We start from the raw sequence: 144179 nt of genomic DNA on the forward strand, positions 1-144179 counted from the left end.
TATCAATTGAAAAAACGCCGAATCTATAAATTTAGCAGGCAACAGAGATATATTAGCCAACATTTTAATATAACTCGTAGCCAATTGCATCCTTGACGTATCTAAACCTTTCCTGATACTTTCGTTTATTTTTAATTTTTTAACTCGTTTCATAATGCTCTGCAAAAAGTCATAAATGTATATAAAATTACACCTGAAAATAAAAGGCAGAACTTTACAAGTTTAAAAACAGTAATACTAAATTATTCTTAATAGCGATAACTCTATAAGAATTTAAGATAAAAGCAAGGGCATGTCAAATACGGAGAAGTGAAGCTTGAACTGTCTACTCAAAGAAACAATTTATTGAAATGTAGTAATAAAAATTTTGTATATCGTTAATTTTAACAGATGTTACTTGTTTGCAGTAGGACCTTCTTATATCTCATTTCTAATTACATTTGAAAGGGTCTAAAGTCAAAAATTGATATCTCTTAGAATTACATTGATAAATGATTGTTTACGTTTTAGCCCTAGGGAATCTTAATTAAATGCCGTACTCAGCTTATATGATTTTCTAATGTATTATTTGAAACAAGCAAATTACTTGGAGCAAATGAAAGTAGCATCCATGTACTCGACACCGTGGGAAAAGATTCCGAATGGCTGAATTTAGGGCTACTTCAAAGTCAGCCATAAAAATAGTAGGCTGCATGTTTGGAGCCAACTTTTGTTTCATTAATGAAATCGTTTCCAAATAATTATCGTAGCTCTTTGATTTCATTAGAGCCCATGCAAACGGAATTATCTGAAATTAAATTGGAACGATTAAAGATACACGCAATTGCTAATTCGGTCTAATAATACGTATACTTTATTAATTTACTTTATTAAATCTTTCGGCCATGATTGATAAAATATGATATACACCAACTATCTGTGGCGTTGTCTGGAAGGTAGCATCTACGAAATAATCTGTTGCACCTTTCGTTATTTCATCTGCAAAGGTCGGGTCTCCGAACACTACTGATATTATTTGCTGATTTTTATTGGTGCATGTAAAAAATTGAACTTAGCGTGGGCTCATATTATAAGAGAATTTGAATAATTTCTCCCATCTTTCATTCTTCAACGTTTCTTCCAAATTATTTAGTTCTCTAGCATGAGGAGGATTGTACACCTGTACCCATTTTCTTAAAGAACTTTGAATTTCGTTATAAGTTAAATACCTTATTTCGTCTGGAAACCTAATAGAATAATTGACATTATTCCCTGGATATTAATAAATTTGTGAATAACTCACTTCTTCAAACATTCTTCGTAAATATCTTTCCCTGATTTTAATGAATTTCGGGCCATTTTATGAGCAAATTCCCTTATTGTTGATTTTGGCAAATATTCCTCCTCTGGTGCATGCATGTGCCCTCTCTTTTCCTGAAAAATCCCATCCTTCAGTGTTGCTTTCCCCGAACATTCTTTATCTTTAAAGCGCAAATAACTGAAAAATAATCGAATTGAAATATTAATTAATGTGTCGGATGTAAATTGCAAAAAGGCTAATGTAAAATATCACGTACGTCACGATTTCCCCTGAACTATTAGTGTATTTTCGCACTGTGTGGTAAATGAATCCATTGTAAAATACATTTTTCAATTTTTTAACATTCATCTCTTTTTGTTTTAAAATTCTATTTGGTCTCATCCTTTCCATAATTATTTATCGTTTTTCACACCGGCGAAAAATTTATAAACAGAATAGCAAAGGAGGGAAATTGTTGTTCGTTTATTTCGATAGTTTTCTGTTAAAATTTAATTAAAATGAAAGGCTGCATCAATAAACCGAACTTCAACGTACTACGTGCTTAGCTAAGGACAATATAAACAAACCAAACTGAGCTTGCGGATTGGCAACAACTTAACAGGAATACAGTTTGGTTTGTTTACATCGTCCTTAGCTACATACGTATATAAGCCCGTAGTACGTTGAAGTTCGGTTTATTGATGCAGCCTTTCATTTCAATTAAATTTTAACAGAAAACTATCGAAATAAACGAACAACAATTTCCCTCCTTTGCTATTCTTTTTATCAATTTTTCGCCGGTGTGAAAAACGATAAATAATTATGGAAAGGACGAGACCAAATAGAATTTTAAAACAAAAAGAGATGAATGTTAAAAAATTGAAAAATGTATTTTACAATGGATTCATTTACCACACAGTGAGAAAATACACTAATAGTTCAGGGGAAATCGTGACGTACGTGATATTTTACATTAGCCTTTTTGCAATTTACATCCGACACATTAATTAATATTTCAATTCGATTATTTTTCAGTTATTTGCGCTGTAAAGATAAAGAATGTTCGGGGAAAGCAACACTGAAGGATGGGATTTTTCAGGAAAAGAGAGGGCACATGCATGCACCAGAGGAGGAATATTTGCCAAAATCAACAATAAGGGAATTTGCTCATAAAATGGCCCAAAATTCATTAAAAACAGGGAAAGATATTTACGAAGAATGTTTGAAGAAGTGAGTTATTCATAAATTTATTAATATCCAGGGAATAATGTCAATTATTCTATTAGGTTTCCAGACGAAATAAGGTATTTACCTTATAACGAAATTCAAAGTTCTTTAAGAAAATGGGTACAGGTGTACAATCCTCCTCATGCTAGAGAACTAAATAATTTGGAAGAAACGTTGAAGAATGAAAGATGGGAGAAATTATTCAAATTCTCTTATAATATGAGCCCACGCTAAGTTCAATTTTTTACATGCACCAATAAAAATCAGCAAATAATATCGGTAGTGTTCGGAGACCCGACCTTTGCAGATGAAATAACGAAAGGTGCAACAGATTATTTCGTAGATGCTACCTTCCAGACAACGCCACAGATAGTTGGTGTATATCATATTTTATCAATCATGGCCGAAAGATTTAATAAAGTAAATTAATAAAGTATACGTATTATTAGACCGAATTAGCAATTGCGTGTATGTTTAATCGTTCCAATTTAATTTCAGATAATTCCGTTTGCATGGGCTCTAATGCAATCAAAGAGCTACGATAATTATTTGGAAACGATTTCCTTAATGAAACAAAAGTTGGCTCCAAACATGCAGCCTACTATTTTTATGGCTGACTTTGAAGTAGCCCTAAATTCAGCCATTCGGAATCTTTTCCCACGGTGTCGAGTACATGGATGCTACTTTCATTTGTACCAAGTAATTTGCTTGTTTCAAATAATACATTAGAAAATCACATAAGCTGAGTACGGCATTTAATTAAGATTCCCTAGGGCTAAAACGTAAACAATCATTTATCAATGTAATTCTAAGAGATATCAATTTTTGACTTTAGACCCTTTCAAATGTAATTAGAAATGAGATATAAGAAGGTCCTACTGCAAACAAGTAACATCTGTTAAAATTAACGATATACAAAATATTTATTACTACATTTCAATAAATTGTTTCTTTGAGTAGACAGTTCAAGCTTCACTTCTCCGTATTTGACATGCCCTTGCTTTTATCTTAAATTCTTATAGAGTTATCGCTATTAAGAATAATTTAGTATTACTGTTTTTAAACTTGTAAAGTTCTGCCTTTTATTTTCAGGTGTAATTTTATATACATTTATGACTTTTTGCAGAGCATTATGAAACGAGTTAAAAAATTAAAAATAAACGAAAGTATCAGTAAAGATTTAGATACGTCAAGGATGCAATTGGCTACGAGTTATATTAAAATGTTGGCTAATATATCTCTGTTGCCTGCTAAATTTATAGATTCGGCGTTTTTTCAATTGATAAATAAAATAGAACAAGACGAAGAAATATTTGAAATTTTGTCGCCTCTATTACAGTATTTCAATCGCCAATGGATTATAAAGACTGGTGCCAATACTATATCAGTTTTCCAGTCTATTAATCGGACAAATAATGCGCAAGAACGCTACCACCTGTATATGAAACAAACTCTAGGTGTCCATCCAACATGCATTGAATTCTTTTGTAAGTATATATATTTATATCTTCTATTTGTAGCTCGAAAAATATTTATAGGTATATTGAAAGAAATAAAAATTGAATTAATCTATCAAGAAAAGACTTCGCATCTAATGTCAATTTGTCGATATTAAATGTAATGTACTATTATATATATTATTTCCTTTTCTTTATACATTATATAATGATTGTCTAATATTAACTACAAATCATAAAATCACAGAAATTATATTGCAGGTGGTATGATGAATATTCTTCAAAATTACATAGTCATATATGATCAGCTCAAAAGGGGAACATATAAAAGATAGCAAAAAATGAACAAATTGGATCTTTGGATATTTCCTGCATGGGAAAATTTAAACAAATACCTCACATTCGACGTACATGATCCAAGCGTCGAAAGAAACATAATGGATTTTTTAGAACAATCAATCCATAATGGATTGAATTATCAGCGCAATATTCCAAATGGAAATAACAATGTAGTCGAAGAAATAAACGACTCTGAATTAGAGGACAATGTATAACTACGTAGTGGATATATGTTCCTGTAATATAATATATTTTGAAGCTGATGTATGTATCTGCAGTAAATAAGAGATACGAAACTTGTCGGTTTTCCAGAATAAAATGTTTCTTTTATTTCACCAAACGTACATTTACATTTTGCAATTTCTTAGAGTCATCGGCTCTCCCTATATAATCCATACATTGTTCTTCTCTCCAGTGGAAATCATCCCAATAAGAAGTGATTTAATATTTTTAAATATATTCAAGGTCGAAATTCATGGTCAGATTTGACAAATAATACAGTCTTAAGCATAAGTTTTATTTTTCTGTCATCATTAGAAGAAAGAGCATAATCAATGCTTAATTAAGAAGTCCTATTTATATATAAGAATTAACTTAAATACAGACTCGATAGTTTGTGGTAGGCGCAGGAAGCACACATTTTACATATAGGTAACACAATCTTCCACAGACTTTCTCCTTTACACAATTTTATATTTTCTCTGTATACTTCAACTTTCAGCTAGGTAAAATTATTTTTCTTTTTGGTGAACATCTTGCTTGTGACACATTCCTGGTCATCTCTATGAGAGTACTTAGAGTAATCTATATAGCTTTAGGAAAAAGACGGTAATTGATACATTTATTACAATTGTTATTTTGATACTCTATGTAATCGTCTAGAAAAATGAACTTAAACTATAATTTATAACATCTAACATTGCACCTTGTGGTTGCTCTGTTAAGACTTGAGTATAAATTTTTTCTTATTATATTTTTCTCGCTTTCGTTAATTCTTAGCGAGAAAAGGGAAAAACTCGTTTTTGCTAGTTTCCAATACTTTTTCTTCTTTGGTGTCTCTTAAACTGATTCATGTTCTTCACGTAGAGTTAAACTTTTAGCCTAGTCGAATGAAACAGTATTGATGAATTCTAATGAAATTTAAATCCTCGTTTAAATTATTACTCATTTTTGGCAGGATCCAATAGCGCATCTTCCTTAAGATCTTTTGTATGCAACTCAAACCATTCGTATAAATCTTCAAAAAAACAATTTTTTTATGCTACAATTTTCTGCATAATAACAGTGTTGAAGGTCTTGCAGAATTTGCAGAATGTTTCTGAACATTTACACATTCAAAGGATTCCATTCCTCAAACATGTAGTTTTATATTAAGAAACCCTTTAATTACATTTCTATTCCATCAGATAAATAGTGAATCCTAAAGAAAAATATATAGGATTAATACAATCATTGAACAATATTATTTTAAAAAATATAAAGTATTATTATAAGAGAAAGTAATAGCTGTTATTCGACAATCATGCATAACATGCAAAATTCTACTATAATATTGAAACCTCTTTTAATAAACTGTACAGTCGATTCTTAGACTGCAATAATTATTCCTAAATCAGTTTCTCCAAAATATAGGCCAAGCGATCAAGAAGTTGACAAATCACTGTATCAAAGAAAAGCAATTAATACTGTTGCAGATTATTTCAGTAGAATTAAATAATCTTTCTTCTTATTAAGAGTATCTAAAAAATTGATTTGCACAATATAAAATCTCTGCACGTAATAAATATCCAAATATTATTCTAATAACTTATCCTGCACTCTCTGGTCTATCTAAAGGCTGTTCAGTTAACAAAAGATCATCCTCTTATGGTCCAGCTCTTAAATCTTTAAAAATTATATGGCTGAATAAATTCTTTTAAAACACACACATCCTGGTCTTCTGTGATATGGTAATATTTAAATCTCTCTTCTCATAACTCATCTGAAAAAGTAAAAAATACCAACAATGTAATTTATTCATTTTTATTTATTTATTTCAAATACTTATCTGACAGATCCAGAAATTTTCTCCACTGTGCATAACCTCTGACACTATTTACTGACGTTTGACAGTCCAGCGTTGCCAGCTACTCAAATTTAGGAAATTCGGATGATTCGGTCGATAATCTGCAATACCGGCTTTTAACCAATGTGAAGTTAGCGTTTTTAGGTCATAGTATCGTTAGGACATTTTATCTTTAGGTCATTCTCCTACCCACCGTTCGTGCATGAATCATTGCGGCCTTCCATACACTCATGTCAGACATGGTGCACAGAGCAACGCGCGACATTGTTCGAAGATCTGAACTCTGCGTTCAACAAAGAGGAAGGCAATTCGAACATTTATAAATTAGTATAGTGGATTAGGCCTTCCGGGGATACCACTTTAAAAACAAACGCACCTTGCTATCTACCTCTAGGTGGTGCAGAAATGATAGTAAATCTCCGCATCTCCATATTGAATAGACGGAGAGAGAGAGAGAGAGAGAGAGAGAGAGAGCACCAGTTAACAAATGGTGACTGGTGGACTTGATGTCATGTACGGGAGGTGGAGGGAGGCAATAAGCTAGACGTATCGTATACCTGCGTATAGCTCTCTCCTTCTCCCATTCATTCTCTGTGATGCTCGCTCTCCGGCCTATTACGTACACTGTGCCAAATTGATTCGTGGTCCATTTGGCTAACTTCAGTCCATATTTGTCTGGCCTATACTGCACTGTAGCAAAAAGATTAAAAATTGGTAATACACACAGATTGTAGCAAACAGTCTAACCAACTGAAATGAATATTTGACTATAGTGGCGAACAGTGCCATAGTTGAAGCTGAGTCAAGCAATTATGAAATGGTAGACAATAGTTTGACAGAAAATATAACCTGTGCATTATTTACTAAAGCGGTTGAGGATAATCTTGATTAATTATAGAATATAATAATTATTATATGTAAATAAACAAAATTCGTTTTTATTTATTTAAGAAAATGTTGCCATTTACAATTAATTATAGTATTTTTATATTATTTCACTTTCCACCCTACCACTTTCCACCTTTCATCACTCCTTGAATTATTTGTTTGAATTCTAGTTTTGCTGTTAAATAAATTTCACTTTAAACTGGCTGTTCTCTAGGCCTTTGAATAGACTACACCATCTTTCATTCCTTCATTGTCTAAAAAGTAAGAAAAGTAATACGTGTTATGACAGAAAGTTGTAACGAAGTTCCCCGTTACGTATACGAGATACCGAATAAAAAGTATAAAAGCTATCGAACAATGGATATTATTAATCCATACGTTACCGACTCGTGAGATAGGCTAACGAGTGGATTATAGCTAACGTTAACCCTTTCCACTCCAATGTCGAGTGTCACTCGACACTGAAGAATAAAAACAAAACAGCCTTGGAGTGGAAAGGGTTAAGGATAGACCCCGTTGACAGGCAGAGGCACGGATGAAAAGACCGGCGCTCCAGTAAACGATGTCCAGGTTGTCCTGAGAAGTAAGGCAGGGCCATGCCAAACAACCCAGGCAACCTGAGATAAGGAAAAGCGGCCTCGGCGAGTCCTAAAGGAATGACAGTGTCTATAAGTCCCCACGAGGAGGGGAAATAGAACATCGAGTCTGGCTTGAACGCTGGTTACGCGCGCCAAGCAGGCTGCGCGAATGTCGTGCGCAGACTGCCATAGCAGTCAGTCGGAACGCGACCATGAGACTGTGCTGATGTGTCCGTGCGTGCTGGTGAGCGCGTGACGCGGCACTCACACAGCCATGGGTCCGTTCGCGTATGTGAGGCGTGTGCTATAGGCCAGCCTGCACGTACGTCACGACTGGATACCGGCCAATGCATAGTGGGTTGTGCAGGGGCGTAGTTAGCTCGTTGGAATGTGTCCCGGTGCCCTCCGTAATCCCATAGGCTGGCGCTATGGCTGGACGGGCCGCGAACATTGCCTCCGTGGTGGTCCGCTCCTGGCAAGCTCTATGCTTGGCAAATGATACCGGATGTTCCCGCACTCCTCACCACCACCTGGGTGTGGGTGGTGAGGGATGAATGTATGCCCCTCACCAGGTAGGTCTGCGAGGCTCGGACTTCCGTAAGGAACCCTCCCCTCTCTCCACGACCTAGCATACTGAGCGACCCTGGTCACCGCTACCGTCCATGTACATGGCCGCAGGGCTGTATAAGATGCATAGGGAATGGGGTCGAAGGACCCAATTGATAACGTAGGGTTGTTGGCCACCCAACTGACCAAATGGCGCCCTGATACCGATAGAAAAGGACGTGCGAAGGTAATGGGAAACCCCGTAGTGTGAGTGGCCCCTCACACTGACGGGAATAACCTTACAGTCGATATCGCAGACGTTTCAACGAGTTCGCCACGATAGAGTGAACGGACTTGAGTGTCAGTTTTGATCGACTAACAGGTCGGTTGGATCTGCTAAGAAATTGCGTCAGTTTGATCGGTTGATAATCGAGTGCCAGTTTATCGACGAACAGGTCGGTTGGATCTGTTAAAAACCGTGTCAGTTAGATCGGTTTATAACTGTTTTAAACAAAAACCCCCCTTCAAAACAGAATCACGATGGATGAAAAATCGCTTCTGAAGAGGATCGCCAAGACGAGCGAGGTCATTTGCGACAAGCATCGTGCCTTGAAATCGGAGAAGGCGATAATGGAGATCAGTTTGAACAAGACATTCAAGCTGATAGTCAATCCATTGAAGAAACTCGTTTCGCAAACGGAGGATAGTGACAACACAAATAATTCATTTGTCAAATACAACGATAAATTGAAAAGGGGAGCCTACTTCACATCGACACCGCATCGAGTTGCTAAAAGAGCGAAGAATCTTAGTAGTAGTGATGAAACTATTACGAATCCATCGGATTTCATGACCGACGACGAGTCTTCTATAACCGATCAATCGTCGCCCGATTCAAAAAAAAGTTTTCTAGATAAATTAAATCCCACAAAAAACAAGCTTCGCTTGTAAAAAATGGACGGCAAGTACATAAGTCGTATCTAGCATGATTAATATATAATAATATAAAATATTTTAATTAAAAAAATAGTGAAATCCAAATGTTAGGCAAGTATAAATTTTTACCATGGCGAAAATTGAAATTTGGAAAAAAATAAATAGCAATACAAAAATTACTTGCCGGGCCCGTTGTTTGCAGTCGTATTAAATAGCCACATTTATAACTTACGAGAAGCAACGCTTATATAGCAAGATTACGACTTACACATGGATATTACGGGCCCGGCAAGTAATTTTTGTATTGCTATTTACTTTTTTCCAAATTTCAATTTTCGCCATGGTAAAAATTTATACTTGCCTAACATTTGGATTTCACTATTTTTTTTAATTAAAATATTTTATATTATTATATATTAATCATGCTAGTTACGACTTATGTACTTGCCGTCCATTTTTTACAAGCGAAGCTTGTTTTTTGTGGGATCTTATAACGTTTTGTAAGAATATAGGAATTAAAACTAAAAAATTGTTTTAACTAATTCAATCTTACAAAACATTTTCCAATGTTGTGATCGTTCCATAATGTAACGCTTCAATTCGAGATATTAATTTATTAATCTAATAAGTAAAATACAAAATACTACAATGATGAGTTCTTATCATAATTACACTTTTAGATGCATTTAACATAGGATTCAATGACTGTTTGGATTATATTTTCAACATCTTATAACCAAAATCACCTTAAAGCCTCTCGCTTTCAAAAATTTATTTCTAAATTTACCTTTAAATCCACCCTTTTCTTAGTTGTTGCTCTCACTATCACCTTTGCATTATGGCTCTTTCCCTGATAAACTAGTGACATTTATATATCCTTTTCATTAATATAAACTGTAAAATATGTACCAGTTAATGTAATGGAAGCCTATGATTTTTAGGTATACTGCTTTCAGTTTCCTGAAGTTACACATCGTATGCTCTATTACATGTGAAATATTGAAATCCTGAATTACTTTTATATTTACACATCTACATGATTTTATTATAATTTTCATCAACTATGTGATTTCTAATTCCAAAATTGTATGCCCAAAATCACCTGCAAGTTTTTCCCTCTCAAGGATATTCTTATGAATTGACTCATTTTTCCACCTTTTTCTTAGCTGTCACTCTCAATATCAACTTTGCATTATGGCACTTTCTCCATCACATTAATGCCATTTATATTTTCCTTTCATTAATATACACTAGGAAATACACCAACTCCTGCAATGGATGCCTCTCTTCTTTAGATATATAGTTTTCAGCTTCCTAAATTTATTCACCGTATGCCCCATCACATGTTAAATATTGCAATCATGAATTCTTTTCATATTTACAGATATACATGATTTTGTTATAATTTTCATCAAGTATGTGATTTTTAATTCCAAAATTGTATACCCAAAATCATCTACAAGCCCTTCACTTTTAAGGATTTGCTTAGAAATTCATCTCTTTTTCTTAACTGTTACTCCCAAAATCAACTATGAATCAGGGCTCTTTTTCAAGCTAAATAGTGCCATTTGTATTTTCTTTTCATCAATATAAACTCGAAAATACACAAATTAATGCAATGGAAGCCTCTATTTTAGATATACTGCTTTCATTTTCCCAAATTTATTCACTGTATGTTCTATCCTTATAACATTTCCTGTGCCAGAGTCCTCAGATGTTCGTTTCGCTAATTTCTATACACTGTTGAAACTAGTCGGACTTCTGGTGCTACAAAATGGAGTAGAAACCATTAATTTTTGGACTGACTTTCAATTGAGAATAAACATTGCATTTTTTCATCCATACCAATGACCAGTATACTGCCTTTAGCCTAGAATACTAGCATAGGTAACAGAGGAAAACAATAAATAGTTATTAACTCAATTTTTCAGAATTTCATCCAATGAGTCTCATCCTTAAATTATGGCTGAGCAATTGTTGACGTTTTTCTGAATATTGGCTTATTCTTACTTTGCCAAACTTTCCATGCTTTCATCTTTGCCTGTTTCAAGTACCAGAATACAGAAGTGAAAAGCCCAGTTGTTGATTCAACTCCAATAGTCAGTATGTGATCGAACCTTCTTCCTTGGATTTTTAACTCTATTGTACCAAATGTATTTATGTCAAAGCACAAGTATTACCATTTGCTATAAGACACTTCCACAGTGACTGTAAAATACTAAATGATAACACTATGAGTAAGCCTGAAATCAAATTCATCATTTAACAATCTTAATCTTCAAAGAAAATAAATATTTGAAGCAACATGAAGCATCTCAGTTACTTACCAGCATTTGATTTTGCCCCATCTCCATTTTCTTTATTGCTTGTTGACCTAACTTCTGTAATATTTGGTTGTCTTCGCATCTTTTGTAAACATCTACTATCGTATAATTTGTTCAAATCCAAATACTGGTTTACTTGTATTTTACGTAAATGAAGATTCTTTGGAATGTTTCATATCTTTAAAATAAGCATTGCCATAATTTAATCTGAAATATTTGTTCGTATATATATGATATAACCTATCGGATAGTTACAATCAATATCAGTTTAAAGAAAACAAAAAGCAAAACATTCATTTGATTAATGATTTCAATACCTGAAAGTTTAGCACATGATTACCTTAACAATTTTTTTCAATTAATATCCTCCTGATAATGACCGATGCACATTAATGTTGAAAGTATACTTCTCATAGGCCCAGAGTTGTAAATATTAATCTTATTTAATCCAGTCAGCTCTATCCTCATCAATGAATATGAAAATGTTCTGTCTTAATTTAATCTGAAAAAGAAATACCACAAAGTATACTACATCCTGTATTGTAAAATATATTGTTATGCTTATCTAATTCGCGAATCCTTCAGTTACTGTTAATTGAATTATTTTTGATTGTAGAAATTAACAGATGCAATATCGCAACACGATGACTAACCTCACTGCATTAAATAAAAATAACCTCACATTACAATTTACACAGTTCAATATAGTCGCCGAATTGACAGTTCACAACCATGTAGTTTGATCGTTGAGTATATTATGTTGGAAGCGTTGTGAAAATGACGTCATTTTTCTTAGCGACCAACTTCAGCCCGAGACATACATTCTGGCTGGAGAAGAAGAAGATTATGAAGGAAAATTTTATTTTCGACATATATATAGCTAACAGAATATGAGATCTCTGGACTGCGTGAACCGATTTTGATGTTCTTAGGCGCAAATGAAAGCTTTTTCAAAACCATTTTAAAAAAAGCTTTACTTAAATAATGGCAATGGATTATTCACGGAGAAAAATCGGTTTGAAAATTGGGACGCCTCAACTAGCTGTATAAGAGAGTAGTGCCTCGACGGCGGTATAGGCATGACTTTTTCTACTTTTATGTACTTGCCGTCGAGACACTACCGTGTCCCTTGATATTTATGAAAAAAAGGAACCAGGCTTGTTAGAATTTGCCTTTCAACGTAATCCATTATATCCGATCCCTGCAAAGTATACTAAATTACTTCTGACCGATAGGGAAAACTTGATTGATCGTGCTTTTGGACCTCTTTTTAAAAATGAACAACTGACGTTTGGTAGATGTAAATTTGATATCAGTCATGAAGGAGATATTATTCTCGTTAAGACGCTATACACCGGTACAGTAGGTACTTATGAAGTAGTTTTCATGAGAGAACCCAATCGAGCTATTATAATACCCGAAGATTTGGAACAATACAAAAGAATTTTCAATCAAACTAAGGTCCATAAACTGTTAAACGATAGTCTAAAACAAACAAAGGGTTATAAAGGTGTAAAATATACAGAAATTATGAAACCATTGCTATTGGGAAAACCAATGTTACCGCCTAATAGTTTACCATCAACGTCTGACGCAAGTAAACCTTCAACATCAGGCGCAAGTAAAGCGTCAACATCATCATAAAAAAAGGAGGTAAAGTCTTATGCGTGTCACCGAGGGACCAATCAACTACGTACATTGGAACAATCCGAATGAATTGATCGAACGTTTGAGACTTTTGATCGCATCGGTGGCTGCCGGTAATACAAGTCATCACAACGAGATACAGTCGATAATCGAGGAGTTGCAAGGGGAGGATCTTATCGTATAAAGAAATTTGCACGTTATATTCTTACCTCAGTGTAATATCAACGTCTTTCGGTAGCACGAGGTAAAAAAAATTATATGTCTGATTCCTGCTGTTGTGAAATTTGCATTTGTTTAATATACATCGAGACTGTATACTCTCGACATTACGAGTCATCAAAAAGAGGAATAATAACGAGGAACAAGAGACTGATTATTGAAACAAAAGTGAGAGTAGTGCATTTATTTTGAAATGTCGATAAATAAATTTGGAATTGGACTGGATGGTGAGAGTAGGAAACACTTTCACGAACCACATTTTGAATATTTACTGCTTGAATTTAAGCAATATTTGACAATAACATTGAATAAACATAATGAACAATTTGAGAAAAAGATGAATCAAACTTTGCAAGCAATGTCTGAAAAATTTGGTGAAAAAGTGAGTGGGAAAGATCTGATGCTTGAAACACTTATCAATAATAAATTCTAAGAATCTGTCCATTTTTTGAAAAAAAAATGAGCAAAGAAAAAATTCAGTTAGTGGAGGAGCCCATGCACCGGCGAGGATAAATTTTCCACGCAGAAGAGTCATCGTGCGCGGCTTCGACGATCTCTGGCAGGCCGATCTTGTTGATATGCGCAATTACGTCGATGCAGATCACCAGTACATTTTCACTGTAATTGATACTCTCTCGAACTACGCTTGGTCGGTGACAATAAAGACCAAGAGTGGCAGAGAAGTGACGACGGCAATGACGAGAATCCTAAAGACCAGCAGATGTCCGAAAAATTTACAGACCGACAACGGCAAGGAGTTTTACAACAGTGACTTTCAGGCGTTGATGAAGAAACGCGGAATAAATCACTACTCGACTTACAGCGTGATGAAAGCGTCGATAGTCGAGCGCTGGAATCGTACGTTGAAGACGGAAATGTGGAAACGATTTACGCTGAACGGCAATTACAAGTGGCGCGCTATGCTGCAAGAGTTGGTTGATGCGTACAATGCGCGAAGGCACCGTACCACGGGAATGCGTCCCGTGGATGTGAAACCCGAGCATTCAGATAAACTACTCAAGACAGTATACAGCAACATCAAGGTCGCAGGTCGTGCCAAGTTCAAAGTCGGCGATTTCGTACGAATTAGTAAATACAAGCAGATGTTCGCCAAAGGCTACATGCCAAATTGGACCACCGAAATATTTGAGGTGGTGAAAGTGCAGAGGACCAATCCCGCAACGTATCTCCTCAAGGATTCCAGGGGTACGGAACTGTTGAGTAGATTTTACGAATACGAGCTTTCGAAAACTATCAATCCCGATGTGTATCTGGTGGAGAGATTATTGCGCAGAAAGGGCGATAAAGTGTTTGTTAAGTGGCTGGGATTCAACAGGACGCACAATTGCTGGATAAATAAGAACAATGTTTTATAAGAACTTTTATTAAGATGTATCATTAAAAAATATATATATATATTCTTAAAATAAAAACAATAAAGCGAATAAATAAAAAAAAAAATTATTCTTTATGTCCCCAGGGTAGAGTCGCTACGGTGCCGGGTGTAACGAAACGATTGTCGTCGTACGGACTGAGGGCGACTTTTCTCTGACTGATCGAGAAAACTTGGCGCAGCTTCGATCGAATTAAATTTTGATTGCGAGACTGTACGGTGAAATTATCCAAACAATCCTTGTAGTCGTCAAATGTTATATTTCTAGCGATAACGTAACCTTTGACACCTTTGGCTTTTTTAACAATTTTCGTGCAGTCCTGCACCTTGACAATTATACATTTTTGCCCTCAGTCCTACGAACTCGGTCATGATACGACCATTGTTCTCATCCTTCATCAGACCAGGTATCTTTTTGTTGACGCGTGGCAAGTCATACTGATTATCGTCAGGATAATCGCTGGTGTCGAATCGCGTGAGATCCTGTTTCATGTACAAGTAAACGTCGATGCACTCGACACTGTATATGAGAGTGTCCGTGTCGGTATACATCGCTCTACATTTACTGCCGAATGTAAGAAGCATATAGTCATGGTGAAATTCATACAAGCATATTTTGGAAATATCTAAAATACTCATTCCCACGTAAATGGGTTTTATCAATTTTCGCGGACAATTTCGATAATTGAATCGCGACCAAATTCTCATTGAAAATCGCGAGACTATGAAAATGCGGTGTGGAAATCAGGCTTTCCGCCCCGTATCTTCCCTCCCACTTGGTTGCGAACCTCACGTCAACTCTATTCCTCACGTTCTCCATTGTTTTACTGAAAACCGCATTGTTCATCAACTTGAAGAGATTCTTCTCAAATTCGTTAGTGGACGCGGTGCGCAAACGCGTGTTCAGCTCGATGTAATCGCGTAGCCAGGTGGACTGCTGAAACTTTATACTGCGATGTATACGCTTCAGTACGAGCCCATTACGCATACATTTTTGCAGAGCGCGATAATGTATTACGTAACGCGTCTTATCGTTTAAAGATGCCAGCAGCTTCTCCTGTCTCGCACGTGGCGTTTTCTCGCGCACCATGCAGAACGGTAGGTCCGCGTGTTAGTCGCGAAGCTCGCGCGGATACTCCAAATCGACCTCCAAAATATAACCCTCGAGATGATCCGAGGGTATAGCGGAGACATCGAGATTGGCAGCGTCCTCGATCCATCGGAATCCATGGGTGGGCATCGGCTGACACATTGCCCACCTATACAGATTGTTTACGTCGTAATACATGAGATATTTCGACGGTTCCGCCGGATCGTAGTCTCGCATGTACCGATTGTTGGCCCTCTCGTAGCGATCGGAGCACTGACTCAAACCACCGCGTATACCGCGCTCTACGAACAGCAACATATTCACGTCCGTGAAAAGCTCCAGCCTGATTCCCGTATATTTCAACATCGCGTCCCATGTGAAGCCCGGAAGCGTGTAATAATGGGCTGGATCCAAGTTGTTATTTTGCATGCAACTATCGCGAAAGCTTTCGAAAACGTCTGTCAACAATAGGGCATCGGTCTTCAAGTACAGGTCACTGTACTCCCCAAGTGTGCGCATCTAGAATTCGGCCCATACCTTTACGGTATGATTGTATGCTTCCTCGCTGACATCGCTGTCGGTCAGTCTGTTGCGAAACGACTGGCGCGGTGGTAAAGCCGTCTCTTCCAATCGAGTCGAACTATCTATATAGTCGTAAGGAAAATACCTTTCCTCGCAAGCAAGTTAAACTGGTCGACGCTCAAGTCCGAAAATTGTGAACTCACACTTGCCAGCTGAGATTCCGCCAAGTACGAGCTCAATTTGTCCAAACTGGAAGCCATAAATTTGAACGAATCGATAAATCTCAGCCGTATATTATAATTTCGCAAATATGTGGTGAATGAAATGTATTTTTCCTTATGTACAGGCAGCAGATATACCGATCCCTCGTACAAATTATCGATCGTCTCGAGAATAAAGTGCGAATCATGGCCGTAAAAATTGTGGAAAATCACTGGAATTGCATGCGAATCTTTAAAATTTAAATTACAATTATTGTGAGCCGGTCCTCTGTATCTGCCGGTCAGATGATGATGATCGCGAATTCGAAGTTGATTTGGAAGAAACGGCTTTTTGCATATATGATAATTGTGGTCATTACAGTGATGCAATCGTTCGCTAAGGCTAAGATAACGCATGGGCACGATAGTCCCCAGTTTCTCGTTCGCGATGCGCGCAATAACCTCGAGCTCGCGTACGAACCATTCAATGCAGTCGGTACCCCGATGAGCATCGTATCTCGAGAGTGACGCATCGCGAGCACTTTGTAAATAATAGCATGCACTGATAGGTTCATGTTTCTGATAAATATTGCTACTGTTCGATTGTTCAACTTTTGATAATATGCACTCGAGATCCGCGTATACGACGAATGGCACTCTTTCCCCATTTTTGATGTTCTTGAAGGAAACCCAGCGATCCTCGGACTCGCTCGGTAGTATCAAGCGGAGATTATCGTTGAGCTGCGCGCAATCCTGCTCATGCGACTCGAGCCTCTCCACTGTGCGAAAGTAGTGGAGACATCTAAAAAAAAAAAATAATATAAAACATATGCAGTTATATTTGTATCATTATTAATACATACCGATCGCATATAGGGTTAGAGATTATAGGGTGACAACCCGAAAAATTTGAAAAGATGAGACAATTTTAAGAAAAAAATTCAAATACAACTTTTTAATATGATTAATATTTACCGAGTTACATAACAATTTGTTTGGGCGAAGGGCCAGTATAAATTTTTATTCAGCTCGGAAAATATTAACAATATGAAGAAATTTCATTAAAATTTTTTATAGGAGTAATAATAAGGAAGAAATTACCTTTTTAAAGATATTGTAATTTGCAACAAAAAACTCATACGAAATTTTTTCGTATTATTTATATTTATTGGGTAACACAACAGTATATGTAGTCCAAACATATTGTTAAGTAATTCGATAAGTGTAAATGATACGAAAAAATTTCGTATGAGTTTTTTATTGCCAATTACAAAATCTTTAAAAAGCTATTCTACAGATTTTTTGAAATTGTTCATTTTTAACGAGTTACTTAACAATTTATGTAGTTTATCTGAGTAGCCAATTTAGATCCAAACATTTTGTTCTATAACTGGAAAAATGTCAATAATATAGTAAAAAGTTATTAGACTTATTTCTTCCTTATTATTACTTCTATAAACAATTTTAATGAATTTTCTTCATATTGTTAATATTTTCCGAGCTGTATAAAAATTTATACTGGCCCTTCGCCCAAACAAATTGTTATGTAACTCTGTAAATATTAATCATATTAAAAAGTTGTATTTGAATTTTTTTCTTAAAATTCTCTCCTCTTTTCAAATTTTTCGGGTTGTCACCCTATAATCTCTAACCCTGTATAATGTGCAATTTTGTTCTTGGTGAATTGGCTTCGCACCAGTCTCCAGAGATTTCTTATGCACATAAAATGTGCAGCTCCCTGTTCATCGTTGACGAGAAGAAGATTAGCATGCCTCGATCTGTTCTTCTTCGTCACCTGAAGATGTACAATTCTGATTTTTGCTTCGGTATTTTGCTCTTCATTCTCCAAGGTAAAGATGTTGACCGACACGTCATTATCCGTCTCGAATTTCGGAATCTGTTTTAGCGTAGTCGGAAAGGTTATGCTACCGGCGTCTAAAACAGTCCGAAAATGTGAATAAGAGGACGTGCGCTTTAGATTAGCCGTAGGTTTAGCCGGATAGAGTGCCACCGTCTCGGACCACGCGAAACATGCATTATCACTGATTTCCAAATTTATCAGAGATTTCCTACTTGCGATAGCTGGTGTTAGATAAATTCTACAACCCGCGTGCAACCGGTTAAACCATAAATGTTAACCAATAAATAATGGATTTTTTGTAAAGCCCATTCACTATCACTCTCTTGAAATTCGCTTAATTTTTTCATTAAGGGGCACGGTAGTGTCTCGACGGCAAGTACATAAAAGTAAGTATAGACGTGTCTATACCGCCGTCGAGGCACTACTGTATCTTATACAGCAAGTTTGGCCGTCTCAATTTTTAAGTCGATTTTTCTCCGTAAATGATACACTGTCATGATTTCAGTAAAGTTTTTCTTGAAATGGTTTGGAACATGCTATTATTTGAGCCCATGAACATCAAAATCGATTCACGCAATCCAGAGATACCATACTCAGTTAGGTATATATATATATATATGTTTATAAAAGGACAGATATGAGGACCATCCTAAAGTATCGTATACATTTGTATACATTGATATACCTCGTTCTCAGGAGTCACATTTCGCTTTCATTTTTTAAATGTATATCATTTCTATGAAGATATAAACCAAATTGATATTCTGTTATGTATTGATAATTAAAAGGACTTTTCTAGTATTAACATAGAATTGGTATATATTGCGTATACATTGCAAAATTTTTAGTATACATTAATTAAAGAAGGTTATTTTATTAATTTTACAATCTATTGAGAATGAGGTATATTGAAATGCAATAGATTTGATGAATTCAATGATTATTATTATAAATCGATAATTAATAGGACCGAGCAAAAAATTTTTTCAATCTCGCTAATGTGGATTTATATATGATACAGTAGTTCGAAAAAACGAGTAGCTAAAGTTTATAGAGGATATTGAATGTATTACATTAGAAAACAGGTCAGATCTTGTCGGAAGTATAAAATCAACTTAAGATACTTATACTGGCCAGGCGTGAAGCGAAATTTTCGTTTATGAAAAATGTGTATAAAGCAATCCAGGAAATCAACATCTAACTATATATTTTATTTGTACTTCACTATTATGCCAAATCCATTATAATTCATCGCAATCGTAGTAGATATATTTTAGCACACTTATTAGCGATATAATAATCTGCTAAACAAATGAGAGATATAATTTCTATTAGCAAAATCAACTATCTTTTCGGATAAAACCACAGGTGTCACAGTTTGAATGAATGATTTAAAGATTTTGCTATTTGCTATTTAACGAACGGACCCTCCGTTAAAAAAATTGAGTGTCTACATAAAATATATATGTTGGAAATAAATTAGATTAATGAATCTATGATCGTCTCTTACATTTTAAAAACATCTAATAATATTTCATAGAAGCTTCATAAACACGACTTGCTTGCAATATAAGTAGTTCTGACATTACTGACAATATATAATTAAGTGTTTATATATATCAGTAATTAAAGGGACCACAGTTTTGATATAAAGATAGAAATCAGGACCATGTAAAATGGTTTCAGTTTAATATCTATTTCTTGCTTTAAAATCCATTCTTTTGAGAAATATAAAAGGTTTGTCGTCTAGCATTTTATCTTGTGTGTATGTCAAAACACTATCATTATATCATATTTATTACACCAATCAATTTACATTAAGATTGATCTAATTCCACGCAGTGCCGACTTTATCATTGTATCAAAGCTTTGGTTCTTACAATTACTGATATATATAAACAGTTAATTATATATTGTCAGTAATGTTAGAACCGCTTATATTTGTAGTAAGTCGTATCCTCTTTTTCCAGCTTCTTTCAATATTATGGAATCTTTTTAAAGCCTCAGATATAATAATAGGATTCATTAATATAATTTTTATCAATCATTTTTTACGTAGTTACTGAATTTTTATAACGGAGAGTCCGTTTGTCGAATAATAAAATGTTTTAATCTTTCATTCAAACGTTGATACTAGTAGCCTAATCTAAAAGTGTAGATGATTTTGCTGATAGAGAAATTATATCTCATCTGTTTAACTGATTATTCGATCACTAATAAGTGTCCAAATATATTTCTACTACGGATACGATGAGTTGTAATGAGTCCGGTACATTACTGAAATACAAATGAAATATTCGGTTAGATGTCGATTTCCTTGATTGCTTTGTACGCATTTTTTATCAACGAAAATTTCACCTCACCTCTACTACATATGTATATATATATTTTTTATATTTATTTTATTTTTCCGACATATAGCTCTTCTCTGCTTTCAATGATGACAATACAACATTAATGCTTTCAATGATAACATATAATATCATGTGTTTAAAATTTGGTTTCAAAAATGGTTCTTGTTTAATTAGATTTATGAAAACAAGCGTTTTTATATATCAGTAATTATTAGGACTAAAGTATTTATCTAATGGAGTAGAACTCGGGTCCATAGAAAGAACCTTCAATGTGAATATAAATTCATTACATTAAACATTGTGCTCATTAATTGGGACTCATTCGACGTTGATTCTTAATACAGTCTGAGGTATAAGTAATGGAAACTGCATATTCAGAAGAGAAAACGGTTAAAATTCTCAACAAAAATATTAGACCTTCATATGAGATATTTCTCCCAACAGACTGTAATCAACATTACAATAATTTTTCAGTTTTACTATAATTAATTCCAATTTAAAGTAGAACTGTACTTAAAGAATATTTCATACGAAAGATACAAAATTTATTTTACTCTATCCCTAGAATCAGCAGTGCATAAAATGAGCATATACAAGAAATAAAGATTTTTCAGATTATTATGATGAAAGGTTTGTTTAATTTATAGATTTAGTACGCTATAATAACACCTATGAGTGATTGAGAAAACAAATGATCTGTTATGATTAAAAATGGTATTAATTTTACTGATAGGAAGGTAAGTGTTTATTTAATGATAGGAGTCAGCACCATTTAAAATATCTTCAATTTTATTATAAACTCGTTTATATAAAAAAACAATTCATATATATTTATATATTGGATAAAATCTATGTTAATATTATAATACATTTAGAACATTAAACTTTCCAACTGAAATCATTGAAGTTATAATATCATTATAAGATTAAAGCTACTTTCTATACAGTTCTAATAACTATCAAACCATAATACAATTATCTGTGTTATGTTGAAATAAATTACATGTGAAATATGATCCAAACGCAATGGTTATAATTTGTTAAAATAAAATAAACTGTGTTTATTAAAATAACTAGCATTAATTCAAATTTTGCCTGTAATTTAAACTAATTATAATTAGAATAAAAAATTAAGCAATAATTCTGTTATTTTACGCAAAAACAGATAAATAAAACTCGGAGCTTACAGTAATAATATGCGATATAATAATATTCATTTTAATATATTTTATATTCTTCTTTTAATCTGGTTATTCACCCATGTTTTTATAGTAGCAGAATTTCTTGTGAAGTAGCCTGGATATTTTTTTTTCAACTCTAGTATTTCCTTAAAAGAAGGCAGTGTTCTTGATTCAATGTGATGTCCGAACTCTTTAAGTGCAATTTCCTTTTCTTTTTCGCCCCACCGCTTACGAGTACACTTTCCAAATGGTGAAGCTAGATGCAAATATGAAATAAAATTAAAGTCTCATTTTGTAAAGATTAAAATAATAGAATACTGATTCTTGGAGTAATATAAGGAAAGAATATCAGAATACATAAAGAATTTGTTTTATCTTACTACATAACATTTAAATCAAGATAGTATAAAGCTACAAATACTTAAGAGAAGAATAATTAATAATTTTTTACTTGATCGTTTCTTCTTCATTGGTAAATTTTCTGCAATATAAGTGAAGTTATCCTCGTCAAGAGGGAATGCTTTTTTAGGAATAATTTCAGCCGAACCAGCTTGATTTTCTAACCATTCCGAGTCAGTATTTCTACGCACTCTCTTCGTTGGCGGATCATCTACATTTTCTTCTATACCTATTAAAAAAATAGAATATAATGCTAAACTGATTAGAAAACAAGTAATAAAATTTATAGAAAATTATACCGCTTTGATTGTCCACCGAATCATCACTCTCATCATTTATATCGTTACCGTGCACTATTTCTAAAATTTTAGATATCTGCAATATTTCTTTACTAAGTACAGGTTGGCGATAATGCTCTTTATGAATTTTATCTGCGTGCCCCATGAAGGCAGCCAGATCTGTAAGCTCGTCGTCTGTAAGGTTCAAAGAAGAGCAAGTGGTAGCCAAATGCTTTCGCAAGTTTGTACCACGCAATGCTTCAGGGTTACTTGCTCCACACTCTTCTGAAAATTTTTTTAAAATGAAATAAGCTCTAAGATATTTGTAATCACCCTTAAGTGTGCCAGGAACACCAAAAAGATAAGGGTTTTTAGGGTGTACTTTGGCACTTTGGCGGTATTGGAGCAGTATCTTTATATATTTGAATGCATCTCGAGTTAATAGTACTGACACTGTTTTTCCCAGCTTGCCTCGTATGATAAAGCGCATGTATCTCAAAGCAGTTTTCTTTTGCTCTTCTGACATTTTTTTAAATGAATCACCGAATGTTTTTTCATTAGCCGTTTCAAAATTATTGAAATCTTCTATGTAGCAGCGCTCCATTTCTCCTGCCCTACGTCTATTGAAGAGCTGCACTGAGATTAGTGTAAATTCGGCCAAATTTTTCCAATCATTGTACGAGAACTTTTCTTTAAGTGACGAATAACATGTTTTCATTCCATTATTTAAATACTTTATTAGCTTTTGAATGTCTGATCTAATAGGCAATATCTTTTTTAATTGTCTTCGCTTTTGAAATTGAGTCTCAATTGCTACGCGTGCAATTGACGAAGAATAGTCTTCGGTTATCAGTTTCAAAAACTTTTCTACTAATTCTAGTTTTTCTTTATCATCCCGCAATATATACACTGTAATAGCTCGTTTACTTATTTGCTTTAATAAAGTGCCCATTGCAGTTGCCGTAGATGGAGTTTTAAACCCATTTCCTGTTTCATTTATTCCTGCCAGGGTTTGAATTGTTTGAATACATAATTTATAGTATTTCGGATGCAAAACCGAAAACAAATCATTTATATCGCTATCCCTTTTTTTAATTTCATATAAAAATCGACCAATTTGACGTAATCTTTGACGAATCATGTCGTAGAAATGTGCGTCTTTATATTTATCACAGAGTTTATTTCCAAAAAGAATGCACAACTCATCGTAACGAATTGTCTTTGTAATGGTGTCCTCTCTGAGTGTGGGAAATACTCGTTGACGCAATACGTCACAAGCAACTTCATGTATGCGTCCAGCAGTTTGTCTTGACTTAGTTAATATATTTCTATTACTTTTATTCCTTTTTTTATTACAAGTGCGAAAATGGTATCTAAGAGATGATTTAGAGTATGAACCTTTACATTGAGGACAAAAAGCGAAGTCAACTGCTCTTTTATTCAATTTTTCATTGGGGCGTCTCATTACCTTCAGTTCGCCTTTATTTGCTTGAGAGTTTGTATTATAATAAAATTGACTTTGTTTTCGGATTATATTAATCAACATTTTTCGCTCTCGGCGTCCTTTTGGTATTAAGAGAAACTCTTTGACCTCTTTAATATCCCCATGCTTTCTTGATAAGTGACGACTCAGTTTAGTTTGATGAGTATGACAGTACATACAAAAATCTTTTTTAAGTCCAGATTCAACACTACTAACGATCATGGCCTCATCGTCAGGTACTCTATTTTCAGATGTATTTTTTATAGAATTCGATACATTCAATGTAGTATTAAGTGACGAATTTTTACTGATATATGCTAACGTAGATTTGTTAGATTCGTTACTTCCTATTAAATTTACATTAGAAACGTCTGAGTCAGAAGTATCAGGCTTATAACTTGAACCACTTGTATTGTTGGATTCTTCTTCCCATACTTCTAAAATAAAAATTAGACTTTATACAACCTGAAAATTACAATTATATTGTATCTTAAAGTTATTAAACAATGAGAATATTTAGTCGAAGGAGGTGGGGACATGTATTAAGCCCACTTGATGCGGGGATTGATCCAAGACTATCAATTATTAAATAAATCCAAAGATAAAGTGACAAAATCGAAAAAAACCAAGTGAGGTGGGAAAAGCAGTGATACGCGAATTATTTTTCTATTATTCCTATTAATCTCCCCCCCCCTCCCGCGCTCTCTTAAACCACTCTATTTTTCTATGTCTTTAAAATGTATAATAAAAATTAGTTTACTAAATTGCCTGACTGTTAGAACAAAGAAAACAAAAAGTATAACAGAAACAACGTGCGGAGCAATGTTCATGTTTTTCGCTCTATTATACTCTCACTATCATCAGAAATAGTCATACGGTTTAGCTAGCAATCGTACAAAACTAATATAGACAGATGTTGGTGAAAAGTTATATAGGCATATATTCTGACAATTTAAAAATCTTCATTGAAATGTATAATTTTTCTATTAATTATGGAGCTTGAATAAGCATATAATTAACAAGAATATTAACATGTACCCAAATAAGCAATTTACGATTTAACGTTGTCAAAAATAATATATATATATAATATACTATAATTTATTGAAATCATGCCACAACTGAATTAATTTATTTAACAGCTACCAATTCTATTTATTGTGAATAACTACAAATCGAAAATTGTTCATATAAGAATGAAAATTCAGTGCCAAATTTGTAATAATTTGTAGCATTTTAGCTCGATTGTAACGAATTTTAAATTCTTGTGAGAACTAGTTGCACGTAAGTTTACATTAAACCTATTTAAAAACGAGAACCGTAGAGACAATTGCCTTAAACCATAACTATCTTCCCCTTCGACAAACTAATTAAGACTTTATATATAAGAGAAGGTTGGATACAATTATTTGTTATTTGGAAATTAAGATATCTTATAAACATTCTTTGAGTAAGGCTTACCATTCTCAGGCAGATTTGATCGATCAATTTGTGGGACACATGAAACTTCCTCAAAGCTTTCATTTCCGTAGCTTCCTAGATTCACGTCTTCCATTATAATTGAGCTTATTCTAGATTTTTTAATTTATTAAATCAAATGATGAATTAATATAAATAAATATTTTTTAGTTAAAATAAATTTATAAGAAAATTAATCCAACCTTATATCATTGGTTGCTTCTATAGAATAACTATAATTAATGTTTGTTTTACTATGCTCAGAGGCATCTGCAATTAAAATAAAATTATTTAGCATAAGGATTTAATACAAAGATTTAATTAAAGGAGCGAACAATTTTTATACTTAGTGAGGAATAAGGAACTACAGCATTTGATCCATCAGTAGAAATAATATTATCAGTAGTAATAAAATTATTATGATACTCTGATTTTTCTTGTTCATAACTATCATTTTGTTTACTTAAATCTAAAATGTTTCAGGAAAAGAGTAATAAAAAGTAAAAAAGGTATATATACGATTTTACACATTCACCTTTGCTACAAATTACAAATTTATAATATTTTACCTTCTGAGAAATTTTCATTTGTAATGCAAGTATTGTTAAAAGCACTCCAAATATCAGTATTAGTACCAGATAATTTAAAATTTACAGCTGTAACATATGTAAAAGTACACGCAAATTAAACAATAAAAATTTAAGGAAAATTATAAAGAATTAAATGAATAAAAAGGAAGAGGACCATGTACCTTCACATTCCGTTATTGTGAGATCATAGGCACTGCTATTATGTAATTTATGGTTATTACTATCAACATTATTCAGATCAGCTACATTATTCTTATGTATATATAGATTATTTTGGGAATATTGCCCTGAAAGAAAATTTTACACAATCTCTTAATTATCAATTTATATCATTTCTTCGTAAACACACAAAATTTATATTTTCTCTTAGCCACTATAAATATAATGGTAACTTTAATAGTTACAGAAGCACACAAGCACTTAAGATAAATATAATATAAACAGAGCTAAGGAAGATGATACCTTCATATTCATGAGTATTAGATTCACCAGGAACGGCAATAATCATCTGATCAATAGAAATACATGTTCCATCTGATGAATCTCTTTGATAAATATTGGAATCATTATTTTTACACTGTGCTGAAAATGAAGAATGTGAAATACTTGGAGTTACTAACTTTTATATATCACATTAATAATTTGGATAAATAGAAAATCTTCCATGTATTTCTGCAGCAAACCTTACGTTACAGAATAACATGCAATAAGTTTTCAAAAATTAAATGGATTCTGTGAAAAGAGTTTAGGGAACAAATACCTTCGCATTCAATGGCCCTAGGTTCCCCAATTTTATGACCAGTGTCTGATTGTAGAGCAGTGAAGCTTTTTTCAACAGCTGAGTCTTTTTGACAAATAATGGTTCCATTGTTGTTACACCGTACTGAAAATGAAGGTTATGAAATTCTTATATTTACTTACTTTTACATGCTAAACATTAATAATGTGCTCTGATTTCCAAAATTTTTCTAACAGGCCACTTACGTAATAGAAGAACATGCAATGTTTTCAAGAAATAAATGGATTCTACGGAAAGAGTTTAGTGAACAAATACCTTCGCATTCAATGGCCCTAGGTTCCCCAGATTTATGACCAGTGTCTGATTGTAGAGTAGTGCAGCTTATTTCAACAGCTGAGTCTTTTTGACAAATAATGGTTCCATTGTTGTTACACCGTACTGAAAATGAAGGTTATGAAATTCTTATATTTACTTACTTTTACATGCTAAACATTAGTAATGTGCTCTGATTTCCAAAATTTTTCTAACAGGCCACTTACGTAATAGAAGAACATGCAATGTTTTCAAGAAATAAATGGATTCTACGGAAAGAGTTTAGTGAACAAATACCTTCGCATTCAATGGCCCTAGGTTCCCCAGATTTATGACCAGTATCTGATTGTACAGTGGTGCAGCTTATTTCAACAGCTGAGTCTTTTTGACAAATAATGGTTCCATCATTGTTACACCGTGCTTAAAATGAAGGATATGAAATGATTGTTACTACTCATTTTTACAACCCATACATCAGTAATTTTTTTATATACCCAAATTTGAATATTTTTCCATAGCTCCCTTTTAGGTAATAGAATAATATGCCAGAAGTAATAAGAAATTAATTTGATTACATGATAAACGTTTAGAGTATAAATACCTTGGCATTCAATTTTACTAGATTCACTAGTGTTAAGACCAGTATCTGTTTGAAGAGTTCTGTAGCAAGTTTCGATAGCTGAGTCTTTTTGAGAACTACTGGTACCTTCATCGTTAGACCGTGCTGAAAATGAAGGATATAAAATGCATGTAATTACTAACTTCTGCTTGCCAGGAATTATTAATTTGCTTAAATACCAGAATTTCAAAACTTTTTTACAGCCTTCTTTACATAATAGAATAACATGCAATAAGTAATCAACAATTTATTTAACTGTAAGGATAGAGTTAATAAAATAAATACCTTTATATTCTGTAGCTCTAAGATCCCCGGCATTAATATTAATTGTATTTTCTTTATTAGCCAAATCACATTTGCTTTTAGTTTCAGCTTTCCTATCATTGTTTCTTCTTTTGACTTAAATTGAAAAATAATTTTTAGTTTTTTCTTTATATTATTGAATGTCATCTTTATAGGTTTAAAGCAAAGGAGCAAATGTGAATAGTTTATGCAATTACCTTTCCTCTTCTTTGGTTGATCAGAATTATCTTCTTCAGCTTTTATGGTCTCCAAACCGTTTTTTTCTAAATCATCTTTTATCTTTATAAGATTTTTGTGATTTTCTGAAAATCGAAGGAAAATAATTTAATTGAACGATGTAGATGGTAAAAATAAATCTACATAATTTTTACTTACTAGAAATTTTAATGATTTCACCAGCATATCGTTTACCATCTTTATATTTAATGCTAAGATCACCATTTTTACATGAAATATCTGTTTCTTTACAGATATAATATATATTATCCGTGAATAAAACTAAAGCATACATTTTGGAGTCTATACAAATGAAGTATACTTTTTGAGACAATGGTGATTGTTTTATAAATTGGCTTTGTTAGAAAACCAACGAACAATATGCACACGAGCCATGAGGAAGTCCAAGGAAGTCTAGAAGTTCTGGAATGTTCTTCAACTGTTTAACGCTGAAAATTTTGCAACACTGCCTTAAACAAATTCCGAGCATTCATGACGTTTTTTGCTTGTTTTAATTTATCGGCAGCGGCAACTGTGACTTCCCGCGGTTAGAATTTGAATTTTACCCTGTAAAGCCAGTCTGGGTCTAAGCGGACCCCCCACTCTGACTACCCAGCTTATATAGTTATATAGACTCGGACGCCATAGTAGGGGGACGATATAGACGCAGACTGGCTTCACTTGTAAAACTCATTCTAACCGCGGGAAGTTATAGTGGCCGCTGCCTAAAATTCAAAACAAGCAAAAAACGTCCTCAAATCATCACATTTTTTTAAGGCAATGTTGCAATATTTCCAGCGTTAAACAGTTGAAGAACATTCCAGAACTTCTAGACTTCCTTGGACTTCCTCATGGCTCGTGTGCATATTGATCGTTGGTTTTCTAACAAAGCTAATTTATAAAACAATCACCATTACCGCAAAAAGTATACTACATTCGTTTAGACTCAATAATATAAGCTTTGCTTTATTCACGGATAATGTTTATTATATCTCTAAAGAAGCAGATATTTCATGTACAAATAGTGAACTTTATGCTGGTGAAATCATTAAAATTTCTAGTAAGTAAAAATTAAGTAGATACATTTTTTACTATCAACATTGTTTTGTTTAATCATTTTCCTTAAATTTTCAGAAAATCATAAAAATCTTATAAAAATAAAAGATAATTTAGAAACAAACGGTGTAGAAACTATAAAAGCTGAAAAAAATAATTATAACCAACCGAAGAAGAGGAAAGATAATTAAATAGAATATTCAAATTTGTTCCTTTGTTTAAAACCTATAAAGCTAATATTCAATAATATAAAAATAAAATAAAAATTTTTTATCAATCCAAGTCAAAAAAGAAGCAATGATAAGAAAGCTGTAACTAAAATCAAATGTGATTTGGCTCAAAAATACAATAAAATTAACATTAATGCTGGAATTCTTAGGGTTATAGAACGAAAAGGTACTTATTTTCTTAAATCTATCCTTACGGTCAAATCAAGTTTTGATCACATTATGCATGTTCTATTACTTGAAGGGGGCTATAAAAAAGTTTTTAAGTTTTACTATTTCAGCAAATTATTAATGTATGGCATGTAAAAATGAGTAATTATATGCACTTCATATCCTATACATTTTAACCACGGTGTAACAAGGATGGTAGCAGAATTAGTCAAAAAGACTCAGATGTCGAAACATGTTACAAAACTCTTCAAACGGATATTGGTCATAATACTGGTGAACCTAGTGGCAAACAATGCAAAGGTATTTATTATCTAAACGTCCGTATAGTCAAATTAATTTTTTATTACTTCTTACATATTACTCTATTACTTAAAGGGGGCTTTAGAAAAATATTCACATTTGGGTATATAAAAAAATAATTAATGTATGGCTTGTAAAAAAAAAAAATGAGTAATGACAATCATTTCATATCCTCCATTTTATGCACAGCGTAACCATGATGGAACCAGTATTTGCCAAAAAGATTCAGTTGTTGAAATAAGCTGCACCACTGTACAATCAGATGCTGGTCATAAAACTGGGGAACCTAGTGGCATAGAACATGAAGGTATTTGTTCTCTAAACTCCTTCCGTAGAATCCATTTATTTTCTGAAAACTTATTGCATGTTCTTCTATTACGTAAAGTAGGCTATAGAAAAATTTTGATACTTTGGAAATCGGAGCACATTATTAATGCTTAGCTGGTAAAAGTGAGGAAATATAAGCATTTCATTTCTTTCATTTTCAGCATGGTATAACAACAATGGTACCAGTATTTGCCAAAAAGACTCATTTGCTGAAATAAGCTGCACCACTGTACAATCAGATACTGGTCATAAATCTGGGGAACCTAGGGCCATTGAATGCGAAGCTATTTGTTTCCTAAACTCTTTCCACAGAATCCATTTATTTCTTGAAAACATATTGCATGTTCTTCTATTACGTAAGTGGGCTATAGAAAAATTTTGGAAATCAGAGCAATTATTAATGTTTAGCATGTAAAAGTAAGTAAATATAAGAATTTCATAACCTTCATTTTCAGTACGGTGTAACACCAATGGTACCAGTAATTGCCAAAAAGACTCAGCTGTTGAAATAAGCTGCACTACTCTACAATCAGACACTGGTCATAAAATTGGGGAACCTAGGGCCATTGATTTCGAAGGTATTTGTTCCCTAAACTCTTTCCACAGAATCCATTTAATTTCTGGAAACTTATTACATGTTATTCTGTAACACAAGGTTTCCTGCAGAAATACATGGAAGATTTTCTATTTAACCAAATTATTAATGTGATATATAAAAGTTAGTAACTCCAAGTATTTCATATTCTTCATTTTCAGCACAATGTAATAATAATGATTCCAATATTTGTCAAAGAGATTCATCAGATGGAACATGTATTTCTATTGATCAGATGATTATTGCCGTTCCTGGTGAATCTAATACTCATGAATATGAAGGTATCATCTTCCTTAGCTCTGTTTATATTATATTTATCTTAAGTGCTTGTGTGCTTCTGTAACTATTAAAGTTACCATTATATTTATAGTGGCTAAGAGAAAATATAAATTTTGTGTGTTTACGAAGAAATGATATAAATTGATAATTAAGAGATTGTGTAAAATTTTCTTTCAGGGCAATATTCCCAAAATAATCTATATATACATAAGAATAATGTAGCTGATCTGAATAATGTTGATAGTAATAACCATAAATTACATAATAGCAGTGCCTATGATCTCACAATAACGGAATGTGAAGGTACATGGTCCTCTTCCTTTTTATTTATTTAATTCTTTATAATTTTCCTTAAATTTTTATTGTTTAATTTGCGTGTACTTTTACTTATGTTACAGCTGTAAATTTTAAATTATCTGGTACTAATACTGATATTTGGAGTGCTTTTAACAATACTTGCATTACCAACGAAAATTTTTCAGAAGGTAAAATATTATAAATTTGTAATTTGTAGCAAAGGTGAATGTGTAAAATCGTATATTTACCTTTTTTACTTTTTATTACTCTTTTCTTGAAACGTTTTAGGTTTAAATAAACAAAATGATAGCTATGAACAAGAAAAATCAGAGTGTCATAATAATTTTATTACTACTGATAATATTATTTCTACTGATGGATCAAATGCTGTAGTTCCTTATTCCTCACTAGGTATAAAAATTGTTCGCTCCTTTAATTGAATCTTTGTATTAAATCCTTATGCTAAATAATTTTATTTTAATTGCAGATGCCTCTGAGCATAGTAAAACAAACATTAATTATAGTTATTCTATAGAAGCAACCAATGATATAAGGTTGGATTAATTTTCTTATAAATTTATTTTAACTAAAAAATATTTATTTATATTAATTCATCATTTGATTTAATAAATTAAAAAATCTAGAATAAGCTCAATTATAATGGAAGACGTGAATCTAGGAAGCTTCGGAAATGAAAGCTTTGAGGAAGTTTCATGTGTCCCACAAATTGATCGATCAAATCTGCCTGAGAATGGTAAGCCTTACTCAAAGAATGTTTATAAGATATCTTAATTTCCAAATAACAAATAATTGTATCCAACCTTCTCTTATATATAAAGTCTTAATTAGTTTGTCGAAGGGGAAGATAGTTATGGTTTAAGGCAATTGTCTCTACGGTTCTCGTTTTTAAATAGGTTTAATGTAAACTTACGTGCAACTAGTTCTCACAAGAATTTAAAATTCGTTACAATCGAGCTAAAATGCTACAAATTATTACAAATTTGGCACTGAATTTTCATTCTTATATGAACAATTTTCGATTTGTAGTTATTCACAATAAATAGAATTGGTAGCTGTTAAATAAATTAATTCAGTTGTGGCATGATTTCAATAAATTATAGTATATTATATATATATATTATTTTTGACAACGTTAAATCGTAAATTGCTTATTTGGGTACATGTTAATATTCTTGTTAATTATATGCTTATTCAAGCTCCATAAATAATAGAAAAATTATACATTTCAATGAAGATTTTTAAATTGTCAGAATATATGCCTATATAACTTTTCACCAACATCTGTCTATATTAGTTTTGTACGATTGCTAGCTAAACCGTATGACTATTTCTGATGATAGTGAGAGGATAATAGAACGAAAAACATGAACATTGCTCCGCACGTTGCTTCTGTTATCCCTTTTGTTTTCTTTGTTCTAACAGTCAGGCAATTTAGTAAACTAATTTTTATTATACATTTCAAAGACATAGAAAAATAGAGTGGATTAAGAGAGCGCGGGAGGGGGGAGGGGGAGATTAATAGGGATAATAGAAAAATAATTCGCGTATCACTGCTTTTCCTCCCTCACTTGGTTGTTTTCGATTTTTTCACTTTATCTTTAGATTTATTTAATAATTGATAGTCTTATACCAATCCCCGCATCAAGTGGGCTTAATACATGTCCCCACCTCCTTCGACTAAATATTCTCATTGTTTAATGATTTTAAGATACAAAATAATTGTAATTTTCAGGTTGTATAAAGTCTAATTTTTATTTTAGAAGCATGGGAAGAAGAATCCAACAATACAAGTGGTGCAAGTTATGATCCTGATACTTTTGACTCAGACGTTTCTAATGTAGATTTAATAGGAATTAACGAATCTAAGAAATTTACGTTAGCATATATGAGTAAAAATTCGTCAGTTATTCCTACATTGAATTTTTCGAATTCTGTAATAAATACATCTGGAAATAGAGTACCTGACGTTGAGGCCGTGATCGTTAGTAGTGTTGAAGCTGGACTTAAAAACGATCTTTGTATGTACTGCCACATTAATGAAACAAATCTGGTTTGACGCTTATCAAGAAAGAATGATGTTATTAAGAGGTCAAAAAGTTTCTCGTAATACCAGAAGGACATCGAGAGAACAAAACTTTGATTAATGAAATCTGAATAAAATTGAATTTTTTAATAAAAATAATTCACATGTAAATAAACGCGAACTGAAAGTATTGAGAGAGAAGCCTAATGAAAAATATAATAAAACAACAGTTGACTTCACTTTTTACCTTTAATGTAAAGGTATATACTGGAAATCAGCTCTTAGATACACTATTTGCACTCGTAATAAAAAAAAAATAGAAATATATTAACTAACTCACATAGACTGCTGGACGCATACATGAAATTGTTTGTGATGTATTGCGTCAACATGTTTTTGCTATACTCAGAGAGTTTACGATTAAAAAAACAATTCAATACGAGAGGAGTTGTGCATTCTCTTTGAAAATAAGCTCTATGATAAATATAAAGACGCACATTTTTACGACATGATTCATTAAAAATTACGATAAATTGGTTTTTTATATGAAGTTAAAAAAAGGGCTAACTATATAAATAATTTATTTTCCGTTTTACATCCAAAATTGAAAATGCATTTTTTCTGCGTGCCGCATAGAGGCAACTAAATCTGTAAGTTCGTTGTCTCTAAGGTTTAAAAAAGAGCAAGTGGTAGGCAAATGCTTTCACAAGTTTGTACGACGCAATGCTTCAGGATTACTTGTTCCACACTCTTCTGAAAAATTTTTAAAATGAAATAAGCTTTAAGATATTTGTAATCACCCTTAAGTGTGCCAGGAACAGCAAAAAGATAAGGGTTTTTAGGGTGTACTTTGGCACTTTGGCGGTATTGGAGCAGTATCTTTATATATTTGAATGCATCTCGAGTTAATAGTACTGACACTGTTTTTCCCAGCTTGCCTCGCATGGTAAAGCGCATGTATCTCAAAGTAGTTTTCTTTTGCCCTTCTGACATTTTTTTAAATGAATCACCGAAAGTTTTTTCATTAGCCGTTTCAAAATTATTGAAATCTTCTATGTAGCAGCGCTCCTTTCGGATGTAAAACCGAAAACAAATCATTTATATCGCTATCCCTTTTTTTAATTTCATATAAAAATCGACCAATTTGACGTAATCTTTGACGGATCATGTCGTAGAAATGTGCGTCTTTATATTTATCACAGAGTTTATTTCCAAAAAGAATGCACAACTCACCGTAACGAATTGTCTTTGTAATGGTGTTCTCTCTGAGTGTGGGAAATACTCGTTAACGCAATACGTCACAAGCAACTTCATGTATGCGTCCAGCAGTTTGTCTTGACTTAGTTAATATATTTCTATTACTTTTATTCCTTTTTTTATTACAAGTGCGAAAATGGTATCTAAGAGATGATTTAGAGTATGAACCTTTACATAGAGGACAAAAAGCGAAGTCAACTGCTCTTTTATTCAATTTTTCATTGGGGCGTTTCATTACCTTCAGTTCGCCTTTATTTGCTTGAGAGTTTGTATTATAATAAAATTGACTTTGTTTTCGGATTATATTAATCAAAATTTTTTGCTCTCGGCGTCCTTTTTGTATTAAGAGAAACTCTTTGACTTCTTTAATATCCCCATGCTTTCTTGATAAGTGACGACTCAGTTTGGTTTGATGAGTATGACAGTACATACAAAAATCTTTTTTAAGTCCAGATTCAACACTAATAACGATCATGGCCTCATCGTCAGGTACTCCATTTCCAGATGTATTTATTATAGAATTCGATACATTCAATGTAGTATTAAGTGACGAATTATATGTTTTCATTCCATTATTTAAATACTTTATTAGCTTTTGAATGTCTGATCTAATAGGCAATATCTTTTTTGATTGTCTCCGCTTTTGAAATTGAGTCTCAATTGCTACGCGTGCAATTGACGAAGAACAGTCTTCGGTTATCAGTTTCAAAAACTTTTCTACTAATTCTAGTTTTTCTTTATCATCCTGCAATATATACACTGTAATAGCTCGTTTACTTATTTGCTTTAATAAAGTGCCCATTGTAGTTGTCGTAGATGGAGTTTTAAACCCATTTCTTGTTTCATTTGTTTCTGCCAGGGATTTAATTGTTTGAATACACAGTCTGTAGTATTTCGAATGTAAAACCGGAAATTATTGTGCGTGTAGCAATTGAGACTCTGTTTCAAAAACGAAAGATTTTACTTATTAAATCAGACATTCGAAAGCTATTAAAGTATTTAAATAATAGGACAGAAGAAATAGAGCGCTGTTTTATAGAAAATTTCAATAATTTACAAAGTGCTAATGTTAGATAATAATGTAGTCAATAATAAGTTTCTAATTAAGGACGTTGTTGCGTTAAATATCTAATGTACTGTGGGACATGTTTATATTTTAAATAAATAAAATCTTGGTTTATAATTTAATAATTAATATTGATATATATATACATAAATAATTAAAAGAGAATGCAAAATAGGAGACATCTTTTTCATATTTGCATCGTATGTTAATTTAATATCTATATTTGTTCTTTTATCTTATTGAAATTAGATATTCTCGTAAATTAATTTTATTTTATTAGATTTTAATGAACGAGGAGTTATTTTAATCGTATAAATAAACTCTACAAACTTACCAAATTCGATTCTTAAATTTATTTATATAAAATGATAAGAATTAATTTTTTTGATTAGCAATTCGAATTTTTGATAAATAAACGTAGAAAAAAATAGATGCAAACACTTATTTACAAAATGAAATTTGGGGAGGTGTAGAGTATGCGTTTACGATGAAAATAGCTCCTCGTAAATTAAAATCTAATAAAGAATTACATTTTTTTACCAGAATATTTAAGGTCAATAAGAAACAAGAACAAATATAAATATTAAGATAGCATCCAATGCAAATATGAAAATGACGTTTCTTTTTTTTTGCCCTTTAATTATGTTTCAATGGTTATGTATTAATTATTCACTTATAAACGAGGATTTTATTTATTTCATATATAAAACATGTCTGAATGGTACAGTAAATATTTAATATGACAATGTCCTTAAATGATTTTGATGTTTTTATAAATATTATGGAATTATTATTTTTCAATACGGTACAGCCTTTTCTCTTAGAAGAATTAAAATATCAGAAAATTTCATGTTGGTAGAAATGTAGTCTTAAGCCATTGTAATAGGTAATAAATAAGCTCTCATTTCCTTAGAAATCTATAAGTGGAATAGTCTAGTAAATTAGTGTTTAGATCTCTAAATATGACAAAAGTTTAAAAGGCTAATGAATTTTTACGCTTACGTATGTTCTGCAGTAAGATAAAACAAATCCTTTATATATTTTGTTGTTTTCTTAAATTACTCCAAGAATTAGTATTCTATTATTTTAATTTTTACAAAATAAGACTTCTTTCTATTTAATTAATTGTTAATATTTATAAATACATATAAATATGTATATGTATATTAATATAGACTGGAAGGAAAGTACTTATTTAATGGCAGGAGTCATCACCATTTGAAATATCTTCAATTTTATTATAAACTCGTTTATATAAAAAAACAATTCATATATATTTATATATTGGATAAAATCTATGTTAATATTATAATACATTTAGAACATTAAACTTTCCAACTGAAATCATTGAAGTTATAATATCATTATAAGATTAAAGCTACTTTCTATACAGTTCTAATAACTATCGAACCATAATACAATTATCTGTGTTATGTTGAAAGAAATTACATGTGAAATATGATCCAAACGCAATGGTTATAATTTGTTAAAATAAAATAAACTGCGTTTATTAAAATAACTGGCATTAATTGAAATTTTGCCTGTAATTTAAACTAATTATAATTAGAAAAAAAATTAAGCAATAATTCTGTTATGTTACGCAAAAGCAGATAAATGAAACTCGGAGCTTACAATAATAATATGCGATATTATAATATTCATTTTAATATATTTTATATTCTTCTTTTAATCTGGTTATTCACCCATGTTTTTATAGCAGCAGAATTTCTTGTGAAATAGCCTGGATATTTTTTTTTCAACTCTAGTATTTCCTTAAAAGAAGGCAGTGTCCTTGATTGTAATGCATTTTTTTTTCTTTTTCGCCCTACCGCTTGCGACTACACTTTCAAAATATCTTGTCAGTAAAATAAATACCATTTTTAATCATAACAGATCATTTATTTTCTCAATCACCCATAGGTGTTATTATAGCATACTACATCTATAAATTAAACAAACCTTTCATCATAATAATCTGAAAAATCTTTATTTCTTGTATATGCTCATTTTATGCACTGCTGATTCTAGGGATAGAGTAAAATAAATTTTGTATCTCTCGTATAAAATATTCTTTAAGTACAGTTCTACTTTAAATTGAAAATAATTATAGTAAAACTGAAAAATTATTGTAATGTTGATTAGAGTCTGTTGGGAGAAATATCTCATATGAAGGTCTAATATTTTTGTTGAGAATTTTAACCGTTTTCTCTTCTGAATATGCAGTTTCCATTACTTATACCTCAGACTGTCTTAAGAATCAACGTCGAATGAGTCCCAATTAATGAGCACAATGTTTAATGTAATGAATTTATATTCACATTGAAGGTTCTTTCTATGGACCCGAGTTCTACTCCATTAGATAAATACTTTAGTCCTAATAATTACTGATATATAAAAACGCTTGTTTTCATAAATCTAATTAAACAAGAACCATTTTTGAAACCAAATTTTAAACACATGATATTATATGTTATCATTGAAAGCATTAATGTTGTATTGTCATCATTGAAAGCAGAGAAGAGCTATATGTCGGAAAAATAAAATAAATATAAAAAATATATATATACATATGTAGTAGAGGTGAGGTGAAATTTTCGTTGATAAAAAATGCGTACAAAGCAATCAAGGAAATCGACATCTAACCGAATATTTCATTTGTATTTCAGTAATGTACCGGACTCATTACAACTCATCGTATCCGTAGTAGAAATATATTTGGACACTTATTAGTGATCGAATAATCAGTTAAACAGATGAGATATAATTTCTCTATCAGCAAAATCATCTACACTTTTAGATTAGGCTACTAGTATCAACGTTTGAATGAAAGATTAAAACATTTTATTATTCGACAAACGGACTCTCCGTTATAAAAATTCAGTAACTACATAAAAAATGATTGATAAAAATTATATTAATGAATCCTATTATTATATCTGAGGCTTTAAAAAGATTCCATAATATTGAAAGAAGCTGGAAAAAGAGGATACGACTTACTACAAATATAAGCGGTTCTAACATTACTGACAATATATAATTAACTGTTTATATATATCAGTAATTGTAAGAACCAAAGCTTTGATACAATGATAAAGTCGGCACTGCGTGGAATTAGATCAATCTTAATGTAAATTGATTGGTGTAATAAATATGATATAATGATAGTGTTTTGACATACACACAAGATAAAATGCTAGACGACAAACCTTTTATATTTCTCAAAAGAATGGATTTTAAAGCAAGAAATAGATATTAAACTGAAATCATTTTACATGGTCCTGATTTCTATCATTATATCAAAACTGTGGTCCCTTTAATTACTGATATATATAAACACTTAATTATATATTGTCAGTAATGTCAGAACCGCTTATATTGCAAGCAAGTCGTCATTTCTCCACATTCTTCAAATATTATTAGAATCATTTAAAGTTTAAGAGACGATTTTGTGATTCAGTAATCTAGTTTATTCGAAAAATTTTGTAATATAATTACTCAATTTTTGTAGCGGATAATCCATGTGTGGAATTACAAAAATTTCACCTCACCTCCATTCTATGTATCTTATATTTACTTTATGCTTGTAAATTAGGTCTTACCTACTGTAAAATATGATAATATAATATTAATGCTATTAAAGATCTTTATTACCATTAATGCTGTATTATCATTTTTGAAATTAAATAAGAGCTATGTCGGGTACAAATAAATTAGAGATACATGGAATGGAGGTGAGATGAAATGTTTGTTATTCCATGCCTAGATTATCCGTTACAAAAATTGAGTAATTACATTAAAAATATTTTCAAATAAACAAAATTACTTAATCATAAAATCGTTTCCTAGGCTTCGAATGACCCTAATGATATTTGAAGAAACTGAGGATAGCACGACTGAATTCCAATATAAGCGGTTCTTACATTACTGACAATATATCATTAACTGTTTATATATATCAGTAATTATAAGAACCACAGATTTGATATAAAGATAGAAGTCAGAACCATGTAAAATAGATTCAGTTATCCATTTATTGCTTTAAAGCCTAATCTTTTGGGAAATATAAATGATTTGTCGTCGAGTATTGCATCTCGTATATGAAAAAATATTATGATTGTATCTGATTTATTATACCAACCAATTTTCATTAAGATTTATCTAATTTCACGCGGTGCCGACTTTTATCATTGTATCAAAGCTTTGGTTCTTACAATTACTGATATATATAAACACTTAATTATATATTGTCAGTAATGTTAGAACCGCTTATATTGTAAGCAAGTCGTCATTTCTCCATCTTCAAATATTATTAGAATCATTTAAAGTTTAAGAGACGATTCTGTGATTCAGTAATCTAGTTTATTCGAAAAATTTTGTAATATAATTACTCAATTTTTGTAGCGGATAATCCATGTGTGGAATTACAAAAATTTCACCTCACCTCCATTCTATGTATCTTATATTTACTTTATGCTTGTAAATTAGGTCTTATCTACTGTAAAATATGATAATATAATATTAATGGTATGAAAGATCTTTATTACCATTAATGCTGTATTATCATTTTTGAAAGTAAATAAGAGCTATGTCGGAAGTACAAATAAATTAGAGATACATGGAATGGAGGTGAGATGAAATGTTTGTTATTCCATGCCTAGATTATCCGTTACAAAAATTGAGTAATTACATTAAAAATATTTTCAAATAAACAAAATTACTTAATCATAAAATCGTTTCCTAGGCTTCGAATGACCCTAATGATGTTTGAAGAAACTGGGGATAGCACGACTGAATTCCAATATAAGCGGTTCTCACATTACTGACAATATATCATTAACTGTTTATATATATCAGTAATTATAAGAACCACAGATTTGATATAAAGATAGAAGTCAGAACCATGTAAAATAGATTTAGTTATCCATTTATTGCTTTAAAGCCTAATCTTCTGGGAAATATAAATGATTTGTCGTCGAGTATTGCATCTCGTATATGAAAAAATATTATGATTGTATCTGATTTATTATACAAACCAATTTTCATTAAGATTTATCTAATTTCACGCGGTGCCGACTTTTATCATTGTATCAAAGCTTTGGTTCTTACAATTACTGATATATATAAACACTTAATTATATATTGTCAGTAATGTTAGAACCGCTTATATTGTAAGCAAGTCGTCATTTCTCCATCTTCAAATATTATTAGAATCATTTAAAGTTTAAGAGACGATTCTGTGATTCAGTAATCTAGTTTATTCGAAAAATTTTGTAATATAATTACTCAATTTTTGTAGCGGATAATCCATGTGTGGAATTACAAAAATTTCACCTCACCTCCATTCTATGTATCTTATATTTACTTTATGCTTGTAAATTAGGTCTTACCTACTGTAAAATATGATAATATAATATTAATGCTATTAAAGATCTTTATTACCATTAATGCTGTATTATCATTTTTGAAATTAAATAAGAGCTATGTCGGGTACAAATAAATTAGAGATACATGGAATGGAGGTGAGATGAAATGTTTGTTATTCCATGCCTGGATTATCCGTTACAAAAATTGAGTAATTGCATTAAAAATATTTTCAAATAAACAAAATTACTTAATCATAAAATCGTTTCCTAGGCTTCGAATGACTCTAATGATATTTGAAGAAACTGAGGATAGCACGACTGAATTCCAATATAAGCGGTTCTCACATTACTGACAATATATCATTAACTGTTTATATATATCAGTAATTATAAGAACCACAGATTTGATATAAAGATAGAAGTCAGAACCATGTAAAATAGATTCAGTTATCCATTTATTGCTTTAAAGCCTAATCTTCTGGGAAATATAAATGATTTGTCGTCGAGTATTGCATCTCGTATATGAAAAAATATTATGATTGTATCTGATTTATTATACAAACCAATTTTCATTAAGATTTATCTAATTTCACGCGGTGCCGACTTTTATCATTGTATCAAAGCTTTGGTTCTTACAATTACTGATATATATAAACACTTAATTATATATTGTCAGTAATGTTAGAACCGCTTATATTGTAAGCAAGTCGTCATTTCTCCATCTTCAAATATTATTAGAATCATTTAAAGTTTAAGAGACGATTCTGTGATTCAGTAATCTAGTTTATTCGAAAAATTTTGTAATATAATTACTCAATTTTTGTAGCGGATAATCCATGTGTGGAATTACAAAAATTTCACCTCACCTCCATTCTATGTATCTTATATTTACTTTATGCTTGTAAATTAGGTCTTACCTACTGTAAAATATGATAATATAATATTAATGCTATTAAAGATCTTTATTACCATTAATGCTGTATTATCATTTTTGAAATTAAATAAGAGCTATGTCGGGTACAAATAAATTAGAGATACATGGAATGGAGGTGAGATGAAATGTTTGTTATTCCATGCCTGGATTATCCGTTACAAAAATTGAGTAATTGCATTAAAAATATTTTCAAATAAACAAAATTACTTAATCATAAAATCGTTTCCTAGGCTTCGAATGACTCTAATGATATTTGAAGAAACTGAGGATAGCACGACTGAATTCCAATATAAGCGGTTCTCACATTACTGACAATATATCATTAACTGTTTATATATATCAGTAATTATAAGAACCACAGATTTGATATAAAGATAGAAGTCAGAACCATGTAAAATAGATTCAGTTATCCATTTATTGCTTTAAAGCCTAATCTTTTGGGAAATATAAATGATTTGTCGTCGAGTATTGCATCTCGTATATGAAAAAATATTATGATTGTATCTGATTTATTATACCAACCAATTTTCATTAAGATTTATCTAATTTCACGCGGTGCCGACTTTTATCATTGTATCAAAGCTTTGGTTCTTACAATTACTGATATATATAAACACTTAATTATATATTGTCAGTAATGTTAGAACCGCTTATATTGTAAGCAAGTCGTCATTTCTCCATCTTCAAATATTATTAGAATCATTTAAAGTTTAAGAGACGATTCTGTGATTCAGTAATCTAGTTTATTCGAAAAATTTTGTAATATAATTACTCAATTTTTGTAGCGGATAATCCATGTGTGGAATTACAAAAATTTCACCTCACCTCCATTCTATGTATCTTATATTTACTTTATGCTTGTAAATTAGGTCTTACCTACTGTAAAATATGATAAATAATATTAATGCTATTAAAGATCTTTATTACCGTTAATGCTGTATTATCATTTTTGAAAGTAAATAAAAGCTATGTTGGAAGCACAAATAAATTAAAGATACATGTAATGGAGGTGAGATGAAATGTTTGTTATTGCATGCCTGGATTATCCGTTAAAAAAATTGAGTAATTGCATGTAAAATATTTTCAAATAAATAAAATTACTTTATCATAAAATCATTTTCTAGACTTCTAATGATTCTAATAATATTTGAAGAAGCTGGAGAAATGATAACTTACTTGCAGTATAAGTGGTTCTGACATTATTGACAATATATATTTAAGTGTTTATATGTATCAGTAATTGTAAGAACCAAAACTTTGATACAATTATAAATGTCGGCACCATGTAAATTAGATAAATTTTAATAAAATTTTGTTAGTATAATAAATCAGATACAATCATAATATTTTGTCATATACGAGGTGGAATACTAGACGATAAATCATTTATATTTCTCAAAAGTATGGGCTTTAAAGCAAGAAATGGATATTAAAGTAAAACTCTTTTACATGGTGCTGATTTCTATCTTTATATCAAATTTGTGGTTCCTTTAATTTTTGATATTTGTAAGCACTTATAATTATATATTGTTATTAATGTTAGAATCATTTTTAATTATAGCAGGCTGTTTATTCTATCATTAACAGGTAGATGTTATTAGAGCATGCTTTAAGTAGGATTTGAATATAAAATGCTTCCATCTTATTGTCATTAATAAGCAACACAGTCTTAATTTAATTGTTCATCTTATGTAGTGCCGAGTCTAGGCAGAGAAGAAACTAAATACAGTTTTTGTGTATCTTCTAGTTAATACCTCAAATACATTTTTATACTTCAACATTTTTACATTCTACTTTGGAGTAGAGATAATTAAGTTTATATTCATAGAAAATTCTTAGACACTTATCTCTTACAGAAGGTACCTGTATAATCATAGTGACAAATAGGCAAAACATCCGATATCAGCAGACATCACTTTGTTAGTTTGTAATTTAACGATGTACATACGGTTACCATAGTTAATTTCAATATAAATTTCTTATTGGAATAACCTGTAACTTTTTATGATCACTTAATTTTTAAAAGAAATTTTATGTTTAAATATCCATTAATATTAAAATATTTTAGATAGCATTAAAATTACTTATTATCCCATATAATTAACAAAAAATCTAAAATCCAATCGGTTCTTGTTTCTATCTATAAGTATATAAAAATGTAAGTACCCGGACCCCATTATTATCTTTTTGCCGTCTCTAAGATTGGTTCCTCTAACTATCGATTTATATTTGAAAAAATATGAGGACCGGGCCTCTTACATTTCGTATTATAAGAAAAATTATTGGACCGGTCCCCATTTTCACCAAAAGTCCTGATATGTATCATTAGATCTCTGAAACGGTTCCAATAACTATTGCTTTATAAATATATATATATATATATATATATATATGGGGCGTTCCATGCCAAATCGGACACCCTTGGACTTTTGCATTTTTGATTTTTTCGATAATTTTTTTCCTGGTAGTATGGGTTAAGGTTAGCGTCCATGATTTTTTTCATGAAGCCATGCGGGAGATTTGAATTTTGGAAAAATTATAGTTTTCGTCAACACTTTTTTTAAATGCTGATAACTCCGCGAATTATTATCGAAATTGATTGTATTTTTTTTAATATCTTCGTTGTTAAACGTCCTTTTTCGTAAAATTATTTGAAAATTAATTTCTTCAATATTGCTATGATATTTTCCCGTATAAACGTAATATTTTCAATTTTAACAATGTTTGTATCGATCGATTTTTTTTAACATTTTTATTATAAAAAACTGTTTTTGTTTAATTTTAATACTAGTCTCATAATGGGCAAACTTTGGGAACAATCTTTTTTTTCCAATTTTTAATTTTTATTTTTCAATTATTCGTGCTGATAAATACTTGAAAATAGAATTTTATACTGAGCAACTATTATTAATAATTATTTTTCTAACGCCTAGTGATTATCAATTATTTATAGTGATTTGGGATAAAAGATGTTCAAAAATAAAGCATTTATTATACATGGTTGAGTCTTTTTTATTAAATATTATGTCATTTTCTACAAAGGACCCCGCACCAAACCATAGGGTTTTGGGTCCCGGTGGATTTGACTGAAACTTTGAGAATTTGTAGTTTGCATGATGCTGATGAATAGTTCTCATTGCGCCGTTTGAGCTGTAGAGACTGTCGAAAGTATGAAATAGGTGTTTGCCGATACCGCTGTATGGGCAAACACCATGTTACGGCCATTCCACACTATCTCTAACTAATAAAATAAGTAAAGAGCGAGGATTCTACTATGTCATATCCGATTGAATACTCTAGATTACAGAAATCTGATTACCTTCTGTCACTATAAAATATTTTACCATCGGCATTAGCATTGCACAATGTGCTCCGCAAGTAGGTGGCGCGATCGGAATTTGCACATCACGTAGCCCTAGGAAGGGCCATTTAAAAATATGGGCCAATAAGATTATTTTTAAATGGCCCTTCTTAGGGCTACATTTTTGAGGTGAAGAGAAGGAGATGAATAAATCGATGTAATTGATTAGTATTAGTAACTTAACTAAGCAAATCAACTAATGTATAATGTAAGTCTTATGTTCCAAAAAACAGAAGAAGGTCAATTAACGACAGAGTCATTTGGTTATAAAATCTCAAAGAAAACAGACGTGAAAAAACGAAGAGAAAAATTGCTACTATTAACGAAAAAACGGAATAAGGAGTTATAGTTCCCACTGATCCTTGATCAGTCGCAAGAGGGACAATCGTAACGAAATGATACGAATCGATGTGAATTAGAATTAAACGAGTGAGGGTGATTGTACGAATCTACAGTCGCGCAACTAATCATGTAAGACGAATTATGTAAAACGAACTATGTAACATGAATTATATGATAATAGTGCAAGTGTATGTACTCGAACAATAATTAATAAAAAGGGTTTTTATGCCGTTGGCTTTTTCCCTTTAAAATCTGTGTTTAAGTCAAACAATTTATTTTTAATAAATAAAATGGGAGTGAGCTCAAGTTGAGGGATTTTCCTAGTTATATACTAGTAAATTATAACTAACATACATGATGTGCAAATTCCGATCGCGCCACCTCCTTGTGGTGCACATTGTGTAATACTAATGCCGATGGTAAAATATTTTATAGCGACAGAAGATAATCAGATTTCTGTAATCTGGAGTAGTCAATCGGATATGACATAGTAGAATCCTCGCTCTTTACTTATTTTATTAGTTAGAGATAGTGTGGAAAGGGCCGTCACATGGTGTTTGCCCATACAGCGATATCGGCAACCACCATTTCATACCTTTGACAGTCTCTACAGCTCAAAAGGCGCAATGAATCAGGTTGGTGCAATGAGAATTATTCATCAGCATCATGCAAACTACAAATTCTCAAAGTTTCAGTCAAATCCACCGGGACCCAAAGCCCTATGGTTTTGTGCGGGGTCCTTTATATAAATAGTGAATTCGAAATTCAAAGGATACAGTAGGAGGAGCAATATGAGTCAGTATCGTCTTTCATGATCGGTAATCAAATTTGAATTTAAGTCAATGTAACCGTAATGATGAAACCAACGCTGGTGGAATGTAAAAAATTCCCTAGATATGAAACTGAAATATGTTTGCGAAATATATTTAAGTTTTGTACAGTGATCTTTACAGATTAATCTATAAAGAATATTGAATAAAACTTAAGTTATTTTCGCACACATAGTTCAGTTTCATATCTAAGGAATTTTTTACGTTCCACCAGCGTTGGTTGCATCATTACAGTTACATTAATTTAAATTCAAATTTGATTACCGATCATGAAAGACGATACAGACTCATATTGCTCCTCCTACTGTTTCCTTTAAATTTCGAATTTTATTATTTATATAAATTTGTAGAAAGTGTCATAATATTTAATAAAAAAGACTCAACGAAGTATAATAAATGCTTTATTTTTGTACATCTTTTATCCCAAATCACTATAAATAATTGATAATCACTAGGCGTTAGAAAAATAATTATTAATAATAGTCGCTCAGTATAAAATTCTGTTTTCAGGTATTTATCAGCGCGAATAATTGAAAAATTAAAATTAAAAATTTGAAAAAAAAAATTGTTCCCAAAGTTTGCCCATTATGAGACTAGTCTTGAAATTAAAAAAAATACAGTTTTTTATAAAAAAGTTTAAAAAAATCGATTGATACAAGCATTGTTAAACATTAAAATATTACGTTTATACGGGAAAATATCATAGTAATATTGAAGAAATTAATTTTTAAATAATTTTACTAAAAAGTAGGGGAGACCGGGGACAATTGTAGCATTCAAATTTGTGGCTCCGTCTATTAATGAAATTTAAAATCGTTCAGTACCTTTCTTGAACACTACAAGACGCTGTAGTTGCAATAGTTTAGGACCGCCAATGCTAAGCAATTGTTCGTAGAAATGAGAAAATAAGTTTTAGGCACTCTTTTGTAATTATTTCACTTGCTCTTTAACTCTGAATTGCACCAATAGTATTATGTAAATATTAAAATTCAACACATTTCTGAAATCGTCATTTTTTTGAGTAAATATTTCAATGTCGAACGATTTTTAAATATGAAATTATTTTGGAGAAATTTTACAACGTAGTAATTTGGAGCGTGTGGGATCAATTGCAACAATTAAACTGGTGTCGATTGTACCATGCTAATAGAATGGAAAATCATAGATGTTTCTATCGCGTCTTTAATAACTCATTACATATTGCAATAAACATCGTTCTGATCAAGCAAATGTTCAAATGTTACAAGAAATAAAAATAATTTTCATAAAAAAATTTTTATTTTTATAAAACAGTCAATAGTGGTTATTTTGATTTTTTACAAGCAAATTTCATTGTATCATGCATGTTAACCTTTAGATAAAATACTCCGTTTATTGAAATATCTTCAACTACTTTTTTATCTATGCACTATGGGAATTCCGCACATTTTACAAATGAAAATCGGTGTGTTACAATCGACCCCTGTGTGGTGTCGATTGTAACAAATTGCACATGGTACTATATTAATTGTTTGCGTATGGATTAATTAAAATATCACTCCAATAAAAATATATTTGCATTCTAGACATATGTAGTAAGTATTACAATTTCTTTGAGATTTTTAACACTACTAGAATCTTTGGAGAAAAATGAGATTCACTTTTTGTTACAATTGTCCCCGGTTTCCCCTACGTTTAAAAACAAGGATATTAAAAAAAATACAATCAATTTTGATAATAATTCGCGGAGTTATCAGCATTTAAAAAAAAGTGTTGACGAAAACTATAATTTTTCCAAAATTCAAATCTCACGCATGGCTGGCTTCATGAAAAAAATTGAAAAAAATTATGGAGGCTAAACTTAACCCATACTAGCAGGAAAAAAATTATCGAAAAAATCAAAAATGTAAAAGTCCAAGGATGTTCAATTTGGCATGGAACGCCCCATATATATATATATATATATATGGGAGGGAATGATCTTTCGAATGAGACCTTCTGCATAATCGTGATCAAGCTTCGTATCTCGTTTTCCGATCACTTGGTAGATGTTTAGAGTTTGTTTACATACATCAGTTTTGTATAAACCCTGAATATATTTATTACTTCACAAAATTTTAAAACAACTTTAAAACTATTAATCATATGATTCTCTTCTTAGAACTACCGCTTCTGCGAAAGTGTTTTTGTCATTTACAATTGGTCTGTTATAAAATCTGCTAAAATATTTGAGCTTTCCGACCATCCTGCTAAGCCTTTTATTACACTAATAACGATTCCTTTTTTCATAGCACTCGTAGCTGCATGTCGCAAGCTATGTGGATCAAACTCTTCCTATCCCGCATTTTACCAAAAAAAGCTCTTATCCGTCTGCTTATTGTATTTTTGGACGCCTTTTTATACGGTTTTTTGGTTGTGATAAATATACTGTCACATTGTTCATGCAAATCCTTTGTAACTTCTAAATGTCTATTTAGAGTATTAACGATAGATAACTTGGGCTTTCCCCTAAATTTCGGCAAAATTAACAAAGGTTGAATGGCTTCGAATTTGGAATTTTTTATCTTCTGGAGAATCTCTATCTCGTAGCTTCTAGCTGTTTCAATAATATTACTAATTAGAATAAACGAAAGTGTTTGTTTTCTGTGGGCCGTGATTAATGCAAACAACATGACTAAGCTCTCGCACTCAGAGAAAAAATTGGATCAATCAACTATATAAAATATAGAGCGTTTTGTCCTCAACTATTTGTATAGTAACAGTAACTATTTTATACTAATTGACGAATATAGTTAACATTACTATTGTAAGTAGTAAAAATAACAATAAAATGAAAGTGTATGAACTAATTGTATTTAATGAAATTCACAAACCTAAAATATGTCAAAAATGGCAACAAAAAGTAATTATAAATACTATGCAAAATTGTTGTCGTAATTAAAGAAAAAGAGACGAAACTATTACAATCATATCTTTGTTTTAACAAATTTTGTTGGTATATTAATATTCATATAGAAGGCTTGTTTAATATAAAACAGTTAAGTAATGATTAATATTATGTATTTTCATAAATTATGAAAGAATACATTAGTGCGTTTTACAATACATTGTAAAATGGCAAGTTTTATATGATTTTAAGAAATTTGATAACAAATGAAATAATGAATGTAATAAAAGGAGACCTTTGTGCCTGAAGCAGTGACAAGAAATATTCGTATAAACTTTGCAATAAAAAAAAGAGCATCAATAACATCGAAGTACAAAAATTCTTATTCTACTGCTTATACTTAGAATGTTTTTTAAATTTTTCTATAATAATACATCCAATTATAATGTAGAACACAAAATACAGAAATCCTAGATTTAAAGAGTAAATATTTATCAATTATAATCGTCATATGCGACATATAATAAACCATTCGATAACATAACACAATTACTTGGTTCTATAAAATTTAAGGAATTAAATAACATAAATTTATATTCGTCTTTTTCAATTAGTTGAAACCCCTGTAAATGTTCGTCTTTTTTAATACATTCCAAACTTTGAAAAATAAATGCAAAACTTGAAACTTCTAAACAACCAATGTTTCTTTTCAATATAAATTTTATACGTCCAAACAAAGGAAGATTTTTGTTATCTAATCTTAAAACTAAATTTCGAAAATATTTTATGTTTTCTACAGTTACATTTTTAACGCATACATAATCATTAACATCAACATTGCAAATAGATGGAAGCTTTTCAGGGCTACAGTGTAGTTTTTCGTATGTTAAACGCTTTTCAAAGTTGTTAGATGAATAAAAAAATTTACACATATGAAGTTGATATTTTATGGCAATAGTTTTGGGTAAATTTATTTTATTATTTGAACTTTCTGCTATTTTCTTTAATACGCGATGTTTCCCTTCAAACCGCATTGTCCATAGATTACTTAAGGGTCCTACGGTTTCTATTATTTGAGCATAATGTAACATATTGTGGTGTTTTGGTTTTAAATTATCTTTACTGAGTTTCAGATACAAACTGTGGTGCTCACTTACTAATTCTTTTATTGATTCAACGTCATTTGAAGAAATAGCAGGTTTTAACACAATACAAATCATTTTTCTGAGTGTTAAATATAGTTCCCATAAATCCGTATTCTTTTCATCAAAAAACTTTCCTAATATAAATGAAGCATTTAGTACGAAACATTTCATTTCTGAAGCAGACATTTTAATATTTTTCTTTTTTAAGTGAATCAATGAGATAGAAGGAGGTTTGTTACTTTCAAATGAGTAATTGAAGTATTTAATATTGAAATTTAAAGTTTCTAAACTAATTAATTTGCTAACCAAAACCATTTCATGTAATATCAATCCTAAATCGTAGCCACAAACTCCTTCTAGAAGGTCGTGCATTATGTCGACACAGTAGTTTTCGGTGACATGAAATTCATGAATATTATTTAAATCACATTTCATCCTAATTCCTGTAGTAGTAGGATCATTTTTTAATAAATCATTATTGTAAGTACTTTTATTTCTAATTAAAGTAGTATCTATATGGATCATTGTTTAAATTAAATTCTTTGGAGCTTTACAAAATCGACATGTCATATTAGAATTAAAAGCATTATTAAAACCAAGCATAGAATTTAAACTTAAATTATCTCCAGTTATCAATGCCAATTTGAAGTAGATTTTAATTTTTTGATTATTAACAGTAATTGGAATTCCTTCGGATGATAAATAATTTAATTGATTGATAATGCCTCTATACACTTTGTTACCATCTGCAATATCCGTTGAATGAGCTATTTGAAATAGAAGAATACAGTCCAAATGAGATCGAAATCGAGGAGGTAAAAATGGAAGAGATACGTAGATTCGACTTAATTTATAAACCCCACAATGAGAGCCTAACGGATTTCCACATTCGAAATCATCTTCATATAAAAATTGTGGTAATGTAAAGTAATTGGAGTTTTTCACTTTGTTCTTCCAAAAGTCTGTTTGCATAATATTGCTTATTTTTTCTTTAGAATCTAATGCAATAATATAATCAATGATTTCTTTAAAAATATGTGGCATTTCCAAAAATTTTGTTAATACTTTCGGTAATGGCAGTATCGAACCGCTACATTTTAAATGATTTAGAATATTCGATCGAGCTTCTTCTCTGTATCCAAAGGTGATACTATCGAAATGAATCAAGTGACCTAGGGTAGACAATTCTTTAAAGCATTTGTACTGTTTATTAATTTTCGCAAATCCCATTTCGTATTCGTTAAAGTTTGATAATATTTCGCATCTTGCTGCTTCGTTTATATTAGGAATTATTATTTCTTTTAACGATTTAACAAAATTACAACATAAAATATTGTCAAACATGCCAATAATTTTCTCAGCATGTTTTCGGCTTAACTCTAAATCTCCATATAAATTTACAGCAACTCTTAATGCAAGATCATAAAATGACAAAGTGTTAGTCGTCACTTCTTTCCGAATATTATTAATATTAACACTGCTATTATCGATATTCTCTCTGAGTGCATCAGAGGCATTGTCCCCTATAGAGAGACTATGAGAACTAGCGATTATACTACACGAAGAGTGACCATTTACAGTGGTATGGGAAGTCATAGATACCAAGTCATTTACGGAATCTTCTACTAGAGAATTCGACAATAACGTTACAACTTCAGATAAAGATGTACTAATACTTTCTTGCTTAATATGCATATTTTTCATGTGATTATGTAAACTTTTAAGACTATTGAATTTTCGTTTGCACGACGTACAACCATATGCTACAATACAATGTTTATGACTGTATTTCACATGATACTTTATTGATATCCCTTTATAAATTTTTGAGCAATACAAACATCTTGACTCCATTCTGAATATGTAACGTCATTCTAACATAAGATGGTCTAACTAATTTATAATTATAATGAATTTTCACTTCATACTGTTTAGTACATCCTTTAAATACTTCACGCTTTGGTACACTTTACTGTCAGGCTCTATTCGATCGTAGACATATTCTTGTAAAAATGTCCAAATTGGTGCGCAGGATGATGGATATTGTGCGTTGAATACGTAATAACACTTCCAGCACAGTTCAACAGCACTTGTCACATCGGAACACTTATATTTCACCTCATTAATAATTACATAAGCTGCTGTAATTTCAGACGTTGGGCCTACTGCCACTATAAAAGGCTGTAGTGTCAATTTGTAATGACCTAATAACTTTTTTACATCTGATATGACTTTATCTAGATCAGTAATAACCTGTAGAAAAAAATTAACATTAAAATTATATGCAAGTTTTATAAAATATTAATCACGAATATTAAATAAAATTACATTAATCCATATCACGAATCCATTGGATTGTTCTTCAAATGAAGGGTTCCATCCTTTTCCTTTTAAACCTGTCTTTGTTAAAACGGGTTTAAATATGTATGGAAATATTCTCCATGCTAAATCATCTCTAGAAACATCTTCTACTTTCTCCAAAATTTTACGTGCAGTTCTATACTGCTGAGCTACAGTTAAAATTTTTTGAGAAAGTAACAGCAACTTTATTTGCAATGTATTTTCTTCAGCAATATTCATTAATTTATAATCAATATTAATCAATGTAACTCCTAATGGAGTTTTCAAATGCATATATTTATTGAAATATTCATCTATGGTACATAATAGTTTTCTTCGAAAGCTAGATGTTTTTTCCCACAAATATTGAATTCTATCAATATCGTCTAAGGAAGTATTCTGTAATTCCTCAATGAAAGTACCAAACTCTTTGTTTAATTCACATTCTGCTCTTTTTTCTGTTTCTTTTGAAGCTTCTAAAAGGAAAGGCTTAATTTTTTTACACCTATTTGTATAAGTATAATATAGTTTGCCCGTAGCAGGTTTTCCTTTCTTCGAAGGATTATACCACTTCTTTTTGTCTTCGCTGGGCCATAGTGCCTCTATTTCCTTCGTCCAAAGTATAAATTCTTCTTTTGTAATTCTACAAAAATGAAACAATATAACTTGTCGTATATTTATTCCATTTCAGAATTGACTATAATGAATCTGTATCTAACTTAATTTTTGATTTTTATTGATAACATGGTCCACTATTATTTGTGCCAAGTATTTTGAAACTTTAAACGTATTATCTGAATTGAGTAAGATATTTCCTGTTACACTTTGCTGCAATAGTGTTCTAAGCTCCTGCAATAGAACAATATTTTCATTGAACAAGCCAATTTTTAGTGTAAATTAACAATACAATATTCTAGAGAAAATATTATTGTTAATATAAACATGAATATAATTATATTTTTCCATATTTTCTTTTGTCGTTTTCTTTATCCTCACTTGTATTCTACAAAAGAGTAAAATAATTAAATAAAGACTATACAGTGAGAAAATATATTTAAAAGCACTAGCAAATATTAAACAAATACCAGTTGTCTTCAATTTTTCATGTTCAATAATAAATTTATAAAAGTGACCTAACGGTTTTATTAATTTTTCCACTGCGTCATTGGGCATTGAAAGAAAAACACTCTTATCTATTTTTTCTTCTAGAGATATAATAATAAATTATTAATAAATATGAATAGAAATAAAAGTGTGTATTATATGAATAATAAAGAAAAATGATTACTTTCAAATATTTCTATATATTCAGGTAATCCCCATTTTAGCAAATTCTCCATAATAAAATATGAGTCATCTGAATTATCACATAATAAAGAAAAACTATTTTCAGTTATAAAACTTGTCTCTGAATCTAAAATGTATGTGATATCAGAATCTTGCTTGGTTAGGTCATTATCTTTCAACGAGGATGGACAAGCGTCGTCACTCATCTTGGTTATTCACGTATTATATTGTAACACTTTTTGAGTAATAAAATTGTAATGTTCACATATTATTAATAATTATAGGGAAGGCACTATTTAGGATGAGATAGCACTGCTACTAGAAAAATGTAATTTTTGCACTTTTGAGCCTTCTACCTGTGATCATCGCTGTGCTGCCTGTTCAATTCGGCTATCAATGGCGTCCCTAGCTAGACGTCTCTTTCTGATTGTAACAATTTTTAGTGGGGAGTAGTTCCTCGGCAGCGATAGAGACGAAGAGACGCCGTCGCATTAGCATGTGACCACGTGACGTTCGGCAATCGACACCGACAGTACAGTGATTGGCTTGTTCGAAATTCGAATAAACCGCTTTATTAGTAATGCACTTTATGCCTTGTTGTGCCGCGACGAAACCTAATCATACATAAGCATAATAACTATAGTACAAGTACGAAATACTTAAATTGACCAATGACATTTTACTTAATATTACTATTTTAAAATAGTTGAGGACATTTCGCTCTACATTTAGTATAGTTGCCGGTAATATGTAAACGTTTAGATGAAGTTACTATATTTATAGTGACTTTCAACGTAAATATACTGCATTGATATATAAAAATATAATTATTGACGCGATACTTCGTATATTTGAGACCGTATAATTAAATTTACGATTTAGATGTCTCTCAGTGCGGTTAACTTTGGAAGACTGAATCTTTCCAAAGGATATAATTTTGCTAATGCTAAGAGAATAGGATCGAGATCATAAATTCTATCATATCTAGGCTTTGCCGGTTTATTTTTGTAGATGCCTTTAATCAATCTACTTATTATATGGTTTTTACCTATTCCATCGCCTAAAATTAAAGATAAGGCTGCTCTACAAGTATCAATTGTGCTAAAGGACGCCTCGTTTGAGTATCTATCACACAGCCAGGAAATTACACTCTTAATTTCTGGGTTTATACATATCATATTTGTAATCTTTACAATAGTTCGCCCAATTCACAAACGGTTTCGAATATTGTCTAAAAGTAGTCTCTGAAACCGATTGAATTCATAAATTAATGGTTCTGTCCTCAAGTCCTTCCTTTTTATAAGCATTCCAGATAATAGTCCGGCCATTAATCACAATTTGGACGTCAATGGATGTTGCATTGTACTACATGGAGACGATAATAAATTATTATCCGGCTGAAAAATAATAAGCTCTTCCACTATCATAGATCAACATAGTAGATACCAGGGTTATGAAGGCCAGACTGGTGCGATTAATACACCTTGTGCTTGGTCATTTTTTTTTTTTTTTTTTTTGTAAACATTTTAAATTTAGCGCCATTGGCGGAAATGCGAAGAATTTCCATGCATTCATGTCAATCGTGAATATGTCTATACAATATGCTTCCGACTCTGGATACCATGAACAATATCGATCACATTTTCTATTCAAGCTAGACGCAAATCTATTTCAATCTCACCGAATTTGTCAGTAATTTTATCGAACGCCCTGTTAGCCAATTCCCATTTCATATCTACATTATTCGCTCGTGATGCAGTGTTTGCTTCCACATTGTCTTTAGATGCAATATAAGAAGCGAAAACCTATAATTTCTCGCTTCGCAGAATTGCCGAATTTGTCTGGCTATTTTGTTTTACATTGGGTATTGAATACCGCCCATTCAGTTTATATACGATATTGCAGTTGTATTGTCAATTCTTAATAATAACTCGCTATTACGTTTATTACTCGCAAAATTTTGTAACCCAATGAACGCTACCAGTAACTTTAAGTAATTAATGTGATTCAATTTTTTGTTATCTTTCCATGAGCCAAAAGCGACTTCCCCGTTACTAGCAATACCCTAGCCTAAGGACGATGTATCAGAAAGTATCTCTAGTTCAAATCTGTTTGAACGAATTTTATTTTTACTAAGTAGGATTTTATTCTCCCACCAATCTAAATCAACAGAGAGAGACCGTGGTATTACCATTTTTGCGAAATAATTCAAATTGTTTTTTAATAGTTTAAGATATTTTTATGTTTCCAGGCTTTTCATGTAAAGCCATTCATATTTTATGACTGGCCAAGCAGCTACAATGCATCCGACTAGGCTTGCAAACTTTCTAATAGAACATACACGTTTACTTCTAAAATTTTTTAATAATTTAACAATTTGATGTCTTTTTGTCTCTGACAATTCAATGGTCATCTCTGATGAATTTAAAACCATGCCTAGAAACTGGCAGCTATTCTTTGGAATTAAACTACTTTTCTCTTTGTTGTCAATAAAACCTAAGGACTCTACTACACATATGGTTAAAATTAAATTTTTCAAACAGTCATTGTAATTACTTTCGAAAATCAACCAGTCGTCCAAATAAACTACTGATGACAAGCCCTTATTTCTTAAAAAAATAACTACTGGTTTCATTATCTTATTATGTGTATAACCAAGGAACTATATTTATCCCAAAAGGAATATAATTCCATTCAAATCGATTTTCTTTCCACTCGAAACATACGTATTTACGACTGCTTTTGTGCAGTGGAATTAGAAAATATACGTCTTTTAAATCTATAGACCCTAAGAAACAATTTTTAAAAACTAGTTTAATTGTCGTTCTAAAATCCTCCATTTTAAAATGTTCTATGGGAATAAATTTATTCAAATTTTTCAGATTTAAGATAACCCTCATTTTTCCATTAGATTTAGGTGCTAGAAAATACGTTTAAACAAATTGATTGTTTGTTCTAGGTACTTTTGTAATGGCACCTAAGCTTAACAAATTTGCTATAGCTTCTCCTGAAAAAAGTTCATTTTTATTTAAACAGTTTCGACTTGGAATTTTCCTTTGAACTGGAATAGTACTAAACTGAATTTTATACCCAATTATGCATTGTAAAATGAAGGAATCATTCGTTAATTTAGACCAGGCATTTACAAATTTTCTTAATCGTCATGCAATGCAGCGTACCACTTCTGTTTTTGGGTATTGGGTATTGCAGGTGTGTTCTGCTGCATTTGCTTGCCCTGTGAACGGTTCGACTGGTGAAAACCCCCTTGGTTCCCTTAATGGCCGAAATTTCTGTGGATGTTGCCTCGTTTCATGACTGCCTTGCCTCGGCCTCGAACTGGCGGGCCCCACCAGTTTAAAAACGTTGATGCTTGAAATGCTGGTTTATTTTCTACTGTTGGTTTTTTTATTGATAATCCCAACTTCTCTACCGCTTTATTTTATTTTATCTATTGCGATAAATCAGCGCCAAATAGGAATTCTCCATATTGTGTTTTCTCTAGAATTTTTCTAGTATTTAAACCTACATATGGATAAATAAATGTTTTTCTTGCTTTTATTAGTTGATTGTGTAATTCCCACAGCAACTTGCATGAATCATTTAGTTTCGTCAACAATTCCTTGGTGTCGATTTCTTGTGTTAAACCATTAAAAAAACATGTTTATGCCAGAACGCAATGCAACTAGACTGGCTCTACATATATCTAGGTCTGCTGAAAAAAATTTATCTCTTTTCATAATGGCTTCCTTCATACTTACTTCAATTTCAAGGTTAAGTTTGGGTATCTGAAAATGGCAATTCCCGGATCTCGGGTACTTGTCTAGCAGTGCTATTTTCTTCTCACGCTTTAACCCTTCTAATAACATTTTTCGCCAAACATTGACTAACTTTGGATGTAATATTAACGAACTGTATTTGTCTCAGAGTCTTCATCTTCACTTAAGATTTGTAATGTTTCACTATCGAACTCCACGAACTCATCCGCAAGTTCGTCTGTATTTTCAATAATATCAGTGCTTTTATTCTCCTGGTTTCCTTCATAATCGCTCGACGCATTACTGTCGCCATCTTGTGATTCTAAAGAAACAATATATCTAGGTTATGAATTATCTTATTAGACATATTTTTATAACACTAGTATCATTTTACGGCATGTCTCACCTCTCGCGTGAGTTCACCGCTAATACGTGCGATGTGTCTTACCTTTCGTGTAAGCTCATCGCCGAAATGTTTGATCTGTCTCACCTCTCGTGTGAGCACGTCGCCATTTTGTATAAGTACTTTACCTACCTTCGGCACTTGCGTCATATAACATATTAACCAAATCTTCTTCACCTTAGTTGGATTCATCCTTCTTTAATTTTTGTGTCAATGTGCCCCTGAATCTCCTTTAGTGTTGCTTTCAAACTCTTCAACAAGAATGAATGCTCTCTCTTTTTCTTTCCCATAGTAAATAACCTCGCTCTCCACGTGCTGGATCATAGCTCACGCTATGCGCACAAACAGCGTTATGACGAGCGCGTACAGGAACAGGAGTTGCCAAGCCATTGGCCATAGAGTCAAAAGTTATAGACGCTGAAAGTTGTTGCGACATCTGCGTACTCTAGCGGTACTACCAAGTGATCGGAGAACGAGACAGGAAGTATAATACACTATTCGGTATTTGGTCGCGATGTATATGCAGTTGGGTTTATAATACCAACCTCAAAAATACCTGAACGTATGTACCCATGACTGTCTGTGCGACATCTTGTACTCGAGAACACACCGATACACCACCAAAGGGGGGGGGGGGCACACAGACTTGTCCAATTAACTGTGTCCAGCAGCCAAAGCACGATCTACTACACAATCAGCTTCAGACCCGTCCTCAGAGTTCTAGCTTAACTCGGTATTCTATTTCCTCCTCTTCGAGGAGACTCATAGAATCAGCCTTGCTTTAGGACTACTCGAAATTGCTTCTTCATATCTCAGTTCTTCTAGGTTGCACAGCATGGGCCTGCATCGATACACGAGTCTTTACGCACTATTCTGTATTTGGTCGCGATGTATATGCAAGTGGACCTAAAGTGCCAACCCCAAATATATGTACCCACTACTGTCTGAATGACATCATATGCTCTCAAGAAGAAACCGATGCACCACCAAAGGGGCGCACAGACCTGTCCAACTAACTGTGTCAAGCAGCCAAAGCACGATTTACTACACTATCGGCTTCAGACCCGTCCTCGGAGTTCCAGTTTAACTCGGTATTCTATTTCCTCCTCCTCGAGGAGGCTCATAGAATCAGCCTTGCGTTAGGACTACCCGAAACTGATTCTTCATATTTCAGTTCTTCTAGGTTGCACAGTATGGGCCTGCATCGCTTCCTAGGGCAATCTAGATCTTTCTGAATGGAGAACTGGTCGTTTTATTCGCCCTTCTGTCATTGAACGGCATTGATCGTAAACGTTATCTATAATCCGCTCGTGAGTCTATTTCACGAGTCGGTAACGTAGAGATACGTTTTAGTCACTGCTTGATATCTTTCATTGCCTTTATTTCAGTATCTCGTATACATTCAGAGGAACTTGGCTACATTTAAGAAACATACCTAATTTACCATATTATATCTAGAATTTATTTAAAGCTATTTTAAAAATATTATCGAAATTGATTAATATATAAACAGGCTTTTTCTAGAAGCTAAAATCTGTGGGTATTTGATTTCCAAACTCTTTATACAAATTCTGTTACCATATAAGCTGATGTATTCATTCACTTTATTTGGCCTTTCGGGTTATAAAGGTCTTCGTTACATGATTGTTTTATTTAACTATTCTCTTCTTCTAGCCTACAAATTAACTTACCAATCTTATTTCTATCCATCCGCATAACCTATGCAGAGTGTAATTCGTTCCATTCATATATCCACTCACAGAAAACAATTGTGTGTTCACGTTCCACTGCTTTTTTATCTCTAACAGAGAGAGAGAGAGAGAGAGAGAGAGAGAGAGAGAGAGAGAGAGAGAGAGAGAGAGAGAGAGAGAATATCTCACTCTGCTTACTGTTCCATATCATCCAGTCGTGAATGACACATCCTTCAGTTCCTTCGTTTCCTTTTTATTCATTCTCTTTCAGTCTTTTTTCTGATTCTCCTCCCACTCATTTATTTCATCCATCTCAACCCTTTCCATTTGTATCTAGTATTTCCATCACTCTTTCACCTTTTTCTTTGCTACATCTTTCTAACACGTGTCTAATCTTTTATTTCACATTCACACAACCCTGCGTATATTCCTATTGTCGTCCGTCTAGTATCTGTTTTCCTTAATTTCGTTTCCCACCCGTTATCTTATAATTCCTAACCCATTTTTTTTCTTTCCTTCCCTCCTTTAAATATTTGAAATTACTTTCTTCTTTATTATTTTTTATGAATTGTTATACTTTGCTACCATTATTTTTCTATTCCTATTTTCTCTTGGTCTTTTCTCTGGTTTTTCCGCTACTTTCTTTTCCATTCCTTCCATTTTCTACCATTCTTTCCTTTTATCTGCTAAACTTTTCTTTTCTGTCTCCTATTTTGATAACTTTCTAAACTTTCTTTTTCTCGCTTCTATTTCTCTTAAACAATGTCTCGCCCACTTCTTCCCTTTTTTTCTCACAATTTCTCTTCAAACTTCCACGCTCTTCTTCTTGAACTTATTATTATCTTGTCCCTTTTTACACCCTCTTATATTATACATATATCCTAGCTTTAGTCTAATCCCAGTATCTATTTTATGTACCTTGCCTTTATACTTTCAATTTTGATCCTTACCACCTATTCTCATACTTCAGCATCAAAACCCAAAACCATCCTAATCACTATATCGTATAACCATATTGTTTTCTTGAGGAACCCTCCGAATATCCTTTTCTCTTTTCCCTAAACTCTCCTGGTAACTCCTCCTGGTAATCTTGCCGTTTCCGCCATATGTCTATCCTTCTTGTCCCTGCCTTCTATTAAATATGAACCCTCATACTGTTTTACTTTTGTTTCTTCAATTACTGTATATCCTCATCTTATACTGGTCGTCCTTCATATTTTCTCAAATTTATTTTTTGTTTTGCTTGTGTTCAGTTCCATTCTTCGCTGATCTCTTTTTCTTCTGCTACCTTCAATCACTTCAAACGCATCCTTTTCTGTTCTGATTTTTCTTATTATTGTTATAAATACCTCCTTCTTTTTTTGTTTTCTCCTCACATCTTTTCACACTCTCTCTTTGTATCCCTTAGTTTTTTCTGCCTATTTTTACTTTTCTCACTGCACTCTATATTTCACTAGCCATTTTTATTTCCAACTTTCTCCTCCTTTCTTCTTGTTGTTTTGTCTACTTCCTTCAACTGTTTCTTTAAATCATTACATTTTTTCCTGTAACCTCTCTCAATTTTTATCTCAATTCTTTTACCCTTTTCTAGTTTTTCTTCATTTCCTTAATCTACTGCCTTTACCAATATTTTATACCTTTCTCTATGCCTCCTTCAAACTTTTCTTTCTTTCTATATTTTATTTTCTCCATGAAGAGCATATACTCCGTTTCTATCCCTACTTTCATCTTGTCTATTCTTCCTTTCTTATCCTCTCCCTCTCTGCTATATAATGTATTAGTGAGCATCCGAGACATATGATATAATATATTTTCCTACCTCATCCCTTTTTAATTCTCCTTTTAATAAAATCGTCCCTATCTCTATTTTCACATCTTTAATTTCTCTTCTTCCCGTGTTAATCACACTATCCATCGACTTCCACCCACTTCCTTTTTCTTCGCCATAAACTTCTTCTAGATACCCTTTTCTTACATTCCAATCCCTCCTACTGTGCACATTTCTCCATCTCTGTTATCAATTATCTCACTTAGCCCTTTTTTATGTTATTTATTCCTTCTGCTACGTATGTCTGTTATGCTCGATATGTCTATCTATTCTCAACCTCACCCCCATTACTTTTAATCTGCCTTCTTTGTTGACTCATGTATTTTTTCCACTCTCCTCCTTTACCACATTTATTATTCCCCCCTACTAACTTCTTACTTTGCTTTCCTTCATTGGCCATTGTTTCTTCCATATACAGGGTGTAACAGCAATGATGTTTTTAATTTTAACCACATATTCTTGGGACCAAACTAAGTCGAAAAGTCCTATACTATAAGGTCCGCAAAAGCATCATTGCTGAGATAAATCAATTTTAAACCGATAAATCAGGGCTTTGATTCAACGGAAAAATTACTTTACTCTCACTTTCGTTGACAGTTCCCCTTCAAAAAACAAAAGAAGTTTGTACTTCTCTGTCCATCCGTATTGTCGTACACGCATATACACACACTCACGCAACTATGTCAATTAATAATATTACCTCCTAATGTCTTACATTCCTGATCCTGATGTTAATGAAATCTATTTTGTGTCTATTTTTAAACAGATCCTCAATAGCATCCATTTAATTGAAAAGTCTGAAGATTAATACAGCGTTATTCGTAGATTAATTTTCAAGTCGTTTTATCTTTTCGGTAACGCGACATATGAACTGTTCTAAGGTAGTCAAAAAATAAGTATTATATTAAAAAAGCTATTATAAGAAATTGTATTTTTTTCTGTTTTTATAAATCTCACTATTTTATCAGATAGAGCAGTTTGCTGTGTGTATCATTGGAAGAGCAAAAAAAATGACTAGAAAATAGATTCTCAAATAAGTCCATACTCTTGTCTAGAAATTTCAATCTAAGTGGAGAGCTTGAAGGATCCCTTTACGAATAAATAAGCCTATTTTCATTTTTTGAAAGGACAATACACAAAATTATGAATAATTTTGTCTTTATGCCATAGATTTTCTATAGTTTTTGCATTTTTACATAGTGTCTGCCTAAATGGACTTGCCAGTAAAACTAGTCAATTGCTAGACCAGATTCAAGTTTATAGTGACTAGAAGTTGATAAGGTTACCAAATGAAATATTTTACAATTCACCAAGCAAATCGTAATAAACTTTAAAAGAGAAAAGCATAAGTATTTGCTAAGTTATCTGAAATGTTCTAGTACCTAAGAACGTGCAAAGAATATGAATAATAATCTACAGCATTAACAAAATATTATTCTTAATTTTGTAGCTTATCTTTTCATAAAATGAAAAAAAGCTCATTTATTCTTAAAGGAATCCTTCAGGCTCTCCACTTATTAGGCTGAAATTTCGAAATAAAACTGTGGCTTTACTTGAAAACCACATTTCGAATCATTTTGCTCTTCCAATGACGCAGCAAACTACTCTATCTGAAAAAAAAAGTGGGATTCAAAATCAGGAAAAAAATACAATTTCTTATAATAGCTTTTTGAATATAATACTTATTTCTTGACTACCTTAGAGCAGTTCAGAAGTCGCATTACCGAAAGATAAAACGACTTAGAAATTAATCTAACAATAACGCCGTATTATTTCCCAGACTTTTCAACTAAATGGGTCCTATCGAAGGTCCTTTTAAAAATAGCCAGAAAATAAATTTCATTAGCACCAAGATCAGGAATGTAAGACATTAGGAGGTAATTTTAATAATCGGCGTAGTTGCGTTCGTGTGTTTATATACGTGTACAACAATACGGATCAACAGAATTACAAACTTGTTTTCCTTTTTGAAGGGGAACTGTCAACAAAAGTGAGAGTGAAGCCATGTTTCCGTTGAATCAAAGCCCTGATTCATCGATTTAAAATTGATTTATCTCAGCAATGATGCTTTTTTGGACCTTATAGGACTTTTCTACTTAGTTTGGTCCTAAGAATATGTGGTTAAAATTAAAAACATCATTGCTGTTACACCCTGTATAGACTTTCGTCAACTTTCTTTTTATTTCTTCCTATCCCTTCTTCTCTATTCACACCTCCATCAAAAATATCATCACTCATATTTTCCTTTCTTTCTTCAGAGTAACTTGTTGCGCTGTTCATTAACTCAACTACATTCCAAAATACCACCTCATCTCTGTCTCTTCTCTTTCATATATTTCTCCCTTTATTTTTTTTTCCAATCTTCGTCCATGTATCCTTACCTATTTTTTCCACTTTATCTCATTTCTCCTCTTCTTATAATATTTATTCTTTCTGCAATCATTGTCCTTTGGTCACTATTTTTATTTATTTTCTTTTTCCTTTTCTCTTTCCTCCTTTAGAATATTATCCTCCCATCTCTTTCCTGTTTCGTTTACTACAGATTCTTTTTCCTTATTTTACTTTCTCCACTCTTCTCTTCTTCTCTAGAATATTTGATACTTAACATTTATTCCTTCTCCATTCTTTCTCTTTATCTACATTACTTCAATTGCCCTTCATTTAATCTTTCTCCCCCGTCATATCAAGTCCTGAACTCTTACTGCTATGTTTTTCATTTTTTGTTTGCTTTCTTAACTCTACTTCCTATCTTATTTTTATTATTACTGTAGTGCCTCTTTCTCCTTCCTACTTATCATATTTTCCTGTTACTTCTATATCCTCCTTTATTCCTATCATCTATAATATTCTATTTACTTCAACTGTGTGTGTTATATATATTTCCTTCCCTTTTATCTGCTTTCTTCATTCCTCAAAGAATTATGTATTTTCTTCTGCTTAGTTTCTATAGTTTTTCTTTTTCTTACTACAATCTCTTTAGTCTCAATTCTATTTTTTGTAACTCTTCTTTATTGTTGCCTTTAGCCCCTTTTATGTCCTTAACTTCTTTTTCATCTCTTTTATTTATCTGTTCTTTTCTTTCACTTCCCTTACCCCCTCTCATTCTTCCTCCTATTCTTTTATTCAATATTTCCTCATCCACGTCATTTTTCTACCATTTTGTTTTTGGGTATATTTCTGTACACCTTCCATCATTTTTTATCATTCTAAACATCTTTATTATAACCTTCTTTCGTATTTTCCCTCTGATCAGATGATTTGACTCATTTCCGGTTGTTTTGAGAGAGTGCACTCTCCTCCTTTCCCTTGTCCTCTTTTTACGTTTCTTTTCCATTTACCCTACTAGCCTGCTCTATACTACTAACACTATTCTTGCTATCTCTTCTTCTCGCCTTAGTGTCTCCAAATTTTCCTAAAATCATTTTCTTTACTCATCTTTTTCTGGCTTATCATTTCTCTCCTTAATTGATTTCCCTCTTTTTTATATCATTGGAGTTTACCACACCTGCATCTTCTTCCTATCTCTACCCGTCTGTTTTCGTTGCCTAGACTTTTTGCTAGTTTTCTTTTTATTCTTTATATCAGTTGGAAATGTTAAAGGTACATAAAGTGTAAAAAATATAGGCAACAAGAACAGACCTTATGACTATCATTCCCGGTTTTCTTTCCTAATCTAAACTTTTCCCACTTTATCCCCCCCCCCCCCCCCATCCCTCCTTCTCCGTTACACCTATAGGCCGCCAATGGCATCTCACTCGGGCTATCTAGTTTTTAGAAAATAGAACAACTTTTTGTTTAGTCTCATCGTTACGATATGGAATTTTATACAAATTACTAATTCTCAAAGTTTGGCCTTATTTCAGAATGAATCGAAGTGTTTTTAGACTTGACAATCCTTGAGGGAAACTCTTTTGAATAAAAAAAGCCCGTTTTCGCAATTTCGTCTTTATTTTTAAAATATAACAGTTTTGTTCTTTTGAATTGTTTTTTTATTTTAATCGGAGAATGCTTTATTTGATTGAAAAGATGCTTCTCCGAGGACTCAAAAGCCGTTGTAAAGATCGAAATCTATTTTGAAATACCGTTATTTTTTGGAAATTAAGATTTCAGGTGGAGCCACCCTGTAATGTGGGTATACGCCTTTCCGTTAATATTATAAGATACCCTGAAAACTACGAATATCTGTACATTATGAAACACTTGCACCAAAATCTTAATATAATTTAAGATGGAAATAACAAGAAAATTGTTTAAAGTATTAAATTTGTATGTTTATAAATCAGTTTCTCTCGATCTTCTATATTGATAAAAAGATCATCTCGATTGATGCTCTGGTTGTTGAGATTTTCAAAATTTTTGAGCACAAGCGAGTTTGAAGCGAGCGAAGCGACTTTTGTTCTCGACCTTCAAGACTTCCCCCAACACTACACAGTCTATCGCCGCGGTAAAAATCATACACTCTTTATACTTTCAGGAGTATTATTTAAAGATTAAATTAATCATTAAATTAGTCACACACGTAAACCTGAAAAGAATACATTTCACGCTATCTGTCGAGTCTTAGTAAATGTAGATTCGTGAAATATTTTAGCAACAAATGCTAATGAAATTTGATTATCGATATCTCAGAATATAATGAATATATTTAGCTCTAATTAGTCTTAAATTAATCGAAATTGAAATCACTATTGAATTATAAAAAAAAATAAATTGATCATTTAATATTTAGTATTATTTTACAATTGTTATTCAATGTAAAATTTTCGAAAAATCATTAGAGAGCGTAAAAAGGAAAAAGTTGTACTTTATGGATGTCTTTCAGCCTATATTCTTCTGAAGAATATGTCAAAAAATCAATCGTTTAAATTCATTTATTTAAAAGTTATATCAAATCAAAGGCTTTACATATTCTTTAATTAACAAATTGTTTCTGAGAGATCCATTTGACGCACCATAGCTGGATTTGGTATACAGATTATCGATATTAATAGCAATTTAATTCTATAATATTGTTGATAAATATTAATACTTACCCAAAATTTCCAGAGTCTTTTAAAAAGTTTACATTTTACCATGGTTTTTTGCAATTTACACAATATAAAAACTTAAATTTTTAGATCTTTAATAGACGTATCTTATAGAAAATTTGAAAATAAACAAAAAAGTAAAGAGTGAAGTTTCTTTGTACGAGGCTTGGTTCTCGAGATAAAATGGATATTTCGCATAAAAATAAGATATTTTACAGTTGTAAATTTTTTATCAAATCTATCATTTTTTTCGGCACGTAGCAGTTCCATAATCCTATTCTACATATTTTTTGGGCCAATTGCAAAAATAAAAGTTTATACATCAAGGAACATTCATCTGTGTGGTTTTTATTTGCTTCCACGACTGGACTATATAAGCCATAAATGTTTCATAATATTGTTCGTATCTTTCTTACATAAATTATTATTTAGAAACTGGCTCCCCTTACCGCCTCCTCATTAAACGTATGCATACAAAGGTTTTTCCTAATAGCGGAGTTATAAAAGATTCATGATAGTTGGCCATAGCACCCTGGATATTAACCAATCACCACACCTATATTCCATCATTCCGAGTGCTATAGTCAACTAACGCGACTCTCCTATGCTCCGCTGTTAGAAAACAAAATATGGCCAAAGCACTTTAGAAATCCTTTTAGTACAAATTTCAACGTTTTCCAATTGCTATTTAGTTGTGAGCTTTCGTACCACTCAAATATTATGATGGATACCCAAAAGATATGCAGAGATTCAAAATTTCACCCTTAATTCTTTATCAATTTCAGATTGTAGCATTTTGCATGTTGCAAGTACTAGTTTGTAACAATTATAGCACAGGTATCGTAATAATATTATCTTACAACTTTTCCTTACTTAATATGAATCTGTGTCGAGTCCTCGTCAATTTGAAATTTGTCGCTATATCGTATCATTTATTGTTTGGACATTATAATTTCTTAAATTTTTATAATTTATGGAAAATTATAGAAACGCTATTCTTAATATTTAATATAGTCTCGAATTTGTAATGAACCTTTAATTTAATGCTTATAATAAAAGGTTTAGAAATATTCTCCATGATGAAATCAATAACACAAAAATAAAATACTTAGAAATTCGTATGTTGTTGGAGGGTCGCTGAAACTGAATCTAAAGTCAATTTCATACCATCACATGAGGCTATACACTTAACTTTGTAGAGTCTAATATTCCAAGCTAATTAGCTCGTCATGCCTGATATATTGTATGTGTACCCAAAGCAACAATTCGACGGCTTCCGTTCTGTTTCTCATTACCTCCCTGCCCTATAATTTAAAGTTATATTAACCAGACAATCTTAAAATAAATAACGAATAACCTATAAATGGTGAATAGACCTCTCTTAGTCGTTCTCTTTTATTCAACTATACAGGATTCTTTTTGGAATGAATGATCTACGCAATGGATATCGTTTTCGTATTCCATCGTATTTTACTGTGTCTCTTTTTAGCGTCCAGATCAAGATTGGAGTGCAAAAAATGTAATTTCAATTTCATAATACATCCTAGCGTTGAAAATCGTGAAACCATTTTTGCAACGATTTGTTTGTATTCAGAACTTTCTATAGTTCTTGAAAAGTTTTGGACTACACCCTTAAAACTAAATGAGGTTATTTTCCAATCGGTCTATTATACTAAAGCAGATAATATTTCTATATATATCTGATTTATGGGGTCGACTTAATAACACTTTTTTAACTTTAGCTTCGGATAGTTTTGGGATGTTTTTTACGATTTATTAGAAACTTTTTCCGTTTCTGTCAAGAGTTTTATAAACTCTTTCCTTAGTCCGAATTTTATGTGGAAAGGAGGAATCATAATTTTCGATTAATTTATTAAAAACTCCGGAACGATGTTATATGTGCCAAGTGTAAGCGATGATCTTGTTGACCATTTTTGTAGTAATGATTTGTACAGTCTCTACTATCCCACAAGCACAAAGAGAAAGATAGTTTTGTGAATCCTGTATGTCATCTGAGTAAAATTGTTAATATTTTTAGACCTTCAAAAATTTGCTATGATGAATATCATAGTTAGTTTTTTGCAAAAACACGCAATATTTTCATATCTCCTCTGCGTGATTGTAGGGTAGACTAAAGGAATTAGAGCATAGAGAAATATATTATATAGTAATATAGTCTTCATACTTGACGTACTAGAATCTATAAAAAGTCTTCAATGTTTAACATCATAGGAATTTGCCTTATTTCTTTGATAGGACCTTTTATGTCATTGTAATATACTTGGGATGGATCTCCATATTTCATGACGTATTTGCGAAATTGTGATTCTGTGTTTCAATAAACCCATATTTTTGTTTTGTATTCGAGAATATTTTTTTTTTTTTCAAAATGTGAAGCTAATAGCTCTGAGTCATCTTTAGATAGTCATAAATATCGCACAAGAATATTTAATTCAAACTGTGATACCAGTGATAGAACAGACTAGTTTATGATGATTGAAATCCAGTGTCTTCTACTTTCGTCGCAAAGTTTTGTTAATCGTTTTATTTGTGTACGCAAGCAAAATAAGTTTTGTTTCATTTGTGCAGCAAAACTTGAGGTTGTCACTGATGCAATATTGTTATGACCAATTTTCTTTTAAGGTTTGACATGAAAACCTTTGATTTTATCAAAGCAAAAGAGTTTTCTTCAGAGTGAAGCCAATTGCAAAATATTGTAGTAGGGTAATCGATATACTCTCTAATCTTATCTTTTCTCCATCGAATCTACTTTTTTCTGCAATAAGTACGGATAATCTTAAGAATCCACTTGCTTATCTCCAACTTATCTATTTTAAAATCAAAAATTCCCTTGAAAGTTTCACAAATGTTGTCATACATCGAAACAGCAGCGTGTAGGTTTCGTTCTCAATGAGGTTCGATTTATTTACTATTGTATTACAAGTGTAAACGCGCCTTATGCATTCAAACTAAATAGGGATTTAATTTATTAGGTATAATATATGTGGACTAAGAAGGTTTTGATAATTACATTGTTAAAGTTGTGTAAAGCCTGATTTGACAAGGTGAAATAGACCTAAGACTAGATTTCAGTGCTTCGATAAACATTAATCATGTTCTGTTTTTCAGACTAACATTTTTTTGTGTGGCTGCGTAATGGTTTGGTTTACATAAAAGTTTTTATCAACTTGCGAGCATTGTTCAAATTGATCATTTTGGCTTGCAGATGTAGGATGTATTATTTGTGACCGTTAGCCCAACAATATATAATAAGGAAGAGAATTTTAAGATAAAAAGTTTAATAGATTGTTTTCTGTTCTCCTCTCTCAGCTTAGAAATAAATATTAATTTAAATTTATTGTTGAGCAGACTTGGTATTGGTCAATAACGCAGGCCTGCAAAATTCCACTTTATCAGTTTCAAGAAAGGTCGGGGGTGATTCTTGTAGATTTTTATGTGCTGAAAACGACTATGGCTTTGAAATTTCTCCAGTACGTCACGTTTTTTTGAAATTTTAGTTAAAATGGTAAAAAAAAAAAGACTTCACCGTTTTCATGAATTTTTTTTACACAACTATTTTTTTTTTAATTTCCACCATTGCATCAGTTAAAATACTATTCCTTACATTTAAAATTCTTTTTCCAAAATTAATTTACAATTTTTTAAAATTAGGTTATAAAATCTTAATACAAGAGTTTCAATCATGCAAAATTTTTCATTTTACCACGTCGGACTTACTTTTCGATAAATTCATAAAAATATTCTACGACCATGAGGTTCTTGTGAATTTCATTTCACAAAAAACAAGCTTTGCCTGTAAAAAAAAGAAGGCAAGTACATAAATCGTCTAGTGTATAAATATTACAATAAAATAAAATATTCGCGAATAAGAAATATTAAAGTTTAGGCATGTTTTTATTTTTTCTGTAGCAAAAGTTAAACTTTCGAAAAAGAAATTGTAACACAAAAAAGTTACTTGCAACTCCGTTGTTTGCAATGGCATTAAATAGCCACATTTTATAATTACGAGAAGCAACGCTTGTATTGTACGACTTAGGTATGATCATTATGGGCTCGGCAAGTAACTTTTTTGTGCTATTTTTTTTTTTTTCGAAACTAACTTTTGGCACGGTAAAAATAAAAACTTGCCTAAACTTTTGGATTTTACTAATTTTTTTAATTCGAATATTTAATTTTACTACATTATTTGTGCTGGACGATTTATGTAATTGTTGTGCTTTTTTTTACAGGCGAAGATGGTTTTTTGTGTGATTTTATAACGTTTTGTAAGAATATAGGGATTAAAACTAAATAATTGTTTGACTAATTCAATCTAACAAAACATTTTCCGATGTCCTCGTTGTTCCATAATGTAAAGCTTCAATTCAAGATAGTAATTTCCTAATCTATTAAATAAAACACAAAATATTACAATCATGAATTCTTATCGTAATTACACTTTAGAGGCTTTTCTCATAATATTCACTAACTATTTGAATTATTTGAAAATTTAAATTTTGTAGAATACAAAAACCTGCTATAACTAAGATAAAAAAAATGTACGTCTATATTTGTTTTGAATGTCCTCTTACATTATAATTGAACATTCAAATGCAATTAATATATACTATATTTATCTACTTTTCTCTAATTTTATTAATAAGAATTTTTGTCATTCAATAAAAAAAAAATCCCAAATTTATTATACATCCTTTTAGAAAATTAGTATCGATATAAATTTCAAGAAAAGAAATAAAACATACATTTCATTAATAGTTTGAATAAACTAAAAGATTGCATATAATTTACATTTACCTTTGCAGTTACTATTACATTTAATATACCCTTCACCATGAGCCATGTACTTCAAAATTGAACGTAGACTTCCCTTTTTCAATCTTGTTTATATAAATCTCAATTAATGCAGTCAGAGAGTTCGATCCTAAGTAATGTCAAAATTAATTTTTGTTTTTAATTTAATCTGTAAAAGAAATCGTATACAAAGTATACTTCACCCTGTATTGTAAAATCTAATATTATACTTATCTAATCGTGTGTCGACTCCTTCTGTCACTGTTAATTCAATTTATTTCTGAATTTAAAAATTGTCACGTTCGTAATCATATTACAATTAATTATATACGAGAATAACATCTTTACAATAGATATAACCTTACTTTAAGCAGAGTAGCCGACAAAATTTTGACAGCCCAAAATTAGGTTGGTAGTAGTGACCAATTTTAGAAACCGAAAATTAGGCTGGTAGTAGCAACAAATTTTGCGAGCCAAAAAGTATGGCGGTAGTAGTAGGAAACTAACATCACTTAAGAGGCCAACTTCAGCCCGAGACAGGCACTCTGGCTGCAGAAGAAGAATGGTAATATTTCGGTATACATATAGCTAACAGAGTATAAGATCTTTGGGTTGCATAAACTGATGTTGATATTCAAGGGCTCAAATGAAAGCTGCTTTAACCCTTAATTAGGCACATCAGAAATATTACCATGCTAATCAAATGGGCGGTGACCCCATGGGAATAATTAAAGGTTAAAACCATTTTAAGAAAAGCTTTACTTATATCATGACAATGGTTCATTCGCGTGAATAAATTAATTTCAACATCGGGACAACCAAACTTGCTGTGTAAATTACACGGTAGCGTGTGACGGTATGTACTTGCCGCCGAGACAGTGCCGTGGCTCTTGATTTACCTATCCTAAACTTGGATATCCCGGAAACGCTGAATTCCATGTGATTTAGCTAACATGAAAAAGTAAGTTCGACTGGATAAAGCGGTTGATTTTGCATGATTGAAATTCTCTTGTATTAAAATTTGTATAACTTAATTTTAAAAAATCATGGTATAATTTTGGAAAATGTAGTATGAAGGTAAGGAATAGTATTTGCGATGCAATGATAGAAATTTAAAGAAAGAAAATTGTTTGTCTAAAAATAATTAATAAAAATGATGAAAATAATCATATTTTTACCACTTAAACTAAAATTTTAAGAAAACCTGACGTTCTGGAGCAATTTTAAAACCATATTCGTTTTAAGCAAACAAGAATCTATAAGAATCACTTTTTACTTTTCATGAAACTGATAAAAGTGATATTTCACAGGCTTGTGTAATTGATGAGATGATTCGGTGGATCGGTTCATTAAAACCTTGACGAAAATTGTGGAATTGGTAAACACTTCCTTTGGTTTTTACTTACTAACCGAACGACAGTGTACGACAGGTCAGCGGACGATGGAACGAAACATTGATTTTGCGAACATCGAAATGCTCAAAATATTAGTTAACTTATGAAAAAAGAAATGTCATATTCGAAACTTGTAAAGCTTTTACTTCTGCATATTTTTGAGTCCCGCTATGTTGACCTTGAGAATCATAACTGAGTGTCGTATTAAAGTTAATCCAAAAAAACATTAGGTTTTATAAATTGAAAATCTATATTATTTATTTTGTATCCTTTTGGCCTACCTTTCTCGAGCTTTTTACGAAATACCATCCAAATTTTAATTCCACACATTCGCTCACAAGATATTTCGATTTGAAATTGCACTTAGGGATGTGTCGATTGTAATAGTGTCCATGATCACAATGTATTCACATTTATAATCGCAATCTAATTTTAATCTCAAATCGAAATATCTCATGAATAATTGGATAGAATCACTAGTTCATATAGTTTATGGAAAGCTCTCGAGATGTTCTACATATATATTGACCTTCATAACACCTTACAGTGATTTTCAAGGTCAATGGCTGCACTCTCAAATGTGCAGTAGTGAAAGTTAAACAATTTTAGTCTGCAAATTTTTTGTATAAGTCAACTAATTTTGTTGACATTTGGATGTCATCAAAATTGACATTTCATTCGACGTTGACCGGACTATAAAAGCGATTGAAACCATAAATATTTAGTAGACGATATGATAATTATATTACAAGCTTGTAAAATTCAGGTTTGATAAATTTATAATTAAATCATGATATTTTTACACATCTTAAGTGTTTCCTCAGTTGTTCTTACAGCGCAGTCGCTGGCCTGTTATACGCTATCATTCAGTAACTAAATAAGTTCAAGATCATATTTACTAATTCTATGTGCAGATTAAAATTTAAATGGACCAAGCCACTTGATTCCCCACTGATTATATCAGCCACGTACAAGTGTGCTCATCGGCAAATTCAAATTAATGGTTACTCCTAAATTAAGAAGGATGAGACAAATTTGTATTTTAAAATCTTCTAATTTTTATAAAATTTCAAGTTGGCATCCTCAAGTAACGCACTCTGTATATAACAATTCAATGGACCAGTGTCAGTTTGAAAAGCTTGAACCAAATAAACACAGCCTTCGCATATAGAGAAGTTCGTTAATTCGTTCCTATTTAGGTAGGATTATTGATATCGGTAGGATTATGATGTTTTGTAATTTAAACCGAAAATTAACATGATATTAAGCTGTAACAATTTGATGCTGATTCGTGTTGTTATTCGTAATTGTCATGCCAATCTTCGGTCTAACCTAATTATGACATACTCCCAAAGAAATTTATAACTAAGGGGAAAGCGAAACAAATTAATGTGCTGTTATATAGAGACCGTGCACACTAGCACAATGACAGTGAGATAAGAATGTATATTGGTGTATGTGCATACTATCAGCGCAAACTATCGGTCAATTTTCGCAGTTTTTGAGTGTATTTTTGAGTGTAATTTATTTATACGTATACAGTTATAATTGACATTTGATTATCATTGTGTTGGTGTGCACGGTCTCTATACGAGTTAAGCAACAGAACTCGAGCAACGGTCGCATGTGTATAATTAGCTTGAATGTAGTTTTAATAGACTTATTATTCATTATAAAAATAATTTTCTCTTTACAGGCTAAAGGTGATACGCAACAAAGTCATGTGCGTAAAAGGGATACATTGAATGGTAAATCGGAAAAAAAAGAAGAGAATGAGAAAATAAAGGATGATCATGAAACATACGACAAGAAAGATAAAAAAATAAGAGAGGAAACTGATGAGCCTAAAGCTATAGACCCAGGTAAGTGTACAATTAGTTTTTGGTTTATAAACAACGCTTACTGTTTAAAATAACAACTTCATACCTTATTTTAGTTATAGCAAGAAAAGCTGACGAAAAACCTGATTTAGCGGATAATAAAAAAGTTGATTTATCTGATAAAAAAGAAGATCCTTTAAAAGATTCTGATACACGCTCCACCAAATCTATAAGTAAAAAGTTAGAGAATGAAAAGGTTAAGCGAGATGAGAAACGCGTTCGTTCTTGGAATCATCGCTCTGACACCAGATCACGAAGCCGTGAACGCCGTCGACGTGATGATGTACTTACTTTTGCCAAAATTAGGGTTAGTACTATTGAATAAAATATTAATTATAATTGATTACAAAAATAATCAGTATTAGTAATTAAGGGAATATTACAATTTGACGATTTTATACTTAAATTCGTGTCAAGTATTTTTTATTTGAAGAAGTAGATCATGCATTTTTGTTCTATGTTTTTTCTATAAAGATGTGTTTGTAAAAAATAGGAAACATTTTTGTTTAATGGTAATCCGCAAGCGTAGAAGGCATTCCCTCCACTGAATCATACTATTCTATTTTGACCAGTGTTTTTACTGTATAGTGCCATTTATTAGCGATAAGTCATAATGGAGTAAGTCAAAAATATACATGAAGGCCCATACCATTAAACGGAAATTAAGCTAAATATTGCCCTCGCTAATGCCAAGTTATCTCATTTTAACCTTTGCTACTTGCTTCAGCTTGGTCTTTGTCTTAAGTAAATACTAAGCTGAAATTCGATCTTAGCTCCTCTTAATGGTTCTGACTGGACACCAGGGTGTTCGTTAAAAAGGGTCTTTTTTATTGGTATCGAAGCGTCCCAGATAGACAGATATACATCAGATTTATCTCAAATTTACAATACTCATCATCATCCCTTGCAGCAAGGTAGCGCCCCTTATGAGTGCTCAAGTAGTCTTTGCTTTGACAACAACGCATGTCGCAAATAAAATATTCAATATTTCTTCATTATTTGGTCTATCATTGACGATAACTAATTTACTCGAAATTTAATTATAATTTTAATCATTTATTGACGACCAAAGTGACAAGAAGATGCTGTAAACTTGACTCAAATTCATGTGAAAAAATGTGCACAATATTTGCATCATATTTATTTATACGATTACACATATGTAATTATATATATATATAAAGAAAATAACCACATAAATAATGGACTGTAATAAAATATATACATATGAAGAAATCTTACGCGTCTTCATTTATTATACGCTGAAATCTTTATGTTATCTAAGCTTCTTATTCGGTTATAGCGACATTGCCAATTATACCTGAATTCATGCAATTTTTTATTTTAAATATGGGACATATATATATATATATATATATATATATAAATATTATTGTTAAGCCAAGTAAATTAAACCCTGATTGTTAATTATTGACTGCTTAATATGGGTAATCTCTGCATGAAGAGCTGAAGAAATTGGAAGGAAAGAAACCTATATTTGCTTATAAAGAATTATATATCTACGCATTAAACCGCAAACCTATATGCTATTGTCTTTAAAATTCGACTTATATATTCAAGAGGAACATGTCATAATTACTTACGATAAATTAGCTGCTTGAATGTCCACCTAATGGTATCCCTAAACACTTGTCCATTCATTCTAATCTATAAATTTTCAGTAAAGTTTTCTTCTATTTACTATTAATTAAGAATACTTACAAGTTAATGTAAATTTGATACAAAGAATAATACATTTATAAATCTAACAAAATTACATAGGGGCTTGTATTCATATTTCAGACATGGATAAAATCATAATGCATCTACTAAATACAAACATTAATAGCAGGAATATTTGTTGTAATATGGGAAAGATTAAATAATCCAATAGTGATGATGCAGATATGCTTCTTTAATTTTCATTAAGTTTGAAATATATCTTGTAGCAATATTTGCCATACTATTTTTGTTTGTAGAACTAGCAAGATTGATGCAAAGTTTTGTAAATGCGTTTACGGATTACGTGACAAAAATATTAATTCACTATTGAATGTAAACTTTTCGTCAATTTGCAGTAAATTTAATTGTGCCAAAGCATTTTACTTTAAGTTGTTGTACATTTAGAGTAAATCATTTTTCAGCATACAATGATATTCATACAAGCCTATCTGGGGTCCTTCAAAATTACTTCACTAAATGAAAATACATATCCATGGAGTTTGGGTGCTGAGAAAAAATCTTAAAGTCCCCCGAGTCACTTACTTTTTTTTCACTTAAGAGCTAACATTTCAGAACATAATTTTTCAAAACTGTTCAACATATAGAGCTTTCAAACTTCACAAACTTTTTTCTTAGGATAAATATCTCGGCCATAATAAAAGGATTTTTTATTATCTTGAATATTTCTTTTTTCTCAGCTAAAAATACAATTACTTTTTTAATTTTTAAAATGTCGCCATTTTGTTCTTATTTGTTATTTTTGAATATTCTTCAATTAAGGTCGAGAGAAACTATTCTACTTTCCAAATATATTGTGATATTCATCCGTAGAAAATCCAGTACTAAGAAATCCTGTTCATCGCTAACATTGTTTTTTAAAAGGCCATTCGGGACGTCACATGCTGGCGCCTCAAAATTATTTTGGTTCTTTGTTAAAATTTGTATGTATTTACTAACTATTACTGCATCATGTAGTTTACTTATATTTCTTTAAAGCATGCACGAATTCTTTTTAAAAAATTCCGAAATAAAAGGTTTTTTTTTTTCGGAAAATAATTGCACGTAACTCCTTTAATGACATGGAATTTTGACGGATTGGACAATAATTTTGGATTAGCCGCAAGTGTTACCTTAGAAACTTGTAATCCGTATTAAACTGTTAAGTGTAGGTGCTAGTATTTTCAGCAATTTTCTTTTATGTATACAAAGATTGTCACATTACTGAAATCGACAATAAAATCGGTTTTTGGCTCATGCCAGTTATTATACCAAACTTTTTATACATGAAAGAAAATTCGCTAGAAATTTCTGTAGATACTAATAACTATTGTTAACAATTTTGAATGGTGTAAAAAAGATTTAGTTAACAATTACGGAAAATCTAAATTTAATTTTTACTGTGCGTCAGATTTTCTCGTTATGACAAGGGGGAAAAGTATTCCCTCCCAAAAAATAGGAATGTTCGATTAAGGTTTTTTTGTAAGCAACCAAACTCCACAGATGTTTTATCATTTTTTGGAAAATATTTGAAGGACGTCTCGATCAAGATAATACAAAGTTTTAATGACCGCTCTAATATGCAGGATTAGTCAGATAATTCTTATCAAGAGGTGGAATTTTTCTTGAAGCCCCATAATGAGGTTAAGCGCTCTCTCTCTCTCTCTTTCTCTCTCTCCCTTTTGATAGGCCGCGTAGAAAAAGAGGAAGGGTGGCTGATAGGAGAGAGAGAAGGAGCGCGCACAGCCTTACTTACATCACTTTTCTTTCAATCCTAATAGTCTCTTTTATGAAAAATGCATTGACAAAAAACATTGGCTACTAGAGCAAGGGGCTTACAGGCGCGAGCGAGAGGCAGCGATTAGCCAAACAATTTTATAATCTACCTTTCCCAAATAGAGATTACTATGAATGACAGGGAAGTGATGTGCGTGTGGCGTTGCGCTCTATCTCTTTCTCTCTCTTAACAGTCATCTTTTTTTTCTCTCTGCGACTAATCATGCACGTAGTCCTCACTACGATACTTCACGAGGACCTATGCTTCTCGATACGAATTATCTGATTAACCTTTTTTATATACAGGGTGTTTTTCTAATGGAGGAACATAGAAGATTCGTGACAGTTGTCTACAGCACTTAGAATGAACGAATCCGAAATCGCTGATTGGTCAATATCGTGTAGTACCAATATAAAATAGTCCGTTACCAGTAGATGAATAAGAAAAGCGAGATCCATCCGCCATTTTGGTGTGGAGAAGTGTTTACATGCTGATCGTAGCAGAAAGAGGTGTAAAATGCAAAAATGTCAAATGTTGTCGTTACTAAAGTAAAAATTGAATACTTTGAATGAAAATGAAGAATATTCATACTTTCCATTCATTATTTTCAATTTTTACTTTAGTAAACTTACCATTTGACATTTCTCCATTTTACACCTCTTTCTGCTAGGATTAGCATGTAAACATTTCTCCACACCAATATGGCGGATGAATCTCATTTTTTGTATCCAACTATTGGTAACGGTTTATTATCTGTTGGTACTACGTAATATTGACCAATCAGCGCTCTCAGATTCGATCATTCCGAGTGCTATAGTCAACTAACACGAATCTCCTATGCTCCGCTGTTAGGAAAAGACCCTGTATGTATAAAATTTCAAACCGAAATATTTAGTGAACCGCTGAATGGAATTATTAATGAAAATAGTGTTTTGAAAAGCTCTTGTGTGTATGTGTGTGTGGGTGTGTGAGAGAGTTGTGAGATAAACTATAAAAATATATAATAAAAGTTATAGGGCTCCACTAAAAAAAGTTAACGTGAACTTCATAACTTGTTCATTTCTCCGCCTAAAATATTTGTATGAGTATAATTAATGTCCTCCTCGAAGCAAAAATTGACGTATTTTTGGAAAATTCAATATTTATTACTAATTCCAATTCACTCAGAGTGGATATTCATAAAAAGATCGCCCAATATATATTCAGTCACGCCGATCTGTGAACGGACAAACTCCCCACCATCCGTCCGCAGACTCCCACACGTTTACCGATGCTTGCATCGCTCAACTTCGGTGAACGACGGTAGTCTGGAAGAAGAAAGAGAACGGAATAGTTTCCTCGGATCTCTTTGTCTCGTACCCGAACTAATCCGAACTTCACTTCGTTCAGTCAACGAGTTAAATGCTTTTCGGCTCGCAGTTTCGACTTTTCCTTTTGCAGATTTTAATTCGATTGCTGAAAAGAATTATGATATGATAATTAAGAAATGCTCTACATGTTTATTTGCTTGTGTGTGTATCACTAATAATAAATAATAATAGGGTTTTAACATAGAATATGGTAATATACAACTTTAATTCCCACACCCTATTTCATGCAATACAAAATTCATTTTAAATTCCATTAAGGATAATGATTATGTTACTAATTGCTATTCAAAAACATTCTCCCAGTATATAAATCTTATAGAATTAATAAAAAAGAAACAATTTGAAATGGATTCGAAATCGTGACTATCATCATAATGGGCAATTACTTAATTACCTGTACTACACAAGCAACTGAATGCTTACAGATAAGCACGCAATGTGAATGAAAGCTTTCTTGAAATGATAATTATTTATATTCTTTTTTTCTTGAATATAGTTTATAATAGCTAAAATCATTGAAACTGATTTTGGAGATTCAATTGGTTTTAATTGTTTAATCTCTGTTCTGCCTGGTTCTTCGCTTCGAATTATAACTGTAGATATGATTTCAGCTATTAAACTATATTCACAAGAAAAAAAAAGAAAATAAATCATTCTCATTTCAAGAGAGCCTTCATTCATATTGGCTGCTTATCTGTAAGCTCTCGGAAGCTTGTGTATCGCAGGTGATTATGTATCTGCTCGCTACGCTGATTGTCGGGGTTTCGAATTCTTTTTCAATTTTTTTTTTTAATTTTATAAGATTTATATATTGGAAGAATATTTTTGAATATCAATTGGTAATCCACACACACAATCATTATTATTAATGGAATTTAAAATGAAATTTGTATTGCATAAAATGGTGTTTGGGAATTAAAGTTGTACATTACCATATTCTTCGTTAAATTTCTATTTGAATTTATTATTTAATGATACCAGAGGAAATAAACACATATTGAATATTTCTTAATTGTCATATAAGAATTCTTTGCAGTAATCGAACTGGAATCTGCAATGGAAAAAGTCGAAGCTGCCGACCAAAAAGAATTTAACTCGTTGGCTGAACGAAGTGAAGTTCGGGTGCGAAACAGAGAGATCCGAGAAAAAAAACTATTCCGCTCTCTTTCCTCTCCAAGATTACCCTCGTTCACCGACGTTGAACGATGCAAGCCGAGAAACATTCATTCGTATGTAATGGTGTGCGTGACTAGAGAGCAGGGACGTAAGTAGGGTTGTCTAACAGATGCATGCATTCGTAACGTGTTGGTGGGTCTGCGGACGGATGGTGGGAAGTCCGTCCGTCCGCTCGTCGGCATGACTGTGCATATAGGCGACCAGGATTATAAGTAAAAGAAAAAAACACTCTTTCCTCCTTTTAAGTAAGATATAATCTTTTAGAGATTAACATAGTCATAAGGAAAGAATAATGTTTATCATATTTAAATAGAGAGATTTTATACAGAAATAAAATGTATAATTCTTAATAAATTTGAGCTTACGGTACTCGTAGCACAAAAATATAACAATCTGTGCTTATAGGTCTGCTATAAAATCTGCTAAAAATTCTTGAGCCGTCGATTTTACATGCAGTTGTCTTAACCTGCCGATAGGTGCCTGTTTTTATTTACGTAGAGAGACGCATGAGGTGCCATGGAAACCCTTATTATTTTTTGTTACTTTACGTAAAATATTTACGAATTCATATTCATTTCTCAATAATTATCATCTATTCGATGTTCTTTCTGGTATACAATAATAGTTGAATTTCTTTAAATTATTTCTATTAATTAAACGCTAATGTTTCTAAGTGACTGTACAAATTTTTCGCTAAGTTACCGGTAGATTTCTATTCTTGGGGTGCTCTGGATACTCCCTGCACCCATTGACGACAGCCATAATTGAAATGTTAATAGTAGCACATACAAGAATTTTTGTTATTCATTTATTTATTGTGTTATAGTATATTTATTATTATATTTAGCTTAGTTTAGTAAAACTCATTTTAATCCTTTCACTGCAGCTGTTGTCAATAAGCGAATAGGCAGATCGCTTGCTGATGACAGCCGTACTTAAAGGGTTAGAGCAATAGTACCTAATATGCTGACTTATTTTTTGTCCGATCGAATCATGAAAATTTATATCCATTGAAAAAATAGATCCTTAAATTTATACGACCAAACTTGCTGCATAAAAGATGTTAATGCTTCGACGGTTGTATTTATGCTTTCTTATCTACTTGACGATGAGACGCTACCATATCTCTTGATAATAAGGTTTTGGGAGGGGTGGATAGTATTTGCTTTTGAAGGTTATGCAAAAGATTATACTTGGTCTTATATTTTTTACGCCAAAGTTTTCTTTCGAAAGAGATCTTACTACTTTTTATAATTGTTTAAAATCAAGTCATAAAAATATACTCTTCCCGAGTCAAAATCTAAAATCTACTATAATCCTAAACGATTCTATCAAAAGGATAATTTAGAATTATATCAGACGTTATTTTGTATACAAACCAAATCCTACAAAAGTCTGAAAAGTGTCGAAAAGTGAACAATTCAGCAGTGTTTAGAACTCAATAAGATTTCTAAAATCCTGCACAATCCTTTTTAAGTCTTCCGGTAGACTTGATAATGGAGAATCTAAGATTTAGATTCTTTATACGCTAGGCTTTTATAAAACTTTAGATTAATTAAATATTAAGCCTATATAACTCTGTATTTTATTATATCTTAAAGTGTACACTGCAAATCTTAAGTGTATTGTTTTCATGCACACATTAATGCATTCATTTCTTGTAATCATTTCCGATTCACTTCAAGGGGTGTTATTTCTATAATACACTATGAAACGTATAGTTTTACATGTTTTGAAACAAAAAATACTTTCTATCATTACGGCGAAATCTATACAGTTACACTTACACTATATCAAATTGTACCTCTTTTTTATGCTTTAAATTATTTCAACTTATACGTGTAGATTAATGTACAATGTACATTGCATTGGCATGAAAGGTTTTATAATTTTACAGCATATATATATATATATATGTATTTATTTGATTTTTATATGTATATATATAGTCATAACGTACCTTTGAACTGAACTATTTAATTTTTCCTGGTGAAAAAATCTTATCATCCTTGACGGGATTCAAACCTGGGACCCTGTGAATACTAATCCAGCATTTAACCCACTCGGCTATTTGCTACTTAATAAAGTATAGGTTTAAAATTGAACTTTTAAGGGTCCCACGCGTAAAAACGGACAGCTTTCAGAGTGTCAGAGTATACCTATGACAACATATTTGTTAATTTAAATGTTTATTGCAATTGTTAACGGTGTTACAAATTTCTAGCAATCTATTTTTCTTACATTTTTAAAAAATGTGTTTATCCCTTCGGAAATGTTATTTAATCCTTAAAATAAATCTAAATCAGTAATTGGTTGCTTCATTTATTGCATGTATATATATCACGATATAACATGTAAACTTTTAAGCGTTAAGAGGGCTATAAAAGAATAGCAATTTGTTTAATCTTAAGAAATCCTGAAAAAGTCTATTGGAAGATTTTATAAGGTCTAAAAAGGATCAAATAAGATTTTTAAGGATCGAAGAAGATTTGACTACATTAAAAGTCTTCTAAGACCTTACTGGAGGATTGTTTAGGTTTAGTTCGAATTAAAATAGGATTTTTAAGGATTTAAATGGTATTGTAGAAGTGAAAAGGATTATTTCAGAACTCTTTATGGTTTTTTAGAACTGAGGGAGATTTAAAATTTTGACTCGGGTTATTTGAATGTAATAGAATAAAATAGAAAAACATTAACCTATGTAGATAGCGCTAATTGAAGATCAGTGTTAGCATTTTTTTCTCGCGTGTACCAAGATTATCTGAATACCTTGATTAAATTAGACAGTCATATACAGGGGCCACTTGATAAAGTCAGTCAGGGTAATTATGGTCTAAAACCATAAATCGTGATGGCGCGCAATCGGCATATAACTAGCTCATAATAGACAGAGATGCATAATAATTCGCTCATTCTCTCTATCACTCCTGTTATTCCTCCTCACAAGCTAAATTCATTCTTCAATCCAAAAATTGTTTAAAATCAGAGTAATACAGAAGAAAGAAGCACGTTTATTTCTTCTCCCCTCTTTTTCTCTTTTATACACACATACACGTAAACTTACATACACAAGATCATAGTTCTCTGTATTGACTAAAATACATTTAACGCTTAAACTTGTATGAACGTGTGTATGAGAGAGAGAGAGAGAGATACTGCTTTTTTCTCACTTCCAGTCCACAAAATTACAAATTTTATTTATGACAAATGAATTCAACTTAAAGGAGGGGGGCGTAACAGGAGTAATAGGAAGAGGCAACGATAAATTGTGCATCTCTCTGTTTATTATTAACCCACCATATACTGATTGATCGCCGTTGCGATTTTAAACACTTTTTGGCCCGGTTCACTTTATCTGGCAGACCCTGTAAAACGCGACTAATTATTTGTATTTCTCGAAACAAGACGTTACATTACCTATTTTATTCTTTATATTTGTTGTTAGCTTTAGAATCTACCGGGTTGCTACCATCAGGTTTTGTTTGTTTCGCAATCATTATAGAATTTTAAAAACGGAACTCTATTTTGGCTCCCGAATCTGCATTTTATGATAACTTGAAGATTTACTTAAAAAAGGGATGTCCCGTTCAAAGCGGAACGTACGGTCATACTAACACATTGACCATAACGTAAATTCTTAAGAATATCCCAATCAGACCATGCGCGTTGGTACTGCAGTATAAAAATTCTAAGTGTACTAATAACAGATTTAAATTTACTTGGTACAACTGTGTAAATATATTAAAACCAGTGTCTCCTATCGAAGTAGAAGAGAGATATTTACTTATTTTTGGTAATGACTTAAAACGATGTAAATTTTTTATTTTTATCATACTTTGCACTGTCAGTCACTGGTGGTTGAACGGGCTAAACGGAAAGTTCAGTGTCAACAACCAATGGCTGACATGATGCTCAACGTGTTAATCGTGTAGTGTTTTAGAATGCTATCGAGGTCAGTTGCATGAATTTGCAATAAATAATTATAGAACATATTTGTTGATAATGTTTATTTTTAAAGGCGATCGTTTTTGTCAAATTTAAAGCTGTTTGTAACACTTTCGGTAAAGAAAACAACTCTAATCTTTCTCTTTTACATATACTGTAAGGCCATAGCTTTTCTGTGTATCTTTTATAAGTATTATTTATATATACCACAAAAATATTTAAAGTATTTTTTCTGTTTAAAGGAGGAACGTGAACGACAGAGATTACGCGAAAGAGAAAGAATATTACGCGAAGAAGAAAGAAGACGTCGTGAAGACATGGAGCGTCAACGAGAAGTAGAACGTAGGCAAAGAGAAGAAGCCGTGCGTTTAGAGAGGGAGCGGGAAAAGTTAAGACGAGAGCGGGAACGGATTGAACAAGAAAAGGCTGAATTGCTTCGCCTTGAAAGGGAGCGTCAGAAATTAGAAAGGGAAAAATTAGAAAGGGAACGCCTAGAACTTAAGAGACAGCAAATGCGATTAGAAGAAAGCAGGCGTGCACCTCTACCTCCATCTATTAAAAGAACTTCTAGTGATAGAAGAGATCCCAGGGACATTTATTCTGAGCCGGAGAGAAAACGTATAGCTACGGAACATAGTCGCCGACATAGTCCAGATAGAATTGCTGAAAGACGTACAGAAGTGATCGACCGAGTATCTGATAGACGTATTGATTCTTCACCGTCTTCACGATACGAGTCTGGCAGGTTTGGCATGCAGTTTTTCTATTTTACTAACACCTCATGTAATTTCATTTGAATTTTGAGTCCACTACTGATTGGTTTCAATGTTTGTCTTCAATAAGACAGGTTTACAAAATTTAACGAAAAAATTGCGGTGTCAGATCTACCAACTTTTTCTTACGTAACTTTTCACGTTGAACTCGAATCATTGTATAAAATTGCTCACTTGATTTTTGCTTCAAAAATATTTAGAGTTTTAGGTGCAAAATTAGCAGCTTTAAACTGTTGTTAGCGATCAAGAGACACGGTAGTCTCTCGTGGCAAGTGCATATGCGTCGAGGTACTACTTCTCTTATACAGCAAGTTTATACGCCCCAACCTCGAACATATTTTTCAATTACTGTCTATATGAATTTGAGATATCATGATGTGACGATAGTCTTATGTCAGAGCACTTTTAAAAAGCTTTCAAATGAGACCAGAAACATCGAAATCGGTTCATGCATGCCTGTGATATTATATTCTCTGGTTTCAATTTTGTCAGTTTCTATAATTTTTCCTATAATTTCTTCTTTTCTCCCTAGAACGTATGTCTTATTTCCCCCCAAAAAATGTTTGTCTTGTTCTGAAGTTGATCGGTAAGACTCCAGCCAAAATATATGTCTCGGGTTGAAGTTGGTTCTTCGCGAATGTCTTAGCCCTGAAGTTGATTATTATGCAATGTTAATGCTTGTGTTCAGGATCACTCAGTGCTGACTAAGCGCTGCAACAAAATGCCTGAAATGACCAATTGTGTCATATATCTTAGTTAGCGCTAAGAAAGCCCTGGGTTGCCGAACACTACCAATGACAAAACCTGCATGGATGTAGCTCGACAGGAGCTATCAAATAAAATCGGTATGATCGATATGGATAATCCGGCGATTACTGTGCATTGTGATTGCATATATAAATTAAAAGACATTCTGAGAGATCCCACAAATAACAAGCTTTGCTTGTAAAAAGAACGATAAGTACATATATCGTCTAGCGTAATTAATATAGTAAAATAAAATATTTCAATTAAATAAATTAGTGAAATCCAAATGTTAGGCAAGAATATATTTTTACTATTCAAAAATTAAAAAAAAACATATAGTAACACAAAACTTAATAGCCGGGCCCGTAATTTTCATGTGTAACTCACTATCTTGCAATATAAGTGTGGCTTATCGTAAGTTCAAAATGCAACTATTTAATACGATTCTATACAATGGGCTCCTGGCTATTAACGGGAATCCGTATACCGACATTACAGGGCGAAAACTGCTTCGCATGCAGCATCGTCATTTCTTGACGGATTTGCATTTTTGTCGACTTTTTGCAAACGTAAGAACATTATCTAGTGAAGTACGTTGGGGGATTTTGCGATTTATTTGGTGTTCCTTAATAATGTTAATATATTTATTTAAACAAAATTTTGTTTTCATTTTTTGTTAATTTGCCCAACGTACTTCAGTAGATAATATTCTGGCATTTCCAAAAACCTATAATAACTTTACAATCCGCCAACAAATGACAACGGTGCATGCGAAATAGTTTTTGCCCTGTAATGTCGGTATACGGATTCCCGTTAACTCTTTTATGTTACTTTTTTTTTTTTTTTGCGAAATTTTAACTTTTGCTATGCTAAAGGTATACAGAGTGTAACAGCAATGATGTTTTTAATTTTAACCAAATATTCTTGAGGCTAAACTAAGTAGAAAAGTCCTATAATACGACACCCGTAAAAGCATCATTGATGAGATAAATCAATTTTAAATCGATAAATCAGAGCTTTGATTCAACAGAACTATTACTTTACTCTTACTTTCGTTGACAGTTCCCCTTCCAAAAACAAAAGAAGTTCGTACTTCATTGTTCCGTATTGTCACGCGCACACATGTGCAACTATACCAATTGCAAACATCAAACATTACATTCTGATGTCTTACATTCCTGATCCTGGTACTAAAGAACTTTATTTTCTGGCCATCTTTAAAAAGATCCTCGATATAGCACCCAGTTTTAGTTGAAAAGTCTGGAGAATAATACGGCGTTATTCGTAGATTAATTTTGAAGTCGTTTTATCGTTTTGGTAACGCGGCACTTGAACTGCTCTAAAGTAGTCTAAAAATAAATGTTATATTAAAAAAACGATTATAAGAAATCGTATTGCTTCTGTTTCTGACAATCTTACTGTTTTATCTGATAGAGTAGCTTGCTGTGTGCATCAGTGGAAGATCAAAATGACTCAGAAACAAATTTTCAAGTAAGGCCTAAGTCTTCTCTGGAAATTTCAATCAAAGTGGAGAGCTTCTTTAAGAAAAAATAAACCTTTTTCCATTTTATGAAGAGACAAGCTACAAATTTAAGAATAATTTTTTCTTTATGCTGTAGATTGTCCACAGTTTTTGCATAGTGTCTGCCTAAATGGACTTGCTAGAAGACTAGCCAATTGCTAGACCAGATTCTAGTTTATAGTGATTAGAAGTTGATATGGTTACCAAATTGAAATATTTTACAATTCACCAAGCAAATCGTAATAAACTGAAAAAGAGAAAAGCATAAGCATTTATTAACTTATCTGAAATCTTCTCGTAACTAAGAGCGTGCAAAGACTATGAATAATAATTTACAGCATTAACAAAAAATTATTTGTAATTTTGTGGCTTGTCCCTACATAAAATGAAAAAAAGGCTCATTTATTTTAAAGGAATCCTTCAGGCTCTCCACTTATCGGGCCGAAATCTCCAGTGAAGACTATGGCCTTACTTGAAAATCTATTTCCGAGTAATTTTGATCTTCCAATGGTGTACACAGCTAGCGACTCTATCAGATAAAAAAGTAAGATTGTCAGAAACAGAAAAAATACGATTTCTTATAATTGGTTTTTTAATATAATATTTATTTTTAGACTACTTTAGAGCAGTTCATATGCCGCGTTACCGAAAAGATAAAACGACTTCAAAATTAATCTACGAAAAACGCCGTATTATTCTCCAGACTTTTCAACTAAAACTGGGTGCTATATTGAGGATCCTTTTAAAGATAGACAGAAAATAAATTTTATCAGCACCAGGATCAGGAATGTAATGTATTAGGAGGTAATATTAAAAACGACGTAGAGTTGCGTGCGTGTTTGTATGTGCGTGTACGACAATACGGATCGGTGGAGAGGTACAAACTTCTTTTGTTTTTTGAAGGGAAACTGTTAACGAAAGTTAAAGTAAAGTAATTTTTCCGTTGAATCAAGGCCCTGATTTATCAGTTTAAAATTGATTTATCTCAGCAAAGATGCTTTTACGGATGTCATACTATAGGACTTTTCTACTTAATTTAGCCTCAAGAATATGTGGTTAAAATTAAAAACATCATTGCTATTATACCCTGTATACACCGTTTCTATTCCTCTGACGATCGATCCCCCACCACTCGACCGTTTAATATCAACTTTAGGTGTGTTTTCCTCATACTTGCAATCATTTTATCAGAAAACTGAAATATACATTTTGTAGCAAATATTGTCAGCTATCAAAATCGTTTTTAAAATTGATATAGTACATATGATAACGTATAGGGATTAGTTAGAAAAATACCGTCTTGAAATTTTCCCTCGCAATTGTGAGGAAATTAAACGTCAGATGGAGCTTGCATTTCTTGCATATAAATAGTATATAATTCCCTATTGATGTCCAAAGGCGAATAATTTAATATAAAAAACGCCGAATTTTCCAGTTTCTCCTACTTTTCTCCGCTCGTAGTTATCGTATCAAGAAGTGCTTGGTCTCATTTTGTAGATATTTTCTTCCTATATATATTATTTGCTAGGGCCATTCAGATTACTTCATTCTTTTAGAAGTAATAAGATAAGAACCTGAAAAAATACGATTTTTTGCATTAAATTGTTTATAATAAACTTGCGACCAAAAACTCGAGTGAAGAACATATTAATTTGGGCATCTTTTTCTAGATAGTTCTGCTGCTCGCTACCTGTTAGTATTTTTGTCATGTGTGTGTGTGTGAAATCGCTACTTTTATTCGCTATTCATTGGGCTATGGCATGGCCCTGCCTTATTCCCTAGAACAACTTGGACGTTGCATTTTGGAATGTCGGTTTTTTCTCCCGGGCTTCTACCAATCAACGGGGTTCATCCATGACGTTAACTATAATCCACTCGTGAGCCTATCTCATGAGCCGGTAACGCAAGGATCAATAATATCCACTGTTCGATATCTTTATGTTCTTTATTCTCTGACATCGGTATTTCGGATACATAACGAAGATTCTCGTTACAACATATACATATATGTTAGAAGTCTGTACTATACCATATGTATTATTTGAGAAAAGGTCGATGACAGTTGGCAACACTGCCAAAGAGATTCTCATCCGCACACTTAAATGTGTTTAATGAACGTGTTAAAATGAGATGAAGAGTACAGACATCAAAATGTCTGAACTTCTGCGATAATTTTTTGACGATTGAAACACAAGAATTGTAATATCTCAGCATTGCGTGAACCAATTTAAACGTTTGTGGTCTCATTTGAAAACGTATATCCACATTATATAATGAAATTTTCATTAGATTTTTAATTAAATTATCCAATTTCAAGATATATTCGATCAAAATAAAATTAGGTATAGTTTGATCCAATCTTGGCGTCAAAGATAGTAGTGTTTCGACTTTTTTTTATTACTTGCTGTCGAGATACTATGGTATCTCTTGATTGATTGGAGGTTTAAAAATATATCCATATTATGCAAATAACTTTTTCTTTGCGGACATAAGTTAATCCGCATTATTTTAATTTGGGAACCATTAAAATGACAGAAAACTGTAAGGTAAAAAGCAAACCCACATTAGAGTGCCATTGCTGATGATATTACCTTCTACCTCAATGTTCAAAGTCACCGTAAATATAAATAGATTATTTATGATGGTGTAATGCAGAACAGAGGTGAACGATCCAGGGCTCTCGGGCTCTCACTCTTTCGCTGGCTCTCGCTGTCTTTTTCTATTTGCCCAGTAGTTGCATTCCACGCCACAAGGTGGCTACCGCGGGGATCTCTTCTCGCTTATGAGTTGAGGTTCCGTACCTATTTAGGGTACAGCCATTGCACCTCAGTTTTCCTGCAAGGCTAGGTTACGAAGATAACCATTTAGCTCTATGGCCAACATTGGTGAAAGTATCTCTCTGAAACTCCTATATTACCATCATGGGAGACCACTCTTACTAACATCTGTCTCTTCAAAGGTACTAGAGGACTCTCTCTTGTATTAATTATAGGATATCTCTCACTACCGCACTTCTTACCTTTAATGCCGTATTCAGTACAGGCTGTTGTTAACAGGGAGTAGAATCTAGGGATTTTTTCCAGGATGATACTTCGTGGTTAAGTTCATCCTTTCTGCACTTTGAGTGCAAATTTTTCTTCCGGGATATTTTTTTGTACACATTTGTATTTTTTATCAGTCATATAACTTGAAATTTATTGATCAGTAATTTATTTTAATTAGTCTGAGTTTTTATTTCAATTTTCTTTGTATATCTTCTTTCACTAAACAGTTTTTGGCCATCCTTGCGTACAGACATTGTACGCTATAAGTTTTTCAAGAGTTATGTAATCCAGAAAACCGTCTTTACGGTATGAAGCTATCACAGCTTAATGGCTTTTAAAAGTAGTCGTGACCTACAAATGATCTTTTTATTTGTAGTAACCATGACGACTAAAGTTCACGAAAATCATTAACATGCAGACCTTATATATAGCGCTATCTTTTTATTTTATATTTTCACCAATCTTTTCATGATTTCTGAATTAAGAAACTCATGTTAACTTAACTCGACGAAGTAAAAGGTATCCTCATAATCTGGATATTTTTTAAACGTCTAATCCATTATTATTTGAATAAATGTAAACCGATTCTGTATGATTCATTGTGTTTGTATTGTATATCGTTGAATACAGTCAAAAGCTGCTAATTTTACACCAGAACTCTAAATATTTTGGAAACCAGAGTCTAATGAGCAATTTGAAAAAAGGATTCGAGCTCAACGTAGAAAATTAAGGAAGAAACCGCTGTCAAAGCTGACACCGCATGTTTCCTGTTTCTCTATGTAATTAGACTCCAGAATTATAGATTGTTAGCTTTTCCTTTAAGATTTAGTTTCTCGTGTTTAAAATGTACCTGGAAGTTTGTCAGATCACCTTAAAATAGCCAATTATTTCAAAAATGGATAATAGCTATATTCTAGTTTCCAAGGTAACCATAAATATCATTCAACTAGTTCCATCCCTTCATTAGTACGAAGAAATGCATTTTACTTGATTTTTCATGGTTGGACTAAATTTATTATAGGTTAAAAGATAGACAGAAAATGAGCAGGGGAGTGGGGCTACAGGTATCAATTTTATCTCTTTAACCTATCCGTCAGTTTACATTTGAACCGTAAAAAAGATTCACAAATTTAGTTCATATGTTAATGATAAGATTTTTTAGAACCCCCTTTGAGATTTGGAGAAAGTTTTTGCCTCTTTGGACGAATCAAGTATCGGACTCCGTATACGTAGACTTGTCATTTCCTCCTCTTTATCTTGTATAATATCCTCTTTTAAGTGAATTCTAATGAAAATGATATAATAGGTATGTTTATAATTGTATTAAATATTTAATTATTTACGTTGTTTCTATGAAACTGTTCCTATATTATTAGCCTCTATATCAAAATATCTAATGTGTCCGGGGTTATATAAATGGCAACTTTACGTATACGTGTTATTAAACTCATCCAGCAAGTGCCATTATATGGCTTTTGGATTAACGTACCATACGTCTTTATACATTTATATTTAGAAAGACCCTGATTTAAAGGCCTTGCACTGCGTTTTTCTATAGGTAGACATATACCTATGTTGTAATTTTACCTGTGTGCGATAATCTACTCGCTGCAATATTTTCCGTTCTCAATGGATAAAGTGTTATGACGTATCGACCCTCTCACAAATTTAAGAATATACAGGGTGTATCAGCGATAATTCGTATAATTTGAACCACGTATTTTTGAAGGTGAATTTAGCGGAAAAGTGCTGTACCATTTTTTTCACAAAGGCACTGTTAGCAGGATAATTCATTTTTAATTCAAGGAATCAGGCAGGGTTGCCTACTCCGCCATTTTGATTATGCTACGCTGTACAGTGATGCCAGAAACAAGCTTTTACCAACGAAAATGAAGTTAACCGCTAGCCAGCAGCAGTATAGAAAATTTGAAGAGAAGGGCTATATACCCCTTATCTTCAAATTTTCTATACTGCTGCTGGCTAGCGGTTAACTTCATTTTCGTTGGTAAAAGCTTGTTTCTGGCATCACTGTACAGCGTAGCATAATCAAAATGGCGGAGTTGGCAACGCTGGAATCAGGACTCGAATTCAAAGGGAATAGCTACTTTGCTTTCACTTTCGTTAATAATTCTCTTTCAACAAAACAAACGGAGCTCGTATTTCACACCGTTCTGTGTCGCCACAGGCACATGTGTGAAAATAAACTGATTGTGAATAACATTGCCTTCTGGCATTTTACGTTTCTGATCCTGACGCTGTATAAAATCTATAATCTACGTATTTTTAAAGGGGTCCCTCAAAAGCGCCTATTAACCTGAAAATTTTGGACTACAATACAGCGTTGTTTGTAGACTAATTTCAAAGTCGTTTTACCTTTTCGGTGTCACGACGTATGAACTGCTCTATCTAATAAGGTATAGTTATAAAAAAAAACTATTTTATTAAAATAGCAAATTTAAATAATTCTTTATTTTCACTTTTCATGAATTTTACTGTTATATTACATAGGGTAGTTTGCTAAAACATTGAAAGAGCGGACTAATTTCAAAATAGGCTTTCAAATAATGAATCTTGTTCGTAAAATTTGACTGAATAGGTTCCTTAAGGATCCCTTTAAAAATGAAACATTTTTCTATTCTATGAAAGCACTAGTCAAAAAGTTACTCTTAATTTTTCTTAATGACATAGATTATCCACTTTTTTCCTAATACTTTTTGCATAGCGTCTGTCTAAATAGACTTGCCAGTAATACTATTCAAGTGCTAGGCCATATTGTATTTTGTAGTGATTGAAAGATAGCATGATCCTAAATTTAATATTTACCAATTCATCAAGATAATTGTAATAAAAAGAAGAGGAAGGCATAAGTATTTACTAACTTATCTGGAATCTTCTAGTACTTAAGAGAGTGCAAAATCTATGAATAGCCTCCGGCATTAATACAAAATTGTTCTTAATCTTGTGATTTGTACTTTCATAGAAAACAAGATTAGCTTTATTATTAGATGGATCCCTCAAATACTATTTAGGTTAAAATTTCCAAACGAGATTAGGGTATTATTTGAAAACCGGCTTCAAGTCATTTTGCCCTTCCAATGATGCAGTAGACTACTCTGTCTGATAAAACAGTAAGATTTTTGTAAAACCGTATAAAATAAATGTTCTTAAAATTGTTTTTTTACTAAAATAATCTTTCTTATAACTACCTTATTAGATAGAGCAGTTCATATGTCGAGACACCGAAAAGATAAAACGATTTATAATTAGTCTACAAGTAACGCCGTATTTTAGTCAAAAATTTTCAGCTTAAAGGGGTCCATTGCGCTTCGAGAAAGTACTTTCAAATTATCTTCTACAATTTTAAAAATTTGAATATATTCATAGGGACCAAATTGGCTCGTATTGATCTGCTTAATTAACGTAAAAGCTTATTTTATGGATTAAAAAAAAAAAAAATTTAAATAGGATATTAATAATAATATTTTATTTCCCATTAATAATTTCTAAAAAGGGAGCCTTTACGACGCTGCGCCAAACTTCAACGAGTAATTTAAGACCAACAAGAAGCAAATATTCCCATAAATGTAGAAGAATTTTTGGAAATACTATTGTAGCACAACAATGGCAAATTTGCAAATATTTCCTTGTTGCGCTACAGTAGTATTTCCAAAAAATCTACATTTATGAGAATATTTGCTTCTTGTTGGTCTTAAATTACTCGTTGAAGTTTGGCGCAGCGTCGTAAAGGTTCTCTTTTTAGAAATTATTAATGGGAAATAAAATATTATTATTAATATCCTATTTAAAATTTTTTTTTTTTTTAATCCAGAAAATAAGCTTTTACGTTAATTAAGCAGATCAATACGAGCCAATTTGGTCCCTATGAATATATTTAAATTTTTAAAATTGTAGAAGATAATTTGAAAGTACTTTCTCGATGCGAAATGGATCCCCTTAATAGGCACTTTTGAAGGACCCCTTAAAAATAAGTAGATAATAGAATTTATACAGCGTTAGGATCAGGAAAGTAAAACGTTAGAAGGCGATATTATTCATAATCGGTTTACTTTCATATGTATGCCTGTGGCGACACAAAACGGTGAGAAGTACGAGCTTCATTTATTTTTTGAAAGAAAATTGTTAACGAAAGTGAAAGCAAAGTAGCTATTCCGTTGAATTCGAGCCCTGATTCCTTGATTTAATTATGAATTATCCCGTTATCGGTGCCTTTGTAATAAAAATGGTAGAGCACTTTTCCACTAGGTTTACCCCCAAGAATACGTGATTCAAATTATATCCGCATTATTGTGCTGATATGCTCTGTATGAAGGTGTAAGTCTAGCTGTACAAAGACGTGGCCCAAAGTTTTCCACTTCGGATGTGTTTCACCCGTAGATAGGGATGTGGCATCGTACGTTTATCCACACGCCGTGTATTAGAACCCTTACTCATGTTTAAAATTGTTGTATTTAATATATGATCTTATTATTTTAATTTCAGAACGGCATCAGATAATGGATTGAAGAAAGAATTTAAACGTAGTGATTTTACATCACGAAGTAGTCGTCCAGAGTCATTTACTGATGTTTCTCGAGGAAGAGAAGTTATTTTACGCCGCGAACCTCATCCTGCATCTTCATCGATTGACCCTCGCCAAGTAAAAGAAAGGTACGGTCACTGCACCATTACAACTCTTTAACTGTCGAACACGTGTACATGCCCGTACTGGACAAAGTAATTTTAAAGTATGATGATATAGCTAGCCGAAGCAAGAATTGAAGACCCGAAGGCAGATCTTATAGTAGGGATAGAGGAATAGACTGGGTCATTACAATAGCGGTGCTTTTTTTTCACTTCGCAATAAAGTGACTGTTTTAGAGTTAAAATTAATTTTCTTCTCGTATTTACAAGGAGTAACGACATTGTAGATGTCAGAAGGCGTACCTTTGCGAATTAATTCTGGAAGTTCTGAAAGGGGAATAGAATTTCTTTTTTCAGAATTCACATCAAAGCATGTATTTAAAAGTGTGAAAAAAAATATCCCACAAAAAACAAGCTTTGCTTGTAAAGAAATAACGGCAAGTACATAAGTCGTATCTAGCATAATTAATATAGTAATACAAAATATTTTAATTAAAAAAAATAGTGAAATCCAAAAGCTAGGCAAGTAAAATTTTTGTTACCATGATGAAAGTTAAAATTTGGAAAAAGGAAAATAGTAACACAAAAATTATACTTGCCGGTGGCCCGTTGTATGCAATCGTATTAAATAGCCACATTTTAACTTATGAGAAGCAACGCTTAAATTGCAAGATAGCGACTTACACGTGAATATTACGGGCCCGACAAGTATAATTTTTGTGTTACTATTTTCCTTTTTCCAAATTTTAATTTTCATCATGGTAACAATAATTTATACTTGCCTAGCATTTTGATTTCACTATTTTTTTTAATTAAAATATTTTATATTACTATATTAATTATCCTAGATACGACTTATGTACTTGCCGTTCTTTCTTTACAAGCGAAGCTTGTTTTTTGTAGGATCTTATAACGTTTTGTAAGAATATAGGAGTTCAAATTAATCAATTATTTTAACTAATTCAATCTAACAAAACATTTTCCAATATTCTCATCGTTCCATAATGTAAAGTTTCAATTCAAAATATTAATTTATTATTCTATTAAATAAAATACAAAATATTACAATGATGAATTCTTATCATAGTTACACTTTTAAAGGTTTTTAACATAGTATTCACAATAACTGTTTGAATTATATTTCCAACATTTTATACCCAAAATCACCTTAAAGCCTTTCGCTTTCAAGAATATGCTTCTAAATTTACCTCTAAATCCACCTTTTTCTTAGGTGTTACTCTCACTATCAACTTTCATTTTGGCTCTTTCTCTGGTAAACTAGTGTCGTTTATTTATTCTTTTGATTAATTTAAACTGTAAAATATATACCAGTTAATACAATGGAAGCATATGTTTTTTAAGTGTACTGCTTTCAGTTTCCTGAAGTTACAAACTGTATGCTCTATTACATGTGAAATATTGAAGTAATGAATTCCTTTCATATTTACACATTTACAAGATTTTATTATAATTTTCATCAACTATATGAGTTCTAAATCCAAAATTGTATGTTCAAAATCACCCAAGCCCTTCACTTTCAAGAATTTGCTTAGAAATTGATCCCTTTTTTTACCTTTTTCTTAACTGTTACTGCCAATATCAACTATGAATCAGGGCTCTTTTTCAAGCAAACTAGTGCCATTTGTATTTTCTTTTCATCAATATAAACTCGATAATACACAAATTAATGCAATGGAAGCCTCTATTTTAGATATGCTGCTATCATTTTCCCAAATTTATTCACTGTATTATCTATCGCATGGAAAATATTAAAACGATGACTTCATTTCATTGTTTCACTTCTAGATGATGTTTTCATTATACTTATTATTTAATTGACTTATATATTTCAAAAAGTTTATGCCTAAAATCACCTGCAAGCCTTTCACTATCAAGAATTGGCCTCCAAATTTGTTAATTTCTCCGCCTTTTCCTTAGATTTAACTCTCACCATTAACTTTGCATTATGGCTCTTACTATGGCAAACTGATATCATTTCTGATTTCTTCTATTTAATATTACAACTCAAGCCTGCACAATGACACAATAAACACGTTATTATAATTCAATCTGAAATAAAATCTCATTAAGTTCCAAAAAATATATTACATATTATATTATAAAACTCAATGTTATACTTATAAGAAATTAAATTATTTTCTCGCAGATAATAATAATTTCTTTCTACTCTGATTAGGGAAGCGTAGATAAATATTTGGCTTTAATACTTTTTTTATATTATAATTGAATATTAAGTAACGATTAGCAAATATTCATCTACTTTTCTTTAATCGTAGTAATAAGGAAGTTTTATTGTCTCCTAGATAATTGTTTGTATATATGATATAACTTATTGGACAGTTAAATTCCACATCAGTTTAAAGAAAAAACAGTTAAACATGCATTTTGTTAATGATTTCAACACCTGGAAGTTTAGCATATGATTTTCAAATACCTTAACAATTTCTCGCAATTAATATGCTCCTGATAATCACTGATGCACGTAAATGTTGAAAGTATATATCTTCTTCGCACAGTGTTGAAAATATGTAAATATTAATTTTACTTCATCCAGTCAGCTCTATCCTCAACAATTCAAATAGAATTATTCTACCTTAATTTATCTGAAAAAGAAATTTCGCAAAGTACCACAAAGTATACTAACATCCTGTATTATAAAATATAATGTTATACTTATCTAATAATTGTCAACTCCTTATGTCATTATTATTCGAATATATTTGTCATTTTAAAAATTAAACTCATTCACTAACATAATAATGAACATTCTCACTGCATTAAATATACATAACCTTACATTACTATTGACAGTTAACAAGTCGCCGGATTAGTTATATCGATTACATCGATTTATTTGCAAGTTCACAACTATAGTTTCGTCGTTGAGTATAGTTTGTTGGAAGCGATGTGAAAATGACGTCACTTTCCTTAGCGGCCAACTTCAGTCCGAGACATACAGAATTAGCCTGGGACATACAGAACTCGGGAAGAAAGAAGGGAGAAGAATTTCAACCTCGGCAATATATGTAGCTAACAGAGTATGAGATCTCTGGATTGCGTGAACGGATTTTAATGTTTATGGGGTCAAATCAAAGGTTTTTCAAAACCATTTTAAGTAAAGCTTTACTTAAATCATGACAATTGATCATTCATAGAAATAAATCGGTTTGAAAATTGGGACGGCTAAACTTGCTGTATAAGTTACACGGTAGTGCTCGGCGGTATAGACATGTCATTATCTACTTTTATATGTACTTGCCGTCGAGACACTACCGTGTCTCTTGATTTTTTTTTATTAAAATTCTTCTACAAAATGACAGTGATATAGTGGATCTTGCAGAACGCTTTTTTTCGAAACGCTTCCATTAGAGGACGCATTTCTTAGAGAGAATGAGATCTAGAACAAAAAACACAAAAGTTTTCCAACATACATACAATTGGCTAAATAAGTACATAGGGGGTTTTTTTTTATTGATTTTTGTAAAAATGGCGCACTCTTAAGAAAGAAAATGTCGAGTTACAGCAAACATAAGCTGGAAATTGTTTACAAAATAATAGTAAATTCAGTCGCAAACGTCTAAGCACTTTTATGAAGAATCGAATTGTAAAGATACTGTTAGATTTTTAAAAGGATCCGTTCACTGGTGCCAAGTAATCTGACCTCCCAGTTTGTAAAATGTGATTTTGAGAAAAATGCATTTAAAGTTTAACATACAGACGAATCTTTAAACTTTTTCTTTACCTCTAATTAACGAAACCTGTATCAAAAATTCAGTCATCTATATTAATTCTTACTTCTTCCTTCACTTTTCTGGGTGTCTTCATTACAAGTTGACCTATCTTGCGCCATCGGTGTGAGTAATCGCTCGTAAAATTTTATGCATTACGCATCACTTTTCATACCGAAATTACAAAAGTGGAGCCAAACACACGCACCCGCACACAATTTTCAATCCTAAAAATTGCAATGATCTTGTGAGACCAGACTGGTTATTATTACAGATGCTTACAGTATCGAGAACATATTTCCACTGGAGACTGATTTTAGTGTCACAGACCACATAGTAACATTGAAGCTGTATTTGCTATTATGTGGATAGCAACCTAAGCAATGAGATAGTAGATCGCCACCACTTAATTTTCATAAATTGGAGAAATGCCGTTAAATACTTCATCTTTTAGAAGTGATTTTGAGTATATTCGAAATTTCCAGTAACTTCTGTTCTCTGCAATGAACATCTACGAATCATTTCCATGGGGATATTTATTGAAAAGTTTCACATTTTTGATTTTCTCCCTTTAAGCACTGATCTTTTATAATATTTGTTGTCAGCTTTAAAATAATAGAAAGTACGAAATATATTTATACAAAAAAAGGAATAGATAGAAAAAGGAAAGCAAAGCGTTAGCAAGACGTTAATTGGCAGTTATATTGATTTACAAACTTACTTACACGTTTATAATAGATTACTGCATCTTAGCTTACGTCTGAGTAACAGTAATGACCTCCTGTTCCGAAGTACCCGACTTACATAGTATTTTAACAGATAGAAAAGGTATAATGGCAATGAATCTGAGTACGCCATGAAGATGCCCAAAGTGGATACCTAGGCCCTTTAGCAGAATCGGGAGTTGGACTTGTTAGAATTATTATTTCACTTTAGGACCAATTGTATGTGGTTTTTAAGATCGTAAAGTATTGTTCAAGTCGAGATAAAATATATCAATACTTCCAAATTCTTAGTGGAGTGTTACCCCTTAATTAAATTAAACCTTTATGGTCAGAATTGGTCGATATATTAACCAAATATTAATGGTAGCGATTTTGCAAAGTACGTTCGTTATATACAAGGTGTTTCACGTAAGACACCCCTCAGCATGGATACAAAATGACGTGTATCTCTTTAACTATTACAGATATTTAATTTTTCCATACAACTTTTTCAAAACCTCTTGTTATTTGCTTTCGAAAAGGTCATATGAAAAAAGAATATCTCTCAGAATTAAAAAGATACGCGTCATTTTGAATCCATGCTTTGAGGCGTCTTACGCGAAACACTCTGCATACATATACAGTCAAATTTCGCAATAATAGAGTGGATTTCAACGAAACATTTCCGGTCTTTAAAGAGTGAACTGAAGTAAAGATGATTTGTATTAAAACTAATTGCGTAATATAAAATCCTACACATTTTCTTTTAATACTAATAATTTTTTTTTTAATATTTTGAATCTTTATACCTATTGGTTTATATATGTAGAAATAGAAAATGGTGCTTAAATTTTGCCAGCTTAATGCAGTTTTTAGTGATTAACGTCACATTTCATCAAGGACATAGTTTGATCAAACTTGATGCTCGAACCTATGAGCTATGGCGGAGTTTGAAGAGATTTGTAACTTATGGCTGCTCGCTATACACACTAATAGGGAATCTTTATCAATGTTTATAATAAACAGTTAAAAATTACAAATCTTTCCAAGTGCTGACCTACGGAATCAAAGCTAGAGGCAATTAACAACTCCCTGCTTTCACTTATGCCGCGTTAGTCGGAGTCGTGCCTGCTCGTAACCAATGTTCCTTTTACCTCGGCAGGCTATAGATACATGTACATTACACATGCTTATAAGAATTTTTATATGAACATTAAATGGAGTATTTCATAATCGTGTATTTATATTTTTCTTAATCATGTGGATGGAGATAAATTGATCTGCATATAAGGCGTCCTTTCCGAGTACCAAATAGCCACTGATTCTCATAGGGGGTTTATCTCTTAATTAGGCGCATGGGGTCACCGCCAATTTAATCAGCATGGTAATATTTCTGATGCGCCTATATAATTAAGGGTTATAGGTGGTAGCAATTATCCTACTCTTACAAGAAATATATACGTTGATAGGTCATAGATCTCCCCGAATGCACTAAGCACTATGTATATTATGTTCGTTTATTCCAATGTAAAGTTAATGAAATTAAAATATGTAGTAGTCCACTTTGCTGTCCATTATGAATTTTTGTAAGTTTTAGAATATTTTTTTAGTTCTCTATTGTTATATATAACTACTCATACTAGCATTACCTTTTATTTTATTCTTTGTTATAATGCTAAGTATTAATTATCTATAGGCTAGAATTAAATATTTACTTTAAATAAGAGTCCATAGTGACCAAGAAAGGCTCTAGTTGGATTTTCGGCTAAGCGCGTCATGGAAATATCCTAATGCAACCTGAGCCCTTTTTCCGACACAACAGTTCTTGCCTGTTGTCAAGGCCAAGAAAGCGCCCGTGGCAATAAAACTTAGTCAGTACATAGAACCTTCTAGAACAAATGTCTTATAGATACGTGGGTGACTACATACCATGCACCAAATATGGTCATGCATAACATTGCAGTTAGGCGAAAGCTCGATTCCTTGTCCCCTGACCGATCACGTACACACACAGCCCGGACCAAGCATTAACTCGAATAAGTCGTTTGACTTCCTCTGGAATTACGAATTTCAACTTGTTACCTAAATTTCATGATCATTTATTACCGATACTTTTATGTAGAAAATCTTTAAAATAGTATAATTCTGGTTTATTTTTGTTAAACTCATCATTGTAAACTACCTCATCATAAATTGAATAAATCAAGTTATTCCGAAAGTACTTGGTCTTGCTTCGTCGCGAAAAGAGCCCGTAACATTATACATTAGGATGCTCGTAAAGAATTGAAAGATTACATTTTTGTATCTGTCATAGTAGCATGGGGTAGAGAAATAAAGATAGGATTTATGCCATATCCTAGCTGATTTATGTAATAATAACTTGTGCTACCGAAGGAGTTTGAAATTTAAATTATAGTTAAGAATAAGAATATATACTCTTTGACAGTTTTCAACATATTTTCCGTATTTTTCGTGCAAATGTATGTACATCAGCTTTTTGAGGTTCTAAATAGGAGTTCAAAATTAAAAAATGGTTTTAAATTCTAGTAATATTACATTACCCGCGCAATTTTTCTTAGAATGATAAGTTAATATAAAAGAATCTTTGTGTTGCCGGTACTTTTGTTTGGGATCAAATAATTACTTGTCGAATTTAAGTGATTTCAATTCATTGTGTTGCCGGAATTTTTGTTTGAGATTCATTTTGTGTTAATTTTTTTTTTATGGTATTTTATTGGGATTTTAATTTTTGTAGAGAGAAAGGACCTAATTACTTGCCGTTTTTTTTTACACGAAAGTGTTTCTTCGGGGGGATATCAGAGCTTTTTGTAATATTTTGACAAAGATACATCTTAAGAATTTCTTTATGCAAATAATACAAGATGTAATGAAACTGTTAAAGAAAGAATGTGTATTCTAATCATTAAATTTTATTGGACGGGAATATAAATTGAAATATATAAATAATTATATTGTTAACAATAATCAATTTTATTTAACAATATTAAAAAAGTAAAAGTACAACATTTTAAATAATACATTGAAAAATTACATATCAACTCGTTATAAATAGTTTTGATGAAGAAAGATACAATAATTTTCTACACAAAAAATATGTATTATATGAGATTTTATTTGAAACTGCGCTAGAGATACTCAGTGAGATAATAATTTTATAATGGTAGAAACTCATTGTGGAAATCATATCATTTTTAAATAGTTTACTCACTAGATATATTGCAGCCGAAGGCGCTATAATTGCGGCTAATATTTAGTGAAATGGCGTTTTAAACGCAGCCGTGGTGCTAATATTGTTGAACATGTTAAGATGTTTTTACCCATGATAACAACTTTCAACATTTATAAAAGCAGCCGTTAGAGATACGAATAACGTAATATTGAATTAATTAAATTTCCTCAAAGAATATGATAAAGGTACCTTTTGAATTTCTGGGCCGTTTTCTTTTGAACGATATGATCGTTCGCATATATCCATGATTTATCCTTACGTATCATAGACGTATAATGACCAGTTGCAGCATCCTTGCCGTCATGGAAAATCGCACAATTTGCTTTATAAACTTTATCACCCATTTCTAATTTCTCAATAGGTATACCTTTAATGTTTCAGTTTTTAAGAACAATCCAATCTTTAATGTTTTCTATATTTTCTGTTTTGGTATTATATAATGATAATTTAACAATCAGAACTTTGTTAGTAACTGTACTAGCAATTTTTTGCTGAAGTTTCAAAGAACTCATGCAATTACTGCACAAAGAATTCTATAGTTTTTTTCCACTTAGAGAAGTTGCTCTGAATTATTTCTTTCGTGTGCTCCAAGAATTACTTTTGCATAATTTTTGGGGAATTAACAAACTCTTCATACCATCAAATAGCGTAAGTAATAAAATGTTATTACAAAATTGGGTAATATCTGTATGACAACATGAAGTACTACATTTGTCCGTTTTTGTTAGATAATGTTGCACAACGCGATTCAAGCAACTTAATTTATCACACAGAGCAGTGATTAAATCACCAGCATCATACTGCCGCTTTCCAACAAATTGGATTTCAGCATATTGTCTAATATCAACATTCTCTAAAGATTTATCAATAGTTTCTATAAGCAAAAATAAAAGATTTTAGAGCATTGTCTGCTCCTATACGAAATAGTACACTTCTAATTGAATAACAATTTACAATGCATTGTATAACTGCATTTGCGTATGAAGAAATATAATCACGTTTCATTATTCCTCTTATATATTAATCAATATCATTTACATATACAACAATTAATGACAAATTTAGATGATGAAAGTTCTACTTATTACTACAGCCTTCTATCCTCATTAAAATTAGTCACTAAAAATTTTCGTAAGTTATAATGTTTCATCTGCATATCTTTACGCTAACATGTGACTGCTTAGCCTATTTCCCACTATTCTAGATGCTCCTTCTTGTTTCTGAAATAACTTGTAAATAAAACAAAATTTTAATATAAACAATGCTAATTAAGAGAAAATTTGTTTTGATTAATTTTGGATACATATTAAACAATATAATTTTTTTTTAATTGTTGCTTTGCTACCTAAAGCTCAATTCATACATAATAGTTCCCAGACTTACTATTTAAATATACATATACAACAATTAATGACAATTTTAAATGATGAAAGATCTACTTATTACTAAAACCATCTATCTTCAATAGTTAGGTACTAACAGTTTACGTATGTTAAAATGTTTTATATGCTTATCTTTACGCAAATATGTGACAGCTTAGTCAATTTTCCACCATTGTAGATGCTCCTTCTTCTTTCTGTGACATTTCCTGTAAATAAGACAAACATATTATATAAATAATGCTACTTAAGAGAAAATTGGTTTGAATTAAAATTGGATATGTACATATTATACAATATAATTTTCTTTTTAATTGTTGCTTTGCTACATAAAGCTCATTTCAAACATAATATAATTGAATAATTTTATAATATCCACAAATGGCTCATACTCAACATACAGCTGCTGGATACAAATTATTTCTACTCTTTTTTTCCATTCGGATGCTTGTTGTTGCATTATTTAAGAATATATTGCCTGGTAATCATTTTATAAGAATATAATAACAATATAAGAGGCTATGAACCGAAAATGTGATAATATTTAAATTTCCACTACCTGCAGGTTACAAATTAAATTGAAATAAGTATCTCAATATTATTGTATTAGAATTTATTGTTAAACACCATATATCACCATATACCAAACAGAATTCTCCAACATAATCTGAAATTAATACAAAAAAATATATCTGTAAAAACATGTATTTGTATTTATAAATTTTAATATTTTTGTCTTACAATTTTATAAATCTTACGAAGTGTAAAATACCTGGCCTCTTTTTAGTCGAAATCCAAATTTATCATCCTCTGTAGCATTGTCTAATTAAATGATTTTCTAATATCCATAAATGGCTCATACTCTACATAATCAGCTCCTGGATACAATTTGATAACTTCTACTTTATTTTCCCATTCCGATACTTGTTGTTGCATTTTTGAAGAATATATTACCTGCCAATCATTTTATAAGAATATAATAACAATAGCTTAAAATATATGTTGGTATATGACTGCATATAAGTATATAAAAGTACTTATATATAGATTCAATTTTTAAACATACGCACAAATCAAGTTATGGCAAATTTAAATGATGAAAGAAGATATATTTATTAATACAACCTTCTAACCTCATTAAAATTATAAGTCACAAAAGATCAATGTATGTTTAATTCTTGTTTCTGCATACCTTTATATATGTAATCTGTTCGATCTGCCATTCGTTCATCTGCTTTCTGCATTTTGCTAACACAATCTGTAATTTTGAAAACACATACTATAATAATAATATTGATAAACACATTTAATTTTAAAACTGAGTAAATAAAAATCAGATATTGAAAATTGTTATTTAACTTTTATTTTGTTCTTCAAGATACATTGAAACTAACCTAAATAATCTGCGTATTAAGGTTTATAGACTATACCACAACTATTTTCCTTGTTTTGGCATCATTTTGTTACCAATTACTTTATTAATTGGAATGTGATGAGCGTTTATAAACGCATGGTTTTCTATTAGTCACTCTATTTCCTGTAACCTATAAAACAAAGAAACCACAAAGTACAATTGCTCAAATATTTAAATATTTGTTCTAACAAACAATACTTATCTAATTGTTTTCTGGATCACTGCCATATAATTGATGCATCCAAATTTTAACTATGAATTCACGTGGAAAACTCACGTGCGAATCATACTAACAAAACGAACACTTCGACGGATACTACATATACGTCGCGCCTGCGTTGCGGCCATATTGGAATCTATTTCACACCTTTAGCACCAACACATTCGAAAGAGCGAAAGTAAAGGACAGAAGATAACGCTTAAACGTGTAAGAGTGAGAGGTCCGATGGAGACACCAAAATCTTGGTCGGGAAGAGAAGAAACGCTAAATGAAATGTTTTGAGCTATTAGTGGAACGTAATCGTGAGATCTCAGCATTGCGTGAACCGATTTAAACGTTTGCGGTCTCATTCTAAAGCTTATATTAACATTATATAACAAAAGTTTCATGAAAATTTTCATTATATGAGCCGATCGGAAAATTTATCCATCGGAAAAATCGTGAGTCCAAACTTGGCGTAAAAGTAGGTAGTGTCGCGCGGCTCTTTAAATTACTTGCCGCGTAACACTACCGTGTTACTTGATAAGAATTTCGTGTTCGGGAAGTCGTTAACACGAAATTCATATATTATTTATTTCGCATGCAACATCGTCATTTCTTGACGGATTTGCATTTTTGTGGATTTTTTGGAAATGTAAGAACATTATCTAGTGAAGTACGTCGGGGGATTTTGCGATTTATTTGGTGTTTCTTAATAATGTTAATATATTTATTTAAACAAAAGTTTTTTTTCGTTTTTTGTTAATTTTCCTAACGTAATTTAGTAGATAATCTTTTGGCATTTCCAAAAACCTGTAATAACTATATAATCCGCCAACAAATAAAGACGCTGCATGCGAAATAGTTTTTGCCCTGTAATGTCAGTATACGGATTCCCGTTAACCAGAGATATAAATCTTCAAAATTATATGTCTTTTTTCACTTAGGTGTATCAAAACTTTTTGATGGTAGTGCATTCATATTTACATCTATATATTGGTCTGTGCGCTATAATACTTTTTTCGTACTCGATGGAAAAGTATTGCATCGCGTAGGCTGTCACAATAAACAAATACGTACATCGGTATAAATCAATCTATACGGATATGTGCCGGAGGATACACAGGGTCTGTCAGATGAAATGACTCAGACTATGGACATAAAGTGCCGTTTAGCTTCGTACCTGAAGAGATAGTAATCTTTTACTATAGACCCTTCTAAATAAAAATCAAAATACGTTTCAAAAAGGTCTTATATGAAAAATTGCTATCTCTTGTAATTACGAAGTTAAACAGCATTTTAATCCATGGTCTGAATAATTTGATCTGACAGAGCCTGTATAATTCAGGATTTTTTTACCTGTAGATAGATACTAGCCTCGTTACTTCAATTCATACGTCATGCAATAACGTCTCTAGACAGAATACCCTCCATAAGTAATACTGCATTTTAAAATTGTAATAAAATATTTTCAGATACGAACGTTCGTCAACAGCCTATGCACGAGAACGTGACATTCGTCGGTCCGATTCAGATGCTCACAGAAGTTCTAGGGATAGTCATACTCGATACAGCGAGAACTTTAAACCTACAAGCTCTAGTGCACAACGTAAGTGTAATAAAAATAATTTTTCCTCATAGAAATCAACATTTTTATTCCACTGCATGTGTAATTAATTTCTGCCAATCCAAAATCAGTAAATATAATACTAGATTCTGAGGAAATAAATTGTAATAAAAATGAATAGGTTTTGCCTTTGATACAAGTGATATTTTGGATTAAAAACTCTGTAATTAATTCTAATTATTTTATTAGTCGCCTAATGGCTGAATAGATTTGGTGTGCTGTTTTATAAGCTTGACATGAATAGAAAAATCTTTCAACAAAAATTTTCTTTCAATTAAAATATATTAATCCTTTAACAAAGGGCTGGGCCTATTATTTTTTTACATAATATTTCCATCTTTGTGTACGGTTTTCAAAACTGGGAGTCTGGGTCATTCCACGTCAAACCGAATGGCAAAAAGTATCACTACTTTTGATTTTCTGGTGATTTTTGTCGTCATTTTTTACAACTTGAATTAAATAAGACATATGTTTTTTTAACGATGTTCATAGAAGTTCTACACTCTACTCACAAAAAAACCTTCTAGAATTTCCCCTCCAATTTTAATAAAACTTTTTTGATAAATTATTAGTCCAAAAATAGAAACGTTTATTATTTTTATCATTTGTAAAGTCGGTTTAAGGGTTATTACAGTGTAGTACCCGAGAAGAGTAGCACGCAAATTTTAATTATTTCTTTGTGTTAAGAGAATTTCATGCAGCTCTAAAATTTTTTTGTATAAAAAATTTTCCTACAGAATAGAATAAAATTGTATAAGCTGCATAAAAGTACAGGGTGAGGTATTTAAATCAACCCAGCGCTAAATGCGCGCTGGAAAAGTGTGGTGATTGATCAAGCGTTAATTGATAAGGACTAAAGGGAGAGGAAAGCAACACAGACGAAAAGAGAGTTATACGCTAGAATTCAGAATGGCGTTTCAATACATCTTTATCTCATTCTCTCATACTGTTAAGATGTGAGTGAGTGGAAACGAGTAATTTACTGTGTAATTTAGTTATATTAGCAACGAAAGTCTTATGTTTTTTTTTTGTTTAATAAAAAGTTGATGAAGTCGAGTTGACGACTAGCAGTCAGTTTAATACGAACCCCAAGGTGAGATGGACGTATAGACGAAGGGAGAGAATTGGAATAATATAGTTCCCACTAGTTTTGATCAGTCAAAGAGGAATAGAGTTAAAACCGAGGTGACATGATTCCCATTTCCCACTGATCTCTACTAGTCGAAGAGGAACGATTAACGAGCGAAGAATTTGAACGATATACGATCGAAAGTGTAAAGGTGTGAAAGAACGTCACGCAACGAAGTTTTGTATCAACGAGTTGTATTCGAGTGTAAACGGAATGTAACGAACTGTTTGAATAAAAAGGGTTTTTTATGCCGAAAGGCTTTCTCCCTTAAGACTTGGTGTAATTTATTTCTATCCTAAAATAATAAGGAGAATGAGTTCCATGTTTGAAGGATTTCTCTAGTCGTGCAGTTTACAAAGTGTACAATTAACACATACTAGTTCCTATCTTCTAAGTTACAACTAAAATGAATGAGTCAGAGAGCCAGCGATATTTCAATGCGTGCGGTAGTGTATAACTCTCTCTTCGTTTATGCATATAGTTTCCCTTGCTATCTAGTTTTCACCAAACAGCAATTTCTTGATCCCCTACCACACACGCCCCTCCAACATGCATTCAACTCTGAATTAGCTTAAGTGCCTCACCCTGAATATTTATGTAACAGGAAACTGAAAAGCATATACATATCTTTCTTCCTGGCATAGATAATATTAAAACCACAGATCTTTACAAATCAACACAACTGAAAATAATTCTTAAGGGGAGATATACACCTATAAAAGTCGGAAAAAAGGTCATTTTTATGAAATTTTTTAAGGAAAAGTACTTGAAATTTTGGATTGGGGTTTTTTCTATCTAAAAGCGTATACATTCAATTATATGTTCAATTGTTTTTATTTAAAAATTTCAAGTAAATTCCATGTTCTACAACGATCTTCCTAAAAAAACCCACGCATGCGGTACCCGTTGACCTTTCTTCAAAAATCACCTGAGAAAGAAAATTGAAAAAATTATTAAATTAGATACTATAATCTAGACTTTGTCATAGAATTGTTTTTTTCCGTGACTTAGTTTTTGTTTTATAGGCAAAATAATAACTAATTTTTGGTCCGAAAATCAATACTTATATTTAAATGTCTGCTATTTTGTCATAAATGAATATTTTCAAAATCGGCTATGACAAAGAATAGATTGTAGTATCTAATTTAATAATATTTTTCGATTTTCTTTCTCAGATGATTTTTGAAGAAAGGCCGACGGGGTACCGCATACATGGATTTTTTTACGAAGCTATAAGGATCGTTGTATTACATTGGATTTACTTGAAATTTTTAAATAACAAAAATTGAACATATAATTGAATGTATATGTTTTCAGATAGAAAAAAACCCAATTCAAAATTTCAAATAGTTTTCCTTTAAAAAATTCATAAAAATGACCTTTTTCCGGCTCCTATAGGTGTATATCTCTTCTTAACCCATTAACGTCCAAAATGTCAAAATTTCTTGCACGTTTTCAAAGTGATTTTTTCCTATGTAATTGGCGTTGAAAAAATTCTTGAACCACATATTCTGATGTAAAATTGCATGCTCTTTCAGAATCCGTTGCCAGAATCATGATAAAACTCACAGGAAAAGAGATATGCTCGGGTTGAAACATAAAAAACACCTAAATTTTCGAAAAAAAAAAATTGTTAGGATTTTTTTTCGAAGTGTTACGGTGAAGATATCACCTTGCGACCGTGATCAAAGGTGATCATGGGAGTTGAAGTTTAACAGGGAATTTTTTTGTTGACCTTGAACCATCGCTTCTTTACAAAATGGCGGAAAAAACGATTTTTTTTTTTCAATCTTCATCAACTTTTTTCTCGATATCTATGGTCTTTAGAAAAAAATTCATAAAAACAAAAATGCCTTAGAATCGCTCGAGGAACATTCTCAAATTTTTTCAGAATTTTTTGAGACAATTTTTGAAAATTCTATTTTACAAGTTTCCCGGAAAATCAAAAATTGTCTCAAAAAATTCTGAAAAAATTTGAAAATGTTCCTCGAGCGATTCTAAGGCATTTTTGTTTTTATGAATTTTTTTCTAAAGACCATAGATTTCGAGAAAAAAGTTGATGAAGTTTGAAAAAAAAAATCGTTTTTTTCCGCCATTTTGTAAAGAAGCGATGGTTCAAGGTCAACAAAAAAATTCCCTGTTAAACTTCAACTCCCATGATCACCTTTGATCACGGTCGCAAGGTGATATCTTCACCGTAACACTTCGAAAAAAAATCCTAAAAATTTTTTTTTTCGAAAATTTAGGTGTTTTTTATGTTTCAATCGAGCATATCTCTTTTCCTGTGAGTTTTATCATGATTCTGGCAACGGATTCTGAAAGAGCATGCAATTTTACATCAGAATATGTGGTTCAAGAATTTTTTCAACGCCAATTACATAGGAAAAAATCACTTTGAAAACGTGCAAGAAATTTTGACATTTTGGACGTTAATGGGTTAATATGTTATTTTAAAGGAGTTAAAGAAATTTACATATTTTCTTAATTAAAAGTACACATAAGTTAAAGTGATCGTGATCCTTAATAAAATCAATATCATTGTATTCAGAATTTCATGGACTTTAAGAAAGTATATCAAGTTTGTTTCTTAAATTCCTGACATTTGATAATCTTAGTCTAAACTTTAAAAGCACGAGTTTTCTGGTGAAATTCCTCTTATTGTGCAAAAAATAAATATTATGGGAGTCGCAATCACTTATGTAAATCAAATGTTATATTCAGTATTTAACAGGCTGCAAGATAGTATGGTTGAAAAAGAATTAAACAAATTTCTTGCGATGGGATAATAGGCATGTAATGATTAAGGGCAATTTCTATAAAATATTTTAAAATCTTTAGCAAAGTCGAAATGATTAATGAATAACACATCCATGTAGTATTATTTGATAATGGTAAACCGCTACTGTATTGGAAGCACGTTAAACAATGTCTTTTGTAAAAATTATTTATTCGCAGTTGTTTTCAACTTTCGGCTGAAACTGTCAGCTGAAAGTTCTAGCTATCTTTAGCGTCATCTCTGACTATTTTGACTCTTTCTCGTACTCGAGATATATCGATATTAAGGGGATGCATTGCGCGTCGAAAAAGTACTTTCCAAATTATCTTCTACAATTTTAAAAATTTGAATATTTTCATAGGGACTAAATTGGCTCAAATATTGATCTGCTTAATTAACGTAAAGGCTTATTTTTCGGATTAAAAAATTTTTTTTTTAAACCTGATATTAATAATATTTTATTTTCCATCAATAATTTCGAAAAAGGGAGCCTTTACGACGCTGCGCCAAACTTCAACGAGTAATTTGAAACCAAGAAGAAGCAAATATTCCCATAAATGTAGAAGATTTTCTGAAAATACTAGTGTAGCGCAACAATGGCAAATTTGCAAATTTTTCCTTGTTGCGCTACAAAAGTATTTCCAAAAAATCTTCTGCATTTATGGGAATATTTGCTTCTTCTTGGTCTCAAATTACCCGTTGAAGTTTGGCGCAGCGTCGTAAAGGCTCCCTTTGTCGAAATTATTGATGGTAAATAAAATATTATTAATATCCGGTTTAAACAATTTTTTTTTTAACCGAAAATTAAGCCTTTACGTTAATTGAGCAGATCAATATGAGCCAATTTGGTCTCTATGAAAATATTCAAATTTTTAAAATTGTAGAAGATAATTTGGAAGTACTTTTTCGATGCGCAATGTAACCCCTTAAGCGAAGAAGGCCGAACACACACGCACGCATGTAATAGTCTGTGTAGTCAGTAAGTACGGGTGGGAGTGGGAAGCCCTCACCGAAATGCCACTACACTTTTTTTTGTACTAGTGCGGAAGGCATGTTTGCTAGTAGAATACGGGGCAAAGATTTTATTTTTATCATTTTTCAAAAAATCAAATATTAAAAAATGATCGATTATAAGGATTAGTTGAGGCAATTTTTATATAGACTCATTCACAAAGTTTTATTAAACATAAAAATGTGGGTATTCAATCGAATTATTAAAATTGATAATTATGGAAATAAATCGATTCATTTTGTAATAAAAAAACATGCTGTAAAAGAGAGTAGTGCCTCAAACAGTTCGTGGCGGCTTTTGTACTTGCTGTTGAAATACTACTGTTTCTTTTGATCCAAATGAAAATATCGATTACATAATCTATAGTTATTTTATGATAAAACTAAAAAAAAAAGTTGTGTATAGTTTCATCAAAATCTGATAAATTAATAGTGTAATATCTTACAGAGATCCAGAATCGACCAAACATTTGAATCAGAAAAATCTTTTAAATTATTAGGAATATGAACTTTTTTGAGAAGGATAAACTTATTCGTCTTACTGTGCTCTAGCCTAATTCAATTTTGTAAAAATAATATTAAATATATAATTTATAAAGAAATATATTTTTTTTCTTGCATCCGTTTTGAAAATGCGTACTGTGTTGGGCTAAAGCAGATTTCGTATAATTTGGTATCATAAAGAAATAAATATACGTAAAAGTGTAGAAGACTTTTTTGATTAAAAAATTTAGCCTTACGAAAACAAGTTTTAAGCTGATTTAACATTGTAGGAGTTTAGTTATATTAGTCAAAGGCAGGTACGGTAATGACACGGATGATTTTTTGTTAACTAAAACATCTTCTTTTCTGCGTATTCTTTTAAATTATCTCCAGAATTTTCCAAAACTCTTTATGAATATATCGTTTAGCCTAAGCGTTTAAACGATACGTGAATTTTGAATGTTTTTTAGGTGAACTAAGTTGTAAGTTTTTTTAAATTATGCTCTATTTACTGTTATTTATTACTTTCTATATACGAGAAAATAGAGCATGGTTCTATCAATAACACTTTTAGTTTATTTCTTTTTCTGTATTTTCAATTAACTTTTTACACTGATTTATACCTCGCAAGCTACCTATCAACATCTAATCGTTAACCTGCACGTTACTCCTTCAACGCTCGCACTCATGCGCCATCTGCATCTTCATCATCCCTACCTAACAATTTATAACCAATCCCTATGCATCCCAACAAACCAACATCTTACAAGTGTAAGTAGAACGCGCGCGCGCACTATTGTATATATTCTGTTAACCCTTAAAGGCGAAGACGGTCGATTTTAGAATATGTTTTTGTTTCTGAATTTCAGATATTTAACGAAGTAGTAACTCAATTTAAGGTGTGATTCTTTATGTGTTTGGGTGTGTTGAATCAGAATCCGGGCTCAAAATCCATAAATTTTAACCACAAAATTAAATATGGCGATTTTTTGCAAAAAAATTAAAAAATTTTGTCATTTGCGAAGATTATCATTTTTTTTAGGCTTAAAACGTATAAATTTATGGATATTTGATTAACCATCGGTGCACAAATTTCCTGATCTTTAAGGGTAAATATTTACGTACATACTTTATTTGCCAAAATGGCTGGTAAAATGCAAAAAAGTCAAAGAAATTAAGTTTTTTCTTCATTAATTTTTTCCATAAGAACTAAAGGCTTAAATAAAAATTGTTCAAAAATAAAAATGCCTGAGAATTGATTGAGGAATTCTCTTAAATTTTTAGAGATTTTTTGGAGTCATTTTTCGAATATTTAATTGTGCAATTTTTCAAAAAATAAAAAATTATTTCCAAACAAACTTAAAAATGTTGAGAGTATCTTTCAATCAATTCTAAGGCATTTTCATTTTTGAACAATTTTTATTTAAGCCTTTAGTTCTTATGGAAAAAATTAATGAAAAAAAAACTTAATTTCTTTGACTTTTTTGCATTTTACCAGCCATTTTGGCAAATAAAGTATGTACGTAAATATTTACCCTTAAAGAAATGGAAATTTATTCACCGATGGTTGATCAAATATTCATAAATTTATACGTTTTAAGCCTAAAAAAAACTCGTAAACTTCAAAAATGATAAAATTTTTGAAATTTTTTTGCAAAAAACCGCCATATTTAATTTGGTGATTAAAATGTATAGATTTTGAGCCCGGATTCTATGCCAGTAGACCCAATAACATAAAGAGTCACACCTTAGACTCAATTACTACTTCGTTAAATATCTTAAATTCAGCAACAAAAAAACAGTCTAAAATCCACCGTCTTCGCCCTTAATGGGTTAACCTTTAGGCACTGGCGAAGAAATTCACATTTGATGTTCTTGTAAATGTTTGAATTAACTGGTACTTAGTACATTCACTTTATGGCAAAGTCTACTGTATTTTACGTGATTCATTGTTGAAATATATTAGAAAGACAAGAAAGAGAGCATCAAAAATGACATTGAGAGGCGGGGGCTCTCACTTTTTTTGTTTACACTTTAGCATTGATGCACACAATTATATTTTTCTTTATTAAAAAAAAACTAGAATTTTCAATAATGGAACTTGATGGTATAAACTGCGATTACACATTTTTACTTAGATTAATAAAAAATTATTTCTTTAAGTTAGTAACTTCCGAAGTGTTACAAGATGTACTTTAAAAAAATTACCTAAATGGAGACTGAACTATTTTCTCTTTATTTAGGCGAAGGACGATATATTGAAAATAATAGGACATCCAGTGGATGGCATACGGGTCCACCATCAACGAAGACTTTTAATTCTATGTCGGGTGGTGGAGCACGTGACCCTCGTAATGATCAATCTAGTTGGAGCTCCAGGTCATCTGATAACGTCAACAGGTATTTTTACATTTCTCATCAATATTTATGTTATACTCATGTGTCACTATTATCTTTTATTTTTCAAGATGGAATAGTTCAAGTAGCAGCATGGGCAGTACATTGAGGCATCCGGTTGTGTCCTCTACATATCAAAGTGGCCCAATCCAAGCACTGGGACTCAATGCACCTGGTACAACTTCATCCTACGATCGATTTGAACTTTATAAAACATCCATACCAAGCATAAGAAAATATTAATTCAATTAATTACATATAATTAAGTAATTTTAATGCTACTTTATTTTAAATGGCATGCTCTAAAGTTTTAGAAGCAAATTAACTAGAAGTAAAATAGATATTAATATTTAGAATATATTAAAACTGAACTTAATGCTTGAGAAAATTTCTTTGACCTGTATAATTTTTTAGTTTCGATTAAACGCGAAAATCAAAATTTATTTTAAAGATGTAATTTCTCCTAGTTTCTTAGCATTTTTTTAATAAGCAAATTTAAATAATTTTTACAGTGTTACCTATCTTAAAAAAATTAGACGAAATAGTTCAAAAATACGACTTTCAATCGAATAACGCTTTAAATAGGTATTGTTTCGATCGAGCCAAAAGATTATAGCATGTAGTTACCTCAGATCACCCTTTCAAGATTAAATAAATGCCACCTTAAGTTGTAAAACGGAAACATATTCTTTATTTTGCATTATTATAGCTGACATAAAAGAATTTCCGAAATATATGAATGTATCATTTATACCTTGCGTTTTGGAAATGTCAAGTTTTATAGTCCTGCATACATGTATGTTTTCCTAAAGTAGTGTGTGCGATTGTTACATGTAATAAAGATATTCGTTGACATACATATTATGAGGTTAAATTGAATATAATGAGAATTAGATTTCTTAAAATTGTTTAAGGAGTTGCAGATTGGTATAGTTTCCATTGTCTCGTAGCCTGATTACTTACGTAAACGCCTTAGAGTTCATCCGAATTCTCATTTGTCGCTTTAATCTTATGTTAAATCATATGTAAAAAGAAAGTGCATGTATCCGTGAAGCAACGGATTACTATACGTATAGTTTCGCGTAAAAAAAAGTAAAATCAAGCGATATTTTTAGCAGATTAATAGCGAAAACCGGAGAACAAACTTTATCGAAACTCTGTGTCTTTGCGTTCCACAAGGAGTTCTTCACAGAACGGGAAGGAGTTGAAAATGAAATCTACGATCGTTGCCAGGGACGAGCTGGATGACTATCGATGACCCTGGATTTTATTTTTAACTCTTTTCGGATTTGTGAAGAACTCCTTATGGTACATAAAAATATGGGTTTTTAATAACATTTGTTCCAATATTACCGCTATTAATCTTCCGAAAATCTTACTCGGTTTCACTCTTTCCTTTACGAGGAACATTATAATGATCCGTTTCTCCACGTACATATGTGCTTGCTTTTCACTTTGGTTTAGTATAACGTTAAAGAGACAGATGAGTGTTTAGAACATCTCTACTTTTTTAATAAACGACCAGGTTACAAGAAAATTGAAATATTCCGATCTGCAACTCCTTAAAAATGTTTCAGAAAGAATGTTTCATTTATATCTGATCCACCTTCGTATTTAAACCCTACTTTTTGTAAATGTTACATTCAGGTAATTTCTTATAATGCTCTTGAAATTAATTATAAGAATGTACGGAACTATAATAGCTGCTACATTTGAATAACTCAAGGTCAGTTGTATGTGACCTTTGCACTACGATCCAATATCATTTGAATGTTACTATCTTTGGTCCCATGAAATATATCATTTTTGTTCAAAGCCTTACTCGATATAATGAGGTATTTTTGAAATATTTGGGTTCATTATTTAAACAAGAAGCCCTACATATGATTTGCAGGAAGGTAACTCTGTAACAGCCATAGGAACATAGTATAAACAATTATTATATAACAGTGTAATAATATAATTATATAGTATAAAGTAAATTCAAGAAACCGGATAATATAAATAATAAATTCTATTTACGTATGTCATACGTATACTGTTATATCGTAAATTGAACAAACAACGCATAAACTGTAACAACGTAATGTGAGAAGCTTTTGTATATTTGTTAATAGAGTTTAAAATTCATTGTATGAAACTAGCAGACAAGGGTAACGGTATTTCGTCATCAAGTATTTCAGTTTTCGAGATATTTTTGGTCTGAGCAATGTAGAATATAATTTATGTGTGCTCAATTATTTCCGTATAAATATTTGATACATATGTATATTATGATCACACTGTTTTACCTAATATTGTATCCGACAAATTAAAACGCTCCTTCTAATCCGTATTTCAAAAATATGTGTAACTAATGAATTGAAAAATAATGTTTAATAGTTACAAGTATTAATTTACATATAGTTTTTACATGCACGAACGTGGTTGCAATACTATAACAATATCATTAGCGTCTTTAATAAGTTTTCCATACAAGAATTATATATCTTACATTGATTTTATGTGTAGCTGTTAGATGCATTATAGCGTCATATTCATTGTAGTGTTTAACAATAATATATTAAGGAAGCCTTAAATAATGAACCAGTTTCTACCTGTTTTTTTAGTAATATATAAACATTTTTTTTTCTTCATCAAACAAGCTTACTGAGGATGTGAAAGCAAGGTTTGTCATTTAACATTATTACAGGACGATAGCGATTTAATAGTCATCACTATAAAAAATCATTCGAATAAAACTTGATCGGCTTCGAGGAAGTCATAAAGTAATATACTTGGTCAGACTTTGAAATGTAATTTGAAAATCATAGAATGTTATTTGCAGTTTCTTTTTCTTTTTTATCATATCAAAAAACACTGTAATGTCTTGACGGCAAATACGTATAAAAGTAGATAAAGTTATGTCTATACTGTTGACAAGGCGGTACTCTCTTATGCAGCAAGTTTGGATGTTCAAATTTTCAAATCGATTTATCTTCATAAATGATTCATTCTCCTGATTTAATTAAAGCTTTTCTTAAGATGGTTTTGAAAAAGCTTTCATTTGAGTCCATAAACATCAAAATCAGCTCATGCAATCCGGAGATCTCATACTATATTATCTATACGTACAGGGTGTTTTCCTAACCGCGGAGCATAGGAGATTCGTGTTAGTTGACTATAGCACTCGGAATGATCGAATCTGAGAGCGCTGATTGGTCAATATTGCATAGTACCAACATATAATAGGCCGTTACCAATAGTTGGATACAAAAAATAATATTCATCCGCCATATTGGTGTGGAGAAATGTTTACATGCTAATCCTAGCAGAAAGAGGTGTAAAATGGAGAAATGTCAAATGGTAAGGTTACTAAAGTAAAAATTGAAAATAATGAATGGAAAGTACGAATATTCTTCATTTTCATTCAAAGTATTCAAATTTTACTTTAGTAACGACAACATTTGACATTTTTCCATTTTACACCTCTTTCTGCTATGATCAGCATGTAAACATTTCTCCACACCAAAATGGCGGATGAATCTCATTTTTCGTATCCAACTATTGGTAACGGCTTATTATCTGTTGGTACTACGTAATATTGACCAATCAGCGCTCTCAGATTCGATCATTGCGAGTGCTATAGTCAACTAACACGAATCTCCTATGCTCCGCTGTTAGAAAAAGACCCTGTATATCCCGCGGAATTGAGATTCTTCTTCATAATCTTCCCCTTTTCCCAATATCTGTATATAATGTAGGAGCCAAGAGGGTTCCGTAGCCAATTAGAAATCCACGGCTGCAATCAACGTTTATTTATGTATTTGGCTTCCTGAATTTACAAATTTTGGTCGCAAAATCCAAAAGTGGTCAGTTTAATTGTTATTAACAAATTAAATTTGTAAATGGTTGTAACAGATTTGTTACAATAGACAGAAACATTTTTAATGTATTAAATAATGCAGTTTTGCAAAAGAAACCTATATGTTTTTTAAAATTTCAAAAATGTTAATTTAAGTCAAAGTTATCGCACATTTAAAGCAAATATCATACTTTCTTTCGTTCTAACGCGCACAAGTTTAACGATATTTTTACTTCTATTGGATTGATTGAAATATAAGACCTCTTAATTTAAAGCTTAAATTCGATTACACAATATATAATAAAATTTTTTTTTCTATTTGTTTAACAATTAATATTATGATTAGAGCTTACAAAATTTCAAGGAAAATAATAATTTGACTTGTTTACACGAATAAAATGGTAGAAAAGCTATTGTATATTGTTTATAGAACCCTCTTAATAATTATATGCTTTGGTAATTCAAATTTTTCTCTCTTCCTCCCGGGAAAACGCGATTATATTCAGAGCGATGTGTGCGTACTCGAGAAAAAACTCCCAGCGCAAGAGTACTATATTTATATTTTTGTATATAAAATACAAAGCTACACATTAGTTAATATAGTGCCATTGTGTATTCATACACAATTAACATTTATAATACTTCAACCAAAAAAAAATTGTGTGAAATTTAAAACTTCGCATCTTGCACTCCAATATATTATTTGCACTGTTACGTACTGGGAAGTCGTGGCCGCCTATCGGTCGTGTTTCGCGCTGACTCGACACTACAGTCTGGGTCAGTAGAAACGCCGATTGGGCTTAGCGACTCACAGTACAATGAACTATAATATTACACCCCGAGCGGTAAGAATGTAAAAAATTGGCAGGATTCGGGGTGAATGATAGTATGTATAAAAATACGTTGGAACAACAGGTTTGACACAACTCGATGTATTTTAGGAATTACAATAATACTTACAATTATCGGACTAGTTATGATGCAGCAGCATTCACCACTTATTAATATTCGTTACAACTATTAGAGAGACTAGACTCTCTTTTATGGTTGTATCTTATTCGCACTATATTTATCAATTTAGATATAATCAGTTCGTAACAGTTGTTGTTATCTTCCAGAACGGTACGGGTTAGGCACGACTGAAAGATGAACACTCGCGACAATTTCTACACGACTTGTTTCGGATTGAATTATACTAGACTTAACTACCAGTACACGGCGACTGGGCAAGAGATTTTGTTAAAATACGGTGGAGTACTCTGCTCCCGTGGAACGAACACTAGAGTTACGACCTTGGAACGCGGATGATGCGGCAGCGGCTAAGCTTGCACAGAATAAGACTCGACTCGAGGGTCGCGGAGCTCGCATATATGTAGGAGGCTTAATAGGTCATGTGTCGTCAGTAGCGCCATGATCTTTCGACACATGACGACCAAAAAGTCTCCACATCCGCGGCCGACTCCTAAGGATTTACGCATTTCCGTAAAGGAATTCCGGGCGTCAGCAATGTGCAATACTACCGGTATTGCACACGGACGCGTGCGATCTACTTTGGTTCGGCGAGGTGGCTGACCCCTACGTTACACCTCCCCCCTTAGATGAAACATTGTCCTGTGGAGGTCAATGTTTCCAGGATGAGAAGTATGGGTCAAGCCAACTGCCGACAATTTCCTGAAGAATTTAATGTTTGATTAACTAAAGGGTAGTGAGTCCCGTGGTATTGCTAATGGTTCCAGGTATGGCATACTCTGCACATGTTGAATAGGTTGTTGAGACGGCATGCTGACGGTGCGTACCGGAAGCATTGGCATGCTTTCGGCTGCTATCGTTGGAGTGCTTTGAACTCTGATAGAGGTGGTTGACGTCGGGTTGGCACGCGCAGGTGTCGGGTTTCGTTTAAACCACAGGGCCGCAGCAACTAATATGATGAGTATTAAAAGGGATCCAGATGAAGCATATGAGATGACGGATGCTTTGAAAGTGGTTGAATCTTGTTTCTGCAGGTCCTTTGCTTCTCGGGCTATGTCCTTGAGGGCTATGCTGTTTTTGGATAGGTCCCAATCTGCCAGTGGTTTACTCTTGATAGGCTGTATTTTTATTAATTTTTGTAGGGCTGGTATGTGACCTTCGGGTAGAAGTTCAGGGAGAGGCATTGGCTCTAGGGCTTCAAAGTGGGTCACATCAGTCACCATTAGAGTTTGCAGAGATCAGAGCTGAGTAGATGTAGTATCCGCGAAGCATCCAGCTTCTAACTGTTGTAACGTTGCGTTCTCGCAACGTTACTATAGCTGCCATCTAGCGCTTTGCTAATCTCAAGCGCTAGATAGGCGGGTCGCGTACGAACTAGGGAGTTATCAACCGATAAGTATTGATCTAGGATCGATAACTTGTCGGCTCCCTAGTGCCGCGCGATGGGTGTAGCGGGGCAGCGGCGGGACAGGCGCAGGGCCTTACCTGCTCTCGCGGACTGCCCCGACACACGTAGTTTAGATGTCTAAGGTGACACTTAGTGCGAGAGATTCCCCGCCGCCGATAAAATTTCGCGACCAAAGCCGCAGCCGCTACATATAGCATCATACCCCGTGAAAGTGCAGCGACTGCAGCCCGGCCGCGAAACCATACCGGACAGCGGAGACTATCCACCCTTCGGGCCAGTGTCCAGGGCGAAAGAGAGAGAGAGGCGAGAGCGGGAACGAGAGAGAGAGAGCGAGAACGGGAGAGAAAGAAGAGAGCCAGCCCTAGAAAGCTGAAGTAAGGGTGATTATTCGTTTTGTAGTACAGTCCTGTGACGTCCCGGGGTGTGCTAGGGCTTTAGGGCTCGTAGCACCGAACGGTTTCGTAGGGAACCGCTGGCCCGGCTCACCTGTCAAGGGTAAGCGGGCAACTTAGCGGAGTGGTCATTCCGTCGGACCTGTAAATCGCGTCAGGGTGTGTGAAAGAGCGACTTAATAAAATTGTTCGCGATTACATCGACTCCGCGTGAGTTTTACCGTTGACAGGGACGTTCCCTTCAGTCATTTCAAGGCCGCGGACTTTGTATAGTTATCGTGAGGACTCGCGACCTTAGGCGTCCGATAGTAAACAATCCGGGTCGGTGTTGTGTTTAAGTACGCGGGAACGGAGCGAGTGCGGGTAACCGTCGCGGGACGCGCACGCGCGGGAGGAGGAACTTATCCGCGTAGCGTCGAGTAGTAGTTAGCCTAGGGATCCGCCGGTGGCGCGCGAGTACCGCGCGACTCGGTAGGGCCGCCGCGCACGCCAACTAGTGGCTCGAGCGCGAGGCTAGCTAGTACGTCACCGGGACTTCAGCCGCGTTCGCACCACTTAGGCCGCGTCCACACGTAGGACCCAGCGTAACTCCCCACTACCGTGAAACGCGAAACGGATTTTGTATTGATTATTGAGATTGTAATAAAGAGAGTTTTACCGAGATTAGCGAGTTATCATATTAGCACCCCATCTCCGATAGCCGCGTACGGGGGTTAGAACCCCCTCTGTATAAACAAATATTCGGGTATTATCAAAAGTACATCGAAGGCGCCCGGGTCTAGTAGGAAGTCGCCTATTGGGACGCGAACACGATCGGTGAGGGATCACTCCTCCCTCCCCTTCTATACTATCCCCAAGGATAGCCAGTAGCGTCACACTGTATAATTCCATCTCCAAGGATGGTTTCGGTTTCCCTTACGTTTCCTTGGCAGATGAGGGTGATTTGTTCGGGTTTCGGTAGGGAGTATAACCAGGTTCGAGGTTGGACCAGAGGTGTCCAGAAGGGACCGGTGAAAGAGGCAACCCTGATGTCGCAACCAGTCTACTGGGTGGTGTCATGGTGCTGGAGGATGGATATCTCACATTCCTGGTTGTACGCGATCTTATGAAGAGGTGCTCCAGGAGCACAGTAGTAGGTTTTTAGGTGGTGAAGGCAATGGGATAGGGACTCGGAAGGGATATTGGAGTAAAAGCGTTGGGAGGAAGAGACGGCTAGATAGGGATGGGCAGGTTGGATAAAGGTGGTGATAGTTTGGTTATCAGGACGAGTATGGTGGGTTGGGTAAGGATATGTTTTATACAGGTGATATTCTTCCTTGTTGAGGAGAGGGATCTCAATCACGACCACCAATTGTCCCTTGTAGTGATTAACGTGTAGGTGAGAGAGTTCCTGGATGTCCTCCATCAGGAGTTCCTCTTCGTCGAAAGGTAGGGAAAATCCAGTCCTGTGGGTGGCTTCTTGCAAAGCCTGTTGTAACCGGGTAGGTGTTAGTATCATGGGGTGCAAGATTCCACGACGAGCAAAGAGAACGGCATCCACTAGGAATAAAATGCTGGTCCTATATTTTTCCGCGTACATTTCCATGTGTCGGACGTAATCTTGATGAACTTTCGCGTGTTTCTCTTGCTCGAGGGCGTCATTGGAGAGAGCAATAGCATCAGCCAAGGCCCTGGTTTGGCCTTGAAGCTCTTGAGTGTTATTATTTAGGCGATTGAGAGCATGGTGCAAGGCTGAGAATTCTGACTGTACCACATGCGTCTGTTTTTCTAGTAGATGAGCAGTGTGTGCTCCCTTCTCTTGTAATTTTAAGATTTCGCCGGTGTAATATTCGCCGTCCTCCTCGGTCAAGGTACCAAAAAGGGTTTTGGAAAGTCCTCCGATAAATCCTAGAGGAGCGCTTCTACGGTTCCGGCTACGGTTTGTAGGACGTAAACCTCGGCGAAGTATCGAGGCAAAAAGTTCAGTATCGACTATTTTGCGTCCGATCTCCTCGATTTTGCTGTTGTGGATGCAGGAGTTGTTACCCTTGCATACATAGAAGATAGTCTCGTAGAATTTTCCAAGATTAGGGGCTTGACTAGTTAGATTGGCGATGTCGATGGTTCTGGCGACCTTCCATAGTACTGGATAGTACTGTAGAGTGGCGATTTTCTCGAAAAAGATGCCAGGATTATGTTTTAGATGAGTGATGTTATATGCATGGGTCCAGGAGATCTGCGTGATGCTGAACATCATTATAAATAATATATTTATAACGGTCGTCATGGCGATTTCGGTTGTGTGGTGTAGTGAATCTCGTGCGTCACGAAGTAGTGTCGCAATTATGAGTGGAGTGGGAAAGTTGGTATAAAAGTGCGGTATTGAGGAGGAGCGATATTGTTCTGGTTAAATTTTTGCGGCCGTACAGAGTGGCAGGGTTATAACGAGGAAGAAGGAAAGGAGAAAAATAAAGGTTCAAAGGAAGAGGAAGTGAAGCACGAGATGGTGAGGAGAAACAATAACGCCCACCTTGGGTCTAAAGGAGCTAGGCGTGCCGAAGGGGCATCAGTATGTACCCGATTTGGTAAGTGGATAAAAAGATATTGTCTTCCAAGCACCCGTGATATTTTATAGCGATTGATAATAATCCGTTTATAATTTTAGTGGTAGTTTTGGACTTGGCGGGGATGCGAGAGATCAGGCGGGAGAGGGAGTCCGACCGGAGGGTCAACGTTTGGATCGGCGAGAGGGAACTGGAAACGTGGTCCTTCCGGGAGGACTTCGACTGGTGGGGCCTGCGCTGGCTCCAAGACAGCCGTTGGGAGCGGATAAACCTTCAGGTGGAGGACCCGTGAAGTGGCTGGGAGCCAGATTTGACGGAACAGGAGGTGTTAGAATGGCATGGCCTGGCGTAGATTAAGTTTAGAGGTTAAGAAATAATTGTTTGTAATAAAAGAAAAGAGTGTAACAATATACGGAAACGTAAAAGAATATGTGCGTAACTGATGATTTAGCAATCCCCTTCTTTCCAATTCCTATTATCCTTCCAGGATTTGAGTCTTTAGATTAGGAGGTCGGGGGGTATGAAATTGAGTCCTGTGTCTGGATTTTCTTGGAGAGAAAAGGATTGAGGTCAGATAGGAAAGAGATGTAGGGAAGGGTACAGGAACTGTGAGATGTAACTATAGATTGGATGAGGTTCCGTTGCTAATTAGGGTAAGCGTTCTTTCCTTGCGTAACCCCACAATTCCTTAGTAGCTCCTTTCGTTGTTGCTTGGCAGGGCCGTCTCCAGGGCTCCTCGTCGTCCCGGATAGGAGGGGAGCAGTAAGAAACTAGACTGTAGAGAGCGAATAGCCGTTCGAATACTGGCTTTCAGCTATCTATCGTTGCTAGTATATGAGTAAACGATAATTATGCAGCAAGAGTAGTTCTATAAAAGGAAAGTCATGCCTGCGTTAGATTTCGTGGTTAGTAGAGTTGGTGATAGGAAAAGGGGGTATGGAAGCAGGTTTTAGTTTGTCCAGGTGTTTGGTGATGGGAACTCCGGCGTCGGTGAGGATGGTGGCGTTGTGTTGGTCGTTGATCGTTTCAGTGACATAGGGCCCGATATACTGGGAGTCAAGTTTATGTTTTCTAGGTTCTCGGAGGACGTAGACCAAGTCTCCAGGAGAATAGGAGACGACAGCGGCGTTCCTATCATAATATTCCTTAGATTTTTCTTTAGCTTGGCTTTCGCATTCTCGAGCTAAAGCGTGAAGCCGGGTTAATTGCTGAGCCAGCTCCCGTGCGTATGCGTCGTAGGTTAATAACTCCTCGATCGCATAGGCGGAGACGGGGGACTGAGCCTTTCGTCCATAAATTAATTCATATGGCGTAAACCCTGTAGCTTCATGCACAGAAGTGTTATAGGAGAACATTGCGAAGGGGATGAACAAATCCCAGTCCGAATACTGATTGATATTATGTTTTAGGTATTCGGTGAGCACTAGATGACTTCTCTCTAGTGATCCATTGGTCTGGGGTCGGTAACCGGAGGTGGTCAAATGTTTGATTTTAAAAAGAGAGGTTACGCCTTTGAGTAATTTTCCTAAAAAGCTGGTGCCTCGATCCGTGAGAATGGCACGCGGAAGTCCGAATTGAGCAACGAAATGCCTTGAAAATGCGTCAGCGATGGTAGCGGCGCGAATGTTAGGTATTGCGACAGCAATGCAAAATTTAGTCAAATTACACTGCATGGTTAAAACATGTAAATTTCCGGAGGGAGTAATAGGGAAAGGGCCTACGGTATCGAGTGCTACCTTATCAAAGGGGGCACAGGGGGTGTCGGTTATGAGCATTGGTAGTTTAGGTTTGACGCGAACCAGTTTCTGCCGTTGGCAACTATCGCAGGAACGTATAATGCTCTGGACGTCCTTATGGAGGCCGGGCCAATTATAATGTTCCCTAATTCTATGATAGGTCTTGGTCACTCCCTTATGACCTCCAACTAAGTTTCCATGATACTCCAGGATGATGTGTCTTCTCATCTGAACTGGGGGAGTCACTACTTCTCCAGTGCAGATAGTGATTTCGACATCGTCATCGTGGAATGCACGGGAAAAGACGGAGCTCAAATAGCGCGACGTCAGCCGGGTGGTTCCGAGTTTATACGGACCGATGCTGAACTTTGTAACGTTATTCTCATGGACAAATTCTTTTAACTTTTTCAGAGAATTAAGAATTTCTTCGTCGCTGGCGGGGATTAATTCGCTAGGATGGGTAATGACTAGGATGATCTTGGTGGTTTTGTAGGGAAAGTCCTGGATGGACCCATGAGGAAAAGGATGATGCTTTATGGTTTTCAGGTCGAGCTTTCCAGTTTCTATGAGCATTTGGCTAATGGGATCTTGAAAGGAACAGTCAGAGGCGATCAGATGGACAATGTGGTTAGGACGATGGCATAGAACATAATCAGAGGTTTCTATGTTACATCGCATAGGGTTAGGGGAAGAGCTAGACGGGAATTTTTCTAAAATAGGATTGGGTTCGATGCGGATGAGACCAGGATCTAGGGACGGATCGTATTGGGTAGGTGGCATGGTTTTGTTTTGGGTGGCATCCACTACAGTGATATCCGATTCGGCGTCGGAGCCAGAAAGGTCATCTTCAGGTTTTTCGAAATCACTAGGAATCCACGTGGATCGTCCTATGGGTTTTATCTTATCAGGAGATGGGAGGGTAAAGTTTAGAGGTTCGGAGGTTGCGGTGGGTGTGGTGCAGGAGTCGGAGTCGGTTTCCTCATCGGAATCGGTATCTTCATCCGATGATTGTTCGTTGTGGAGGGACGTCAGAAGTTTATTGATCTCTTCTTGGCTAGTGCTCAAGTCGCTAATAATCGAACATTGTTCGGTGGTCAGAGGGGTACATTCGACTTCAAAAGAATCTCCGAGCACACTGGGTTCCTCAGGGACGTCTTCCAGAGGATTTTCCGGGTTGGTGTCGTCAGGGAGAGTCGTTTCTTCTAGCAGGGTTGGTAACATGCTAGTTGGGGGCCTGGAGTCGATATTGGTTGAAGGGTGACCTTCGGTGGAGGTCTCGAGCTCGGCAGAAGAGTCTAATTCGGCATAATTAATAGGAGGAGCGGCTTCCTCGCGGCGACGACTTCTCAGACGTGCACCAATTGACTGTGAGTCTATCGGAAGTTGTTTTTGATGGGGAAGGTAACTGGGGTCCTCACGGAACACAGGCAGAGCAATCGGCACCGGATTCCGTGATAGAGCGTCGGCGTTGCAGTTAGTTGCTCCTTTCTTATAGATGATTTCGTAGTCGAACTCCTCTAGACAGAGTTTCCATCTTTGGATGCGGTTGGTGGGGTCGGTTGCCTTGCTGAGCCAGACGAGAGGTTGATGGTCGGTGATGAGCGTGAATTTTCTTCCGTACACGTAATGACGGAATTGCTTAATAGCATATACAGCAGCCAGTCCTTCTTTCTCAGAAGTAGAATATCGAGTTTCCAGGTCGGTAAGCGTACGAGATGCATAGGCTATGGGTCGATCATGTCCAGGCTTTCCTTGGCTGAGGATGGCTCCTATGGCAAATTCCGAAGCGTCGCAGGTGATGATGAACGGGATCTGGAAGTCTGGATAGGCCAGAACGGGAGCTTCGCACAGGCAGGCTCGTAAGTCTTCAAAGCTAGCTTGGGCTTCCTCGTTCCAAGTAAAGGAGATACCTTTCTTGAGCAGTTGAGTCAGGGGTTTGGCTCTTTGAGCAAAATTTGGGATAAAACGTCGGTAATAACCGGCTAATCCTAAAAACTGTTTGATGTTCTTGGGGTTGGTAGGTACTGGAAATTTTCGTACAGCCTCCACCTTAGAGGGAAGGGGCTGGACGCCATTCGGGTTGATAAGGTGGCCTAAATAAGTGATTTGTTGTCTTAAGAAGGCACACTTTTCCGATTGTAACTTGAGACCGTATTTTCGAATTCTGCTGAATAAGCGCTTGCATTTTTCGATGTGTTCAGGGAGTGTGGCAGAAAATACAATAATATCATCAAGATATACAAAAAGTTCTTGTCCTTGGAGTCCTTGTAAGACTCGATCCAAGTAGACATACTATGCCGATTCTAGCCCCCCCCCCCCCACTCCTGTCCACTCGGCTGAGCCTGGTTGCGAGGTAGTGGGGAGCCAAGAAATGCTAAGTGGTGGTGGGGGAAATCGGAGGCTCCACGTGAGCTTGAAGCAAGTATAGGCGAGAGGATTGCGAGGGTGCGGGAGGATACTTGCAGCATTTTGACGTCACACCCCCACTCGTCTGACGTCAGGTTCCAGTCGGTAAAATTAATTTCCTATATGTGGTAAACTGGATTCTTATAAGGTTAAGGAGTTCGGGTAGGTAAATAAATATACGATTAATTCCTGTGAAGTTAATAGTTCAATTACTTACCTAGGCATAAAAACCTCCGTAAAGAGGGAAAAAGCCTTGGTAAGCTGCATCACTAATATTATTGTTTTATTGATATAAATGAAACACATAGATATTTAAATAACTCATAATAGATAACTATTAGCATTAAAATGAAATTACAATTTATTAAAATAAGCTTAACTATACTTTTTACACATTCTTCACATTCATATCCATTACCTCAATCATTTCCATGCATTCATAGTCCTCTCACTCCGACCCCACCTCTTTTACATCCATGTCTTCTACCATAACTATCTCCATATCTTCATTGTCAGAATCAGTTTTTTCATCCATACTAAAAATCTCAAGTATAGTTTCGGCATCACTATCAATCGCTATCAATCACAACTACACTCTTATCCTCCACTATATCACTACTAAATAAAAGTTCGATTATAATTTCAATATCCCTTTCAAATCCATTTAAAAGTTCTAAAATGTCAGCATCTACTTCTGTTTCTACGTCTATTTCCACAATTTGTTCATGAGCACTGCTACCAATCACAACTACACTCTCATTCTCACTGCTATCTTCATCCATACTCAAAATCTCAATTATAGTTTCATCATCACTATCAACCTCAACCACGCTTTCATTTTCACTGTCAATTACAACCACACTCTCATTAATGTTTGTTTCTTCATATAAAAACTGTACTTCATCCTCACTTTCTACAACTATCACTTCCATTTCTTCCTCATCGCCCTCATCGTCCTCCACTACTAGATCCATTTCACCCTCTTCATCCCTCCAAACCTCCTCCTCTTCATCATCACCATCATAACCATCGTCATCACTACTCATTTCCTCCACTTCTTCAATGTCATTTAATAAAAGTCTTATTATCGCCCCTAAATCTGTCCCAACACCAATTTCATCTAAAAGATTAATCATATTACCATCGATTGAGGATTCTCGGATTATACTATTACCATTATACATATTTCCGGTGCACATGTTTACGTTTATTTTAATTGAAACAGATCGGAGGTAGAAGCAAACTTTAATGAGCAGTCTGGAACTACTCAGATTTTTATAACATCTCTAACACCAGCTATCTTAATAAGAAACGCCCTTTCAACGACAGTGTTGAGGGTACTTATACGTGTCATTTGATGAAATTACACCCCAAGTTTAGATAAACAAACACACATCATCATCTTACTAAGCAATGAAATTAAAATCATCGTGAGAATGCATTTAATAAAGATTCAAGAGAGAAGCATGCTTCAGATATACAAATATCTTTGTGGTATTAATTTCAGCACGAGAAGAAAATTAAGAACTTCTAATACGCTCCACGCTAGACCTTACTATAAAACAATATGTCTACGTATGATGAAATTGAGATCTCCAGCAAGATTATATCCCTTTTAAAAAATTTTAATGTAAATTTTGGATTTTTATTCAGACGATAGATCTTTACAGATCAGTGGTAAAATCTCTTTCTCTGAACTGAAATAAGAGTAAGTTACTTCCAGGAAAAAATATCATCCTTTCTTCTCACTCCTCGAGAAGTACAAATGTCTTACTAAGCAATGGAACCAAAAATCATCGTGAGAATAAACGTAACTACTATGATTTTTATACCATCTCTAACACCAGCTATCTTAATAAGAAACGCCCTTTCAACGACAGTGTTGAGGGTACTTATACGTGTCATTTGATGAAATTACACCCCAAGTTTAGATAAACAAACACACATCATCATCTTATTAAACAATGAAATTAAAATCATCGTAAGAATGCATGTAATAAAGATTCAAGAGAGAAGCATGCTTCAGATATACAAATATCTTTGTGGTATTAATTTCAGCACGAGAAGAAAAAATTTTTCAAGAAATTTTATTAATAAGCCTATGTCGTTTAATTCTTAAATAAGATACATATTAGAAAGGTTTGTATGAACGATGTATGTTTTGGATGTTCAAATACTTTTGATGCATCAAATTTCAGCGAAAGAGAAGCCTGCTTTAGATATACAAATATCTTTGACGTATACGCTCCACACTGGACCTTACCGTATAACGATATGTCTACGTATGGGGGTGAAATTGAGATCTTCAGCAAGATCATATTTTTTTAAAAAATAATAATATATATTTTATCCAGATGATAGATCTTTACAGATATGTTGATCGCTAACACATTGAAGATCATCAATATGTCCTTGAATGATTCATGCATATTCTTTTAATAGAGTCATAATTTGATTAATCAGCAGTATATCATCTTACACGTTTTCAACAAAAAATTATTTACCCCTTCCACCAATGAATTTTACCCTTTCCAACAACATTTTTTTCTATATAAATGGATTCGAACAATAGTGAACCAGCTTGAATCTGTTCAAACTTTAGTTAGTGCATCGACCACACAACCAGCAAGAATCTTCAAATCAGTACTTTAGTTAGTGCATCAACCACAACCAGTAAGAATACTCAGATCAGTTTATACCTCAGTCTCAACTGATAAAGAAAGGTAGGAATATATTATTCAAATATTGTTTTAATTTTCAATAATAATAATAATAATAGTTTTCTGCAATACAGGGTCTAGATATAATGGCATTTTTAACTGGAGTTAATGCATTCGCTTTCATCCCTGAGAAGACATTTGTTAAATTAAACAGTCTCGAGGAAAATAAAGAATATGAAATAATTGAAATGATGAAAATAAAGACTAAATATGGAATGAGGATAATAGCGAAACTATCAACGGAGGATTGGTTTTATCTCCCTGCCCGGATGGTTGCCTTACTCGAATCGCAGGATCAGTTTACGGAGCTGATAAATGCAGCATCACAAAATATTTTAATCATGAAATACTTTGGCGGGAATTATAATAATTTAGAATTTAAGATTAAACAATAAGTGGTTTGCATAATAAATGAGTGAATAAAATGCTTTATATATATTTATTAAAAAGTGCTTTATTTTTTTTCTAACCTTACATATCTAACTTAAATTTCTAACAATATTCGTAAGCGGATTATAGTCTATAATTTTATCATGTATAATTAAACAATAGGCTGTAGTATTACTCGGAATATTTTTCCAACACTCGATTTCAATCTTAACATCGACCGTGCCGGTTTTCACTGACTCGTTTTTTGATGTGAATAATCAATTACAAAGAGCGGACCGTATTGCAAGAAGTTTAGGTAATCGAGCATTGGTTTCGACAGTTTTTCTCCAGCATAATATGAGTGGAAAAACTTTACATACATATCATAGAGTACGGAGTAGCGAGATTTCGTGAAATCAGTATCGAGACGATCGTACGGATAAAATTCAGAATTTAAATAGACTTTAACATCACGTACATCGCAATCGCTAAATTGAAGTACATTCGAATATTGATCGTTCTTCTTATTTTTTCTAAACGCCAGTATCACGTATCGAGGCTTTTCCAATTGTGTAGCTGCTTTAACAGCCCATGTATGTCGCTGTGTTTGAGGTAAAAGGGGATATTCGTAGAGCTCCCAGGAACGAAAAGCCATGGTGAGATTTTTATTCTGCTCGATAATGCGTAGAAATTGTAGTTTGGTAAATTCATTTAAAGTTACGTGAGGCATTCTCCATTGCACTCGATGCAGTTCAATCCCAGAATCGGTAAACTGATTCGAAGAAAATATTGAATTTATATCATTACGCGCTCGTATCAGAACGAGCTCATGGCGTGCATTGATAACGACACGTTTGTAATCTTCGCAGAATCCCAACAGCATATGCAGGGGAACGCAAAAGCTGAATGTGTCAGCAACATTTTCACGCTCTTGAGTGGCAACGAACCAGCCAGAATGACGTAGACTCATACTCTCTTCACTGCTTAAAGATACGAGATTCTTCCTACTGGTAGTGATACCAACGTTTTTGCACCGATCAATCTCAATACCGTTCAATTCATAACGAATTTCATCGAACAGAAATGCCATGGAATTAGCGTCGAGCATAACTTTATCCGTCAAAGGTGTAGTAGCAGCACGAGTACCTTCAATCAGCTTCCCCTCTATGTAGAGGTAACTACCACTGGGCAAAAGAATCAAATCTTGCTGTTGTATTGGGATACGAATTTCATCGCTATTTCCCAATGATACATTCGCATACGGATTGTAAGCATGTATTTCCAATTTAGTGATGCGGTTGTCGTACGCAGGCTGTGCGGTAATGTTCAATGGATCCATGATTTCTTTTCTTCACAGTCAGACCCAATGAGTGTAAAAAATTTATATTTTTTCTTGTCAAAACTTTTTTGTCACCGATCACGTTTTTCCCTATTTCACTCTGAACTGATGTATTCAGCTCTGTTGCAGCTAATTGACTGATTGGTTCATCGAGTAATGTTGGTTTATAATCGTCGGTATTCTTATAAATCAACATCTTCTAATGTGTAATCGTATGGTGATTTCCTCCTTTCCAAAATTTACAGGACGATTGTCTTGATCGAGAATACGTAATGTGAGACGATCGATTACCCTTGCAATGACTGGCAAGTAAATGACGTTCTTCGGTGTTTCCGAGATTTTATAGCCTGGTGGAACGCTTGGGAAAAATTCGTGGATGACATGTCGTGGTCTACCGTTCGTATATGCACCAGCGGTAATATTACATTCGATACGTAGAATATTTACTTTTAAAATGTTCACAGGTTCGTCCGATTCAGCCCAAGTGTTTGGTAGGATTACGCGGTCTGACGAAAATCCTAGCAGAGAACCAATATTATTAATTTTTGTAAAATCAATAGAATATTTGCACATTATTTCACTTTTCAGTGTGTTATTATTGGCACGCAGAATAATAACATTATCATCATAAGGTAACTCCAACCGCATACGCAAGTATTCATTTATCGCACTCAACTCATAACAGCCTGTAGGTATGGTTATTAGTTTATTTTTACCAAAGTAAAAATTATTATTCGTCTCATCTACATTGGCGATCGAGTAGAAACTTTGAAAATCTACGAGCCCCAGTTCATAGTGACCGTCGTCTAGATTGATCGGAGGGAAAAAATTTGATTCCAACACATGACCGTGTCCTGATAGCGTAAATGTTAAAGACATTTTGTCTGTTCTCTTAGAAATTTAACACACAACTGACCACAAATGCTCGTATCATACGACTGATATTGGTCATGATTGTAATAAATTGTACTAAGCGGACCGAAGTACTGAACAAGTTTAGTCGGTGGTTTCAGATTACCGAAAGAATCGAAATACTTTACAAGATTATTGCATTTAACGTAGGCAACCCAGTGAGTGCCTGGACCATTAGAATCGTCAAGGTTAACGATTGCACATTCGTTAGACCATGGACCGTTTCGTGGTAGACTTGTACGCATAAAGACTCCACGGAAATTTGGTATATCACGACATACGTGAGATAATTGAATATTACTTGTAGCACCAGATCTTGGTAGACCGTGTACAGTTACTTTTTTGTTCGCTTCTTTGACATTGATTTTTTTGCTACGCCTCCTCCGCTTCGTTTGTACGGTGCGAGATACAGCCCCCGTCCGTCTCTTGCAGTTGCTTCTATCATACGATTGTGACGCTGCATTCCTTCCAACTGTTTTTTCGCAGCTTTGGCATCATTTACAGCTTTCGCTATACCTGATGCTCCACCTGCTAGTGCTCCCACCGCACCTAGCAGTGGGAGCAGAGGCAACAAGCCGCCCCGTTTTTTAGGCACTCGAATTTTAGGTTTTTTTACAGCACTATTTCCAGTTTTTCTCACTGCTGCTTTCCTCACCATATCTGTTTGTAATCCTAAACCAAGTTTACGCTTTGCGTTCATAGACGCCCAGGCAGCTGTTGCTGCAGCACGCTCACCCAAGGTTGCGTCACCAGCTGTGATACGTCTACGTGCACGTTTTGCGAGCACTTTATCAGCTTGATGACGCTGCGATAGGTCTTTGTATTGCGAATATGCGATATCGTGTTCCAGACAGGCTTTGTCCAGCTGGTTCACACCTCGATCACCGCGTGCTAATCGTTCTTGAAGTCGAGTTCCTGGTCCACAGTAATTGTATCCCGGTAAATGAAGCTCAATCGGTAGTTTGTTTATTGTTTTATTGAGAAATGATCCACATCCAACGCACGACATGTATAACAATCTTTTATCAACGGTGGTAGTCCATCCGCATGAGTAGTATTAGGTAGATTGAAATGTTGTAAACAATAGCGATATTTTTGAACCTCAGGATCTGCACGAATATGCTTGGGTAATTTATTCCAATATCTGTCAATACTGTGTGAAAAGTACTTTAAAAGTACAATTTTCGGTACGTATTCCAATTGATCACTGCTTAACTCCTCCAAACTTGTAACATCCAACACAAATGCAGGCATAATGAAAACTGATTCAATTCTCTGATTTCATGCTTATAAATAGCTCGTGCAATTAAGATTTAACTTCACAGTCGTTCGAGAATGCATTTCGTAAAGCAGCCATTAAGTATCAATATCTCTAATACCGATTATCACACTGCCACCGTTAGTGATATGAAACGTCATGGAACTTTGCTACCGTCAACTATACGCTGTATAGTTTGCGGACCCTCAAATTGTGGGAAAACAAACGTATTGCTAAGTCTTATTGAGAGTCCTCACGGTGTAAGATTTGACAACCTGTACGTTTACTCGAAATCGTTACAGCAACCGAAGTACCGTTACTTGGAACAGCTATTGACAGATATGGAGGAAATTGGTTATCATCAATTTTCAAATAATAGTGAGGTTATAAATGTGACAGATGCATTACCAAATTCAATCTTTATATTTGATGATGTGGCAAGCGATAAGCAGGACAATATCAGAGACTACTTTTCAATGGGTCGGCACTCGAGCATCGATTGCTTCTATCTTTGTCAGACCTATGCCAAGATCCCAAAACATCTGATTCGTGACAATGCAAATATGATAATCATTTTTAAGCAGGATGGGACTAACTTGAAGCATGTTTACAAAGATCATGTAAACACTGATATGACATTTGAAAAATTTTGCGAATTGTGTTCAAAGTGTTGGCAGGAAGATTATGGATTTTTAGTAATTGATAAGGACAGTGGTAAGCAAAATGGTCGATATCGGAAGGGATTCAATGAGTATGCAACCATCGAGTAGCATAAAGCATCATATCAGTGCTGGAAAGTGTTAGTTTAACGTAGTGCATTGAACAGTGTAAAGCTTTTAATTACACAAAACGGACCGGTTACATTATTAAGCAAACCAGTTATACAGATAAACGGGTCACTTGGATCGGTAAACCGGTCAGTCGAATCGTTAAAGAGGTCGGTTAACCGCTAAACCGATTGATTGAACCGCTAAACAGGTCGGTTGAACCGCTAAACCGGTCAGGTGAACCGTTGAACCGGTCGGTCGAACCGCTAAACCGGTCAATCGAACCGCTAAACAGGTCGGTTGAACCGCTGAACCTGTCGGTCGAACTGCTAAACTAGTTGATTGAACAGCTTTAAAGATCGATTGAACTAGCACATTAACTGCTTAAACAATTAAAAGTTTACAAAAAAAAAATGGATGAAAAGTCACTACTTAAGAAGATTGCTGAAACGAGTGAGGTGATTCGTGAAAAACATCGCGCACTGAAATCGGAAAGATCAATGGTGGAAAGTAGATTGAATGAAACTTTTAAACCAATAGTTGATCCACTGAAAAAACTAGTTATGCAAACAGATAATAGCAATGAAGAATCTTATGACTTAAACATTGATCTAAATCATGACAAGAAGCGGAAACGTTATCATACTTCAACCCCCAATGAGTATATTATCAAGAAAAAAAAGAAATTGCATAACAATGACGGTACTCTTACAAATAAATCATTGATAATCTATGATGATAATGATGAAAAATCTACTTTTGATAAATCAATATTACCAATGAAATCAATGCCAGAATCTACATCATTACATTCAGAGCCTGGACAAGAATCTGCATCATTACATTCAGAGCCAGGACAAGAGTCTACATCATCATCACATTCAACATCAAGACAGGAAACCTTAGGATTGCTCAAAAAACAAATAAATCATTCCATAGATTGGAGATCATTTCCACCTATTGCACGTCATTATATGCATTTGCTCCTTTTCGGTAATAAAGATGAAATCGATCACGGTTTCGGAGTTACATTAGATGAAAGGAACCAATATGTGATGGGAAGATGTACATTTGATATTAGTCATGAAGGTGATATTTTAATTGATAAAAAGCGCTATATTGGTACGAGAGGGCTTTTTGAATTAATCTTCATGAAAGAGCCTGATAGAAAGCTCTACACCATTGATGACAAGATCATATATAAGCAAATCCTTGAACAAACTAAATCATATAAAAGAGCAAATGATAGTTACCAACAGGTTCAAGGGAATAAGGGTCCAAAGTATAAGAAAATTATTCAACTACTAATTTACAATAAAGTACCATCACAACGAGTGATAGCTGGTAGTGGATTTATGCGTGTTACTGATGAGTCTGTAAACTATATACATTGGAACGATCCTAATGAATTAGTTGATCGATTGCGACTTTTAATTGCATCAACCACCGCAGGTCATACAAACCACCACAATGAAATACAGTCAATAATAGAAGAGTTGCGTGAAGAGGATCTTATTCTATAAAAGGGTACAGTTTATAAACATTTTCTTCAGTTGCGTACCACACGTCAATATGTCAATTAACAAATTTGGTAGTGGTTTTAACGTAAGGAAAGAATTTAATATTGGTACATTAAATGTGACTAAAAGAGCACTGGATTTGAATAATAAAAAAATAGTAAATTTGACTATTGATTCTGATAATAATACATGTGCTGTGAATATAAAGTTCTTGCAACACAGTTTAGCTAAATTGGAGGAGAAAATTGAAGAAAGAATAAATAAAAAAATACAGGAGATTGAGGCAAAACTTTTGCAAACAAACAGCAAGATTAATGATGGATCCAAAAAGTGAATGTTTAGGATGCATCATACATTTTATACTCATGATAATCGATTGCTTTCGAAAAAAAAAGAATCATGAGTGAAAAAAAGAAACAGAAATTATATGTGCCTGGGGGAAAGGTTGTAAAAAGCGAATCAGGGAAAATCGTGAGTGAAGAAAAGAAACAACTGGTGCAAGAGTTACATGTCCCTGCGAGAAGAAATTTTCCACGACGAAAAGTCATAATACGTGGTTTCGATGATCTCTGGCAGGCTGACCTTGTTGATATGCGTTATTATGTTGATACTGGTCATCACTATATTCTGACAGTGATTGATACCTTATCGAAGTATGGTTGGGCAGTAGCGCTTAAGACAAAAAGTGGTAAGGAAGTGACCACAGCTATGGGAAAAATTTTAAAGAGTGGAAGATGTCCCAAAAATTTGCAAACTGATAATGGTAAAGAATTTTACAACAACGAGTTTCAACTGCTCATGAAAAAACGTGGAATAAATCATTACTCCACGTACAGCACGTTAAAAGCGTCAATAGTCGAGCGTTGGAATCGAACCTTAAAAACCGAAATGTGGAAACGTTTTACACTGGACGGTAGTTACAAATGGCGAAATATACTGCAACAGCTGGTAGATGATTATAACGCGCGAAGACATCGTACTATAGGAATGCGACCCGTTGACGTGAAACCTGAGCATGCTGAGCATCTGCTTGCTACTGTATATAGCAACATTAAGATCGTTGGACGTACCAAGTCCAAGGCTGGTGATTTCGTGCGAATCAGTAAATACAAAAATGCGTTTGCTAAAGGTTACACACCGAACTGGACTACTGAAATATTTCAAATTACAAAAGTGCAAAGGACAAATCCTGCCACGTATCTACTTAGAGATTCTCGTGGTACAGACATACATGGTGGATTTTATGAATATGAACTTTTAAAAACAGCTAATCCTGACGTATACTTGGTAGAGAAGATATTGCGTAAGAAAGGGAATAAGGTATTTGTAAAATGGTTAGGAATGGATAAAACGCATAATTCGTGGATAAATAAGAATAATGTTTTGTAATAATAATAATAATAATAATTTATGTAATATAATATAATACAATAAATACAGCTATTAAAATCTACTCTTTTAACCTATAATGTCCCCAAGGTAGAGTCGCTACAGAACCGGGTGTTATGTGACGTTTATCGTCATACGGACTGAGAGCAATTTTTCGCTGAGTAGTGGAAAACACCTTGTGCAATTTCGAACGAATTAAATTTTGGTTACGGGACTGTACGGTGAAATTATCCAAACAATCCTTGTAGTCGTCAAAAGTTATGTTTTTATCGATAACATAACCTTTGACCCCCTTAGCCTTTTTGGTAATTTTTGTACAGTCCTGCACCTTAAAGGTATACATTTTCGCTCTCAGTCCAACGAACTCGGTCATGATCTTTCCATTGTTCTCATCCTTCATTAGCCCAGGCACTTTTTTATTGACTCGAGGTAAGCCGTACCGATTATCAGGAGGGTAATCGCTGGTGTCGAATTTGACCAGATCACGTTTCATGACCGAGTAAACATCGTCACACTCGATACTGTACACTAGACTGTCCGTGTCGGTATACATCGCTTTACATTTACTGACGAATGTAGGAAGCATATAATCGTAATGGAATTCATACAGACAGGTCTTTGAAATATCTAAAATGCTCATGCCTACGTACACGGGCTTATCAAACTTCGCGGATAATTTCGACAATTGAATAGCGACCAAATTCTCTTTAAATATCGCACGACTGTGAAAATTCGGTTTGGAAATCAACGCTTCCGCCCCGTATCTTCCCTCCCACTTGGTTACGAGCCTCACGTCAACTCTATTCCTAACATTTTCCATAGTCTTACCAAATACTGCATTGTTCATTAGCTTGAAGAGATTCTTCTCGAAATCGTTTTTCGAGGCTGTCCGCAAGCGTGTATTTAATTCGATATACGCCTTCAGCCAGGTGGACTGCCGGAACTTTAAACCGCGATAAATGCGTTTTAAGACGATACCGTTACGTATACACTGCTGTAGAGCACGGTAGTGTATCACATAACGCGTCTTATCGTCGACGGTTGCGAGCAGTTTCTCCTGGTGTGAACCTGGCGGCTTCTCACGCACCGGGCAGAATGGTAGATCGGAGTGTTTGTCGTGAAGCTCGCGTGGATATTCCAAGTCCACCTCCAAAATATAGCCTTCGGACGAATCCTCGGACACATTAAGGATGTCGAGATTGGCAGCGTCATCGATCCATTGGAAACCGTGGGTAGGCAACGGTTGACACATTGCCCATCCATATAGATTATTAACGTCGTAATACATCAAGTATTTCGACGGTTCCGCCGGATCGTAGTTTCGCATGTACCGATTGTTGGCCCTCTCATAGCGGTGGGAGCACTGGCTCAAACCACCGCGTATACCGCGTTCAATAAAAAGCAACATGTCCACATCGGTGAAGAGTTCCAGACGGATTCCCGTATGCTTGAGCATCGCGTCCCAAGTGAAGCCTGGAAGCGTATAATAGTGAGCAGGATCTAAACTATAATTTTTCATGCAGCTATCGCGAAAACTCTCGAAAACATCGGCCAACAATAGGACATCGGTCTTTAAATAAAGATCGCTGTACTCCCCGAGTGTTGTCACAGAGAATTTGGTCCATACCTCTTTGGCATGATTATATGCTTCTTCCGTGATATCGCTATCGGACAGTCTATTGTAGAACAACTCTCGTGCAGGTAAAACCGTTTCTTCCAAGCGAGTAATGTTATCCACATAATCGTAAGGAAAAATACCTTTTCTCGTAAGCAGGCTGAACTGTTCAATACTTAATTCCGAAAATTGTGACTCTAAATTTTTCAGCTGAGATCTATTCAAATATGAACTCAATTTATCCAAACTGGATGCCATAAATTTGAACGAATCGATGAATCTTAGCTGTATATTATACTTTCGCAGATATTTACTAAATGAAGTGTATTTTTCCTTATTTACAGGCAGCAAATTTACCGATCCCTCAAGCGTATTCACGATCGCCTCAAAAATAAAATGTGAATCATAGCCGGATAAATTATGGAATATTACGGGAATAACATGCGAGTCTTTAAAGTTTAAGTTGCAATTATTATGAGCCGGTCCTCTATATCTACCAGTTAGGTGATCATGATCGCGAATACGCACTTGATTTGGAAGAAACGGTTTTCCACAAATGTGACAATTAGGTTCACTGTAGTGCCGCGAAATTTCAACATCACTAAGAGTATTCATCGGTATTACAGTCTTCAATTTTTCGCTGACGATGCGTGCAATGCTCTCGAGCTCGCATACGAACCATTCGATGCAATTAGCACCTCGATGTGAATTATAACATGAGAGTGACGCATTGCGAGCACTTTTTAAATAATACCCTACACTAAAAGGTACATGTTTCTGATAATCGTAACTATTTTTACTACTATTACTACTATTGTCAATTTTCTCTAGTAAACATTCAAAGTCTGCATAGACGACAAACGGCACTCTTTCACTGTTCTTCTGGTTCTTAAAAGATACCCAACAGTCTTCTGCATTCTTTGACAGTATGACACGGATATTGTCATTAAGCTGCACACAATCCCTCTCATGAACCTGAAGTTTATCTGCCGTATGAAAATAGTGTAGACAGCTAAACAAAAAAAATGAATATGATTTTAGTATGAATATAATATTTATGTATACATATATTTGTACATCCATTACAAACCGTTCACAAATATGAATAGTATGTCCCCTTTTATTTGTCTGGTTGCTTATTAATCTAGAAAGATTTCGTATACATAGAAAGTGTGCATTTCCTTGGTCATCTGTGATAAGAAGGAGATTAACATGTCTCGATCGCTTCTTCTTCGTTAGCTGAAGAGGTGTGATGTTTATTTCAGTTTTGCTTTCATTTTCCTCCTCCTCCATTGTGAACACATTGACTGAAATGTCATTATCCGATTCAAATTTCGGGATCTGTTTCAGAGTGGTTGGAAAGGTTAAGCTTCCAACGTCTAAAACAGACCGATAATGCGGATAGGAGGATGTGCGGTAGGTTTTGGCGGGTGGTTTTGCAGGAAAAAGCGCTACCGTCACAGCCCATGCAAAACATGCACTATCCTCATTATCAATGTTTATCACAGCTCTTTTATGTATTATACTGGGTGGTAATTTGACTCCACATCCAGCACGCAGTGGATTATAATGATTTATATTGACTATCAAGTTCAATATTCTTTCCAAAGCCCATCCACTATCGCGTTCTTGAAACTCGCTCAAGTCATTCAATATTGTCTCTACAATATTTTGCCTATACCAATCGCTAAAATTATCAGTTTTATATAAAACATAATTTTTTGTACTAATGTTCTTATCATCACTAATATCCTTACTAATAAATTGTCCATTTAACACACAGTTTATTTTAACACAATTTACACTACAGAATACTTTATTTACACGGGTATGTAAATTTCTTGTGCATTTAACAGAAAATCACGTGGTTCTATATAATTTGAGTTTATCACCATACCACTGCATATTCGGCTATTAAACGCTGATTCAAGCTCCTCCCAAATGAGTCCTTCCGCTGCATTGGAGCCAGAACCAAATTTAATGAAACTCTTATCCTTTGCCGATCGGAGGAGGAGGCATTTAATGCTCGCGATCTCGGCAAAGTGTTTCTGTCGCGTACCTACTGAAGCATTTCGATCAATGTTTCTTAATTCCTGAATATAATCACGACATTCGCGAACCCATGTAGAGTATTCATCCTCTGTTCTAATTGAGCTAAACTTTTTTCGAAGTTCGGTATACATTTTGTAAATGTATGATCACTGGAAGATCTCTGATAAGTTGCTTCGTGTCCAACAATAAATCGCTGGGTGAAACTATAATGAAACTTTTCACCCGCGATGAATCTTTTTATAATTCGTATGAAGATGAAATTTGATATACTTAGTCATCTATTTATGTGTATGTGTGAATGTTAAAATCGTTTGAAAATGGAAAAAAATCAGGTATCAGATATCCAATATGCTGATTCTTCATTTTAAACACGTGCCGTGAATCAGAACAATAAGAATACTGCAGGAGTTTGATACAATAATGCAAATTGAATTTTCAAGCTGATTTATTTATTCCTTCTTTTTCTCATACATAAATTTCATATAATAAACATTCCTCAACGCACACATAATATTATGGTTTAGACATGTAGGTAGGTGTGTATTGCTATTACTATCTTTCAGTCTAAAATCACCCCACTCATATTCATCGATATCACTTATAACAAAATCGCAGATATTACTAAGCCAATTCTTCTTTTCGAGTCCCTTCACGAAAATCTCTTCATCCTCATTTGAACTCACATATTTCCTTATAACCTCTTTGTATCTATAGTAAGGCGAATAACC

At 33.2% G+C, this 144179-nt stretch overlaps 2 protein-coding genes across 2 annotated transcripts; one reads left to right on the top strand and one right to left on the bottom strand.

Moving 5' to 3' along the window:
- Positions 1-21923: 21923 nt before the first annotated feature.
- Positions 21924-27193, bottom strand: LOC136782994 (uncharacterized). Its single transcript, XM_066742776.1, has 10 exons — positions 27075-27193; positions 26777-26896; positions 26476-26601; positions 26294-26380; positions 26071-26193; positions 25928-25994; positions 25728-25837; positions 22805-24703; positions 22558-22734; positions 21924-22362 (listed from the first exon to the last, which is right to left on the bottom strand). Exons 2-10 carry the CDS (start codon positions 26820-26822, stop codon positions 22154-22156), a joined length of 2844 nt encoding a protein of 947 aa, XP_066598873.1. The 5' UTR covers positions 26823-26896; positions 27075-27193; the 3' UTR covers positions 21924-22153.
- Positions 27194-69184: 41991 nt separating this feature from the next.
- LOC136782956 (scaffold attachment factor B2-like) lies at positions 69185-120311 on the top strand. Its single transcript, XM_066742737.1, has 9 exons — positions 69185-69202; positions 70153-70209; positions 75197-75362; positions 75437-75687; positions 85610-86112; positions 95954-96121; positions 108265-108398; positions 116059-116215; positions 116284-120311. The coding sequence occupies exons 1-9, from the start codon at positions 69185-69187 to the stop codon at positions 116453-116455; spliced, it is 1626 nt and encodes a 541-aa protein (XP_066598834.1). The 3' UTR covers positions 116456-120311.
- The last annotated feature ends 23868 nt before the right edge of the window (positions 120312-144179 follow it).

The sequence above is a fragment of the Prorops nasuta genome, unplaced genomic scaffold (assembly GCF_024137725.1).
Source record: "Prorops nasuta isolate Cenicafe-Biocafe unplaced genomic scaffold, Cenicafe_Pnas_1.2 PNAS00031, whole genome shotgun sequence".
Classification (NCBI taxonomy): domain Eukaryota; kingdom Metazoa; phylum Arthropoda; class Insecta; order Hymenoptera; family Bethylidae; genus Prorops; species Prorops nasuta.

What these genes read in the sequence shown, in the direction of transcription:
- LOC136782994 (XM_066742776.1), bottom strand. Translation starts at nt 26,822, where the DNA reads ATGATTATTGCCGTTCCTGGTGAATCTAATACTCATGAATATGAAG. An exon ending in AAATGAAAATTTCTCAGAAG is followed by an intron (nt 26,194 to 26,293) that starts GTAAAATATTAT and finishes GAAACATTTTAG; the next exon opens with ATTTAAGTAAACAAAATGAT. An exon ending in ATCAAATCTGCCTGAGAATG is followed by an intron (nt 24,704 to 25,727) that starts GTAAGCCTTACT and finishes TTTTTATTTTAG; the next exon opens with AAGTATGGGAAGAAGAATCC.
- LOC136782956 (XM_066742737.1), top strand. An exon ending in GCCTAAAGCTATAGACCCAG is followed by an intron (nt 75,363 to 75,436) that starts GTAAGTGTACAA and finishes ACCTTATTTTAG; the next exon opens with TTATAGCAAGAAAAGCTGAC. An exon ending in CCTCGCCAAGTAAAAGAAAG is followed by an intron (nt 96,122 to 108,264) that starts GTACGGTCACTG and finishes AAATATTTTCAG; the next exon opens with ATACGAACGTTCGTCAACAG.